The sequence below is a fragment of the Micromys minutus genome, assembly GCF_963924665.1.
Source record: "Micromys minutus genome assembly, chromosome: 1".
Taxonomy (NCBI): Eukaryota; Metazoa; Chordata; class Mammalia; order Rodentia; family Muridae; genus Micromys; species Micromys minutus.
The window spans coordinates 150,509,503-150,631,398 of NC_137969.1; the positions used below are offsets into that span (position 1 = coordinate 150,509,503).

The following is a 121,896-nucleotide window of genomic DNA, read 5'->3' on the forward strand; positions in this document are numbered from 1 at the left end:
AACTCAATGGACTTCATTCAGCAAATACAAGGACTTCAAGGTGCACTGACATTGGTCTCCAATTTTCCCTACTTCCCACTTACCTTTGTAAACATTCAGTATGAAATCCAGCCACTGACACTGCATCAAATTAAAAGAAGACGCACATGGCAGGAACGTACAGCCACCTGTTGTAAACTATTCCTAAATTACTGGCCAACTTTGAACTACAAGTGAATTAATTATACCATCTAGGATAAGAAATGTTAAATTATGGTCTGCAGGTCAATTCATCTTAATAGGTCATCTTATTAAATCTTTATTTTAAGTCAATCTTTATTTAAGTCAATCTTTATTTAAGTCAATCTTTATTAAACATATGTGAGTGTGTGTGTGTGTGTGTGTGTGTGTGTGTGTGTGTGTGTGTGTGTGTGTGTGTGTTTGGTTACATGTTGGCTATGGCTGCTTTTGTATTACAATGGTAAAGGAGAAGAACTCAGATCAGAGACCACTGTAGCATATAAAGTCCAAAATACTTAAGTGGTCCTCACAGAAAACATCTGCCAACCCCTAATCTAGGGGAATGAACTACATGCTTCCAAAGCAAACTATGATAACTGTAACAGCCATTGGCTAGAGTCAAGAGTACTATCCATACTGTGTTAGATACACTGTTTCTTTACTCTTACAAGGACATGCTGCCTGCCAGGACAGAGTGCTCACTTACCTGCTCACTTATCTCTAGAGTGACAGTCCTTAAGGACTGGATGGAGAGTAGGGACTCCAGGACTATGCTTTTTTGTGCGCTCTAAGGTAAACAGACAGCTGCTGAAAATAATTCAAAGGTTTTTAGCAGAGACACTGGATTATAGAACTACACAATAATTTTTCACATTTTACACTTGAAATACAAAACTGTTAAAGGCACTTAAGATAGGAAGTCGAAGTCCAGTAACTTAGATGATAGCTTCATTTGATAAAGTGAACTAACTTCAGCTTTCTCCGAAGTTTTTCACTCTCATATGTAGATTTGAAATAAAAATATGTAAACTAATCACGTAAAAATTTAACACATGAAGCCAAAATCTATTAAAAACTAAAGTTGCAAGGAGGTCAGGTGCACACTGTCCAGATGAGGACACTCACGGCCGGCGTTCACGGAATACCAGTTCAGAGTTAGTGAGGAGCGGTGTCAGAACTAGAGCCGGACACCAGGTGAGAACTGTCTCTACTCTAAAACAAGTCACTTAAAAAGAGTGACTGCTCGTATTCTGAGGCAGGACAACCTGATGTTAGAACATTCCAGTTTGGGGGGAGCAGGACAAGCTAGGCACATGGAACTGCAGGCCTGCAGCCCCAGCACTTGGGAAGCTGAGGCAGGAGGATCATTCATGAGTTTGAGGCCAACCTGGGCTATACAAAGTTCTAGGTCAGTATGGACTATTCAGACCAATCATGTCTCAAAACAAATAAACAAACAAAAATATGCAGTATAACACACTCCTAGAACTAAATGTCTCTTTAATGATTTTTTTCAAAAAAAACTTCTAATTTATAGAAAGACAATAAATGATTAATTAGAAACTCTTTTAAAAATGAAACAATTACTTGTTTAACAATTTCTCAAAAATTAAAAATGATGCTGACGAGGGGGTGCGGTAAATTTGGTACAATCTATTGAAAATGTGATTTGGCATATCTTTAAAGGACCTATGAAATTATCATGTAAACCATGTATTTCATTTTCATGATTATTTCCTAAAGAATGGGTCTAGTTTACATAAACTGTCCATACTACTATAAAATTGTGGAAGATTAGAAACAGCCTGACATCCGAAGAGAGAACTATTTTCATACAGTACAGCATATTAGGCAGCCATCTTTAAAATACTGTGTTCAGAGACATAGGTACTTAGGATAACAGGGCATAACGCAAGTGTATGAGCACTGTAATCTCAGTTGTTATTGCACACACACAAACACATGCACACTCATAAAAAAACACAAGGACTACAAGTAAATACAGAAAAACATTTAACAGTGTTATCTCTGGGGTAGTGAGACTGTAGGTAATGGGTTTTTCTGATTGACTATTCAGTATTTTCAAATTTTATACTCAGAAAACATTATTTTAAAAATTCACTATTGTCAATTCAGAAATTTTTATAATCTGTATTAAACAAGAAATAAATGTTTATAGTACTCAAAAGCATATCTAAATAATGGAAAAAAAAAAAAACACTGGTGTATAAGAGTATATTCCCTACATGTATCAGTAGGTAAATTTTAAATCTAAAAGGTAGTATCATTTTTCTCATTCTTGAGAATAGAAAATTGATATTTAATAAATAAGAAATGTAAATCTCCAAAAGAAAATTGGTGCAAGGCATCTAGCGCTTGTGCTACTTGGGTATAACCCTGAAGATAGAAACACTCCCCACTGCTATAGAAACACCCAGTGTTATGTTAAAGTGGGCATAATGAACAACGTGCATGATGGCTTAATGACTTAACAACACTCCCCAGATGACTGGATAAATCTATGATGAAGAAATACAACACCATACCATTATTTTAGTTGGAAGAGCCGCACCAAAAATCATGCCTTCCCCCCAAAAACAAATTTGCAGGACTATCAGAAGTCCAGTAGGCCTTGTTACTATTATTGTCAATGATTTCTTGCTAAAAATTCAGGTAAAAGAGTTAAATTGCTTAAAGCAGCAAAAAAAAAAAACGAAACCAAAAACCATAGTGGTGTATGGTCTGCAATGACTTGAAACACAACTAGTGAGACTCTTCAATGTCTTCATCTGCAGACTATCAAACACAATCACTGAAGCAAAGGAGTAAATCTATTTGTTTGTAAAGCATCCTTGAATTTATATTGCAGTACAATATTATAATGACATGAGGGTATGTCACACACAAAAAGGCAATGACTATAGCTTTGAAAGTTAACTTTAAAGTTATATGACTATAATTCTGTGATTTTAAAAAAAATCACATAAATGTAAAAATAAAATGCATTCTAACATTATTACATAGAAGCTGAGGCTTGCCATTCTAACAAAAATTCTGGGATAAAATTAAAAAACAATTTCAATTTATACCACAAAGCAATAAGTTTAAATCAGACTATTTTGAGTTGTGTAGCCCTTTATTAGCAACTAAAATAGAAGGTATCTGTTGTACAACATGGGTAGTAATTGTCTGTAACTGGAGATTTCTTATATTCTAATACAGATCATTTATAAATGCATTTTTTATTAAAAAGCTTCCACCCTTTGTCTGTGTACAATTTGCAAAACTATTCTGAAAGCGGAATATATGTGCATGAGTCTGCAAAGAGTGCAAATTTCAGATATGCTGAATGCTTTACAAGTCACTGTGTGCCAATTGGGCAAATAGTTTATTCCAGCCTTCCTTCCACTGCCCCAAACTAGAAAGCATTTTTAGAATGAGTTGAAATGAAGGAGGACTACACCTACTAGAAAAGAAGAAGAGAGTTCTATTAGTCTGAGGTTTCAGTTCCCCCCACACCAGAACCAACATGTTGGTAAAGGCTAGGCTGGACCCTGGACAGAGTCTGAGTCTGTGCAGGTGGCGTCCCTGAGGGTCGAGCTTCAGTGGACCGTGAGTGCTCCAGCTGCATAGCTGACTGAACTGTCTTGCCAGCTTCTGCACTGGCTTGACTGGGCATAATTCAAAAAGGAAAAGCTCATATTCATTCCATTCTTCTGAAGCTCTGTGATAGCCTAAAAAAAAAAAGTGTAGGTGTGGTTATAACAGACATCATATTTTAAAAAAAAAAAAATCATTGCAAATGTCAGGTTTGACAATCAACTTGAAATGTGCATTTAACTCACAAGGTTAAAAGGTATATATATATATTTAATTTATAATTTAACTATGTACTGGTTTATGATTTCGTTTATTAAAAAAAAAAAAAAGCTCTATTTCATTCAATTCAGCCTTTAGGAAATTAGTGCAGCTTATTCTAATGTACGTTCCAGAAGTTAATTTAGGTCCGTGATAGGGTTTTCCTTCAAACAATCTGAGCCCACTGTGATCTTCCTAAGTATATATTTTCTCATTCTTCTTAAAGAGTTGTACTTTAAGAAAATTTGTGCTTATTTATTAGGAGGTAAACAAACATAATTTAGGTTTCTAAAATCCAACTAAATCAAAATTTCACTCTTGACACTCTTTGTTTTGTTTTGGGTTGTTTGCTTGAGACAGGGTCTCAGTATGTAGCTCTGACTGTCCTAGAAATCACGCTGAAGAGCAGGCGGGCCTCAGGTCACAGAGACCCACCACCTCTGCTGGGATTAAAAGCCTGGCTCCTCCTGGCATTCTTTAAATAAAGTAAATGTTATTATTATTGTTTAAAAGGGAAAAATACAAACTACCTTGCATTATTAAGTCAAAAAGAACATCCATTTAATTTCTGATAGTGACTGAAACATTCATGTGTATATGTACCCAAGTCTGCCTCCCAGCCAACACACACACAAATCAATGTTCTGAAAAAAACACTCATATCAGAAGTGACAAAAGTCAAGAGAAGATATGCCTCTCTTCTAAATAACTGTGTTGGCAGATATTAATAATCTGTATTCCAGAGACAATTTTATTCAAATGAAATAGAAACCCATAATGATGCTAAATGCACCAGAAGAAACTCTGTACTACACAAAGCCAGTGGGATCACGTCAGTGTGCTACAGTGACAACACTTTGAATACTTTGAAATAGGACAACATTAAATGTTAGACATCAGTCTTCCTGAGAATACTCACATTTAATAACACCCCGATGGGATGTCTTCCACATATAGTATTATGATACTTCTTCAAATAATTGCTAAAAGATACAGGATCTAATTGTTCTATAATACTCATACCCTAAAAAAAAAAGACAAAATTTATTATTTATTAATTATATTTAAATTAAGTTCTTAATTTCTCTTTTACATAGAAAATATTACTAAACAATTCTTGGAAAATACAAAATCATTCATGAAAAGTAATCTCATAATACTTGACTACTGATAGAAAAAAAGTCCAGATTATTTTCTAAGTTCAGATGTCTATAAGCCACCTTTACCGCTTTTCATTGACCCTAAAATATGTTTAAGAATGTTATATTTTCCTTAAAGTAAAATCTGTGAAATCTACAAAAGTAAATCTGTGAAAGTTTTGATAAAAAAAATCTAAAACTAAATTTGATTTATAACTATTTAAAGCTGTAAGCGTGAATCAAAGCTGTGTAAGATTTTAAATGCTCAGCAGTTAACTAGGTCTCTAATAAAAAAAAAATCACAACAGACTAAGAAAATACTTAACATAGTTTATTTCAAAACTTATAAGACAGAATGAGTTTAGTAACAGATATTTTATGAGCCAGTACTAAGAAGTAAAGTTTTTCATTCTATTTTAAACCAGTCTTTGAAGAACTGAATTAAGAAATTTTAGCGTACTGCTAATTGAACCACCATGAATTGAACAATTGTTTATACTAGATTTTACAGTCTCCAAAAGCACTCACATATTTTAACTGTTTGATATTGTTTACTTCTGTGTGTGCACACATGCACACACAAGAGACTGAAGCCATGGCCTGAGTTAGAGATCAGGGACATCTCTGGTTATGAGTTCTCTCCTGCCACCATGTGGGTTCCAAGGACTGAACTTAAGTGGACAGGCTTGGTTGTGAGCATCTTTACCCACTGACCCATTTCACCAGCCCACACAACACATTTTTAACATTAAACCAGAGACGCTTTATTCATTGAAGTAGGTAAGTAAATCACTGAAACTATCAAGTTTATTTACCCAACCATACATTACTTTATCAAGCTCTTTTTAATATTTACATACACTAGATTAATGTCTTCTGGAAGAAATGGATGAATTATTCTAAATAAAGTAATCTGGAATATAGCAGCTGTTAGTAACATGTAAGTTTTATAGTAGAAGCTTCAAAACCTTAACTGTACAAGAAACTTGTTCAGAACTCCCATATTTCATAAACATTATCAATTCTAGAAAATATACCTAAGACATAAGAATATGAGTACAAAATCACTTTGCTTATACATTAATTAGCCAATCTATAAGTAGTTTTTAATGCTGCATTGATTTTCTCCTGACAACCAGGAATCTTTTTCAGGTCAATAACGTTTGGTACCAGCTTAAATAAATATTAAATATTAAAAGTTAAACCTAAAATACGCAATATGATCCAAAGAATCAATATAATGTTAAATCAATATGTAATAATTCTAAGATAAATTATAACTCTCAGCTAGAAACATGAATAATCAAGATATAACTTTCCTATGCATGAAATGAGACATAAAAGATTCCTGACACTAGGTTTTGTCTGAATAATTATTGGCTTTAATCAGAGTATAATGAGAATTACACCAATGATTACTCAAACGTCAGCATAACTACAACTGTTGTACACAGAGTGAAGAGCCTGATGCTCCTGAATGAAGGCCAGGACCATCAGCCAGAAATAGAGCCCACTTATTAATAAGTTCTACGGTGTGAAGTTTCCACATACATCTTAGTAATAAAATCTCCAAGCACAGCTGCTACAAGCATCATATTTATATGCTGATACTAATTCAAAGAGAAGAAGATGAATTACATTTAAAGCAAGAGATACTAAGTGGTCAAGAAACCCTTAATGAAAAGATAAAATATTATAAATGTAGAGAAAATACTACTAAATAAGGAGCTCAAAATAAAGATTAAAATTCTTAAACTACAAAGAGAAACTAAAAAATACAAAAGGAAAAAACTGAAATCAAGAGATGATGTGTTATATTTTTAACTATTGCAAGTGTATTAAGTGCCAAGAATTAGTTTTGTTTCGTTCAAACCTCTGACAAACACAATGTTTTAATGCATGTCTTTATAAAGAGAAGGTAAAAGAAATGGGGGGGGGGGGCTTTTCTCATGAGAGAACCTCTCCAATCCAGATTTACAAAATGCATAAATAAAAGCATGAGGATAAATTGTTAATGGGACATTCACCGACCAATGCAGAATGCTGACAATCATGTCACATATACTTGGCAAGTCTAGAATTGCTCATATCAAACTTCCAACAGGACAAAAGTGCTAGTTCAATGCAGTTATCAAAATTCCATGACAATGAAAAAACAAAATGTTTCCCAAATATGCCTAGCTAATGTATCTACTATTACCAACCCAAGAAGTTGTGATTTGTAAGTGTCTAGGCCACAGAAAGCTTCCTAAGGCTTTGTATAGTCAAAACTTGATCATTTGCATAAAGCCAACATGCAATGAAATGAGTCTACCCTATTTCAGCTTAAAGTAAGGGATACTATAAACACTAAAACCTACCTATCTATAGTATGCAAGTATTTCATAATTTAGCAGTTTTAGCTATAAATCTTCAGAACACATGTTAAGTTTCTAATTTTGGGGTTGTATGTATTAAATGTATCATTTTGCTTATTCTCCAAGCAATGGCTAAAAAACTGTGATGTCAAATCCCAAATTGTCAATCTGAAACTAAACAGGAAATACTGAAAAAGCTGCAAATTCAAAATTCTGATAATTATCCTCCTGTTTTTAAACAAATATATATGTATCTAGAGTAATCAAAATAGCTATTGTTATAATACAGAAATAAATCTTACTAAAATAACACAAGAGTAACATGTTTTATAGGCATTTATAAATAAGAAAAAGCATGCCTTTTTAATAATGACCACATAATCAGCAAATCATCAAGTACCAAAACTATCAATCCATTCATCTGAATATAGACACTCATCAGGGAACAGAAAATGCCCTAGTTTCCTGAAGAGCAATCAGGATAAAATTTTAACAGTACAAATAATCCTATGCCAAGAACCAATCAAACCCTATGCAAAGGTACCAGTGTTAATAGCCAACACCTTAATAAGTGATTACATTACAGAGAATGCTGGCAAGCCTAATAAAGAAGATAAGACATCAATCCAAGAGAAAGAGGCCTCATTTTATAACAATTTCTCCTTTCAAAATAGTAGGAAAAAGGAAAGTAGATGATATTCAAATTAAATAAGGTGACTAAATTAATAAACTGAATGACTACAATAGCATTCTAGATTCTCCCTGAAAAATAATTTTAGTAATCATTAGTAATGAAACCGTCCAAAATTCACATAATAAAAGGGTATACCCAAAATTAGCCTAGTAAAAATGATGCCATATACTATATACTGAAAATACACATAAATATGGCTAATATTTTAAACAATCAAAAATTTATAAAATCGTCTTAAAATACATTCTGCTTGTTGGTATAAACGCTAAAATTATAAAATACTATTCACCAAAAAATAAATAGCCAAAAAATCATAGGACTTTTAAATTGTAATCTTCTACACTATAATTATCTTCCTAACTATAACAATCATAAGACAAACTTTATTTTCCTATATGCATTTATCTGGTTTCTTCCCCCCCAGTTTCCGAGTCATTCAAAGGTTCTTTTGCAATTCAAAACAACTTAAGTTCTAACATTTTAACAGCAGAAAGATATTTTCCAATTTTAAAAAGCCTCATTAACTCAATAATGCTGAGCAGATACTATCTGAAAATGAATAGTTCTTATAGGTTGAGCTATAAATACTTGACAACAGAAAGTGGGCTTTGGGGAAGAGGGGTATTTCTGTGTAAATAAAATATCCTGGGGAGGCAGTGAGTCCTAAAGACAAAACTCATTACTACTTTTCATGTGCTTCATACACTGCATTACCTCGGATAACATCACATAATACATAGACTCTAAAAATTAGCTTATAAATCAAATTAACAGCATACTAATAAAGGTACATTTATGAACCTTTAAAAAAAACTCTACACAGAATATTTCACAAAAATCACAGCTCTAACAAACAACCACAAAAACTAACTCCAAGTCAAATGTTACTTCAAATACTAAACTCAGACACACTAACACAACAGATACTCTTTATTTGTTTTGAAATTATAGCCCATGCTTTTCAAATAAAAGTTTCATGTAAGGACTTGGTAATTTGGCAGCTAATAGAAAGCTGGGACAAACACAGAAGTCAGCCTGGGCTTACTGGTTCTAGCACAGAAAGCTCACTCTTTTAATTAACAAAATGTTCCTTTTTAAGCTCAATAGAAAAAGATGAACAAGCCCACCCATGTTCTAGTCAACAGATAAAGGGAGCTGAGCACAGACCTACAGAGCTGCAGCTAGAAAGATGCTGAAGCTCTGACTCCACAGACAGCTCCTCTGTGTGATGTCAGGGTGATGAGAGGGTTGTTCAACTATTGCCATCAGTAGAGCAAGACTTTCCAAACTTACATCTCTCTGAACTACAAACTAGGAAAGACAACCTGCTAGCAAAGAACTTTTGCTTATCAAAGTACCTTAATTTGATCCATTGTTTCCAAACTCCACTGTCACCATCTCTAAGGTATGGTCTTTTTCCTAAAACACTCTGAATGGCTGGTTGCTGTAGACACCTGATCTTGTAGAATCTGCTTTCTATACCACAAACAGAGTCATCATCAACACCATGGAAACTGCATGGAACAGTCTGTACTTCACATAAACTTTTACTGTGACTTACACTAAACTAACCAATAACAAAATGGTACGTCACACAGCAAAATACAGAAAATAAAAATAAAGCTGGGCTGGGATATACTCAGGGGCCTCCACCCTCTCAGAGAAGGGAGGGGATGTGGGAGAAGGGCTGTGAAAGAGAGCAGCGATCGGGTGAATAAATGAAACAATAAAGCCAAGCAAGCTAGCATAACTGTTCACATGAAGACCCTAAGAAAATGGGACTGACATATTTTTTGGTTGTCCCCAACACCAAGCTTTTGTATGATCTAAGGATGCTGATAGGGAAATTCTATACAAAAATAACTGTTCTCCACCCATAAGACTTTTGACATATGGCTTAGAAGAAATCCTACTTCTAATTCCCTGTACCATTTCTACTGTGTGTAACAACAGAAAAAAATTTTCTTGGTTTTAATAAAGACTGAACTTCCTAGAGACAGAATCATCATCTAAAGGAGGAAATATAATAGTTTCTTTTATTTAAAAGTTTTGTTTATTTACTAAGAATTATTCACCTTTCACCAGCAATGCATTGTAGTAATTTCAGTTAACAACAGCAAGAGCCACATGGAAGTTTGTTGAGAGCTGCTGTACTGGTGCTGTTCACAAGGATCTGAGTATGCGGTGCACCTTCCAACACAGCTGTGGGTGGACATGACATCATGATCTTTCCTTTATTTCTCTTTCATATTAATATGCACATGCTTTAACTGTGCTTATAGGAACATTATTTTATTCACCACTTGAAAAATATTTGGGATTTTATGTTGTAATTACTACTGCAGACCTGTTGATTCTTACAGGTTAACAGTGAGGCAGACTGAGAGTGAGGAACACAAGCTGGAAGGGTGACGTGCAGAACCTCAGACTAGACAGGGTGCCCAGTGCACCCTCCTGGGAGCCTGGCAACGTGGTACATGCCTTATATTGCAACAATCAGGAAGTAGAATCTGAAACAGGCAGTTTTTTGTCAAGGCCAGTCAGGGGATACATAGTTAAACCCTGTTTTTAAACGAAAAAGAAAAACTAAACTAAACTAAACAGACTTGAGGTAGGTAAGTGAAATAGTTAAGTATAAAAAGACAGACAGGCAGAAACTGGAAACCTGTGGCAGGCAGTGCCAACCAGCAGTTTGTCCAGAACCAAGTGAACAAGGGGCAAAGGGGTGAGAGGGATCAGGATAATATTATAGATCTGACCCAGAAGACAAAATCTTTGAACCAATGACACAAAAACTGAGTCAAAACACAATCTGACTTGAGTTAAAGACTCTGCTTGGGTTTTATGTTCAGATATGAGACTGGAATAACTACAGGGACTGAGAAGGTATAAGCCGCCATCAAATGACTTAGAATAAATAGTCTGTAGAAACAGGCTTTTGTCAAGAGAAAATCACAAGTTTTCAATGTTGCCATGTTGAGTTTATAACATTCCAATAAAAATACTAAGCTAGTACCTGGTAAATAAGAGTTCAAGAGAACAGTCCTGCATTAAGATATTTTCACTGGTTTTGGTGAAAGAATTACTGTTTAATAAAATTAAGTAGAACTTGTTAAACATATCTATAGATAGATAGATAGATAGATAGATAGATAGATAGATAAATAGATAGATAGATAGATAGATAGATGTATACACACACACACACACACACACACACACACACACACACACACACACAAATGCTATTTGCTTTGGAAATTCTTTGGTGGTGAAGAAACTTCTGTGCCTGATGTTGAGGAGACAATTTTAATAAAAAGAAAAATGTTACATGCATACAACTAAAAACTAGCTCCTACTTTCACACAGCCATTCTCCTTTATATCCCCTGTGGGGTGAGGGCATACAAAGGCCTCTGCATGTTAAGCTGTGGCTCTAACTATCCGTCAAACCCCAAACCATTTACTCCTAAAGGAAAAATGGAAAGTAAGCCAAATGGAATGGGAACCATGTAAGTGATAAGATTTTGAGAGTCAAAACTGTAAGGTTTTATATCACTTATTTTTTAAAGGGTGGATAGGGAAAGTATCAATGCTATTGTCCAAGGAGAGCATATGGAGTGGCAAGGGAAAAGACAAAGCCTTCCTCTGACTATGAGGAATGGCTCAGCTCATCCACCAAGCCAGGCACTGTTCTGTCCTGACACAGTCACACTGAAAGAGAGCATCATTCTTGCCAATTTGATGCTTCTTTGCTGCAATTTAGTTTCTAACCTTGAATAATGTAGTTCTCCTGAAACCACTTTGACAGAGTGGATAACTTGACATTCTCGGTCCTGCTAATTAAAGCTTTCTCATGTGTGTCATCATTCTTACTTTGCCTGTCTTTCCTGTATTTCCTCACCACTAATGCTGATCTGTCCCTCTGACCCAACTCATCTTTCCCTTCCCTCCACTCGCTCTAGGCAGTGGCACTGACCATCTTACTTTCCTCCTGTCTTCCACACAGCAATGATTTTAAAATGCTTATTTACAGCTAAGCACATTAACCCATGCCTAGAATCCCAGAACTCAGGACGATGAAGCAAGAGGAGTTCTGAGTTTGTGGCCAATCTGGGTTGTGTAATAAGTTCCAGCCAGACAAAGTTACATAGTAAGACCTACCTCAAAAAAATTGAAAGAATAATTATGCTTATCATCATTCAGACATATATTTGTGCTGTAAACCAGCAATGCACAATTAAAATATAATGTAGGCCATAAAGTTAACTTTAAAAAGTGGTAGCTGTGTTTAAAAAGATAAAATGAAGTAAAATATTAACACAATCTATTGTATTTTATTAGATAATCCAGATAAAAGAATCATAATTAAAGGGTTTTTTGTTTGTTTAATTCTAAGTGAATCAATGTATGCTTTATGCTGGCAGCACGTCAAGTCGCATTATCCATACCTCACTGTTCAGTAAATGCATGTGACTAACAGATACAGTTTTGTATGCCATATCTAAAACTGAATTTATGTATGGCATATTCAAATATAGATTCCTTAATTATATTAGCAACTTTTGACCAGATGGTCTTACGCTAAAATGCATAAAATATGAACAAATCACAGGCTTATAAACATATAGAATCGTAAAATAGCAGTAACTTAGATATCATCAAGACAAACAAGGACTAGAGAACTGAAATGACCTCACAGGTCATACAGCAAATAGCAGACAACCCTGCCACCCTGAATATTCCTTAAAATGCACACCAAATTTACCTATGTGACATTAAATTTTAAAACTTTAAAGTACAACTAAAGTTAAAAAAATAAGAATGTAATTACATTTTTAATTTTTACATTTAGAAAAACAAGGTAAAATGTAACATTAGAAAGCCCTCCCAAAGGGGGAGGGGGGAAAACAGTAATCTAAATATCTACCAAAAAAAACCAAAACAAAACAAAACAAAACAAGACAAAAGGAGAAAAGCAAATTATTTGTACTTATAAAAAGTTATCCAGTTTTCTTAAGGTATGTTCTATAGTAACCTTAGTAGACACAGGTTTAAAAGACCACAGACATTTCAAAGTGAATATGTTGAATAGAAAGTGAAAATACAATTCAATATGTAACAATAAGACTTAAATTACTAAGTTCACTAATGCAGCTAAACTCACTTTAAGAGGTTCTGAAAAATCTGGAATAAGATGCAATTCCTAACAAAATATTTCTGAAATTTTAAAAGCATTAAAATGATGCACTTGCAAAATTCCTGTAGCGTAGCAGACAAAATTTAAGCTTGCTAAATTACTAAAACCTATAATAAATTTATGCCATCAGACTCAGAACACAGCTTAGTGGGAGAGCATTGCCCTGTGTGTGCAGGGCCCTGAGTTTAATATACACCAAAGCAAAAAGAGAAATTTAATTAATTAAAGGGCTATAATATCATTGTATCCAGAAGCAAAAAGATGATAATTCAAAAACTGAAGTTTCAGTCAAACATTTGTGGTTTTAAATTATATATACTTTATTAAGTAGTTCATAAAATCACTGCCATCACTCAAAAATAATAGTTTGGCCTATTAAGAAACCAAATCCAAATATTAAACACTAAGTTATTTAATACATTTCAAAGAATAGTAACATAGTTCAAAAAGACTCAAAAGAAGTTACTTCAGGTGGCTATCAAATTAAATAGGAATTCCAACCAGTGTTCCCCCATCCATCTCCTATGGTTGCAGCTTAACAGAAGCCATAGCATAATATGCTGCTGCCCCTAAAACCAAATACTTCTCCAAAAGTATAACTAAAATGTGTATCTAATTGCTTATAAATATTCTTGTAGTCAAACAGAAGTATGATGAAGGAAAATTCTTAGAGAAATTATTCATTTGAGGACCCACTGCATTTTGTACTTTTAATTCAAGAAAGGGAAAGAACTGTTAGCCCATTGCATATTTTAACATATTAAGTCTCAAATCACTAACCAGGAATTAAAGAAAAGGATTTAGAGCATTAAAACCCCACACCTGAAAGACTTACCATTTTATCTAGATGTTCAATGGATCTATAAATCTCCCCCTGGGATTCATCATAGTAACTGTAACGGAACCTTTGACCTTGAAACAAATATCATGTACAAAATAAAATAGGGAAAAATTAGAAGCTAAAAAGAAAGCAAGCGCTTACCAAATAATTTCAGGCCTCACAAAAGGCAAAGCACAGCTTAAGCCTCTGCAAGAATCTGTTCCCAAGAGTCCTCAACATAAAGATAAGAGGCATATTTGGGAAGGTTATAAAGAAATGATACATCACCAGAATGTTTAAAAAAAGAAAAAACTATTTCATACTGCAGAAATTTTAAAATAATCAACAGTACAGGAATAAGGAAACAAAAGAGCTTAAGGTTACAAGAAGCATTGTTAAACATTCTGTCAGTCTATAGTTAATGATAAACCCAAAGATTATGGCTCAAGAAATCTGTTTAAGCAAACTGCCTTAGTATAACAAACAATGAAAGTTTATCAGTGACAGAAGCAATGGTGTAGGTCAGTGATACTTTTATGGTCTCTAGTATTTTAAGGAAAAGGACTGATACATGTGCCTTGTGCAATGTGAACAGAATTCACAGAAAAATGGGTCAATAGCCCTGCACTGAGATGACATCCCAGTTAGAGTATAAGCACAGAACAGTTAATGCTCAGCGGTACTTCTGCAGCACAAGTTAAAACAAACTTAAAACAGCAAACAAAAAACAAAGACTAAGAAAATAAGTTGCTTCCTACTATAGTAATGAAATACAAAAGTTAATATCCATAAACTAATTACAGATTACTTAACTATGATGCACATCAGATGCCCTAATATAGCTTCCAGCAATGTGGTTCTTCCTTGATGTTTCCCCTTTAATTTTTAATTATTTTTATGTGTGTGGGTATTTTGCCTGCATATGTCTGTTTATCACATGCATGTGTGGTGACTGTAGCAGTCAGAAGAAGGTGTCATTTCTCCTGAACTGGAGTTACAGTTGGGTGTGAGCCACCAACCAACCGGGGAAAGCTAGGTCCTCAAGAAGAATAGCCAGTGTTCTTAACCACTGAGCCCCCATTTTCCTCATTTTGAAAGCTTTGCCAAAATGCATGTCTAATGGTGCTCTGCTTCACGTCTACAGCTCTACTAGCCTCACAACTGAGAAAGTGGATCTGGTTGGATTATTATGATATTTTGAATTTCTTGGTCATCTTACTGAAAACAGTATCTTACACATAATGCTCCAGGCAAAATTATAAAACTCTTTTTGATATCATTTTTTAAACATACAATAGAACTCAGTATTCCTTATATTGGTACTAATCTTTTTTCGTTTGCTTTCCTAAAATACACCATATTCTTTAATTTTCATATTTTAACGGTTTGCACTGCCTCCTATGCCACTCAATGCAATAACTATTAACCAAGCTATTATTAAAGTTCTCTTGTAACTGATATCTTAGAATTAAACAAGCTGTGAGCTTTCTGAATGCAATAATGTAAAACAAAATGACTGCACACTGCCATGGTGTGAGGTGTAGAAGTAAACACAATGGTCATCACCTATCACTCCATGCCTCTGTACTTTAACTCACTTGTGTGTGTCACAGTGTGCAAGTAGAGGTGAGAGGACAGCTGACAGTGTCAGCTCTCTCCAGCCACCTTGTAAGGCAGTTACTGTGCTTTTCCTCAAAGGATGTGTATTGCACACAGTACGTAATAAGGATTGCCCTATGGGAAGGGTGTAACACACAGCAGTAAGGACTGTCCCACCATGAAGATGTATTACACACAGTAAAATTGACCCTGTTTCCCTCCACTGGCCAGGAAGTTGTGAGAAACTGCAGAGAAAAGTCGGCCACAGTGCCCGTCTAGCCTGCTGACTCCATTTATCAGTGCTATTCATGTCTGTCTCAAAGTTCGTCATAAAGCTGTCCATCTTTTGTCAGACAGTTATGAACACCTTAGACAAGAAAATTCTGCTTCTTTGCCTCTCTTCTAAAAATAATATTCTATAGAAAAATCAAAGTTCTCTCTCTCCACTCTTTATAACCTGGACTATCTCAGGTTTACACAAATGTGTTCTCCTTTCCCTGTTTCTGGAAACAGCTGTTCCTTTTAGCTACTATCTGTAAACTTTGAACCTTATACAAAGACTTCTATGCCTGGGTGCTTTAAGACAGCCATTTGCTACTAAAAGTCCTTTCTGCTCGATTCCAAGTGAAGCCTTTTTGCAAGTAACAACATTGCCAGGAAAGCAAGAAAGGAGTGTGATAATATGTTTAAGTGCCGTCATACCACACATATGGCCTTTTACTTTTAAAGTATTTCTAAACAAAGTCACCGATGCTTGAAATACTTTAAAAATACTGAAGTATTTTTTTAAATACTGAAGTATTTTTTTAAATACTGAAGCAATTTAATGCAAGTGAGAATATACATAGGAAACCAATTGAAGCAAATGTTTAGTATTTTGCTACCTGTTATTTTTTTGTGTGACCAATTCACATTTGGTAGCATAAAAATTAAATATAAATGGTTCAGTAGCTCAATAAAGAAGTGCAATTTTTAGTACATGCAGCTACTGGATATTTTACTCATAACAGCTCATACTGTTATCATGGGAATCATTAAAACTCTACAAGTATTTTCAAATTACTTGAGCAACCTAGTCAACAGAGAGACATCATCTAATCTGAAGTAACTAGCTGCCTTCAGCTTGCTTGTCTGAGTGTATATATGTATGCATGCACACAAGCATCCATATGCATGTGCATATGTACAAATAAGTAAGTCAACCATTGCTTGGAAACTGAGTCAAGATACCGTCTTTCTTATTTCAGAGTAAACTTCTCAAGATTTCGTTCATTAATAAAGGAAGTAACAGTCCTAGCATAATACATTAGTCATAAATACATCCTTAGTTTTGGCTTGTTCACTTGAAATAAATTAAGTGTATGTACCTCATGAGCAAATAGATTTCATTCTGTTTTTATATTTCTGGCTTAAGGGAATTATGGAGCTGGCTGGAAAAAAAATCCAGCTGTGTCCATAGCTGAGGGCGGGGATTGTGCATCCTTTTCTAAGTATGAATAAAGCATATCACATAGTAGAGAAAATTACTTACCTGCAACTTATCCTTTCAGAAGGTACACTGGGAAAATGGATTCTTTGAGCCCCTGTTTCAACTTCAAGTATGAGCTTTCTAGCTTTAAGAGCCATGGACACCGCCCTAGGGGCAGGACAAGCTCTGGAACTCCCTAGTGAGTATGTCAGTGGTTTCTTCAGGTGCCTTCCCTCAGTTCTTTTCAAATTCAAAAGATGAGAGGAAAAATAACCCAAGGAAAAAAAATCCTGTAAAGCAGAAACCTTACTCTTTGAGGGAAGGAGGGTAGCTCATTTGTGAATCCATTCCAGAGCACGCTTTCTGAGAAAAAGAAATACAGGTAAGTAATTTTCCCATCTCCAAAGGTGACTGGTGATTAATGAGTGGATTCACAGAGTGTGGAGAGGAAGCTCCAAGGATGTCTTTTTAACACACGACAATCAACTCATGAGGACGAACAACAATGAATGGTACAAGAACCAATACTATGTCTTAAGTATCTCAAAACAAAAGGAAAAAAGTTAAAACCTCAATATTCTGCTACACACTAGACTGTGAAATAAGCAATGACCTAATAATGTTCATCTACAAAACCCCCAAAGTATCATCAGTCAATAGGAAGGCCTTTCAAATACATGACAAATAAGAACTGTACCATGTACACTTATCACTTGCTAATTGTGAACCATTTTTCAAATGTTTGAATCCTTGAACAAATCCATTAGGGACATTTCCAGGCCATTCTACAAGGAGGTCCTAAACCTGGAAGGCCTGTAACTGAAGTCACAGTAAAGAAAATACTGCCTAGTCCTATCAATAATATCAACCTTTGTGACAACTAAATACTATCATCTGGTCATCCTGAAGGCTGTTGCAATGGGAACATGTCCGCCTTACTATAATCAACACTGCAAAGGGTCAAAACCTAAACCTGTGATATCAAGATATACAAAGACTTGAAATGGCAAACATCCAGCCTTGGATAAGATACATTTTAAAAATTAGCCAACATATTTCAAACTTAAGCATTTCTAAAGTAGAAGAAGAAGAAGAAGAAGAAGGGAGGAGGGAGGAGGGAGGAGGGGGAGGAGGGAGGAGGGGGAGGGGGAGGGGGAGGGGGAGGGGGAGGGGGAGGGGGAGGGGGAGGGGGAGGGGGAGGGGGAGGGGGAGGGGGAGGGGGAGGGGGAGGGGGAGGGGGAGGGGGAGGGGGAGGGGGAGGGGGAGGGGGAGGGGGAGGGGGAGGGGGAGGGGGAGGGGGAGGGGGAGGGGGAGGGGGAGGGGGAGGGGGAGGGGGAGGGGGAGGGGGAGGGGGAGGGGGAGGGGGAGGGGGAGGAGGAGGAGGAGGAGGAGGAGGAGGAGGAGGAGGAGGAGGAGGAGGAGGAGGAGGAGGAGGAGGAGGAGGAGGAGGAGGAGGAGGAGGAGGAGGAGGAGGAGGAGGAGGAGGAGGAGGAGGAGGAGGAGGAGGAGGAGGAGGAGGAGGAGGAGGAGGAGGAGGAGGAGGAGGAGGAGGAGGAGGAGGAGGAGGAGGAGGAGGAGGAGGAGGAGGAGGAGGAGGAGGAGGAGGAGGAGGAGGAGGAGGAGGAGGAGGAGGAGGAGGAGGAGGAGGAGGAGGAGGAGGAGGAGGAGGAGGAGGAGGAGGAGGAGAAGGAGAAGAAGAAGAAGAAGAAGAAGAAGAAGAAGAAGAAGAAGAAGAAGAAGAAGTGATATAATCCTAATCATATTTTAACTGCTGAGGAGACTGCAGTAGACTGTGTTTGTATTTTAACAAGATAGTGGCATAAGCACTTAGTAAATTGATTGAAACTGTTATGTAAATCACTATAAAGAAAAATTAATATAAGATTACTTCCAATGTGTTAGGTCTAATTTCTTTTAGAAATTTGCTAGTCAGTTATTAAAAATCATGCTACTGAAAGCTGTCAATAATCTAAGTTACAAACAGTAACAGTATATATGGAGAATATCAGACTTGAAGCTTGAGCAGAATAAAAATTAGCATAACTTAAGGAAATGCAGACAAATTCTTCCGACACAGACCCATCCTCCAGGATGTAGAAAATGGTAAGCACATTAAGCATACCCAGAACTTGGTGAACATATCAAGTATTAAATCTTACTAAGCCAAGATAAAACCCAAAGCTGCAGCTACGGTGAGAGGACTATCAGTATGATTGCACAGAGCAGTCTGTCTACCATGATGACTAGATGCACAGAACAAACTGAAATGCAGAACTGCAGGAAACTCAACCAAGGAAAGAGAAAGAATGAGATGACAGAACACAGGTTCCTACCTTTCCCTGCCTTGTTACTCTCTAAAAGAACACCACAATATTTCAGTCTCTCTACTTTTATGCCTCTGGTGCCTCTCTAAAAATGAAAACATATTAAAGTAAAATATATTTTTATAAAAACAAACTTTTTTTATAATGGGATACCAGCTGATAAAGAAAGCCAACAGGAAAAACTATACTTCTGATTTGTACACCAGCTTCCCAACCATCTCTAAAGGCAAGTTTCTCACTATGTCCACAAAAGCTGGACAAAGAAGAAAATAAACTAGAAACAAAAAGGTAGTCACTACCAGTAGCCTAACTCAATAGAAACAAAAGTCCACTGTGCATATGTATCAGAGTAATCTGCGAAGTACAGCATAATCAATTAAACAGTTTTACTTGAAAAACCAGCTATTTTGAATTATAAAGAGCCTAAGGCAATGAAACTTTTAAGGCCTCTATGTGCTAAAGAGCTGAACCATTTCTCTGAAATGGTTGACAATTCACCACTATGATTTCCATGTATCATGTACCATATCTTTACAAGTAAAAGAAGTGAAAGGTGCAGTGGTGCATGCACGTGATCCCACGTAGGGGGACTGAGGCAGAAGGATGCAAAGTTAAAGTCAGCCTAAGATGGCAAGATTCTGCAATAGGAGGAGAAAAAAGGAAAAGAAAACACTAACATTCAGGAAGAGCAAAACTGTTAACATAGAACATGAATTTGAAAAACATAAAATTTGACTCCTGAGAACTTAGCCTGTGGTTAGTTAGTTGGCTAACCATTCACCTTAATAAGCATGCAAAACAGAAGTGTCATACTTTACAAAGTGACAATTTCTACTTCTTATGGTATTAACTTTAAATATTATCCACGGTACACCTAACACTATCTCTCATATTGCTGGCCAAACTATTCAGAAAGGGCCTGTGCCTTTATATGTTTTGAGTGAGCACTTAATGAGACTATGAGTGACAATACTGACTGAATGGAGCACTGGGGAAAGCGCCATCTTTAGCCACCGAATGCAAACACAAATAGTCCTGGACACTCTTCACAGGTAGCATTTACCTGCCTTAGAAAATAGTGAGGGTTTTTATTTTCTCTTTTCAATTATCACCTGGAAATCCTATAGTATTTCTTTTTTAGAAACTGCCTAGGTAACTTTCTGAGAATCTCTGTGATTGAGATATATACATCTCTATCTTTCTCTCAACTGTAGAGTAAGGTGTGTTAGCATTAAGAATGCTTTACTAGCTAGGCAGTGGTGGTGCACACCTTTAGGAGGCAGAAATAGGAGGATCTCTGTGAGATCAAGACTAGCAGGGTCTAAAGAATGAGTTCTAGGACAGCCAAAGTTACAAAGAAAAACCCTGTCTTGAAAAAACACTAAAAAAAAAAAAAAAACAAAAAAAAAACATTATTATAAATGTAAAAAGGATGACCCCACACAGGCACACAACAGGAATATTCCATCTATTAAACAGGCATGGTGGCACATGACTACAATCCCAGCACTTAGAAAACAGATACAGGAGGACCATAAGTTTGAGGCTAGCCTGGGTAACACAGTGAAAGCTTATCATAAAATAAACAAATAAAAAGAAAATGAGGAAGAAAGGAAAAAAGGAAAGAAGGAAGGGGAAAAGCCTACACATTTTATGTAGGTTTCTGTTGTGGTTGCACATGTTGCCAATTTAGAAAAAGCAATCTGGAAAACCGAGTCAAGAGAACAGTATTAAGCAATTTATAAAAACCTTCAAAAAAGGAAAAAACTACTTGCTTCATAATTTTTCTTTTTAAAATATGAGCACGTCTTGTTACTGACAGAAACTCACAACACTGAGAAAAGCAACCTTTAAAAGATCAACTATGACTAAATCTGTAATTCCTAAGAAAGGAATTCCCTTCTAAGCCTCTATTTGGGCCCTAAAATCTAAGTAAAATAGTTACATGAATAAAAAAGTACTTCTGCCTCAAGAGCAGTGCAAACTAGACAGCTGAGTGAGTTACTGAAGAGCCTCTGAGTTTAGAAAAGGGTCTGAGAAGGAAGCTCAGTTATGCTACACCCTAAGACGGGTTTCTGACCTCGGCAGTAAGACATCTTTTCATGGGGAAGTAGGCTGTTCTGTGCACTCCAAGATGTTCAGCAACTTCCCTGGACTCTACTCGTTTCATTCAGAACCTCACCATCCTTCAGAATCTATAAGAGTTCCAGGTATTTTCAAACCTTTCCTAGGAGAAAAATCAAGCTCATGGAGAACTAGTGAAAACCACAGTGTCAATAGTTTACATACTCTAACATCTATGCCATGGAAGATAGTAGAGCTGAAAGTATAACTTAAGAAGTCTATTTGGTGAAGGATGCGAGAGAAAACCTGAGCAAGGCAGGTAAAATGCTACTAATTCTCACAAGAGAAAGCCAGGGCTCCCTACATAACTTACTGGGGATGTTTTCTGGCATTCTAGTGCTTTATCTTTAAAATTATGGTTTTATGCTTCCTTATAATAAAAAGCAAAAGAGGATGGACGAATGGGTATAACTTAAAATAGTGAAGAAATGAGTCAAAGAGTTATGTCCTAGAAGGAATGGAACTTTAAAAATATTGAGACATTTATGGATAAAGAAAGCAAATAGTACTCAAAAGAATGCAAAATCAGTTTACTAAAAGAGGTAATCCACGATGTACCACCTCTTTATCATCTAGCCACTATAAAAATCCTTCCTCTTACTTTATATCACTTAAGACCACAATGCTAATATCCTATCTATATGCCCTAATATTAGAGGGTAACTAATTAAAAAAAAAAAAAAACTGATTGCAATTGGGTGGGGGAATCAAAAAAAAAAAAAGACACTAATTACAAAAAAGAAAATCGGAAAAGGACCAGTATAGCACACACTACTCTTCTATACTGTGAAGAATATGTTCTATTTACCAAACCTGACCTCAAAGAACCTACCATGTGTATGTACACAAATACGGGGTTAACAGTTTTAACTCCCACTAACAAAAGTGTTCAAAAGCAAGGATGCCCTCACAGTGTGAATCCAACTGTACCAGTCGCCTTTGGAAATGTGCCTATACCCTCTGCTGATCCTTTGTAAATGACCAAAAGGCTCCTTTATTCACTCTTGACATGGCTACCACAAATACAACTTTCCAAAGAGTGATCAAATATTGAGAATCAGAGCTTGGAATGAAAGAAACCTTTAACCACAAATATGTAACATCTACCATATGTTAAAACTAGAACTTACCCCAGTGGCAGAAATCAGAAGAAACCACAAAGAGATTACTAGGATCCGCTAGGTATTTACTGAAGAGTTTTCCGAATTCCTGTTCTTTTGACTCACTCAGAGCTCCAACCAGGACAGGAATAATGGTAAACTCATCTTTATGGCTTAAAGAAAACAGAAAAAATAAAATAAAATAAAAAAGTCATTTAAGCTGTTTAAGATTTAAAATTTTTCAAATTACATTGGCACTAAAAAGATGAACATTTATTAACAGTGATTATGATAACAAACATTTTACTGTTGAATTCTTAAAATCTACAAAAGAAGTTTGAAAGCAGCCTATTTAAAAATAGTACAGAATACTAAAAGCATCTACTTAAGTCATGGAAATGTAAACTACTTTAAGTAAGCAAGGTACTGCCAGGTATAAAATATGCTCAAAAGTAAGTCCATTAGAACAACACCAACAAAGGCTATGATCCTACCCAGTCCTGCCGCTTTACCAGTCCCCTTTCTCTGCTTGAACTTGATCCTGTGCACATACACCATCTCGTTCTCTAAACCTGCCAAGTACGACTTGATGTGGCTCCTATGAGGCCCGTTGATGGCACTCTTACACTTACCCTAACAGTCAGATAGTCACCCTAGTACAAACAACTCAAATGTCATTGACAGCCAGGGTAACTGAAGAAGTAAAGGACATATTCACTTCTAGTACACCCACAAAGACACACCCACCCACCCACTACAACCATGGTATATCCATCCAGTCCCCTTTGACTCTAAAGACTGACAAATTTAGAAAAAGCAAATAGATGACTGTGATTTAAGTAACTATGATTATTTAAAATTGTTCATTATAATGAAATTTTAATCATATATATTATTTATTTATATATCAATCATCCTGGAGTTAAAGTTTTAGAGGCATGAATTGTTTGTCTAATTTATTTTGAATAAGATTTTATAAATTCAGTATTATAATAACTGCCTGTTAACTTTAATAGTCTGACACTTCACTGACACAGGACAAACAGAATTCATAAAAAGGGGTAATTTTATTTTTAATACTAAGTTCCAGTTAGGTTGAGTAAGCTACATAGCACTAAATCAGGGTACCCAGACACCTCCCCCACAACAACCCCCTTACCCTTGTCACCTGCGAAATAAAGATCATACAGATCTCCAGTCCCTCTGCAATGCAGGGGCTTCTTGGGCAGAATCTGCATCTATGGAGTAAGGAAAAAAAAAGAAGCTGGCAGAGGAAGCTGCCATGGGGCATCTCATTCTTTGATTCTTACTAGTTTGCTAAGTAACTACACAGAGCAAACAGGGGCTTCTGCTTTAAACAGGTTGATTATTAATTCAAAGAAGTTTCTCATAAAAATTTGGGAACTGCCATGAATTATTCTAATTTCAAAAACTACCTCCAAAAATAAATACATAAAGACCGAAGAGAACACAAATAACTATGACTTGGTAAGAAATCAGATGATATGCAAACGATAAAGAGCAAAGAGAAGCGTCTGAGGACTGTGGTGCTCAGAATGAATGCCCTCATCTGTATTTGCACAGGAACCAAACCTACAAGCCTATTTGATGGACATTATAACATGAAGCTCACAGTAACAAAGTGTCAGCCCCAGATGCCTTGCTCTGCAGAAACAACAGGCATGTTCTCCACAGTCCTGCCCCTTCCAATAACCACAATGAGCGTATACATCCATCTCTACTAGAGAGAGCGTCTGGTCCTTCTCAGAAACCCAGAGAGCAAATGGCTCGTCACCTCAGCCTTCCTGGATTTTTTTCTCTTAATTTACTTATTCTCTTTCCATGAAGCATAAACTAGGGGAGAAAAAAAAAAGAGTATTTGACTTTGAAAGATAAATATTTTTATATTTTAAATTCAAGTTCTGGAGTTGAATTTTCTAGTAAAGTATAAAATCTGCCCACAAAAAACAATTATAAATCTGGATAAAGCTTTTAAATGAATTTTATGCCACTTATGTCAACTAAAGAGGAGGAAAATAACGTGGCTATTCATGACCAGTAACAAGTTCCCGTTAAAAATGAGTAAGCTAGCTCCATCTTTGCCCAGCTCCACTGACTACAGCACAAGAGCTGGAGACTGCAAAATGCAAAGTAGAGAATCCCACCAGTTCCTCAGCTGAAGTCAATGAGCACACCCCAAAAGCCTGAAGATTAGCTACAAATTCATCAAGAAATCCTAGAAATGGAAGGGTCACAGACTTAATAAACGCTCCTGAAATCTTAAGGAAAGAAACTTTCCTTCTCTATAATACACTGGCTGACCCAAAAGATGCCAAGATAGCTAAAACCTTAGGACCTCTGAGTATTCAAGAGAGGAACTAGAAATTTGAAGGTGGAGTTAGTCACATGCAATACCTACAAAGGTGAGGGAGGGAAGGGGGCTCAGCTGTGGAGTGCTCACTTCAGACATAAGACAACCAAACATAGAGTCAGAGTCAATATAAACACACTGGGCTTGTTTGAATATGCTCCCCAAGTACACACCACCCACTTGTAGATGGTGAAAGCACTCTGGGCTCAGGACATTTAGGTTCTATGGTTAATTGGCCTTAAAGAGTGGCTCTATTAGGAGGTGTGGCCTTATCAGAGGAAATATAAGATGGTGGAAGTGGGACTTTGAAGTCTTAAATGTTCAAGCTATGTACATCCAATCACCATCTGCTGCCTTTGGATCAAAATGTAGAACTCTTGGTTCACCCAGCACCAAACCCCCCTGTAGGCTACCATGCCTCCCACCATGACTAAATGGACTAACCCTCTGGCTATAAGCCAAGCCCAGTTATATTTTCCTTTGTAAAAGTTCCCTTGGCCATAGTGTCTCTTCACAGCAATAAAACCCTAGCTAGGACAGGTACAACCTGTAAGCAATCATTTGCTAAATACTAAACTATAAAAGTACTTATTTTCTCAAAAGCTGAACAGTCTGATCAACAGAAGTACAAAGTGGGAAAAAAACATTCTGAAACGCATACAAAATGCTAAATAAAAAAGCCTGTAGGGAGAAAATGAATAAAATCAAAATTCAGTTACTAAAAACTACAGATAAACAGCAAATTATGGCACTCTAAAAATATGTGTATGTTTGTGCGTGTGTGAGTGTGTGTGGAGTGTGTCATGAGTAAACCAACAAAGCATAGCAAGAAAGTAATGCAAACTGCTTTTTTTTTTTAAGTAGAGCACTGAAAAATACAACACCAAACAAAAAGTTCCTTAACTGGATGAAAAGCAGAATTAGCATTTTCACAAGAATAAACGTTTGCAATTAACAATGGACAGCAGCCACATATGGTGGCACACACACGGGCAGGAGAGCTGAAAAGCAGGACTAGCTCAGGCCACACAGGAACCCCATCAGGTCTTTCCCTTCCTTAAGTTGCTAGGAAAAGAAAGTGATAAATTTAAAACACTTGAACGACAGAAAAATACTTAAAAATTCAAAGAGTGTTAGAGAATTTAAGATGGTATGAAGCATCCAAACAATCTTAGGTCCCAAACAGAGAAAAGAAAAAAAATAATAGTTGCTACAAATGTTCTAAATCCCATGTAAACATTAACCAAACAGATCTGATGAAACAGAATTTTTTAAAGTTCATCTAATTATGTAACTCACACCAGTCACAAAAATGTATTAAAATCGAATGTAAGAATTTTAAGAGTTTAAACTGTAACTCATCTAAACCATAGGGTCAGTGAACATATTTTTAAAGAGACCACAAAAGGGTTTTCTGTGGAACTGGGAATAATGGGGGGGGGGGGGGGGGGTGTTCTGGGTAATACAAATCCCAGAACAAAAATATTCAGTACTGGTTACAGAAACGAAGTAGGCAAAGACAATATACTACTGACAGGGTGTGGCTAATTTCAAATAAAATCTTATTTACCAAACAATATAGTTGACACACAGACTTGTACAAAAATATTAGTAACATTAGACTTACTGGCAAATAAATTAAAAGTTACATATTTCTACAAGAGAAGCCTAATCTAGAAAAGCTGAGTATTATTCTAACATTCAAGATAAGGCAAACTTTTTCTTAGTGCCCCAGCACTAATGGAAAAATAAACTAATATGCCCCCTCACCCAAAAAAAAAAAAAAACCAGACATGTGGTTTCTAGGAGTAAGGGAGGGGAAAGATGCTAGGGGTTGGTTTTGTCCACTGTGTATTCAGATACTGATTTCTATGCTCAGACATCTGGATGCAGGTTAAGCTTCTCTGGTCTCAGTGGTATGTAAAAATTGTTTCCTATCACCTCTCATTGGTTAATAAAGGGCTGGTCAGCAAATTAGCTGGGCAGAAAAAAATAGGGCAGGACTTCTGATTCCAGACAGGGGTCCCAAAGAGACCAGGAGAGAGAAGGTACGAGAGACTATGGAGGAGGGTCAGGAGGAGTCACTGAGATTGAGATAAGAAAGCAAGCATAAGGACACACATGGACCAGAGCAAGCCAGAGCAAGAGTCAGATGCAGTGAAGGACCATTTGGCTGGGTAGTAGCAGCCTAGTTGGGTTAGAATCGCTCAGAACCTTCCCTCCTTAGTGCCAATGGCTTGTTAATAAAAATACCAAGTCTCTATGTCATTATTTTGAAGATAAAACTGAATAGAATGGGTGTACTCATACCCTGTCATTACTTAGGAGCAAAAGGAGCTAAGATCCCCCCACTCCAAAAAATACATTTACAGAAAGGAAGGACCAGGTAGGCCCAGAGTTAAGGCACTGACACTTTACAATGTGTTATTATAATAACATATACACAAAGGCATTGACAAAACCACAGAAGACACAAACTCAACTGTAGCAAATGTCTAATGTAAAACATTAAAATGGGAACTACTTAGTTATGAGTAACAGCTATGTTCATACTAAGACATCTGGATATAGTATCCTCACTTGGGAAGCTCGCAAATATAATTTATAGGCATAAGCATTATAATAAGCATTCATTATATAAATAGAATGGAAATATATAAAATATATAAATATAAATGGAAAATAAGACTTTTTCTTTAGAAGTAGTCCCAAAAAGTTGTCAAATCCTAACCATGATGAACGTTTAAGACTGAAAAGAGCCATTCAAGGCAGAAGATTAAAAGGAATTAGACACACACTCTATGTACAGAACAATGGCAATAACAGAACAAGCACAGGCGTTAAAGGAACATGAGCACTGGGTGAGTTCTGTTGAGGTAGGTACAGCTATGTAGTCTAGGTTAACTTTCCAGTCTTTGTCTTCCTAAATGCTACAATTTCACACACAACACCCCAGGCCCAGCTCTGAGTAGTTTTATTTCCTTTTTAAAGATTTATTTACTCTTGTTTTATGTGCATAATGGATGTTTTTCCTGCATAAATGCTTGTACACCATGAGCATGCAGTACCAGACGAAGCCAGAAAAGAGAGTTAGAGCTCCAAACACTGGAGTCACAGACAGTCATTTAAGGCCATGTGGTCCTGAGAATTGAGCCCACCCAGGTCCCTCATGAGAGGAACAAGTGAGCCAATCTGCCAGCCCCAAAATACTGCACTTTCAATTAAACACTTTCCATGCTACTTCACTTACTCTTACACATTTTTTAAATTAAAAACTTTATACTTTAAGCTGTAAAAACCTAAACAAAGAAAAAATAAACATGGAAAAAATGACCAGAGTAAACTGGGAAAAAAAACAGGAATTATGATATAGTAATAATTCAAAGTTCATTTTCCCAAAATATAATTTTTATAAATCCTAACTTAATTTCATTTTCTTCAAAATCACTTACGTTTGACAATGAAAATTATTATGAATTGAACTATAAAAAATGGAGAAAAGAAACAAAATAAAATGTATAGGTTTATAATCATATTAAACATTTCTAGCCAGGTAGCAAAGGCACTAGTCTTAATCCCAGGACTCGGGAGGCAGAGGAGGAGAAATGTCAGGGTTCGAGGCCAGCCTGGTTTAGAGAGAGTTCCAAGACAGTCAGGGCTATTACACAGAGAAAGGCTATCTTCAAAAACTAAAGAATTTCTATGTATACAAACTTTAATGCAAATATCAGTATACCCTTAAAAATTCCTTGGTTAGGGGGAAGGGGGAATGGGAGTGGGGGAAAAGGGAATAACATCTGAAGTGTAAATATGGAGAATATCCAATAATAATAATAATAATAATAATAATAATAATAATAATAATAATAATCCCCCTGGTGATAAACAGGTTAAATGAGACCAAAGAGACTTTCACTGTTTGTTTTATCCTTCATGGTTCTATTTGTAATTTCAAATCATATATTATTATTTTTAAGTGTCAGAGCAGAGCAACAGGATGAGTCACTTTCTTTTTCTCCTTTTTATGGTATTTTTTCCAGTCACTATGGGGTGAAGGGCTGTATATTCATGGTATACACATGACAAGCGTTCTCCCACTAGGCTATAGCACAGACATCCAGTGTTTTTAAAGGGCTCCAGCGAGAGATACAGACATGGCTTGGTTAATAAAGTACCTGATACAAAGCACAAAAACCTGAATTTTACACCCAGTACCTATATAAACAGCTAGACATACACACATCTGCAATCCTTGGTTCTGGGGAGACCAAGATAAGAAGATCCCAGGAGCTCACTGGGCAGCCAGTCTAGGCAAGAATTAAATTTTGAGTTCAGTGAGAGATCCTGTCTCAAAGATTAAAATGCAAAGCAATCAGAAAGACATCAATCTCCAGCCTCCACACCACATGCAAACACCTGCACAACACACACACTCAATGAATTATCATCTTTTGAAATTTAAAATAGCAGAATTATAAGTAACAAAAATGAAATAAGAATAAAATGCTATTAGTCACTTTTAAAAAATCATGTAACAACTATTTGTGATAATAACAACTGGGAGAGGAGTGAAGTCAAATGTTGAAGAAACTGTTGTAAAAGTAAGTCTGGTGTGGTGGTTCCTATCCACACTCCCAACAAGAGGCTGAGGAAAAGGGTCATGGTGAGTCCCAAGTCATCCTTTGCTACAAAAGTGTAACCCTGTCTCAAAACAAAAACAAAAACAGCTCTCTCCTCCAGCCAAGCAAGACGCCAAAGGAAAGAAGGCCAAGGGGAAGAAGGTGGCCCTGGTCCCCGCCGTCGTCAAGAAGCAAGAGGCCAAAAAGGTGGTCAATCCCTTGTTTGAGAAAAGGCCCAAGAACTTCAGCATGGGGCAGGACATCCAGCCCAAAAGAGATCAAACATGCTTCATCAAACGGCCACGCTACATCAGGCTGTGGTCGCAAAGAGCCATACTCTATAAGTGGCTCAAAGTACCTCCTGCCATTAACTAGTCACCCAGGCCCTGGACAGGCAAACAGCTACCCAGCTGTTTAAGCTTGCCCACACGTACAGGCCAGAGACAAAGCGAGAGAAGAAGGCTACGGGCCCATGCTGAGAAGAAAGCCGCTGGCAAAGGGGACACTGGCAAAGAGGACGGCCGTCCCAACTAAAAGACCACCTGTCCTGCGAGCAGGAGTCAATACAGTCACCACCTTGGTAGAGAACAAGAAAGCTGGTGGTGATTGCCCATGATGTAGACCCCATTGAGCTGGTGGTTTTCCTGCCTGCCCTGTGTCGAAAGATGGGGGTGCCCTACTGCACTATCAAGGGAAAGAACAGGTTGGGGTGCCTGGTCCACAGGAAGACACGCACCACTGTTGCCTTCACACAGGTTAACTCAGAAGACAAGGGTGCTCTGGCTAAGCTGGTAGAAGCTATTAGGACCAATTATAATGACAGATATGACAAGATCCACCGCCACTGGGGAGGCAATGTTCTGGGTCCTAAGTCTGTAGCTCGAATTCCAAGCTGGAAAAGGCAAAGGCTAAAGAACTCGCCATTAAACTGGGTTAAATGTACACTAAGTTTTCTGTTCATAAATATAATTACAAAATTAAAAAAAACAAAAACAAAAACAAAACCTGGTAAGTATCAGGCTCAAAACTCAGTCATGGTCCTCCCTCCTCAGCCATGCAACTGCTATTTATGGTCACGGGCATGTATGAGATGTCTACAATTAGATACTAGTAACTCTTTGGTAAATAGACTTTTTTTAAAATGCATATACTTCATGATATAAAAATCATTTTAGAGGGGGCTGGAGAAATGGCTCAATGGTTAAGAGCAAGGTCCTGAGTTCAAATCCCAGCAACATGGTGGCTCACAGCCATCTGTAGTGAGATCTGATGCCCTCTTCTGGTGTGTCTGAAGACAGCTACTGTGTACTTATACATAATAAAGAAATCTTTTTTAAAAAGTGATTTTAAAAAGAGCATTTGTTCTACATGTACTTTATGCTTATGGTAACTAGTAGATTTCAATGCATGCTATCAAACTTCTAAAAGAATTAAGTACTGACAAAAATATATTCATATAGTGTTATGCCAAAATGCCTTTTGAAATCTGTACGTCTCTCTTTTTTAAAAAATAAATTTGAAAGAGAAAAAAAATACACCAAAGTATATATTTGAGGTATCATCCCATTGTGAAATGAAATGTTAATGCAATTTCTTCTGTCCTTGTGTCTGTTAATTAATTGCCTTTGGTAGGGAAGTCAATATTTCTCTGCCAATATATATGTTTATTATTTTCATGTAAATATTGAGTAATAAAAAAATATACCTGGGGGAAAAAGTAAATACAAAAAAGAGCATTTGATTGAATTTTAAATTAAAAGTTTTAAATCAATTAATATCTATCCATTTTCAATAACCAGTAAGTGAAGTTATTTGGGCCAGTCTTACACTGGGCAAAGGAGATATTGTATAAACTTTAGTGGCTCCAGACAGAGAACATGAAATAGTACCAGAACATGTAAAGGAAAATCATGAGTTTGGTGAACTGTTAAAATTTATAATAAAGAATTACTGGATTGGAAAACTAACTCATACTTGTAACCCTACCATTAGAGGACAGAAAACAGGAAGATTCCAAGATCTGACTGGCCACCCTAGCCAAAATGGTAAGTTACTGATTCCGTGAGAAAGCCTGTCTCAAGCCAGTTAATAAAGAGACAGAAAGAGGAAGACACATAATATCCTATTCTGGCCTCCTCATGTGCATATATGGTATATACATCCCTGTACATTCATAAACACACACATCAAATATACAAAGAACCAAAGAAAAACAGGGGAGCTGGGGGGGGGGCCTCAAAGGAGAGAGAGAAAAGAAAATGAGGAGGGGAGAGCAAACAGCCAACATGAGACAAAGACTAAATCCAAAGAACTGATAGTAAATAAAGTAGGGGCTCATGGTCACCAAATGAAGTGCATCTCTAGGAACACGTGCCTACACAGTTGTCCAGGTTAAAGAGCTTAAACTTACTCTGTTGACTATAGCTAGGGGTCCAAAGTAGAGAAAAGACACTCTCAAAAAGAATCTCAGATGGCATTATTTCTTAAGAGAATACAGCTCTTATTTGATAAACAGAAAACCTATAAAGTACTTAAAAGAATTTTATCACTCTGTATTGAGGATTGGTTCTAATGCTCTGAATTAATCTGGCCCCCCAAATCAGGAATGTTCCAGACCAACACTAAAATCCTTGTCCCCAATTGGTTCTTCATCGATCAATAAAGAGCCAACGGCCAACTGCTGGGCAAGTAGATTGAGGTAGGACCTTAGAATTTGTGAAAGCTAGAAACAAGAAGAGAGAAAGGGAAGAAATCACCATGATTTGGAGGGAAACAGATCAGATTTAGAGCTGCAGAAGGAAAGCCATCTGAAATATAGGTGAAAAGAAATGCCACCCCCTAGAAGGGCTACCCAGAAACATCTTGGCAGCAAAGACTAGGAAGCCACCCAGAAAGAGCCAGGGCAATAAGGATAAAATATAGAATTAAAATGTATTAAACCAGGATTACAGAAGGGAAATGTGTGCTAGCCGCAGGGAGGATTAGAACTGCCCAGCATTTGAGATAGTCAAGGCATTTTATTAACTGGTTGGTGTGTGTGTGTGTGTGTGTGTGTGTGTGTGTGAGAGAGAGAGAGAGAGAGAGAGAGAGAGAGAGAGAGAAAGAGAAAGAGGGGGGGGGAGAGAGAATGTGTGTGTGAGAGTGAGAGAGTGTGGTATTTCATTCATGAATCCAAAGAGCTCCTGGACAGGTGGCTAGAAGCACAACCTAACAGAAACCAAAGTGGTGCAGCTACAAGTCTGAACTCAAAGAAACACTAGATGAGGTTTCTAGGCCTTGAATACATTAAACCAAATGGAAACTCGGGTACAAAGTAGACCCTTGTAGGTAGCAGGACCTCGAACACTTACCCTTTTGCCTCAAGCCTCACAAAGGCTAGGATGACAAGCTTGAGCAAGGCCTGAAAGCCTATTTATTTATTTACTTGTTTGTTTGTTTGTTTATTCGTTCATTCATTCATTCATTCATTCACTCATTCCTTGTTTGTTTGTTTGTTTTTTCAAGACAGGATTTCTCCGTGTAGCCTAGGCTGTCCTGGAGTTCTCTCTGTAGACCACATTGGCCACAAACTCAAAGAAATCGATGCACCTCTGGATTAAAGGTATGAAAGCCAATTTCTTAAGAAAAAGTAAAATGACACAGTAAAACAGTCCAAATGACCCAGCTAAACAATTAAAAACAAACTAATCAGTGAATCAGGTAAACTATGAAACTACTACCAGAATAGAGAACCAACTGGAGTCAAGGACTACTCTCTGTTCTGTGGCTACAGTATGAAACTGCTGTGAATTAACCCATTCCACAATGCTTCCTGAATCTCCATTTTACTCTCCAATGAAAGTTCTACTGTGGTTAGTTATCACATTCTCAAAAAAGTCTTTTTATTCATTGTTCATCTTACCACACAAGAATTCATATGGCATTTTCATAGCCTTGTTAAAAGAACTGTGTCACAAGAAGTGGACTTTGAAGGTTCAAAACACTTCTGCCATTCCCAGTATTCTCTCTGCTTCCTGGTCCTGGATTGATCTTCCTTTTACTAAGTTGCTTTGGTCATGGTGTTTTATCACAACAGTAAAAAGTAAATGTAACAGAAATCTGAGCATTTTGAAAGACTAGTAACTAGTATGTGTTGCAGAAACATGAACTGCCCAAATGAAGTGGAACTGTAATAGACCATCCACAGACAGACTCTCAACTGTTCCTGTGCTGCTCCTATCAAGAAAGAAAACACATCATCCTCCCTTACACTTTCACTGACATAGGTACCTTGTTCTGAAAAGCAGAAATTGGTGGAAGTGGTACTACGTCTCTTAAGGAAGTGAGCACTGTGACTGAAAACACCTAAGTGAGGGCATCCTGGCCTCTCTAACCCACCAATGTCTCTTCAGCTGTACTAAGAACAGTGTTTCCTACTTCAATTTTTAATGTGAAACTATACAACAGTTGTGATTTTAAGCCACTCAATTCTGTAATAATCCATTATTCATTGATAACTAATTGACACAACACAGTAAGTATGAGCAAATGCTTACTGGTTTCTTCTAGAAGTAATGTTAGGGATCTTAACATGATGTGGGAGAAGCTCACTGAGCACTGAAAGAGGGAGAGTTATGAATTAGAACTGTGTTTGTAGATCTCAAATTTCTATTTTCTTACATCTCCTACAGTTTACATAATTGACTTTCAAAGTAACAACATGTTATTTTTAACCCTCCTTTAGAAGGTTGTTTATTGACTGTATTGTACTACAATCCATTAATTCACATAATAAAATATATAAATTTTTCAGCAAATGACAAAAAAAACTTATTTGGTGAATAGAAACTTTAGTTATGCCAACAAATCAAAAAAGACCTATATATTTTTGATAATTTTTTCTCAATAGTTAGAACATCATAAAAGACAATTGGTTGGGCATATAACCCCAGCATTCAGGAGGCTGAAGCAGGAGGACCCCATGTCCAGCCTGGCTACAAAGCTCATTCTAGGCTGGTGTGGCACAGATAGTAGACCTTGCCTCAAACAAACAAACAACAAAATACAAAACCAGAACCTAAAATTTTAAGTTAATATTGCATAGATTTTTTTTTTCAAACATCTTCAAGTTGATATAATTCTTCATGATTAGTATGAATAGATGTGGACAAAAAAGACAATAAAACTTTGAATAAAAGAGGAAAAAACCTACAGTAACAGACTTAGTCAACCAGAACAAATTACATAGAAATCATCAGATCATTCATATTTGAGTTAAAACACTTATTAATTACAAAAATTAAAGCTGGGTGTGAGCCTGTACTTATCATCTTAGCAGGAAGGCTGCCCTACAGTCACAGGCAGCAGAAGCTACACAAGACCCTGTATCAGAAAAATAAAAAGCAAGAGCCAGAGATATGGCTCAGTGCTTAAGAGCACTGACTTCTTTTCCAGAGGTCCAAGTTCTAGTTAAGAGCACCCACATAGTGGCTCACAAAATGGTTCACAGGCATACATGCAGGCAAAAACACTCATACACATAAAACAAAATACTAAAGAAGTTTTTTTTAAGTTCTAACAAATTTAACAAATAAAATATCACAACAAAAAACTAATACACAGAATTATAACAAAAAAAATTCATCACAATATAAAAAGCTTTGCTCTTTAGCTAGTTGTAAATGTCAGTCAAAAATAAATAACCCATATGTATATTAAAATATTAATGTGATTTTTAGACCTTATTGATAAATTTAACAAATTACAGAAAGAATAGCATCGTGTATTTAGAACTACTAAAACTGTATAAAATACTAAGTATATATTAAGAAATGACATATCGGAGGCTGGGGAGATGGCTCAGCAGTTAAGAGTGTTGGCTGCTCTTCCAAAGGACTCAGGTTCAAGACCCAAAACCCACATGGCAGGTCACAACTGTCTCTAACTCCCATGCCAGGGGATCCAACACCTTCACATAAACATGCAAGCAAAACACCAATGTACATAAAATTAAAATAATTTTTAAAAATGGCATACAAAAAAGAGAAACTTAACTACAAATAAGACTTTTTAATTCAAATGTAACACTGAAAGGAAAATTCTATAGACAGTTTATTTCTCATTTACTGACTAATCAATAATTATGTGTTGGGCAAAAGAATGGGCACTGGAATAGATGGTAGAGGGCAAAGCAGCTCCTCCCCTTCGTTCTACTGCTTATCCTCCAGGGCACCCTGACCACAGGAAGACCTCTACTGGGCACTACACCTCTACAACATCCTTGTCATCACCATCGTCAGCATGTGTTAGGTGAACCTTTATAAAACTCTGGAAAGACTGACTTCCAAAGGTATTTCCGAATTTAAAGTTTTAAAACCATAGTACCAGAAAAAATATAATGATTATCCTAAAACACCTAAAAGTCTATTGGCTATTATACCAAACAAAGATACATCAGTCTCAATTTCCATCTTAAATAAAAAAATCAGGTCAATTCCTGTGTTCAACCTTAATAGACAACTAGTTAAAAATCAACTTTAATCCTCATAAAGATATATTTAATTTTAAATAAAATTTTAATCTCCTTACTTTGACAAATTATCTTATCCTAGGCTAAAATAATCCCAAAGAAATTAAAATCTATGACTTCTCTGGGATTTCTTATATTAATCAATATACCTTTCCATGGCTTTAGCTGTATAAGGCAAATGCATTTCAATACTGTGTTCATCTTCATCTGTCTGCAGAGACATGCGTTCAAACATTCCTGTCTTCCATAGCTCTCCGTAAACTAAAGAGATTTCAAAATATATTAAAACAAATATTAATGCATACATTTATTTTATAAGCGTCCACCAGAGCAACATAAAACTATAAACTATGGCAAGAAACCAAAGCACCACATACTCCATTTTTTAACTGTAAGTGAAAGACAGAATGACTAATTTTATTACATGACATAATACATATAAAGACTTACCATTTGGATAGTAACACAGTAACATTTTCCATCAGCTCCTTTTAACATTTCTAAAATAAACTCTGGGTCTGGGCCATTCTTTCAATTTAAAAAATGTCTAGCCAAAAAAGCTCATTAGTATTCCAAATATAACAGAAAAACTACCAATCTATTGGCATACAAGGTTAATAATAGTTTTTTTTTAGTTTTGCTTTGTTTTTATAATTGTGTATAATTTTTATTTCATACTTCTACTATACCAACAACGTAAAAGTATCACTTCCAATACTATCTTTCCCAAGATCCAAACTTTAACTTACAGCAGAAAGCATAAATCCACCACAGTATTGTGCCAACTTAAAATTATGTAGCAATCTAGTTATTGCTGCTGAGCTATACTTACAATGACGACTACAGATCACTGTGTGAAATTTAGTGTGTAAACCAGCATAAGAACAACTTAAGCGCCAGGGCTGCTGGCTCACACTCATAACCCAGCTACTTGGAAAAGCAGGAGGAGCACAAACTCAAGACCAACCTGGGCTACAGAGTAGGCTCAGGATCTGGCTGAGTTCACTTAGTAAATTCCTTTCTCAAAAAAAGAAAGGAGGGAGAAGGGGAAGAAACAAAAAACAAAGGGAAAAGAATGGTAGTTAAGATCTCATTTCTACAAAATACCTTTTAAAAATAATCCATTTCTTTGCTTGTACCAAACAGGCCCTTAAGAATTGGGAAGTGGGAGGGCACACGCACGCTTGAGAGATGGTTCAGTAGTTAAGAGCTCTTGTTCTTGCAGAGGACCAAGGTTCATTCCCAGCACCCACATAGCAGTTCACAACCCTCTACAGTTCCAGTTCCAAGGAATCCAAAGCCCACTTCTGACCTCCTCAGGTGCTAGGCAGGCAGGCAGTGCACAGACATGTAGGTGAGCAAAATGCTCATAACCATAAAATAAACAAATCTTAAAAAAAAAAAAAAAAAAAAAAAAAAAAAAAGAGGAAAGTGTGTCCCTTATGTTATGTTCTGTTTTCATTAATAAGAGCTATTCAAATATCAAATGGCTACTATTTTATGAAACAAATTGTAAAAAGCAAGACCTAAAGCAGCTCTTACAGATGACACCTTTCATTCCATGTAAGAAATTACTGCAAACGAATGAAACAACAGCATCCCTTATAGACATAATTTAATGAGCTAAGGATACACTGCCAAGTTCATGAAGGTGGTTATTATGCAGAAAGAAACAAGAGAAGGGAAATTCAGAGTAAAGTATGAGTAATGAGTTATCAGCATTTATCACTCTCCTCCATAAATAACATTACATTTATTGTAGTAAAAAACAAAATAAAACAAAACAAAAAACCAGCTAAACAGCCAGGCGTGGTGGCCCAGATCTGTAATCCCAGAACTCAGAAGCAGAGGTGGGTTCTCTGTAAGTTTCAGGCCAGCCTGATCTACAGAGCTAGAAACCCAGTTTTGGGAAATCCTGGGAAGAAGGGGGTGAAGAGGGAGGGGGGAAGGGAAGGAAAGGGAGGGAAAAGGAGATTAGGAGAGGGAGGGAGGAAGGGGAAGGGAAGAGGAAGAAAAGAGGAAGGAAAGGGAAGGGAAATTGGGAGAGGGAGGAAGGGGAAAGGAAGAGGAAGAGGAACGAGAGGGGAGGGGAGGGGAGGAAAGAAAGGAACTAAAAGAAAAAAAAAGACATCTGGAAACAAGGAAGATGACTCTCTCAGTAGATAAATCACTTCTTTAAAAAAAAAAAAAAAAAAAAAAAAGAGTCTGATAGTTGGTGCACACTTATGACCCAATGAGGAAGTAAAAATGCCTGGGGCTCCTTGGCCAGTCAGCCTCCCATTCTAGGTGAGTTCTAGGCCAGTGAGAGACATGGTCTCAAAAGAAAAATATAGACAGCACAGAAAAACAACATACAGTGCACACATGTACTCACAGACCATACGCTACAACACACACACACACACACACACACACACACACACACACACTCACACTCTCTCTCCCCCTCCCCCCCCCCTCTCTCAAACCTCTGAAATCCTAGAAGGAAAATCAAAAAAATGAACATGGGAGCTCAACAGATGTCTTTACAGATAAAATGCTTTACACAAGCTTAATGCCTGGAGTTTGTACTTCAAAATCCATGTAAGAGCTGGACTGCTGTAGCAAGCCCATTTGTAACCCGTACACAGGACACAGAAAGGGGCTCCCCAGGTACAGTCACAGATAGATACAGTTACAGAAACAAGTAAGGTAAGCCAAAATAGTGAGTTCTGAGTTCAGTCAGATATCAGGTGTGAAATGATCAAGGAAAGACCCCTGACATCAGCCTTCCACATGGCACACATGCACCTTTACACCCACATATATGACTACAGACCTGCAAGCACACACACACACATGCATACATACACACATATACACAAAAAAATAACACATGTTAAAAACAAAATGTATTTAAAATTTCTATACTACTTTTCAGAGCTTCAGAAAATATAGAATAATTTCCCATAAAAAACAGTGAGAGGAAATGAAGTATTATTGCCATCATTTAAAGTGAAAAATCAATACACATAAATACACATAGAGTTCACTTGCCCAGTCTTTCAGCAAGTTGGCAAGTATACTAAAATCTTGCTTCATGGTACAGCACAAGCAAAGTATTTCTCTAAATATAAATGTAACCACTATGGTATGGAGCTAAGTGCCTTTAACATATTTTTATAGTTATTAAAAAGAACACCAATTTCTTGTGTCTTGTTTATACAGATTAGTTACCAAAACATTTAAGGTATTATTTATATGTGTCTTTTAAAATATTTTAAACTAAATTGCAATCCTTATTAATGAGCTTTATCTATTTAAAAGCTATGGTCTCTATATACTTACTCTTTTGGTCAATACGAAGGTCATACAGAGGAGTCCTATATATATCCACACTGGAGAGTGCACATCGAGACAGGGGCACATGATGGGAAGGCCCAAGGATGAAAATTCTCCGGCTGGGAGATACACAACAGAAACACAGAACAAATGTACTTCTACACAAATCTTATTAAATAAAAGGAAAATAACTTTAATTTTTACTTGTTTTTGCATGCTGACTACCTACATAAGAGCTTAACTATATTCTCACCAAAATCCATATACTAAAGTTCCAACTTCCCACACCTGACTACAAGTCAATTTGGAGATAAATATTTTTCAAGAGCAAATAGAGTTAAAATGGGGCCCTTATCAACTTGTCTGAAGTACTTATATAAAAAGACTCCAAAGCCAGGACTGGTGTCCCATATAATCCTAGAGTGTTGGAGCCCTGAGGCAAGGACTGCTCCAAGTTTGAAGCCAATCTGGGTTGCATAGTGAGTTCTAGTTGGCCAGGATTACATAACAAGATCCTGGGAATGGGGGAGGGGTGGAAGACACATGGGGCACAACCACAACACATGACTCCAAGGACATGCCTAACAGTCATGCAGTAAGAGGCCTGGAAGCCAAAAAGAGGAGCTTCAAAGAAACCAACCCTACAAGGCCATTGATTACACTAAGTTTCTAGTTTTCCAGAAATATGAGGAAGTGAGACTTTGTGAACTAAAACCACAGTCCTTGGAATTCTATTAGAATAAAACTGAATTTGCTCTTCAGTTTTAATCTGAATTTTTGTCCAATAATTGAAAATACCAGGTATAAATTTTTACAATAAATGTTATACATAAAAATAATTTCTAAATGTCTAACTATACACATTTCAAAGTGTAACATCAGTTTAAATATTTTAGCTACGTTAAAATTCTAAATCTTTAATAAAAATAAATAATATTGCTACAAACTTCTAAACACCTATGTAAAACAACATTACACAGCATTGCAAAGCATTCAATAAAGCTACTTAGACACTTCTATGGTAGCAAAGAAACAGAGCTTCATCTGGTCGAAAGGAACTGTACGTAATAAACTTTCTATTCTCATTCAAATCTGTCATTCTCAAACACAAAGAACCTTTAAATGCACGATTTCACAGTAGTCTACCTAAAGCAAACAGCTGGGCTAAGCACTAGCTACGGCTTCCACAGACCCTTGGTCTCAACACCAAATGCAAAATTAGCCTCCTGTCATTTCACAGCGAACATCCAAACTTGCTCTACAACCTAAATTCTGAAACCATGCATTTTCTGTTTTCTAAAATTCAAATATAACAATCTTACTATACCATATATAAACATAAATAAGTTAAAGATTCAAAAGGGGGAGAACTGTAAGAAAGAAGAAAACAGGTAGAGGGCTTATGTGACTAGAAAATGGACCGACAAGGAGTATGTGCTGTGGTAATATACTCTAATAGAACTCTATTACTGTACCAAGTATGACAGCACTATATACTCTAACAATACCTATACCCTAACACTCAAGGTAACCCAGAAGCATCTAGAATGACTAGAATTTCAAAGCCAACTTGTTTTACAAAACTCAGACACTATCTCTTTAAAAAAAAAAAAAACAAAAAACAAAGAAAAACAATGTCAGCTGTAGTGGAACACATCTTTAACTGTAGCTCACAGGAGGCAAAGCAAAGGCAGGCCTGGTCTGTATAGGGAGACTATATCCATGAATGAAACGACCAACCAAAAAAGCTATCTTTTTTTTTTTTAAAGACATGTCACTTCAAATTTGGAGGAGGATACAGAATAAAAAGAAGTTTTGAATTAAGTTATTCTCAGAGTCTTCAATTTGGAAGAAATCACACAGGAAAAGCAAACTATTTTATCCTTGGACCAATGAAAGATTTACTTGTATATTTTATGTGTATTTGAATGTTATGTCTACATGTATGCCTATACACCAGAAGAAGGCACAGGATGCCATTATGTTGTGAGACACCAAGTGCGTGTTGGGAATTGAACTCAGCCATCTTTCTAGCCCCTCTTTCTCCATCTTGTTAGCACTACAATCGACATTTGTATCACAGGTATCATCAGTACCATAAAGAGGGAGGGTCAAATTCATATAGTATTAAATAAACAAACCAAAAAGTACCATTCTGTTCTATCATAGCAGAACACAAATAGTAATAAATTTTTTTATTAAAGTCTAATGTGAAATATGCATAAAATTGTAACTTGGGAATGTTTAGGTCACTTGATTAATCCCAGGAAATACAGGAATACATCAGTGAGTGACATTTGGCTAAGCATGGTGGTACATGTCTATACTCTATTAAATACTCAGAAGGCTTAAGCAGGAGGACCAGTTGAACACGGGAACATAGGGCTAGCCAAAGCAATATAGAAAGATTCTATTTACAAAAGAAAAAGGGAAAGAAAGGATAGGGAAGGGAGGGAAAGGAAAAACCTTAGTATGAAAGTGGGGGGAGGAGTTCTGGTTGAGAATTAGTTTCTATAAGAAAAAAAAGTATGTAATATTTAACATCAAGATGCTTTTGAAAAAAATCTAAGGTATATAGTTAAAATATAAAATGATACTTTTTAAATGTCAGTCTTCAGGCAGGTATAGTAGCACACACCTCTAATCTCAGCACTCAGAAGGCAGAGGCAAGCAGATCTCCTCCAAGTTCCAGGCCAGCCTGGCTTACAAAGTTCCAGAATATCCAGGGCTACATCAAAAGACCCTGTCTCAAAGGATGACAAGAAGTAGATCTGAAGACTTATATTAACCTAACTAATAACAATGAACACTGCTCCAGAGATGAAACAACAGTGGTCTTCTGGGAGCCTAAGGCCTTCAACTAAGCCCTGACTACTTCCTCAGTGTTCCTTTTTGTCAAACCCAACCTATATACAAGAGCTCCTACCAATCGGAATTAGCCAGATGTTTTCCCGATAAATTCTTTCTAGTTTTGTAAAAGCACACTTACAACCAATCTAGTGCAGTTCCAGAATTAATTTATGGAATCAAGAAAAAAGTTAAGATCCTTAAAAATGACATACAAAAACCACAGAAGGGTAAATATTATTGAAACATTTGAGAAGGTTTCAAGATAACAGTGACCTCAAAATAGTGGTCTCTGTTAGATAAAGTGCTAACAAAAGAAAATTAACAAGGCACATTGAAGTTCATGTATTTCTTCCTTCTTTCTTTGCTAGATCCATGAGCAGTAAGCCACTGCAACTGTTTGGAGGGAAATATATACACAAGGCTATGTTCCTTTCCTTTAATAACTACAAGATATTTTGCCTTTAAAGACATAACTTCAGTATTAGTATTCAGGCTGTTACTTGATGGGTAAATGAAACCGTTAATATGAAATAGAGGGCTGGCAGGGAATCACATTTTCCTAGAAATAAATACAGTTCCCCTATCACAGCTCCTGAGAATTCAGCTCTGTGAAATTATTATAATGAATATGATTTATGAACACTTACCTTCATTTTTTTCAACTACCTATTCCAACTAATGGAACTAGAAGTAATTTTTTAAAAGGTGTTTCACAGGGAGGGGAAATATTTTAACTAAAGACTAAAAATGTCATGGGCTTTTACATTTTTTGTCTTACAAAGCTCTTTGAAAAATATAAATTAAATTCAAGTTTCTGTCAACTGCCTCCTCAATTTCAGATTTTAACTTTTAGTTTTGTTAGCAGACAGGAAAAGACTTTACAACTGTCAGTATGAAAAGGAACGTGATGAAATGTCCCAGTTTTTAAATCATTCAAGGGCCCAAAATGATCTTTTGAAACACAAATCTGATCATTTCACTTTCCCTTGTCCTTACTTTAAAAAGTCCTTCCTGAACTGAGGTGGTGGTGGCACCCACCTTTAATCTCAGCACCGAAGTCAGAGGCAGTCGAATCTTTATGAGTTTGAGGCCGGCCTGGTCTATAAGGTTAGTTCCAGGACAGCAAGGGCAACACAGAGAAATGCTGTCTTGAAAAACAAAAACAAGCATCATCTAACCAAGTAAAACCCTTAGAAATAAGGATTGAGGAGGGAGGTAGAGAGGAGCCTAGTGTATGCGTGAGTTGAGGATAAGGGGTGGGTGCATATTATGTCAGCACATGTAGAAGCCAGAGTTTGGCATCAGGTATCTTCCTCAGGAGCTCTGGACTTTATTTTTGAAAATAAGGTCTCTAGTTGAAATTAGCTAGGGCTCATAGTTTCAGCTGAGCTATCTTACAAGTCAGCCCAAAGATCTTCCCATCTACAATCCACCTGCCCTCCAAACTCCCCAGCACTAGGATACCCGGGGCGCACCACCACACTAAGATTTTACGTGAGTGCTGGGGTAATGGGGTCGCCATGCCTGTGCAGCAAACACTACCCACTTGAGCCATCCTCCTGATCCTTAAAATGGGTTTAAAGTCTCAAACAAACTAGCAACTTCTTGTACTCCTTTGGCCTCCCCTTGACTGTTAATATTTTATGAATACACTAGTCTTCCAGGTCCTTGATGAAGTTTAATGATGTATAATGTCAACCTTTCCATAGGGTGGTTTAACTTAAACACCAGTTCCTCAGTGAACCTTTCCCATGCTTGAGATCAAATCACTCAATGTGATCTACACAACCTTAACAACACACAGGACGCTGTGAGGAGTACAAAGAACTCAGAACAGTGAAAAGGAAGGTCTCTGCTCGCTCCGCTGCTGACTAGCACTTAAGCTTCAGGAATAAGGGAGAGTAAAACTGTTAGCAAAACGTTCAGGGCAATGAAACCGTGTGCCAATAATCCATTCATTTCTACACTATTTCTCAAAGGCTAATTTCACCAAAATTCTTGACTCTTGCTAACACACCTTAATTTTTGCTAATTTCACCTTAATTTTGATTCTTGCTAACACACCTTATTGCATGACAAAATACAGTCAAACCCTGAGGATTGATTCATAAAGCATCTCTGCAGATAAACATTGTATCTCAGAGAAAAAAACCTGTGTATGATGAGCCGAGAGCTGAACTAGACACATTTTCCACGGAATACAACTTTCACTTAAAAAATAACTATACAAATACTAAGTATTTAGAAGAAAATTTTCCCAAAATAAACAAACTAGATCTGTAAAACAATTCACATATTTGTTGTACAGAATAAAACTGAAGCTTTCAAGTAAAAATTAAGTCAGGTATATTTCAGATGGCAGTATGAACAAACACAATTTTGAAATTATATAGTGAAACCCTTAAAAGATCTGCAGTGACTCTCTCAAGTTCTGACTTAACAATGTTCCTGCTGCTCCCTTTTGAAACTGTGTATGTGCATATAAATAGGTTTCCTTCTTATATCTCAGCCACAAAAATGAACAGTTACAAAGTGAACGCAGAAAAGACATGAGCTCTGGACAGAGGTATCTTCTAGCTAAATTCACAAAGTCTGGCATGGTAGCATACACCTGTAATGCCAGCACTTTAGAAGCTGAGGCAGGAAGATTGCTTCAAATTCAAGGCCAGTGTAGGCTACAAAGCCAGATTCTTGTCTCAAAAACAAATAAAAAGTAATTAAAATGTACAACAGATTTGTATGTGTGTTAAAATAAAATGGCTAAGTAATATAAACCTATATACATATCTGTGTTTTGGTTTCTGACACAGGGTCTCTCTCTGTGTAGTCCTGACTGCATTGGAGCCCACTAGATAAATCAGGATTGTCCTGGAACTTACAGGTATCCTCCTGCCTCTGCCTTCCCAGTAATGAGATTAAAGGTATGCCCTACCAAGCCAGGGTATATTTTGTAAAAGAAATGTAAGAGCAACACCTGTTTCCCATTATCTTTCACTATGGTAAGAGGAAGCATTCTTGTTTCTCATTCAGTGTTTCATCAGCTTACAGTACTTGGGGACAACAATATATTTCTATAACAGGACATTCTTAGATGTGTAAGATCCTGGACTTGATTTACATCATCACACATACAAAAAGAATCACCATTCTTAATATGCAATGTTTTTATTATTGCTAAATGGTTTTAATTTTTATTATAATTCTTTTTAACACTTTACGTTTATTTAATGTGTTTAAATGTGCGTGCGCATGCGTGCATGTGTGTTTTCACCATCTAAATGCCTGGTGCTCTTGGAGGTCAGAAGAGGGCATGTGAGGTTAGAGGAGGGCATAAAGTCCCCTAGGACTACAGTTACAGTTCTGAGCTGTCAAGTGAGTGCTAGGAATTAAACCCTGGTACTCTGGAAAAGTAGCTAGTGCTCTAACTACTGAGCCATCTTTCCAGTCCATACAACTATTTCTATACTTGGAACTTTTTTATTTTTCATCATGAAAATGATTTGACAATTCTTTTTTTAAAAAAGATTTATTTTATTTATATGAGTACACTGTAGCTGTCTTCAGACACACCAAAAGAGGGCATCAGATCCCATTACAGGTGGTTGTGAGCTACCATGTGGTTGCTAGGATTTGAACTCAGAACCTCTGGAAGAGCAGTCAGTGCTCTTAATCGCTGAGCCATCTCTCCAGCCTGACAATTTTTTTAAGGTTTACTTTTAACTCTAGCTCATTAAGATCTTTTTTAATTAAACTTTTTCATACACTATATTCTGATCATGTTCTTTGTTCTTCTCAATCCTTCCCAGATCCTCCCTATCTCCTTACCCACCCAACTTTGTTCTTTCTCTCTTTAAAAAAGAAAAAGAAAAAACAAAGAGACCAACAAAACACAAAAATGAAAATTAAAACCAATAGTCCAAAGACCAATAAAATTAGAAAAAAAAAGTCACGTCCATTATTTTTAATGTAGTAGTTTAAATCCTTTCAGAATTCCATCCATTCGGGTCATATTTACACTCCTCACTACTCCCCCAATTTGCCCCACTTATATATATATATATAAAAAAAAAAGGCACACGCATACACTGTTCTGAGGCATTTTGTGGTTAGTATGAGCAGTTAATGATCACTGTTAGTTACCACACTAATACGTAAACTAGTCCTGCTTATACAAGCAACCCTAGTTAAACTCTGTGATTTAATAAAACAAAACAGAACAAAACAAAAAAACCTAACAAAAAAGGAGCTTGCAAGCTTGCAGGGATGGGGTAGGAGTGCATAATGGGAAGTAAATATAATCAAAAGACTTTGCATACATGTATAAAATTATCAAAGAATAAAAATTCTAAAGGAAACCATTATCATCTGTACATGACTACTGTTTTTAAAAATATTTTCTTGTGAAAACTTTTACTTTCCCCTCAATTTTACACAAATGTATATCCTCCTTTTAGACTATGGTGTGATATATTCTCAAATGGCTACAATGACTCATAATTAGTTCATTATTTTATTTAATAACAGGGTCTCACAATGTAGCTCCTGCTGGCCCCACACTTGTTATCTCCTGACTCAGCCTCCCACTATTGGGATTACAGGTGCATCACCATGCCTGGCAATATTCAGTATCTACAAAATACTGCATTAACTAAGCTGCCATGTTTACTTAATTCACTATTCAATATTGGACATTAAAACAGAATGCTATTGTTACAATCTTACTGCACTTAACCCTTTCCACTTTAGGACTCATTAAGCTACTCTTAGAACGTATTAAAATCCAAGCCAATAGTTGTGTATTTGATTATTATTCAGTATATATTGATCATTAATGATGTAATTGATTTCTAAAATGCTATATACAATTTAATATCAATTAAACTTGTTTAAATGCTTTCAACTGATTCCCAATTTTAGATATTAGATATTACACACAAGATCTGATCACACAGCACTTGTCACCTCCTCTACTTGCAAAGTGCATAGCTTCCCTCCTCAGTGTCCCAACACGCTCTGCTCTTCCCCCTCTCATCCTGACCTTCTGTCAACTCACTTAAGTCCCACTGTGCAGAACCCAAGGACAGGCCCTAGGCTTATTTATATCCCTAAGCCAAACTAATTCTGAGGCATGCCTCTAGCATGACATCATCAATAAAAACTCAACAAAACAGAGACAAGTTCAAAACACATTGTTATTTAAAATAACCTTGGTTATGATAGACTTCCTGAACAAGGTTAAATAAAAATTTTATAAAACCTTTTCAATTTAATTTCTCTTTATTGTTACAAAATTTTTGCTTTTAGTAATTACAAAAATGATTATAAAGAGCAAAGCAATCTTGTCTTCATTTTTCTTTAAGATGTTCACATCTAGGTTTGTGATGTAAACTGAAAAATCAAACAAAAACTTTGTAGTAGTGTCAGAATGAAACACTTGACAACTAAAGACATGATGGCACACCACGGATCTCAGCACTAAAGGCAGAGGCGAGGAGATCTCGTTCTACTTCAAAGAGAAAGTATTAAGGTATTTCCTAGTCTACAAATTCCTAAAAAGTCTAAACTGTAATTAAACTGAATCCATAAGAACAAGCAGATTGAAGTATTACTGTACAGCAGAGCAACCGTTATAATATCCCACACGGTTCCTAACTGCATTACTTACGTAATGGATGGATCCACTTGTTTGTAAGCATGGGCAGCACAAGACCCACAGTACGTGTATCCTGCATGGCTACAAATAAAAACAGTTTTAAAATTAATCCCCAGGTTTAAAATCAAGTGAGTATAAAGAAAATAAAACTTTTTTTAAAAACTTAACTGTGATACATAAAACAGAATTGAGTATATAGATATTAAAAAAAAAACCAATGTAACTAATGATGCAACCTCTAGAAGGTAAGAGAACACACAATTGTTCCATACTATATTCCAATTATAAACTTTTAAAATATTTTCTAGTTGTTGGTTATATGAGTGGTACAGTGCCTGCTCGGCATGTGTAAAACCTTGGGTTTAATTCCCAGCACAAATGGGAGTGGGGGAAGTAAGAACTAGTCTGCTTCTGGCTTAAGTTGCTAATTTCTGATATTATATTATAGACTGAAATCAGCAGTCTGTTATTATATTAACAGTACCAAACCAAATATCCTGTGATGATCATACTCCCCTGCCTCTAGCAGTTTAAAAAAAAAAAAAAAAAAACTGACTTGTTTTATGTGTATTATGGCTCTGGTTTTCTTTCATTATCTCTTTTCACCCTCTGGCTTCAACATTCAGGTAACTGTCTTATCGCTTATATAACAGCTTTGTTCTCTGATCTACAGTTTTTTAGAGTCTAGATTCACAGTTTTTTAGACAATGGTACATCACTGGTGGTTAGTATATATCTGATGGAGTAAATGTTTTCACAACTGATTATAAAGGAAATAAAAACTATGCACATTTATATGGACATGAGCTCTTATACAATGAAGTATCACAACTTATGAATGATGATAAATATGTAGTACTCTATTATAAATTCTATAGCCTGTTGATGTTAAGTTCTATGATACTATTTGTTTTACAGTTATGACTGCAATAATAAAAATGGAGGGCTGGGCATGATGGCACATGCCATGAGTCTCAGCACCAGAGGCAGAGGCAAGGAGATCTCTCCAGTTAAAGGTTGGTCTGGTTACATGGTAAATTCTAGTCTATCCAGATGCTGCCTCACAAAGACCAAAGCAAACAAAAGTAATGAGATAATCCAGTAGTACCACACCTTAAATCAATATATCACAAGACATGTCCTTGTGCCTGTTTACACTGCAGGACTACTCACAAAACCAAACAAAGTAATGAAATCAACCTTAGTGTTCATCAACAGCTGATTCTATAAAGAAAACTAATGTACACAAATACATAAACATATTCTACCTTAAAAGAAAAAGGGAACAAGGGCTAAGAGATAGCTCAGGGGGTAAAGCTCATGTGTCACATAATGCCTTGAATACCAATGCCCAGAGCCCATGTGACAGTAGCACACAATCCCAGTTGTCCACAAGCAAGTTTGGAGGTGGATATAGAAGAATCCCAGGAGCCCAGAACCAGCTGTTCAAGTACAAGCAGCAACAAATTTTTAAAAATCCCTGTCTCAGACATGCCAAAACCAACAGCCATCAAACCCGCCTGTAGGCATGTTGTGAGATGGTTTCTTGGTTAATGACTGAGGGTCCTTAGGCTGTATAAGAAAGCAAGCTGGTAAGTTTTAGCCCTTGCTTTGAGTTCCTGCCCTGACTTTGCTCAGTAATGGGCTTCGATCTAGAAGTACAAGACAAAACAAACCTTTTCCTCCCCAAGCTGTTTTTTGCCACTGCTTTATGACAGCAACAGAAACAACAAACTAGGACACCATCCCACAACACACATAGAGTTTTGTAAACCATAGAACTCAAGGACTGCAGAAGCAGATTTATGGGGAAACAATAACAAGAGGACCATGTGGTAAATACAGCAACAGTTGACAGTATGTGTTTCAATTTCACTTAAGGCTAGATGTTCAATGCTACCACTACAGATGTCAAACCTTTGAAGTGACGGATGGCTGGATGGCTGGATGGCTGTTCATCTCATGTTACATTCAAAACTGTAACATCACTCTGTACCATACCCACAAGTGTCATTTATCAACTTAGAAGTTAAAAATGAGTGGAATAATGAAAACTCATACATGAAGCTCAGTTGTTACCAACAATTTTACTAATTTTGATGATCATATAATTTTCCCATACTATAAATAAAAAAATCTGCTGTGGGCTAGAAAAGTGGCTTGGTGATTAGGAGAGCTTGCTGCTCTTCTAGGAGTGGAGTCTGGTTTCTAGCACCCACATGGTGGTTCACAGCCACCTGTAACTCCAGTTATGGGGATCCAAGTTGCTCTTCTGACCTCTGAGAACATGGGTTTGATCCCAGTAACACATTTTTTAAAAGATGAAATAAATAAAAAGTCTACAAAGAGGTATTAATTACTGTTTTATAAAGTGAAGTTCAAGAGATTTAGAAACTTACATGCTACAGTTTTTTAAGTGGTGGGTGGAGTCTGACATAAATGTAGCATCTATTATACAGAGTATTTGGCATATCAGATGCATACCAAAGATTAACCTAGGTTCTTTCTCCTCTCTCTCTCCCTCCCTCTTCCTCCTCCCTATGTGTCTGTGTGTTTGTGTGTATATATACATGAGCATGTATAGGCCTACACATCTGCCTCAACCAATCCCCCTTTTATTTAAATGTATTTGTTCATTTTATGTTATGTATGCTCACAAAGGCCAAAAGGGCATTGCATCCCCTGAAACTGGAATCAGAGGCAAATGTAAGGTGCCCAACCCAGGTGAGAAGTAAACTCAGCAAGAGAAGTAAACAGTCCTAAAACCAAACATCTCTCCAGCCCAACATTTTACTTTTAGTCCAATATACACTCATTTCTATCAATAATAAAGATGATAAAGATTGGCAAAAAAGCTTCTAAAACTTACGGTGCAATAATGGCTCTAGCAGGTCTTTTCGTAGACTGTACTTGTGAAAGCCAACCTTCTAGCTGGGCATTCAGCTGAGGTCCTATGAAAGGACAAGTGGAAAAAAAGAGTCAGCAAAGCAAGTATTACAGATAACCATGCATGTTGCAAAGTCTTCCCTGAACTTATATAGCATTAAAATAACTCAGTGGGCAATAAAATCATCTGTCTGGATGTTCAAAGTCTCAATTTATCAAGTTGTAGGTAGTTACCAAGCCATATGATAGGGTTCAATAGTGACAACATAAAAATTGTTTTTATCCTTCTACTTCTTAGAAGTGTCTTCATGCAGATCAACAATTTACAGTTTGAGTAACATTTAAACAAAATACAAGAGGAAGCAGAATACTCTGAAATAAATGAAAAAAGTGTAATTAAGTGTACAGTGGTTTCACAGCACCAACAGTTTACTTGAACACTGAAATGGCATCCATGGGGTTAAAGACTCCCAAACTCAGTGATCTACTCCCACCCATTCCACCACTTTATCCCCTATCAAATTAATAATACCATTACTACAAAAAGTTCAATTTAAAACAATTCTCTTCACTTCCTATCTTTCTGTTTTGTATTTTACTAGTCTAAGAATCCACTGAGTTCAACAGATCAAGATTTTTTTCCACATCCTTCTTCTGCCTTGTTCACTTCCTGCCTTGGCCAAGGTGAAATCAAACCAGCACTGGAATCATTCCCCTTCATGTGGCCTCATTGTTCATTTTCTCTCATTCCATCAATAGTTTGAAGTCAACATTTCACTTAACACAGTGCCTCTACCTGAACAACTGACTGAAGCTAGAGACATTGCTTGCTACACCAGTGTTAGGACCTGAGCAGGAATTCCCCAGAACCACGTAAGCAGCAGCACAATTTATCTGCAATGCCGATGCAAGCTCCCAGGCTGGCTAGCAAACATCAAGCAGCAAACAGCAAAAAGAAGAGCCTGTCTCAGACAAGACACAAGGTGAGGACTCATGCCCAAGGTTTGGCCTGACCCTCATAGACATACTGTGACATAATCACCCAACACAATAAACAATTAGACAGTAACACTGCTGGGGAGGTTACATTTAAACTTTTAAACTATAACCAGAGTTCAGCTTTCCAAAAATGTCAGATCCCTACTCCTGTTGAGATATCTCATCTCATTAGTGAAAAGCCTCAAAAACCTTCGTTTTTTTTTTTTTCTCATTTCCTTTAGGAAATAATTTTACCTTTCACTTATTCAGTCAATAATCAGTTAGAAAGCAGCCAATCTTCTGTTTGCCCAGGACTTCCCCACGTTTAGCACTGACAGTCCAGCACCATAAAAAGCTCAATTTCCTGAGTAAACCTATCATGGAGCTAATCATTCTCCAAATATCTACCTTATCTTCCTTCCATTGAGCTTGAATTCTCTTTTTCAACAAACTCCCCTTACTTTTATCAAAAGCCACACACACTATACCTACCCTGATTCTCCTTATGATTTTCTTAATCAAAAACTCTGCTCTCAAAATTGTTCCTAATCTCTTGTATCAACCTTGTCCCTACTGGACTTGACTTTTACCATTAAAATGTTAACATACAGTAATTAGTTTTTCTTTCTACTAAAACCCATTTCTATGACCCACTTTGAAGCAACTATGGCTACCTTTATTTCCTTCCCATTATCTATTCATTCTCTTTACTTTTTCTTATTAGATACATTCACTTTCTCTAAGGTATGTTTTGTCTGCACATATGTACAAGATATGCACATATGTAGCACATGAATGTTTGGGGCCTGCAGAAGTAAGAAGGCGTGCTTTCCCTGGAACTGGAGTTACAGATGGTTGTGAGGCACCATGTAGGTGGCTAGGAACCCAGGTCCTCTACAAAAGAAGAAAGTGCTCTTAACCTCTAAACCATCTCTCCAGCCTCTTTTTAAACTTTGAAAAGACCAGTCTTGCATATACTAGACCTGTATTCTGGATCAGGCAATTAAAAACAAAATAGCTGAGTTTTCTTACCAGTCACAATTACTAATTTTCTTACCAGGCATAGTACTAATATTCAGTCTCTAAAAAAGGCGAAACAATTTCAACACCAACCCCATTATACTGCATTATGCTGCTCTTTTAAAGTATCTGTGCTAAGATTTTTAGATGTCCTAACATTAAACCTAATAAGTTAAAAGGATATGGTTGCTTTTTCTTTTACAGAATCCTAATTCTTCTTCCTGAAATAGTCCAGACCATCCAGAGATGGTCTACACACCAACATTACCTGACTTGTTCACTTCAGAAAAATCTGTGGATGTTGCCAGACACCCAGAGGCCAGCATGACCTCTGGAGATGATGCTAAAAAATTAACAAGCTCTCCAGCTGACTGTAATAGACACTGAAATGTGAAACATTCTGCCAAGGAGTTTATTTCCACAAGTTTATTTCCATTTCTTCTGAGATACTTGGATAGTTTATGGCTGGAATTTTATCGTAAATCATAAATGAGATCTATAAATCAACAATAAGTGAGCACATCAAATTTACCTCCAGTCTATCTTAAGTCTGAAGTGACCTGTACTACTTCCTAAGATTTACACATCCCTATTCTTTTTCTAGGACAGAGTCTCACTATTTACCCCTGACTGACCTGTATTATCTTTAAAAATTAAGTAAAATAATAGTAAGAAGAAGAAGAGGAAGAGGAGGAGGAGGAGGAAGAAGAAAAAAGGAAGGGGGAAGAAGAGGAGGCGGAGACAACAGAATATGGTCCAGGAATGGAGTGCTGTGAGAATTCTGAATGCTTATAAAAACACTCCTCCAAGAAAACAAGAGTCTTGTAACCTCAAGTTTCTTCAAAACACGAAATTGTTCTTTGTGTTTTTGTGCTGCTCCCAGATGTAGCAGATACGAGTGAGTTTACTTCAGATTTCTAATTATTACTTGCTGCTGCTATTCAATTAAATGTTTAAACTGTCCTTTATATGCCTCTGTGGAAAGACACGTTTTTGCTACATGCAGCTTGTCCTTGTGATTATATACAGCTTGAACTCATGAGAACTTTACTCGGGTGGTTTTTCTTAACCCTCAGAGTATTAATTATCTGATGCTTTGAATAAAGTTGGCTATCACATGAGACTTTAGTCTGTCCTCATTTACTGGCTCCATTCTCCCTGGTACCACTACCTCTAGAGTGTTGACAGAAGTCCATTTAGTTAAATAATGATAACTAGTTAAATAAACTACTTAGATAAACAATAGTGTTGTTGATATTGCCTATGCAAAGTTTGTTCTAAGATGAAGACTTTGGGACTGGAGTGACAGCTCATCAGTTAACAACACTGGCTGCTCTTCCAGATTTGGTTCCCAATACCCATAAAAAAGCTAAAAGCTACAATACCAGTCCCAAAGGACCCAACACTTCTTCCAGCTTCCATGGCACTGCACTTATATGGTACACAGGCACACATGCAGGCAAACAGCCATACCAGACACATGAAAATAAAAGGTAAAATTAAGAAGACATAAAGACTGATTTTAGACAAAATAAATTATAGTATGTAACACTAAATTATGCTCAGATGGTAAAGAGTAAAAATCTTTGGAGCAGCAAGAATGGTCAAGAGAATGCTAGAGTGGTTGATGGACAAACGATGGCAGCAAATGTTAAAACAGATTAAGGAACTGTACATGTAACATGTGTCTACAATCCTATCACAAAGAAGACTACAGCAGAATAATTGTAGCTCCAAGGCCAGCTCACAGTACATAGAGGAACACTACTTCAGAAAGAAAAGTGGAAGGGAGGAAGGGGAGGAAAGGAAATGAAAGTGTGTAAGATCAGATACTTGGGCACAGAACCAAGATGTGCCAATAAGGGAGGGAAAATGATGTAGGAGACTCAGGTGGGATAAAGTAGGTCCAGACAACCTCGTTAAAAGCCTTATAAAATTAGCATATAGAAAAAAGGAAAAAGAGTGAGCAAAGAGACAAGCTAGAAACCAACCTCATACAGAAACAATAACTGGAACTGTCCAATGGTAAACTGGAGAGGCACTCCAGTATCCAGGAGTGATTAACTGTCTCTGTCAGCTACAAATGGGTAGCTGTGCTCAATTCCCTGTTCAGGAACAAAAGGACCAGAACTCCTCTAGAATGTGGACCTGGATTATCAAGTGGCATAAACAAATAAAAAACAGCAATTCAAGAGAGAGAGGAAAGTACAAGAAAGGCAAAAATAGGAGATCTTCAAAAACAGTAACAACAGCTGAGTATGGGGATGTGCACCTTTTATCCCAGCACTCAGGAGGCAGATGCAGATCTCTGTGACTTTGAAGCCAGCCTGGTCTACAAAGTGAGTTCCAGGACCAAGAAACCCCTTCTCAAAAAACCAAAACCACAACTATACCAACTACACACACACAGAGACACACAGACAGACACACACACACACACACACACACGAACACTCAGAACTCTGTAATGAACATAAACCAAGGCAGAAAAGGCACTCCTCATCAATAGATCTGGTGGTTATGGGGACGGCCAACCTTGTATCTACTACTTTTTAAAAAGAGATCGAAAGCTCTGTGTACAAATATTTACAGACATATGGGTTGACAAGGGGTAAAAGAAGCAAATGAAAATCACTCTAATTCGATGACTTCAAAACTTCAGGTAAACTTAAGGTATTAACCTTAACAGATGAACTACAACATTGGTCATTAACAATCACATTTCACTCTTCACAGTAAAGAAAGCTATCTATTAAAATGTGAAAAACAACATTCAGAGATTTAATGTTCTTAAAATTGTATTTATAGAGACAGCAAATAATCTAAATCTAAAACTGCATTATTTCGTATCAACATGATTACCATCAATCAACATAGAGAAAAAGCTTAACACTCCTGTGGTTACAAAACTAAATATGGGGCTAGAGAGATGGATTGGCTGTTAAGGGCACTGTTGCTCTTGACGAGGTCCCAGGTTTGATTCCTAGAACCCACAGAGTGGCTCACAGCCATCCATAACTCCAGTTCTACAGAATCTAATGCCCTCCTCTGATCTCTGAAGGCACCAAGCATACATTTGGTACACATGCATATATACACACAGGCAAAACACATAAAATAAAACTTAAAAATCCAATTTTAAAAAGCAAAGTTAAATATACAAAATAATTTCTATTTCTATCTAGTAGCAGCAAATATCTGAATAAAAGTTTTAAAATATCTAAATATCCTCAAACAATACAATTTTTAAATTTTTTGAGGGGGGGAATAGAAAGAGAGAGAGAGAGAGAGAGAGAGAGAGAGAGAGAGAGAGAGAGAGAGAGAGAGAGGAGGTTTAAAAGACAACTTTGAAGTTTGTTTTCTCCGTCCTTCTTTGTATAGGTTCCAAGGTTGAACAAATCACCAAGCTTATGCAGAAAATGCCTTTACTTGCTAAGCCACCTCACCAGCTTCAAAACATGAAATTTTTAAAACTATTTAATGGTGATGACCTAAATTCTATTATTCTAAGATTAAACAAGGATGCCTGCTCTCAACACCTCAGCTCATCTATTCCTTTGTGAGCAAATTGATCTATGCTTAGAGATGAAAAAGTACATTTTTTAGTAACAGTTTGTACAATTTCTCTCTACATATTAACTTTAAGAATACGTTAGACTGACAATCCTATAACAGTATTCAAGCCAGTATTTCATGCTAAGGAAAGTATAATTAAAAACACCAGCATTTGGTTTTGCTAGCAGTTTTCATCTGTAGACATCAAAGCAACTTTTAAGCATATTAATTATGGCCTTTCTACACTATCCTGTTTACTATTAGCAGAATACAAGCATGAACATGATTCTACTAAATCAAAATTATACAAAGTATACACAAAGTAATAAATTTAAATTGCAAAAGACCATACATAATTAAAGACTATTTTGTTTGAAGTTCTGAGGGAAACCTACCTATCCCAGAACACTCTACAGTTAGTAAAACTATTATAATCATTACCAGTGGGGCTAGAGATGGCTCAGTTGTTAGAACTTGTTTCCCCTTGCAAACATCAATATACATAGAATAAACCTAAAAAGATTACCACCAGTATTAATTTTAAGTTCTTTATCTTTATATTGTTTGAGTTTCTTGTTTGTTTGCTTTTTGTTTGTTTGTTCCCTTGACCGTCCTGGATATCGCTCTGTCAGACCAGGATGGCCTCATCCTCTGCCTCCTGAATGCTGAGATCAAAAGTGCACTCCCACCACCTAGCCCTATCTTCATACTGTTAATACAATAATTTCTGCTGTTAATTTTCCTGTAAATAAAGACACTAGGGATGGGCAATTGGACTCCTTAATTAGCAGCTGCTGCATTCTCCCTTGCTATCCTGTCTGTCTTAGAAAAAAGACTCAGTCTAACAGCCAGCTGGGCTACCCTTTTGCCAGCACCACCCATCCTGAACATTCCATGGATACCTTGAGACAACTATGCAAAGACTGCAGCTGACTGCCTTGGCTCCTGAAGGCACAGCCCCAGCCAGAAGTGTGTGAAACAGTTTGCACCAAATTTTTCCTTTCACAGTCCTGAGTGAAATCTAGATGACCTTGAAATCATTTCCACTTTGGCCAAAAGGAAGCACTTTTCCCTCAGAGAGGTGACTGGTCCAACTCAGTGATTATGATGAGTACCAAGAGATAATGCTAAAAATTAGCTCTAACAAATAAGTATGAATGACCCAAAACAAATGGCTACGATGGGTCCAAGGGGGGCTTCTGGGGCATATAAAGCTGGCAGGCTCACTGAGTGAGCCAGCTGGGAGACACTCTCCTGTGTTGCTTCCCCTAAAACTGCAGTATTTGGTACAATAAAATGCTTCTCTAAATGGTCTTTCTTGCCTACTTTCAGTAATGTGGCTGAACTGGTCACCAGAGTGAGGGGGAGCAGGAGAGTCGGCGGCAGCAGCATCAGTATGGCAGTAGTGCTGACAACTGAAAGCTAACAGATGAAGAGGCAGACATAGCCCTGCACAGTGGCAGCCCACACTATTCTCTTGACTTCAAGGTATCTCACTTGCTCCCAAACAGCTCCCAAATACCCAAGGCCTGAATTGATATTGAACTACTCCCAAATATCCCAGCATGCATCAGAGTTAGGGCAGGGGAACACCGCGGTCACACAGCTGCCTGACAACTTGAGAAGCAACTGAATGAACAGCTCAAATGGGCAGGAAAAGGAAGAAGAAAAGCAGAAGGAGAGAGTGTGAGTGACAAGATAAAGGGGAGCATAAGGATAAAAGGTGTGGGGAACTAAGAGATACTGCAGGTTACCAGATTTCCAGGGTTATAATGTGTCTCACTGCCCATGCTGAGGGGTAGTACCAACAACCACTTAAGAGTTAAGGCCTACGCAGGGCTAAGGATTTCCATACCCAGAAACTGGAGGACTAGAACCCTATAGACACCTCTTCTGCTACCTCACTGGCAAAGCTTGCAGTTGCTAAACACTAATGAAAGAAAAGCTGTTTAGAGAGCAGCATTTGAAGAGTTTCCTTCCCCTTTCCTACACACAGCTTCTATCTGGGTAGAACAGCTACTGGTGACTACTTCCATATGAAAAGGAAAACTGGTAATATAGATAATGTCCTTGCTCAGCATACACAAGATCCTGGGCTCAATTCCCCAGCACCAGAAAATTCAACAACTGAGCAACAAACATAACTAAGTACTCCGGTACAACGGCTCAAACTTGTAACACTGGTACTTGAAAGCTGACACAGAAGAGTGCCCCAAATTCGAGGTCAGGCTGCAGTACTAAAAAGACAACAAATCTACAGGGGACAGGACAGTAAAATCTCAAAACAAAGGGCTGGAGAGAGTTAACAATGTGTGGTAGAGCTGAAGTCTCAGCACCCAGGTTAGATGGCTCACAACCACCAGGGGATCCAATGCCCTCTTCTGACCTCTACAAACACCAACACTAATAATCACACAGACATAATTTAAAATACATCATTCTTTTTTATCTCAATTTAAACTTCAATAACTGTCATACAGAACAATTCAGAAAAGGCCCAATTTTTTAATTAAAAAGTAGGCTATATACAAAGCATCAAATACAAAAACAAGCATAGTATTTTTTCAACTAATTTACATAGCTCTGGCATTCAATGACAAGGAAAAAAACCTGCCAAGTGGAGTGGGACAGACTACAAAGTCACAGGGAAAACAGAGGCAAACTACAAGATCTCTAGGAGGAAATCAAAAAACCACCCAAAGTGCCTAGAACAGGGCCTAGCAAGACTACTGCTACTCTTACCATGGACATATGCTATGGCACATCTAAAACACTTCACAGAGAAATGAGGTTACCCTATTCTTGGGAAAACCTCTACCATTTCCCAGAATTCCATACACAGTTCTCATTAGCCCTAAGTAAATGCACACACACTTCCACTTAGGCCTATCCATAGCAAGCTACATAAAATCCCAAGGATGAAACTCTCTAGTCAAGGTCTCTCACCAACAAAGAAGCAAGAATCTCAACACAATTAACAACTGCTTGCAGCCTTTCTCCCTTTTTAGCTACAAAACTTCAATATCTAACTTAAAGGCAAAGAAATACATACATCCCTGTGCAACCCTAATGGCCTCTGGTTTTACTTTATCATATTATAGTTTTACTTATGTTATCTTCAGAGCCACCTTTTAAACTTGTTTTTTTTTTTTTTAAAGGAAAGGAAAGGAGGCCAGTGAAATGACTCTGTAAGGAGAGGTGCATGTCATTAAGCCTGACAAGCTCACCTAATCCTTGGGACCCATGTGATTTTAAAGAGAATCAATTCCTACAAGATGTCCTCTGATCTGCAAACACCCACATACATACACATAAATAAACAAATGTAATTTTAAGATGGAATGGAAGAGAGGCTAAGATTTCTCCACTGAGATTGGACCAAAGGGAGCCTAAAAAAGGAATGAGTCTACAATGAGCTCAAATCTGACCTATCTCAGAACAAGCTGGAAAGATGGCTCGGTGGTTTAAAGCATTTTTGATTCTTGCAGAGGGCCTAGGTTCAGTTCCCAGCACCCATACCTAATAGCTCACAGCCATCTGCAAATCCAGTTCCAGAGGATCCAATGCCCTCCTCTCAGGTCTCTGTGGGAACTGCACACGATAAAAACTTACACATATATAAGCAAAATACTCATAACAACATTTTTAAGATTAAAAAAATAATAATAACCAGTCTCAATAAGACTGCTATCCAGTTACTGCCTAAGGCTCTTAAAAGGCCACTGGGGAGAGCAGCACACTGGTATTCTTCTCTCGGAACTTCTCCCATCCTCGTTTCTTTTTCCTTTTTCCTGAATAAATCTACATTTGCTTGGCTCACTCCTTTATCAAATTTCCTTGTCCAAATTCTTCTTGACCATGCTATGAATTTGGAAGCTCAGGGTGGTTTGGGTGACCACTGATACCCACCAGTACTCTAGCTCCCCAAGTTAAGCTAAAAGGCCTGTCATTCTCTACAAGATAGATAGATAGATAGATAGATAGATAGATAGATAGATAGATGGATGGATGGATGGATGGATGGATGGATGGATGGATGGATGGGTAGATGGATGATTCCTTTCCTTTATTCTGTCTGAGGAAGTACAGTCACATTAAGTGTATCTTTCTGAGCACCTTTCTCCTTACCCATTATACATAAGACTTAAGACTGTACCTTAGAATCTTTTAATAAAATAATCCAACTCTATTTGATCATACTGACTAATCCTGAAATTCTTTTAAGCATTAAAGCCAAAATTCAGTTGTATAAATTGAGATTCCCAACATATTAGGGAACTCCTCAAGCTGAAAAAGGTAACAGCATGGGGTTGTGTCTCTGTTCCCAAGTATTTAACAAATTAACAAAAACACATTATTTCCTCAAAGTTATGTAGCTAAAAAATGACAGTGTACAATGGTAAGCAATAGCAGTATGATTCTGAACAGTGTGGTACGCCAACTACATAACAATGGCTATGAGGTAAGCAATCCAGGCGCTAATCCTTGCCCACTAAGCAGATCAGAAACTATGTTATAAAAAATTATTCTGTAATTCATTAAGAGGTAGAATTGTTAAGGTTGACACTGGAAGTAAGGGACATGCAAAAAAGTTACATTAAGGGAAAACTAGGTCCTTCTCATCAAGAGGATGAAATCTCTCTAGCCTTAAGACCTAACATTCCAAGCTACTGAAAATGTTAATCAATTGAGATAGCCAATCACCTGACCAGCCCTCAGGAAGTAGACTCTAGTTCAGCCTGATAAGAAGATAGGCAGAGTGATTAAATCTTTAATGAGACGTTGTATTTTTCTTTTCCAGAATTACTGCCCCCTAGTGCAGTCCCTGCAGAGTACCAAGAGGCTTGGCTGAGTTTGCCTACCTTTCTAAACATGCTCCTCTTCCTTTTTCCTTCTTCTGTCTTCAGTGCTTTTGTTTGTCTTAATTTTTATTAGTTCCTTGACAATTTTGTAACAATATGTTCTGATCATATTCACCTCTTATACTACAACTGAACCCAGACTCAAATTTTCTCCCTTCCCCACCCACACAACTTTGTGGCTGTATGTGTGTGTGCGCGCACAAGCTCATGTCTGTGTGTGTGTCTGTTTTACCTGTATGTATGGGACGTGGTGTGCTTGTTATGCCTACAAGAGGATGTCTGATCCCTGGAAATGGGAGTTACAGGTGTGAGTCATCATGCAATTGCTGGGACCAAACTTCAGCCCTCTGCAAGAAAAAACATCAGGTGCTCTTAACTACTGAGCCACCTGTTCAGCCTAACAGTCTTTTTCTTTTGGCTGTTGGCCAGACTCCCAGTATGCTTTGTTCTGGTACTCTGGGATTCCTTGCTCTTTCTCTAAAGCTCCCCTTCCTCACCATGTGGCTAATCTTCAGCAGAGCTTAACTCAAATACTAGTAGCCTTTTCTCTATTCTCTTCCAGACAGCTGCTGAGATTTACAGTTCGCCTACCCTGGTATTTCTCTTTTAAACTCTCATAAAAGTGTCCTTAAGCTTCCTTTTGAATCTATTTTTAAATTATTTAATTAATGAGATTAAGAATCCAAAGATAGGACCCAGATGGGATGCTAGCTCCCAATCCCTTCCTTTCACTAGGAGTCTGCTTCTCTACTTGGTACTTTGAATAAGCTGTAGCACTGCTTGACTTTCAAAAGTTCCTGCCTTTGAATTCAATCAGTAGAGAAGATATAACTGTTCCTACACCTCTAGAAATCATAAGTATTATAACTGTGCGCACACACACATATCTTTTCTAGATAATCCTGTGTCACTGTTACTAGGGTGACCTAATTGAATTTTTACCACATCCTAATGTTGTTTATCTACAGGTCAATATGCCTGTAGGCCAGATCTTTTCAGGTAGACTTGTCACAACCGCATAGACTAAAACGAATACCTGAGTTGACTGCCAGACCACTTCTAACTTCATTATAACTCAATCTCCAGTTAAAAACACAGCTACCCACTGTCATGACAGGTGACAGCTGCCAGGGCAACCATACTATGGGGGGAGGAGGGGTAACAGAAGAAAAAGGAGTTGGCAACTGTACCCCTGGACATTTCCCAACCTTTCCAAGAGGAAAAGAATATCCCTGTTGCTTATTAATTTATCCCTCCCCTTCATTTTTCACTCAGCATTTATTATCTTCTCAATCCTTAAGAACAGAAAATTTGATTTGCAAATGTATCCCTCACTTCATAGTCAAGAATATAAAAGTCCAACTGCCTACACAACTGGTGCCCAGTTGTGTTCCTGATTCCACGATCCTAAGAGGGGAATAAAATGATTCAGTTTGAAAGTAAAACTGTTATAACATGTTTCCCCTGAGCTGTATTAGAAACTAAGAAATACCAACATGGCAGCCAACAGGACATAGAACAACAGGAAGAACTGGCTTAAAGTGAAAAATGACATAAGAACATTACCACTTAAAGACAATCGTATAATTTTGGTGAAAAAAATTTAAAAACCTGAAATATCATTCTGATGTAAATCTTTTTAAATTATTGATTTCATAGTTTTATCATGAAAAGATACCTAGGAATATTTGCTTGCTGATTTTCAAAATTATCTATGAGACTTAGATTTTTTTGTCTGTGTAAGTAGTAAAGGTGCATGTCTTTAATCCCAACATTTGGGAGGCAGAGACTGCCCAATCTCTGTGAGTCTGCAGGCAGGAGCATTTAGAGAGTTTCAGGACAGCCAGAGTTACAACGAGAAACCCTGTCTCAAAAAAAAAAAAAAAATTCCCAATTGCTTGGTAGACTATATATCTGTGACAGGGAATGTACAAAATGAGCCCAGGCTCTTGCTTTCTTGCTCTCATCCCTTCCCCCTCTCTCCATGTGCTCATAGCCTGCCTCTACTCCTGTTCCCCCACCCTACTCTTCTCTTCCTACCTTTCTCTGTCTCTACTGCCCTCTCAACTCCTCTCCCTTATGCCCTGTATAAACTCTATTCTATACTTAAAAAAAAAAAGGAAAAGGAAAAAAAAAATGAGCTCAGTACATATTTGAACTGAAAATGACAGCTAATTTTACATATAATTATAGTATCTAGTTGTTTGATCAAACATTGTTCACAAACAATCTGTAAGGGTGTTTCTGCATGAGGTTAACATTTAAAATGCTCTAGCTAAAGTGAGTGGCCCTTATCCAATTAGGTCTAAATAGAACAATGGTTCCCAACCTATGAGTCTCAACATCTTTAGGGAAGGAAGTCACCTATCAGACATTAGATATTTACAGTATGACTCATAACAGTAGCAACATTAGAGTTATAAAGTAGCAACAACGTAGTTTTATGGTGGGGTCACCACCACATGAAGAACTGTATCAAAGGGTCGCAGCATTAGGGAGGCTGAGAACCAGTGAAATAGAACAAAAAACTTGATCTAAGTGCCAAAGAACTAGAACATCAGACTGTTTCCTGCCTTCACATTCAAACTTAAAACATGGTCTTGCAGACCTGAGTTAGCCAGTCTTTGGACCAGAACCCTCCTAGGCTATTCCATTCTCATATATTCTTTCTCAGGCTAAATCTGACACCATTCGCTCACTATTCTTGGTATCCAGTTGGCTGACTATAGATCTTAAGAGTTGTCAGACTCCATAATTATAAGCCAATTATTTATCGAAACTGTGCACACACACACCCCGATAAGGTTCTGTTTCTCTCAAGAATATTGACTGATATACTGTGACAAAAAAGTTGTCAAAAATATTAGTCATAAAAAAATATATATATTAGTCATGTTAGTTGGGCTGATGAGATGATCAGCAGTTAAGAGTCTTCCAGATAACCTGAGAGCCTATCCTATAAAAGTAAATTGGTGTAAAAAAAGAAAAACAGTAGTAATAAAATGACTCCTAATGATGACATTCTGCTATACTCATAGATCAGTACCTTGTTCAGCCATCATCAGAACAGCATCCTCTGCAGCAGATGAAAGCAAATATAGACCCACAGCCAGACCTCATGCAGAGTGAGACCTTTAAACACTCAGCCCTAACCGGGAAGTCTCCAACAAATCCCTCCCTCAGGGCTAAAGGAACCCACAGAAGAGGGGGAAGACTATAAGAGGGATAGGAGCCAGAGGGGATGGAGGCACCAAGAAAACAAGGCCCTCCAATCAACATAAGCAAAGCTTTTTATGACCTCAGAGACTAAAGCAGCACGCATAGGGCCAAAATAGGTATGCACCAGGTCCTCTGTATGTATTTTATGGCTTCCACGGATTCCTGAATGTGCATACAAGTGGGTCTCTAGGGCTTTTTACCTTCTGTTGTTTTGTCTTGTCCAACTTCAATGTGATAGTTTTTGTTTTATATTTTTATATTAAAAAAAAAGAACACCAGTCTTTTACAAGAGGACATTCCAGCATTCGTATGATGGCTGAAACTCTACAGACACCCAGTATACACAGGTGGCACAAAGATACGCATACAGACAAAATATCATACACAAAAACATAATAAAAATTCTCTCACAAAAGTTGTTATGCCAAAAGTACTCACAGCCAATTTAAGAGGTTCCAATTAATTAAAGATGATACAATCATCAAATCTTCAATCTGAGTTCACAAAGCACTATGAAGACATGGTGGCACAAACCTTTATTACCAACCAGGGCTTACACTCAGGAGGCAGAGACAGGCAGAGCTCTCTGAGTTCAAGGCTACCCTGGTCTACATAGTAAGTTCCAGGGCAACCAGGGCTACATAATATGACTCTGTCAAAGAGACAGAATTATTCAGATTCTATCAGAATGTCTCTTGATGAGATTAACATGTAAATTGTTCTCTCTAAAGTGAAAGTAGGTCCAAATAAAACAAGGTTAATTTTCTTCAATACAAGGGAAATCTTACAGAGAGACTGACTGACGGAGAAATTAAAAACCTACACAACAAAGCAAGCAATTAATTAACAAGATATCATTCAGGAAAAGTCTTAGTACTAGCTATACTTTTTTACATCTATTTATTTATATTATTTATAGGGAAAAGTGTATGCCATAGCATGCAAAGAAATAACTAAATAAGTTTCTTTTAAAGTTTAAATATCAAACAAGTTGATGAGTTTAACATCATATCTACATGTCTAGTTATTTATAATGTGATTTTAGATTAAGGTTACAATTTAACATCCTTAAAACTGTGTTCCCTTGTATCAGAAAAGTTACTATATTCAGTTAACTATTTAATAAAACCACATTAAGTATACAATGAGATTTCTGGAAATACTCCTAAACTAACATCTCAATTGCAGGTTGCACACAGTAGACTCATTGTTAAGTAACTTAGTGGCCACCAAGCTATAGAGAGAATAATCTCATGTTCATACACAGACATAGAAAACAAGTTTTAAATTGCAGGTGACTTATTTCTGTTTCATGCTTATCTATATAGTCTGTAAATCTTTATAACATGAGTTACTTTTTACATTTTTAATACTAATAAATTTATAGGTAATGGCAAAGTCATTAAGAAGTGGTCCCACTTGCCCTTTCCCAGTTTCTCTAATGGCAACATCTTACATAGTAAGTACAGTACAACAGCAACGACAGGCAGTTGGCAGTGGTCCAGTGCAGGAACGCACACCATCTATGCACAAAACAGCCTCTTGTGCCTCACCTCCCTTTGGGTCACACTGTTCTCATCACTTCCCCATCACTAACACACTTTGTCATTTGCAGAATATCCACAAGTGAAACCTACAGAATATGAACCTGTAACACTGCCCTTTATCACTCACCAGATTAGGACCTTTTTTTTCTTTTAAAAAAAAAAAAAAAAAGACAGTTTCTCTGTGACCCTGGCTGTCCTGGAACTCAAGAGATCCACTTGCCTCTGCCTCCTGGGCTCAAAGGCCTATGCCACCACCACATGACTAAATTTTGTAGTTTTCTGGTCAGGCCCATCTCCTTCAGTGTGGTACTAAGATAATCTTTAGACCAGTGCCCTTTTGCTAGAGCAGCAAGTGCTCTTACCTGCTGAGTACCTCTCCAGTCCCTACTGCATACTTTCTCAAATGACTTAAATTTGCCTCCAAGTACAAATTAAAACATTTACCCATGCACAGTTCCCATTCTCATCTAGCATCAAGTCAAAAGAAAACAAAAACAAAAGACATTAATAAACACATGAAGCACCTATGGAGACAGTATATCTCTTTTTGTTGTTTGTTTGTTTTGTTTTGATTGGAGGGTGTGGAGGGCAGGGATATGGAAGGTGGTTCCAGACAGAGTTTTTCTATATAGCCCTAGCTGTCCTGGAACTCGCTCTATAGACCAAGATGGGTTTGAACTCACTGAGATCTCCCTGGGATTAAAGTCATGCCCATTGCCACCACTCTGCAAGGTCAGCATATGTCTTTCAATCTTACATCACCAAGTATTAAACCAACTGAATCTGGCGTTTATAATGTTGCATGTCAAAGAAACAAGCAATGCTCACAGCAAAAGAGGTGTTGGCATAATAAAATTTCCAAGGATTCTCTGCCCTGGTACTACATTTTTATTGTTTTCCCTTAACTCATAAAAAGATTATCATTTAAAAATTAGAAACAGGGCTGGGCATGGTGGCACTTGCCTTTAATCACTGCACTGAGGAGGCAGAGCAGGTGGATCTCTTTGAGGTTGAGGTCATCCTGGTCTTCATATAGCATTCCAGGATAGCCAGAGCTATATAGAATGATACCTTTAAAAAAAAAAAAAAAAAACCCAACCAATTATATGCATTACATAGATGTAATAGCACATGTATAATTTATGGATTACTTGAATCAAAATCAAAATAAACAGTTTATCAACTATTCTTGCTGTAGCTAATTTCAATTACTTTAATAAGCATTTTTCTGAAATTAGTGTTCCACTACTGAACACTGCAGGAAAGATAATGTAGCAAAAGAAATATAATCATCAGATTAAATGTTTTAAGGCAGGAGGACAACATGGTTCAGCAGGTTAAAGGTTCCTGTCACCAAGCTGATGACATGAGATCAATTCCCTAGGCCCCGCATGATGAAAGGAGAAAATAACTCCCTCAAGCTGTCCTCTGACCATGATAAATGCAGTATTCAGCTCACACCTGTGCACACACACTCTAAAATGTAATCTGTAAAATAAAAAATGTTTAAGACTGGATATAATGACATATGTCTTTAATCCCAGAGGCAGGTGAATCACTCTGAGTTTGAAGCCAGCCTGGTCTACATGAGTTCCAAGCCAACAGCACTACATAATAAAACCTGTCTCAAAAAAATAAGTAAAATTATAAATGAAAAAAAATTTAAATATAGGGTATAGTGAGATGGCTTTGCAGGTAGAATGCTAACTGTGCAAATGTAAGGATAAGAATCTAGAGCCCCAGAAATGATATAAGACAGCCATGGTGGCCCACCTGTAATCCCAGAATGCAGAAGGGAAGGAAGAATCACCAAATTCTTTAATAATAATAATAAATAAGGAAAAGAACAACTGAAAAAAGACACTCAACAATCCTGGGCCTCCATATGCACACACACACACACACACACACACACACACACACACACACACACACACAGGAAACAGCCTAGATTTCAACTAGAATGACAGGCATCATTCAAGAGCAGTTCTAGCAAAGTAGATGTAAAAGCTTTCCTAAGTAACCAATGGCACACTATAGTCCCAGCTACTCCAAAGACTAAGCCAAACCAAGTTGAAGACCAGCCTGATTACCAGAGCATGTGCAGTGGTTTGAATGAGACATACTCCTTAGTCTTGTGCATTTAAATGCTTAGTGTCCAGTTTGCAGCAATGTTAAAATATGTTTAGCTATGACCTTCATGGAATAAGTAGATCACTGGGGGACAGACTTTAAGGCTTCAAAAGCATATGACATTCCAGTTTACTCTCTGCTGCCTGCCTCTTCAACATGTAAGCTCTCAGCTTGCACCTCCCATCACTTTGTCTGCCTGCTGCCATACTTCATCACCATGATGGACGACTCTTGTTCCCCCTGGAATCATAAGTCAAATAGGACCTTCCTGTTGCAGGATATATGAACACACTGTGAACCCCAAGACTGTGAACTAGAAAACCCTATATCTTGCTGTGGCGTGCTCAGCCTTAGCACACCCCTTAACCCAAGAGCTTTCTGCACACAAGAGCTAAATGACAGGAGGCAGTGCAAGCAAACAGGAGACACTGAGTGAGCAGAAGAGAGAGGAGGACTGCAGGGCATCTGGGACAGCATGGGGGAGGAGCTTCTCCTTCTGGGATGTTCAGCTGGGTGTTTTCTCTGCCTCTCTGAGCCAGCAGGTCTTCACCAGAATACCTGGTTCCTAAGTCTTCATTTGGTAATGGAACATTTGAGATGTTGTTTCAAAACATCTTCCTTTTTGAAGTTGCCTTAGCCATGGTGTTTTATCACAGCAATAGAAAAGTGATCAAAACACTGTCTCTCTCAAAGCACAAAGTGTAAAAATAAAATTTTGTTACATTTCAAATTTAGAAAACATAATTCTTTTTTTTTTTTTTTTAAGAAAACACAATTCTAACCAATAAAGAACTTAATGTTCAAAAGAAAGGGCCAAGTGTTATGGCCCAGGTAAAAGGATCAGGACAAGACCAACCTCTACCAGATAGAAGCTCAAGGTCTGTCTGGCCTACAGGGGACTTATCTCAAGGGGGAAAAGTAAGAATTTATTATCAAAAATCAATAAATTAGTCAGAAAATCTACTAATAAATATATAAAATTTCTTAAGAGTCAGCATTAAACTTTACTAGGATCACAAATTGTCTTGATAATTATGCTTATTAATATTAAAATAGAGCCTTTTCTTTCAGGAGTTATTTGGGAGCAGAGAGGGATTCTGTGTAACCCTAGCTGTTTTGTAGCTGATACAGCTGACCTGCATCTCAGGGACCTGTCTGTCTCTGCCTCCTGAGCTCTGTGACTAAAGCTTTTCAATGGCCATAACTGGCTCCTTTAGGAGTTCCAGTCTTTCATTTCACAACAGAAGTGAACACCAGAATCTTTCACCGGAAGTTAGAGTTCTAAGCTAAGTACAGCACTCAAGCTGTGGCAAGAGGATCACAAGTCTGAGGTCAGCCTGAGCTACATGATGAAAAAACATGTTTCAGTCAATAATTTAATAAACAAATTATCAGAAAAAGGTGTTCTGAACCCCAAGATCAATTTTTAGGAGAGCCAGCAGCCAATAAGATAGTTCCAGCAAGGGGTTGGGGAACCTCTTACTCAAAAGTAGAAATGAATACTAGCTAAACCTGTTAGTCAGTATCCAACTGGCCTTCCCATTTATCTTTATCATGCAGTTTTATAGAATGATCAGCCACATCAATTCAAAAGAAGCAAAGGCTAAAACGTATGTCATGTCCAAGCATTAGAGTATCCATTAGAGTCACCTCTAGAACTTTATAAGAATTACACAAGCTCACAATCCAAATACTGGAGACAGCCAACTGATCCAAGAGACCTGGTACTGGGCCCATGGACTACGAGCCTTCCTCCAGTGAGAAGCACTTTATTAGTGGAGTAGTTAGGGTTCCCCGGTTTCCTGAGTGACTGATCTTTTCCTTAACCACACTGACAGACACCTCACTATGCAGCAGCTAAGAGTTCTGTTCCTTACTTTCCCACAGTAATTCTAACTCCCTCCCCGACTCTCTGACTTATAACATCAACACTAAAGTGCTATCTCCTATATTTCCAGATGTTAAAAACAATCACTTGACAGATGCGATTTCTGGCACTAATCAGCCTAATTTTCTAAAATACTGTGTTACTTGGCAATCTTGTATTTAAACTTCAAAAATTTTTATCTTGTAAAGCCACAAGCAAAAGCCAAAAGAGAAGAGCATCTACATTGACAAAGTCTATTGAATATCCCCAAGTACTCAGTTTCATCAAATTCTAACAAATTTACTTTCCAATTATGCAATAGATGAAGCAGTATTTCAGAAGGGATATTGTCTTAAAAAAAAAAAAAGATACAGTAAGATCTAAAAGAAAAAAAAAATCTAAAAGAAATCACAGACACACAGTTGCTTTGTTTTGTTGCAAGCAGTGAGGTTGGCCCTGACCATGGAAGGCAGTATCTCTATTACAGGGATATACCCTCCAAATCTTTTAAAAAGGCAGACCGTACATTTCTCAAATGTAAAAAATTGAAATTACTAAAAAGGAACTTAAAGCTAGGAGGTGGTGGCGTATGTCTTTGGGAGATGGGATGGGGGCAGAAGAATCTCTGCAAGTTCCAGGCCAGCCTAGTCTACAGAGCCAGTTCCAGGACAACTAAGGCTAAACAGAGAAAGCCTATCTCAAAAAAAAAAAAAAAAAAAAAGACATAAAAGATACAGGCTAAACCAAAGTCATAGCAGTGTGTTTGAATATTCCAGAACCAATTTGAATACCAAACTATGGAAATGGAAAGACAGCTGAGAAACATAGAAACAACACTCATTACTTAAACCAAAATGGTCAAAGGCAAGATTAACTTCACCAAGGCTTGTATTATACATCACCAAAATATAAATAATTCATTTCACCTCTGTAGTATTTATTCCCAAAATCTAGAACTCCAAACTAATCATGCGAGGGGGGATAAGAGGAAACCTCCAACATTTTGTAAAATACTTAAAATAATGCTTAAAATTTTATTCAGGCAAGGCAATACATGCCTGTAATCCCTGCAGTGAAGTAGCTGGAACAGTAGAAACATAGTTCAAAACTAGTCTGCAGTACCTATAAAATCCCAGTACAACCTTGTCTATATGATGACATACGACATACTGTCTTATACACACACACACACACACACACACACACACTCGCACGCACGCACGCACGCACGCACAACCCCTCCGTCCAAAACAGGTCAGCCATGAAAAACAAATAAGATTAATGACCATGTAAGAAGAGATTAAAGACATGATTATTAATGTAGTGTGGTACCCTGGGTTAGATTCTAGAACAAAAGGACTGAAAGACCAAGATAAATCCAGACCCCCCCCCCCCAACAGGCAGAATAGAGCCAAGAATATAGGTTAGCCGGTTCAGTGACTTTTGTTCCAGGACAATCTTGAAAAACCAGGTGTTTCTCTTGTGATTCTTCACAGGTATTTTCAGTATTTTCCAATGACGCCCTTCCTAGCCCTTTAGGGTTCTGGTTTTTTCCATTAAATACCCCTTCTCCCGGCTACTCGGGGTCAAACTCCTCTACCCTGAGTGGGACATGAGTCTTGGCCCCAACGCACTGGCTCCAAATAAACCTCATGTGATTACAGCAAGGACGGTCTCTCATGAGCTCTTGAGGGGGATCGTTTATCCCGAGACTTGAGTGAGGGTCTCCCCTCTCTGGGGGTCTTTCGGGACTAAGTATAAAAACTAGTGAGACCCAAGGAACAAGTTAATAGTACTATTTTTTTAGGATATATTTTATGTATATAAGTACACTGTAGCTGTCTGCAGACACACCAGAAGAGGAAGGACATCAGATCCCATTACAGATTGTTGTGAGCCACCATGTGGTTGCTGGGAATTGAACTCGGCGGGGACCTCTGAAAGAACAGACAATGCTCTTAGCCACTGAGCCATCTCTCCAGCCCAAAAGTACTTTTATTTTTTTAATGCATATATCTGGTGGCCAAGGAAGTCAGAAGAGGATATCAGATTCCCTGAGACTGGAGTTACAAGATGATTATGAGCCTCCATGTGGGTGATGGGAATCAAACATGGGTTCTTTGGCAGGAACAAGTGCTCTTAACCACTAATCAAACTTTCCAGCCCCCAGATAGGTAGGTGGGTAGGTAGGTAGGTGGCTAGGTAGGTAGGTAGACAGACAGACAGACAGACAGACAGACAGACAGACAAATAGTAATAAACATGACTAGCTCAAAATTCTAGGGTCATTTAGAATGAGGACAAATATCACCACCATACACATTGTGTGACATGTACTAGTCTACACACATACACACTCAAAAAAATGTAATAATAAAAGTGGTAATTTATCTAAAATAAGTAACAGTCAAAATGACTTCTTACATACATAAGCAAAAAGCAATTATTTTAATCATATTTATTTACATGCTTATTTTTCACCAGAAATATCTTTTAAGGAAATAAAAGTTTCTGAAGCCATTTTGAGTAACTATATACAAGTAATGTTGAACTTGTAAGTTAGAAGAACAAAACTGCTAAGCCTTTAATTATTAGTAAATATATAACTGTTGTCTTTACTTGAGCATTTTGGATGTTGAGAATACAAAACTGATAGTTGTAATGTCACCTTTGAGCAACCAGAATCATTTTCTTCCAAATATTCTCTTAACTCATGCATCAACCTAATGCAGTAAAAATTAAAGGAGGCCTACCAGTTCCTGCACTTCTCACTCTGCACAGTACTGCACAGTCCCCAGGCCAGAGCCACTCTACTCAGCCCAGCTGTTGCTCTATAACATGGTCCACAAGACGCCCGCTCCCAGCTGTCTCCCTGCCAGACAAGAACTTAGCTCACATTCTCCACAGCCCAGTAAAATCACGACTCAACAATCAATAATTTATCAAACAGATTTATATGTTAAAATCCCAATCCACAATACATCTACACAATAAATTTACAACTATTTAACAAAGATGTAAACTGCCCACCTAGATAAAACAAATTGACCCATAGAAACCCTTAGAAATAATCAAATCTACCTATCACCAATTAAGATCTTCTGGGTCTAAATCTTCTTTCACAGGCTCCATGTTGACTCTCTTCCTTCCTCCTCTCTCCTGCCTTACAAAAACTTTATCCGCACCCCCACTCTCTATTGTCCAATCATGTATCACCTTGACATCAACCTACATCAACCTACTAAATAAATTTTGTAAATGCCTATGATACACCAGTGCTGTTCTCAGTTATGCCAACACCTGCCATCAAGACAAGCTATTTGTCTCACTGCTGTTCTGTGTACATAGAAGAAAGGTATCTACTTCCAAAGAGTAAAAACCAGGTTTTTGGTTTGGGTTTTTCGAGACAGTTTTTATGTGTAGTCCTGGCTGTCCTGGAACTGGCTTTGTAGACCAGGCTGGCCTCAAACTCAGAGATCCTCCTGCCTCTACCTCCCAAGTCCTAGGATTAAAGCTGTAAGTCTACATAAAGAAAATGTCTCAAAAAACAAAAAGAAAAAAAGCACCAGCAGCAAGGAAATATATCAAAATCAGCTGTGACATAAATTACTCTTCCCATAACCCCCTTGGGAATTATCCCAAAATAAACCACTGTAATTAATTGAAGGGATTTGTAGTAATGCTAAGAGGGAAGGTGTAGAGAAAAAGATTACAATTAGTAACCATGGGCTAGAGAGATGGCTCGGCAATTAGAAACACTTAGTGCTCTGTAATCAGACCCAAGTTCTCTGACTCTCTTAGCCTCTCTGCTCCTTCTGTCCCCATCCACATCCACCCCTCTCTCCACTCTGTCCCTGCCTCTCCCTTTCTCTCTCTCTACTCCATCCTCAACTCCCCTCCCCATGCCCCATAAGCTCTATTCCATAAATTAAAAAGGGGGGGGGGGGGCAGGTTTGGTTCCTAGCACGTACATGAAGTAGCTCACTAGCACTGCCAGTAACTCCAGCTCAGGGAAACCAACATACTCATGTGTTACCCACAGAGATATGCATAATTAATTTAACTTTTTTTAATATGTGAAGGGAGAAAAAAAGCTACTAACTACTACAATTAAAAAGTTTTAGTCAGGTATAGTGGTACACACCTTTAATGTCAGCACTTGGGAGACAGAGGCAGTTCAAGCCTAGCCTCCTCTGTACATAGAGTTCCAGGACAGACAGAACTATGTCGAGCAACCCTTTCTTAAATAAAAAAAAAAAAAAAAAAAAAAAAAAAAATTAAGTTCTAAAGAACTAAAATTGTAGTTCAGTGGTAAAGTGTTTGCCTGTGGAGTGGTTTGAATGGGAAATGCACCCAGAAGCTTCAATATATGCGTCTTCTGATGGATGGTGCTGTTTGGGGAGGTTATGGAACCCTTGCTAACGGAAGCTTGTGCGTAGGGGTGAGCTTTGACTCATCCCACTTCCTTTTCTTTCTCTCTGCTTCATATCTAATGTTGAAAATATGACATCTCAGCTTCCTTCTGCTGCAATTTTAAACCCCACCATTATAATTTCTCCTTCTGGTCCTGTAAACTAAAATAAAATCTTTCATAAGTTGCTTTTGTTTGTGGTACTTTTTTATAAGAGCCAACTAAAAGTACCTACTAGGACAAGGCCCTAGACCCGATCCTTAGCACTCAAGGAAGAAAATGCTGGGCATAATGACACACTTCTATAATCCCAGCTCTCAGGAAGCTGAGGCAGGAGGATTACCAAAACTTCAAGGTTCAAGGCCAGCCTGGATTGCATAGCGAGACTTGTCTAAGAATAAGAGGGGGTCTGGGTTTTGGCTTACTCATGTTTTTGTTTGTTTCAATGAAGACGATTCAATCCTGTGTCTTATGAATACTAAGCAATACTTTTTACCACTAAAGCACACCCCTAAATCCCTAACTTCTTTCCTTTTTCTACTTACTTCAACAAAGTAAGGATTTTAAAGGTCACAGGTTCCCAAAAGACATCTCTTAGGAATCCTCAAGACCCTTTCAGAAAGTATAATTTTCATAATAATACTAAATTTCAAATTTTTCATATTGCTAAAACATTACTTGCTGCCTTCACTGAATTGGTATTTCCCCTGATGTTTCCTCAACAACCTTGGAGGACATCTAAACTTCAGATGTCCGATCAGCAGGTGCACTCACTATGCAATACATCTCAGTCCTTGGATACGACGAGTCAGCTATCTCAAGGAAGGATGTGACTGTGAGCTGCCACTTAGAAACAAAACACTTTTCTTGAAGAAACAACTGACAAATGATGGTTACTTACTTAATCTTGTGCATTTAGCAGATATTTCCATGAAAATGAACAATAAACCTGTCACATCAAGGGAAAATCTGACAATATTTATTACTAAATTATACATTTTGAGCTTCTGAATTTTGCAAAACTTGCTTCTACCACTATGTGGTTAATAGCTTTCCAGGTTTTGTTGTTGTTATTTTATGTTCTAAAGAGAACAATGAACAGTAAAATGTATAAACAGTTGGGAGATCTTATAACTCAAGGAATAAATATTTTCCAAATGACTAAAGAAAATTCTGGACAGATAAAATATCAGGCACATCAACTGATCTTAATAAAAGCTAATATTAAAGCTTCCCTACAATGGCTTCAATGCTATACTGCAGTTAGTCCTTAAGTAACTACCTTTAGGGGCACAACCATTTTGACTGTGATAACAACTCCACATGTATAGTAAATGTCATATGATGTCAGTACACAGGATCTAAATATATAACTTTTAAAGGGGAACTACCATTTGTTGAATTTCAGGGTGGCATCAAAAGACATGCAGAATTATCTGAAAAGCCTTCACCTTTTCCAAACACCTACATGAGGCCAAATACCACAGACATGCCTCAAGAAAAACAATTCGTCACAATTGGGTCAATACAGTAGGAGATAAACCCAGCTGTTATCCATTAAACAGCACATTAAAGATCATGTAGGCTAAACTCCAATTTTCAAAACCATAATTTTCATTTAAAATGTCATTTCAATTAACAGGTAGGTGTATGGTCATTTTTTAATGCATTAAAAGTCCTTACTGGAGGGAGCATGATATAGATGCCTCCTCAGAAGCTCTGCCAGAGCCATACAGCTGACCATCAGACTGAGCACAGGGACCCCAATGAAGGAGCTAGAGAAAGGACTGAAAAGAGCTGAAAGGGTCTGCAACCCCATGGGAAGAACAAAATTACCAACCAACCAAACCCTCCAGAGCTCCCAGGAACTAAAACACCAACCAACAAGTACACACGGAGAGACCCATGGCTCCAGGTACATATGCAACAGGGGATAGCATTGTCTGGCATCAGTGGGAGGAGAAGCCTTTGGTCCAGTGTAGGGAAACGCCAAGGCACTGAGGTGGGAATGAGTGGTTGGGAAAGGGAGCACCTTCATGGAAGCAAGGGGAGGGGGAAGAAGGATGGTGGGGGGGATAATATTTGAAATGTAAATACAGAGAATATCCAATTAAAAAATATTTTTGAAAAAAAAAACAAACTGCTTTGAAAAAAAGTAAAAAATGACATACTCAGACACACTTGAAAACATACAAATACTGTACTGAGATTTAATCTATAAAAGCAATCACCTGCATGTAAAAGAGAACACAGAGAGGATATAAAATGAGATGGGAAAATGGCTCAGTGAATAAAGTGCTTATTGCACAGCTAAGAGGACCTATGTTCTATCCCCAGCTGGCAATGACTGTTGTAGTGCTATGACTGGAAAAGGAAAAACAAGTAGACGCCTGAGGATGGCTAACCTCAAGTGCATTCTAATCAGTTAGCTCTAGATGCCAAAATGAGACCCTGGGAGTATGGGGGTGTTATGAGAATCTAAGGAACAACACTTAAGGTGAGCTCTTAACCTACATACACACAGACACACAGATCTATACCTATGTACATACACAAAAAGAACAGAACTTCTCACGAAATACCAAAAAGCATTTATATACCAATTCATTCAATATTTTCCATTTTATCTTTGAATTAATCTTAAATCAATATTAAGGCATAATAAAACGATTTTTTTTTATTTTTATTTTATTTTATAGGTCTGGTTATTGTACCTGTGTGTATGTCTATATACCATGAGTGTGCCTGGAGCTTCTGGAGGACAGAACTGTAATTACAGATGCTGTGAGTCATCATAAGGATGCTGGGAATTAAACCTGGGTCCTCTGGAACAGTAGCCAGGGCTCTTTACTAAGCCAACTCTCCAGCCCCTCAAATACACTTTCCACTTTTATATTTTATTCTGGTTTCAGAAACACAAAAAGCACAAATCTTCCCCTTTTATCAGATCTGATGCAGAACAGCATTGATGGCAACTTAACCTGTAACAGAAGAAAAGGACTAGTCAATCTGATTCCTAAGGCAAAAGGGAGAATATTTTGTTCTGTTATTTGATCCAGGACCTCATGTATAAAAAGGCTGGCCTCAAACTCTGTGGTTGAAGAGAACTTCTGATTCTTGAATTTCTACCTCCCAAACACTGAAACACTGGACCTACATGCCTGGTTTTATGTGGTGCTAGAAATAAAATCCAGGTACTCAGGTATGCTATGCAAACACTCTAAAGACTGAACCACATCCCCAGCCCCCAAAAAGTACACACATACACACACACACACCCATAAGAGCAGAACTTATCTGATTAACTCTTACTTTTCAAAGTTGTACTTACTATGGCTCAGTGGGATAGAGAGCACTCGCAGGGCAAGAACCAGGCTTTGTGTTCTATTCCTAAGCACCAGGAGAAAGAAAGGTACACTATGTCTTATGCCTTCAATCACAAATAAATCTGGCTACATCAATTTCAGATGCAGCAGCTAATAAAATTCTTAAATTACTTCTGTCACCTTTTCTAATAACCCAATATTAAAGGGTATTATTTCCTTCCTTAATGACTAGCATCCCATGCTATCTAACAGTGTTACTGCTAAATATTTTTTGTAACTGGTCTTTTGCTACTTTGCAGGTTCTTCATTCCAACCTTCTCTACCTCTTTTCTTCCACCCTTTCAACCCACTGACACTAGATAGGAAAGAAAAATAGAGAGAGGTAAAGGGGGCAATGTTATCATTAGGCTACTTCCTGATTTAGTGATCCAGTTTCTTGGGGTAAACTTGGTCTTTGCCTTCAGAATATCTAATTCTTATTTCTTCTTTGCATAGGACTATTTAACAGCAGCCAACAGCAATCACCCAATAACCCTCTCCAGGCATGTACATATATACATATGAATATACATATACATGTATATGTGGTTGGAATTATAAGAGAAGAGGCCTGTCATTGGACGAGAAGGAAGGATAGGCGGGAACTAAGTTTTAGGAAGAGGGAGAGGAGAAAGGGAGTGACAACACGGAGGCAGACACAGACGTTCTCTGCGAATCTCAGCATAGTTACAGGCTGTTAGGAATTTTTTTAAGGGATGGATGTGTACAGGATGATTTGACTTGTCTAGGTGGGCAAATTATACCATACCAATTGGATCAGAGTTTACTGTCTGGTGTTTTCCTCCGTGTGGCAACTTAATTAAGTTCACAAGAAGGTGCAGTGGCAGGAAGCACCAAGGCAGCCATGGAATTGGGATGTGTGGACCTGCTGTGGTAACAACCTGCCAAGGGAACTGTGAGAGGGCAGTCATCGCTGGGACTATGGGGTGGCAGCAGAGAATGTGAGCAGAGTTCCAGGCTAGCAGAGAGGCAACCAGAAGAGAGATACTAACCAGAAGGTGATAGCTGCTGAGATAAATTAACATTAGTTCCGAAGGTGCCGGAACTAACGTGAGAGCAACTGCCTGGGGCAGAGAACCAGGAGCAGTACGGTGCGGTGACAAGACATAGACATATATCCCCTCTAAAAAGTCTCCAAGATTCCAAACAGCACACAATTGCGGCCAGCAATACCACACCCCTTCTAGAGCATAAACAGATCATAGCTACTGAGGACAATCTGATGTGACACCATATCCCATACCTGGGATTAAAATTAAAACGTATTTCCATAATATTTGTGTTTTCTTAAAGAAATCATAATTCCAAAATTTCACTACATATTTTTATATAAAGTTTTATTTAAAAACGACTGTTTATCCATTTACACAACTACAACTAATAATGCAAAGACAGAAATGAGTAGATGCAAAGGCATGTATAATATAGCCTGCAAAGCCTAACACATTTGCAATCTGAGCCTTTAGAAAACACTTAAAATTTTTAATTTCACTAAAGATAAACCCCACTATAGAAGATCTTTATCACTGCTTAGAGCAGTGGTTTTCAACTTTCCTAATGCTGTGACATTTTAATACAGTTCATGTTGTGGTGACCCCAACCATAAAATTACTTTGTTGCTACTTCATAACTGTAAATTTTCTATTATGAATCATAATGTAATTATTTGACCCATAGGTTGAGAACCACTAGCTTAGTGTAAGAATTAAGCCTTGCTGTTCATTCTGGCGCTACAGGGAGAAAATAACAGGAAAAAGAAAACAGTTCCTCTAGAGATAAAACTCAGGGTTCCCAGATGGTAGTGCTAGAGCTACACAGAGAAACCTTGTCTCGAAAAAACAAAAACACAAACACAAAACAAAACCAAATAGGAAACCTCAGGGTCCACTATAAGTTATTATCTGCAGCAAATAAAGAGTGGGTGTGTATTTTATGCAAGTCTGTCTGTCCCCTACATCAGGTATAGCATCAAAAAATTATATATAGGGCTGGGCTGTTGATCTAAGTTTAATCCCAGCGGCTTCCATAGTAGAAGGAAAAAAAAAAACTCTTGCAAGGTGACCTCTGACCTCCAAAGGCACTCATTCACACACAGCACAAATGCACACACACACACTAAAGTAGTGTAATAAGTCTTAAAAAGAACGGCTATACAATCTATGGAAACAAAGAACAAGGACCCTGTTGTGCACAGCAGAGAAATACAGAAGCAATTTCATCACCACCACTGTTAAACATTACTCTCCAGGTGACTACTATCCAACACTACTAGAGAAGAAATAAACTAAAAACTGAAGACAAAACTCTTGGTAAGTAGGTAAAATTATCACTGAACCCAAATATAACTACATTCCTAGAAAAGTAACTGAACCAACCAAAATGTTCTTTTTTCTTTTGTTTGTCTTTTGAGACAAGTTACTCGGTGTAACCCCGGCTGTCCTGGAACTCAAGAGATCTGTTTGCCTCTGCCTCCCCAGTGCCAGGATTAAAGACATGCACCACTACCCCAACTAAAATATTATTAAAAATAAGTTAGTAAAGTTTTGATACACACAAAAAAGCTTCTATGCGTGTAACAATTAAGAAAACCTATTTAAAAAAAAAAAAAGGAGGAGGAGGAGGAGGAAGAGAACCTAATGAAGAAATCTGACCATGTAAATAAGCAATACTGAAAGGTTGACTATCTGACTGAGTGACAGAGTACTTGTCTATCAGGCCTAAAGACACACAGTTTTAATCATAAGCACTGAAAAGTTCAGAAAACCAAATGTCTACAAAAATGAAAAAACTTCTAAACTACCAACAAGGGCTGGAGAGACAGCTCTGCAGTTCAGAACTCCGACTGCTCCTCCAGACAGCCCAGCACCCACATGGCAGCTCACAGCTGTCTGTAACTCCACTTCCAGGGGGCCTGCCACTCTCATAGACACACATGAAGGCAAAATGCCAATAAACAAATACATACATAAAATAGTACTTTTGTTGTGGTTTTAGTAAGTAGAAAGTCTAATTCAAAGTCTATATGTAAAATGACCAAGCAATAATTAAGCTCATAAAAGTAAAGTAAGCACAGACAGCTATGCATGGCACTGTACATCTGAACAGAAAATCCTAAAACAGAAGAGATATAATACTAAGTCTAAAACTACTATAATAAAAATTGTATTAACAGACCCAAGAATAAGTCAATGAAATCAAATAGGTTATCTGCAGGGAGACACAAAACACTAAAATTCAATAATGATAAAGCTAATTTTTCATATTATATTCAAAAATAGAATATAAAATGTATTATAGTACAGGCAATAAAGTAGGCTCATATCTCAAATTTCATTATCATAAACTCAAAATGGATAAAAGATGTAAGAAGTGAATTAATGACGCAGTTAGAAGCAGACACTGGGAAGCAAGCCAGAAGCACGAGAGCAATTCACACAGAAGCCATGAAAAGAAATTACTGAACATCACAAGCTTCTGAGTCAGGCATGTTTGCCTGTGCCTGTCCTGACTGTAAACCCAGTCTAGGACAGATCTAGACTGTAAATCCAAGATCCAGGCTAGCCAGCAACACAACCAGCAGGTTGGAAAGGGTTCAGAAGTTAATAGTTCTTCTTGAAGAACTATGTTCAGTTCCCAGCAGTCACATGTGGCAGTTCATAACCCACCAGGGGATCCAACACCCTCTCATGGCTTCTCAAGTACTGAACTCAGGTGCACAAACTCATACACAGACACACACACATAAATAACATTTTTTAAAAATTTAGAGAGAAAAGGAAAGCTAACTGTGGTGGTACATGGCTATAGCCCTGGTCCTCAAGAGGCAGCAGCAGGGGCTTGAGAGGTGACTCAGCAGGGAAAGGCACTTGCTGCCACGCATCATTACTTGCATTCAATCCCCAGGACCAACATGGGAAAAGAAAGCCATCTCCTCCAAGTTGTCCCTTAAATAGCACCACACGTGAGACAGCATACACAGCAATGGACATAAATAGGGGTAGGGTGGGAGACAGACAGACAGACAGACAGACAGACAGACAGACAGACAGACAGACACACCCCAAATGAATGAATGAAGTTTTTGGGAAGTTTAAGACCAGGTGTGGTACTGTACTCCTTTCATCCCACCACTCAGGAGGCAGAAGCAAGTAGATCTCTCGGAGCCAGCCTATATAGTGTATGAGTTCCAAGCCAGGCAAGGCTACACAGTGAGACAATGCCCTCCCTGTCCCCAAAAAGCAATGTATTTTCCAGAGACACAGTCAAGATGACCATTCCAGTGGGCACGTTGCCACAGGCTTTTATATCCCAACACTTAGGAAGCAGAAGCAGGTGAATTTGTGTGAGTTCATGGCCAAACAGGTCTATATAACAAGTTCCAGACCAGCTAGAATTATATAATGAAACTTTATATCAAAAAGGGTCACTCTGGTATGGAGAGATGGCTCAGTAGTTAAGAGAACTGACTTTTCTTCCATAAATCCTGAGTTCAATTCCCAGCAACCACATGGTAGCTCACAACCATCTGTAATGCAACCCAATACCCTCTTCTAGTATGTCTGAACACAGCAACAATGTACTCACATAAAATAAATAAGTAAATCTTAAAAATAATAATAACAATAATAATGATGATGATGATGATGATGATGATGATGATGATGAAAAACTTAAGAAACATAAGCAGTTAAGATTGAAAGAGTAACATAGTCCTACCTGAAGACCCAATTATTCCACTTCTGGGCATTTACCCCAGAGATGCTCCAACATACAATAAGGACACATGCACCACCATGTTCATAGCAGCCTTATTTATAATAGCCAGAAGCTGGAAAGAACCCTGATGTCCTTCAGTAGATGAATGGATACAAAAATTGTGGTATAATTACAGAATGGAGTACTACTCAGCTATCAGAAGCAATGACTTTATGAAATTCCTAGGCAAATGGATGCAATCTAGAGAATATCATCCTGAGTGAGATAACCCAGTCACAAAAGAACAGACATAATATGCAGTCACTGATAATTGGATACTAGCCCCAGAAAGCTCTGAATACCCCAGAAATAACTCACAGGCCATATGAAGCTCAAGAAAAACAAAGGCCAAAAGTGAAAGCCTCAGTCCTTCTTAGGAAAAAAAAATAAGTGTATAGCACCCTCTCAGAGTGTGGTACAGCTGGACCTGAAATCACTAATAATTCAAGAGCCAAGAATATATCCTTGTGACAATTTTTGGTATTCAAAAATCATTATGTTTAATCTATACACACCAAGAAAAATCTGACTGTTTCCATGTTACATTCTGTTCTACATGTACTTTATGCTTATGGTAACTAGTAAAATTTCAATGCATACTATCAAACCTCTTAAAGAATTAAGTACTGACAAAAAATATTCATATAGTGTTATGCCAAAATGCTTTTAAAAATTTGTACATGTATCTCTGTTTTTTAAATAAAGTTGTAAGGGAAAAAAAAGATTGAAAAAGCAATTAGGAGCTCTTGCAAAGGCCCAAATTTGGTTGCCAGCATCCACATCAGACATTTCACAACTGCCTGTAATTTCAGCTCCAAGGAGATCACCTTTATCGTACCCAACAGGCACTTGCTTTGGCTTCAATACCCACTATACCTTCCAAAAACTACTTATTAAGAACTCCTACTTGAGTTGCTGTTTCCTTAAGCAGGCACAGAGTGTAACATCTGGAACCAGATGTAGGATTAAGAGCACTTATAGCTCTTCCATAGGGCCCAGGTTTTAGGGTCCATACTGTAAGTCACAACCATCTTGCAAGTCCTGTCTGTTCCAGGAATCCAATGCCTCTTTGATCCCAATGGCCACCAGGCTACAAGCTGTGCACAAATATGCATGTAGGCAAAACACCCTTACACATAAAACATTTTTAAGGTGTGGTATTTCACAAAGCAAAACAAAGGACAACTTTTGTAAAAAAAAAAATAAATAATAATAATAAGAATTTCCACTGCTCAGAGGCCATAAATCATGGAAGCCACTACTACCCTGGATAGAAATAGCTCACTAATATTATGAGACAGTTAAAACAAACCCCAAAACATAATGTTGGATAGAATTAAGTGAACAATAACAACAAAATCAAATAAGCAGCCCCAAGTGGTAACTGCCAACAACCAGGAGGCAGAGGTGGGATGGTCAAGGTCATCCTCTTCTACAGAACAGATTTTAGGTTTGTTTAGTATATATGAGACTGTTCCTACTTTCTTACTTTTTTTTTAATGCAGATGCAGTTAGTTCAGTGATAGACCCTGGGTTCAAGCTTCATCACTATCAATCGATGACTCAATCAATCAACAACAAAAGACTTGTGAAAAAGAAAACAATTACCCCCAAACAGAAGAAAAATTATTATATCCAGGCTCAGAAGTCATAAAAATAACATGCAACAGGAAAGGACTCACAAATAGCTACAATTTAAATGACATAATTAGAATATGTAAACAAAAGAAAAATAATTAAAGGGCTTAGGGCTCAACTAGTAAATAGCTTGCTGCACAAGCATTAGGACCTAACCCTAGAACTATCTTTTTATGATATAGACAGACACACTTATAACCCTAGTTATAGGAAGGCAGAGGCAGGTGGATCCCTGAGGTTTACTGGCCAGGGTATATATTTTGGTATAGCTTAATCAGCAAATACCAAACCAGGGTCTTCCTAAAAAATACAAAGTAGACATCCTCTGAGGAATGACACAAAGCCTGATTTAATAGACATCATGCCCAAAGAGACACACACACACACACACACACACACACACACACACGGCCTAAAGCTATATCTCCATGGTTAAGAGTTTGATGTCCTTGCAAAAGAAGTAATTTATTCAGCACATAACCATTTCTAACTCCAGCCAAGGATCCATTTCTTCTGGCATGTATAGGCACATACATACATGTATACATACATACATACATACACACACACACACACACACACACACACACACACACACAAAATCATAAAAATAGGGGCTAGAAGAGGTGGCTCAACAGTTAAGAGCACTGGCTGCTCTTTTAGAGGACCCAGGTTCAATTCCTGCACCCACATAGTAGCTCACAATTGTCTATAACTTCTCAAGGGGATCTGACTCCCTCACCAATATACATAAAATAGAAATAAATAAATTAGAAATAATAATACAATTAACTCCAGAATTAAAAGTAAATCTTTAAGTTTGAGGCCAGCTGTCTTAGCAAGAGTTTCTATTACTGCACAAACATCATGACCAAGAAGCAAACTGGGGAGGAAAGGGTTTATTCAACTTACACTTCCACAATGCTGTTCATCACCAAAGGAAGTCATGACTGGAACTCAAGCAGGTCAGGAAGCAGGAGCTGATGCAGAGGCCATGGAGGGATGTCACTTACTGACTTGCTTCCCTTGGCTTGCTCAGCTTGCTTTCTTATAGATCCCAGGACCAACAGTCCACGAACTAGGCCACTCCACCTTGATCACTAGTTAAGAAAATGCCTTACAGCTGGATCTCAAGGAGGCATTTTCTCAACCGAGGCTCCTTTCTCTGTAATTAACTCCAACTTTCGTCAAGTTGACACAAAACGAGTCAGTACAACTGACCCCTTGTCAACTTGACACACAAACACATCACTATTAAGCCTCAACTTTTTCTTATTCATCCTCAAGATCTAAATGACTTTAAAAGTCCCACAGTCTTTACAAATTCTTACATATTAAAATTGCAATCCCTTTAAAACATCCAGTCTCTCTTAAAATTCAGTCTTTTTCTCAATTCAAAATCTCTTAACTGTGGGCTCCACTAAAATATTTTCTTCTTTCAAGAGGGAAAAAGATCAGGGCACAATAACAATCAAAAGCAAAATCAAGGGGCTGGAGAAATGGCTCAGCAGTTCAGAACACTGACTACTCTTCCTGAGGTCCTGAGTTCAATTCCCAGCAACCACATTGTGGCTCACAACCATCTGTAATGGGATCCGATGCCCTCCTCTGGTGTGTCTGAAGACAGTGGCAGTGTACTCATATAAATAATAAATCAACAAATCTTTAAAAATATGTCTAATAAATAGTAATTAATCTTTAAAAGAACTACTCCATGATTTATAAAAGCAAAATCAAACTCTAATCATCCAATGTCTGGGATCCACCCACAATCTTCTGGGCTCCTCCAAGGGCTTAAGTCACTTCTCCAGCTCTCCCTTTGTAGCACACACCTTGTCTTCTAGGCTCCAGCTGCCTGTTCTCCACAGCTACTGCTGTTCTTGGTGGTCATCTCATGGCACTGGCATCTCCAAAACACTGCTGTTTTCCACTGCAACTAGACTTCACTAACAGCCTCTCATAGGTTCTCTTCAAGGTGCCAAGCCTCAACTTCTTTGCATGACCCCCTCAGTCCTGGGCCATCGATTGCAACTAACTGAGGCTGCACCTTCCCAATGACCTTCCATGGCCTCCCACAGTGCCAAGCCTCATCGGCTCTTCATGGCCCCTTCATGCCTTCAAAACCAGTACCACCTGGGTGACTCTTAACCATTACCAAAACCAGCCACAGCATGAGGTTTAACCCTAGCTATCTCTGAAACACAGCTCTCAAAAAAACACTTCACAGAAGATTTCACCCCAATGATGCTAGTCTCCTCTTAATCACTGCTAATTTCTTAGCTCCAGCTAACCAGAATGAATAGTCCCAGTAACACAAAGGTTTGCTTTAGTAGTTCTGGTATCTTGTTAATCACAGCTGATTCTTCAACCCCAGCCAACCAAAACCACAGAATCTTCAAAATCAAAACACAACAGCCCTGATAAGTATTTAATCTTCCCTCTGAAATCTCACAAGCCAGTCCTCCATTTCCACTGTTCTCAACATTATCTTCCAAGCTCTTATAGAACATCCCAAAGAGCTCTGAACATGCCAATGGCTCTTCCAGCTCCAAGTTCCAAAGTCCTTCCACAGTCCTCCCCAAAACATGGTCATATTGTCACAGGAATACCCCACTCCCAATACCAATTTGTCTCAGTCAGAGTTTTACTGCTGTGAAAAGACACCATGACCAAGGCAATATAAGGACAATGTTTAATTGGGGCTGGCTTACCAGTTCAGAGGTTCAGTTCAGTATCATCAAGGCAGGAACATAGCAGCACAGGTGGGCATGGTACAGGAGAAACTGAGAGTTCTATATCTTCATCTGAAGGCTACTAGTGGAAGACTGTCTTTCAGGCAGCTAGGATGAGGGTCTTAAGCCCATACCCACAGTGACACACCTACTCCAGCAAGGCCACACCTCCTAACAGTGCCACTCTCTGGACCAAGCATATACAAACCATAACACCAGCCTAGTCAACAAACTGAATACCAAACTAGCCAGGGCTACATGAAAGACCCTGTCTCTAATAGCAATTATTATCATTATTATTAACTAATTAATCTTTCAAGGCAAGATGCAATAATACCATGGTGCAATAATACCATGACTATTATGGGAGTAAACAACTACTTTCTGACTGAAATTGTGGCCTGCTACACCAGAGGAAATGGTTGCCTGGCACATGAATTAAACCTGGCCTATCACTCTTGGCTGGGAAGGTTAAAGGCTTTAAGGAAAACCTACTACTGTTGTTTATCCAGACTGAACTGGTGTCAAACTGAACCCTAAATATTTATGCTTATAGTCATGAATTAGTGCTCCTCTAACCCTTGGTCAGAGAAGCTTCTGTTGTAGGTGGGTAGCAGTTAATTCCTAACAGTTAATTTCCTAATTTGTCAAAGTGCTGAGAATAAGTGACTGCTGAGTGCCTGGCCCTGAACAGGACACCTATATCACCCCTGTAGGGTTCAGGGAACGCCACAAAAGAAAGCTGCAGCATAAAGAAGTAAGAGGCAGAAAATGGTAGAAATGATAAGAAACACTGTGTTCAGAACATGACATGGTCTTAGTGCTCAGGAACTTACAGCAACTACGATTAACTGCAGTCGATGGGAGCAGTCAACCTCCCATAAGGGATGGGGAAAGGACTCATTGACAATTATTGATTGCTGGGATAGAGGAATCATTTTCTTCAGTGATATAGCCACCAGTTGTAAGCTGCCATCCTCCAGTATATAATCTCCATACTTTTGAAAGAACTCCAATTAAACTCAGCTAATCACAAAACTAACAGGCATGAAAATAAGAGGCATTTGTTGAGAAGAATGGGTTCAATGTGAGTAAGAAAGAGATAAGAGAATGGAAAACGAAAATTACCAAAATACACAATGCATACATATGAAGTTGTTAATAAGATATTTAAGTAGATGGAATTTCTAGATGTGCTACAAAATGGGTGAACTTTGAAAGCAATGTAGTAAATGAAATAAACCAAACAAAAAAGAATAGTTCCTGGGGTTGGGGAGAACAGAAAGTCCCTATTTAAAAAGACAGTGACTTTCACTTGAGGTAGGAAGAGCATCATGGAGAAGAATGATGGTAAAGGCTGTAAACACTGAAGATACACCACACACCACAGAATTACACACTCGGGTACTATCACAACAATAAAAGCTAATTATATATACTTCACCAAAAAAATTTTTTTAAGTATATTTTATACCTAGGACCTTATCCGACTATTTTTGCTATCAGTGTGATTTACAGACAACTCATTCTTATTCTGAAGATATCCTAAGCCATACTGTGTCATCCTCTAAGAAGGAGGTTAGTTGGTAAATGAATTGCTCATTTCCTTCATATAGATGAGCCCACCTACCTGAGTAAATCCTAGTAAACCTCCCAAGTACCAACATCTAGATGAGTCTTCCCAGAGGGCAATACTTCATACATAGCACATGTCACAGTACTAGGAAGGACAGCAGTCCACTCCATCTCTTTCTCCTAAACACCACCTCAAGATTTTTCTCTCTGCTAATTTTAATCTCTATTTTTTCTCTGTAATAAATTATATCCTTAAGTATAATAGGTTCTCTGAATTCTATGGGACCTAACCTTAATCATCATACCCTAGTGAACCTAGAGACAGAACAACATACATCTTTGCTCTGGCTAACCATAACTGTTATCAGCCTGGAGTCATCTGAAAGGAAAAGCCTCAACTGAAGAACTGTCTAGAACGAAGTAGCCTATGGGCACTGTAGAGGACTGTCTTGACTACTAATGGATATAGGAGAGTGCAGACCATGATGGGAGGTGCCATCCCTGGTCCTTAGTTCTCAAAGCAAGCAAGGTGAGTAAGCCATAGAAGGCAAACCAGTAAGCAGCATTCCTCATGTCTGCTTTAGTTCATGCCTTGAGTCCCTGCCCTGACTTTGTCCAGTAATGACTGTTACCTACAAATGTGAGATCAAATAAACCCTAGGCAGGGAGTCTTGGAGTGAATAAGAAAACTATCTAAACATGAATCTGTGAGAACCCAAAGAGCAAGCCAGCTCCCAACATTTCTCCATCATTTTTGCTTCAGGTTATTTCACAAATTCTTGACCTGACTTGCCTCAATGTAGTACTGGAAATACAAGCCAATAAGCCCTTTCCTCTCCAAAGCTGCTTCTGGCTAAAGTGTTTTTAGCACAGTAACAGAAAATAAACTTAGAATAACTATGTAAGTATTAGCCCTGAGAAACCTGAACTGTTAACATCCCACCCTGAGCACACCCACTTCAATCTTATCTCAGAAACTAAGCAAGGAGTGCCTCTCCAGGTAAGAGGCAAGCTCACTCTAGAAAACAACCACATGAAATAACAAGGAGTGACGCCAATTACAGCAGAATGATTCCCAATTATACTGAGAATTTCAGCAGGGCTTTGGGGAATAGTTAGAAATAGTCAACAAAGAAAATCAACAGAATTGTGGATTTAAATGCCACAATCCAACTTTACAAAGGGAACATCCAACCACACAATTAAAGAAAACATACAAAGAATATGAAAGATTCACAGAAACAGGTTATGAATTGAGCCATCATGAGTCTATTACAAGTTGTCAGGGCTCAAAGAAGAAAAAAAATTTCAGCATTTCCTAAATTTATTTGACCATAAATCTCAGAACACAGTGAGAAAAAAATCTATTTTTCCATTCTTAATATTTCTTCCTATTTTTCCTTCAAACTATAACAAAATACAGGAATCAATAAAAATTTCCTTTCCTTGATCATCAAACAGAATTAGTCAATCTTATGAAGTGCAAGCAAAAGCCCTAAAACAAAAATAAGTTTAACTGATTTAGGAAACAGCTTGGAGGTCAGAACGGCTGAAAACAGCAAAAAGAAGAAAAAGTGGTAGGACAAGAAATCAAAGTTAAGCTGAGTTCACAGTACTGAAGACCCTATCTCAAAAAAGGGTAAGTTGGAATCTGGGATAATCTGAAGGACAGCTCAGGTGGTAAAGGTGCTTGCTGACTACCACAGTTGAATCCCCAGAACTCACAGTAAGAGAAACAACTCTTCAAATTGTTAGCTGATCCCAACTCCCTCTGTGGTGCTAAAATATTTTTTAATTTTTGAATAACATTCAACAAGTATGGTATGCTTTTATATCTTTGATATTTTGTAAGTCAAGATATTTACTTTACAGCTATAAAGATACTTTAAAGAATATTTACAATTACAAAGATGTTTACTGATTCCAAATAGTTCAAACTTCTAAGCTCAGGTTCTTCTAAGAAAAATGACTCATAAAATGATGTCTCCTCCAAGTATTAGTTATAAAAGTCAGCTATAAAATGGCAGGACAGATGTGATAAAAGACCTGTCTTAACTGTGTTATGCTTAGTAAGATTACTGTTAAATTCTTCACCATTTAAGCATGTTTTATAAGCCATAAATGATACACAAGTATGAGTTAGGTGCCCACAATGTACTGTGGGAACATCTGAAACGGAACAGAAGTTCTCAGTTTTAAGGGCAGCAGAGCTCAACACAGCATTCAGTGCTAACCTTCAGCTTTACAGACAAACCGGCTCATCCACTTACTTGTTACACCTTGAACAAGCCACTCACTCTGACTCACATCTATAAATGGAAATAATAGCAACTTGGCACAATAAATTTGTACATTAGAGAATATACACATATACATGTAGTGTACCTGTGGGGGAAAAAAATCTAAGGGTTTTTTTTTTAAGATTTTATTATTTTTAATTTTCCCGTAAAGACCAGTAGTCAAATCCACTGGTAGAGTTACACATGGTTGTGAGCACCCAATATGGGACCTAACTCTGTCCTCAAGAGCAGTATGTAATGCCAGGCAGAGGTGGTAGCACACACCTTTAGTCCTATCAAGCAGGGCCACACAGAAAAACCCTGCAGGGGAGAAGATTCAACAGTATGTGCTCTTAACTGCTGAACCATCTCTTTAGCCCCATGAAGACTTCTTTTTACAGATTTAATTTTTATTTTACGTGTACAAGTGCATTGGGTATGTGCCTGATGTCTGCAAAGGCCAAAAGAGGATATTAGATTCCCTGGGACTAGAGTTACAAATAGTTACAAGCCATGAAGTGGATGCCAAGAATCAAACCAAGTTCCTCCAAAAGAGCAATAATTGTTCTTAATCACTGGGCCACCTGTCCAGCCCCAAGAGCATTTGTTACTTTTATTTTTATTTATGTGTCGGGATGTTTTGCTTACATGTATCTCTACACAAACCATATGCATGCCTACTCTCACAGAAGCCAGAAGACAATGGATCCCCAGGAACTGAAGTTACAAATGGTTATGAGCCACCATGTAGGTGCTGTTAATCAATCCAGGTACTCTGGAAAACCAGCAAGTGTTCTTCACCATCACAATCCCTCACTCCAGCCCTCAAGGACATTTTTATTTTGTCGTCATTTACATCTACATCGAAATCTTACGTAGACATTTTTCAGTTGAGGTTCTCATCTCTCCAATCTAGGCTGCAGTGCTGACAGAAGTGCAAACCTGCTTCAGAAGTAACTACTAAATGCAGTCTTGAATTCCTCAATACACCAGGAGTCCAGTTCACTAGTGTTGGGATAGCAAATCAGCAATGGTGGCATGAAACAGCTAGGCCTCAGCATAAGTCAGGAGGAACCATGACCACCAGGGATGCCAGAGGTCCTAGGCTGTGCCTCTCTCAGTGGAGATCACCGAAGACACAATACCAAGAAGCATTGTAAAGCTGGCAAGCTATGCAAGCAAGCCACATCCCTGTCATTGTCTGCTGGGTCCTATTTATACTCCCTCCAAACATCACATGTTCTCCACACAACTTGCCTCAACACAAGTCTTGCCTCAGTCTGTCTTAGCAGAACTCCACAGAGTCTGTCTCAGCTGACATCAATCTGCCAACCAGCCTGAGTCCACAGAAGTGACAAAAAAACACAGAAAGAAGTTTCTTGATGTGTTGCTCTCTATGGAGTCTTAACATATGGAGCTCTACAAAACATGTAATGTGAATCAATACATGTGTGTCATCAGCAAAGAATCCCTCATCATGTGTCTTTTCACATGCTTACTTAGCAAAGCATTCTTTCACCTGTGTCTGCTTCAGGAAAACACTCCACGAGTTTGCCCCAGCAAAACACCATCCAACACAACTGACTTTCCAAAGAAACCAAAAGTTTCCTCTTCAACTAAAACTTAATATATACATATACCATAGCCTAATTTTTCTCTCAATTATATAACCAGGAAAAGTCAAATACATCCACCTAAAACAAAAATAGTATAAAAGTATCCACAAAAGAAAAATATTAAAAATGAAATGTCTAGCAGTAATAAAAGGAATAATACAGTAATGAGAATGAATTTACCTCACAAATGTGAAGTTAACCTAAGCTTTCAATGAAGAACATCAGTGTTGGAGCATTCCTGAAGACCTGGCTGCCCTTTGTCCTTCTGGGCATTATCCTGACTTAAGTCTAGTCAGAGCTGCCTAGGGCTTGGGACAGAAGTGCTGAGGTTGAGTACAAGGCTGTCTGCTGTGACTCACTGACCACTTAAGAGCTTCCTTGTCCTCTCTCCCTGGGCTTGTGACCTCACCCTTGTGGCATCTCCGTTGCCTTCCTGGGAAGGCCTTCCCTCCCTTACTTAGAACACCAACTGCCACTGTCACTGGGTTGCTTCTGCCATGCTCAGAGCACAATGAGGACAAGAACCCACTAGCTAAAGCAATGTCCAAAGCTGGATTTGAAGCTGCTTTTTTGCTGGCAGTCATGTCCCAAAGTGTGGTATGGTGTTCTGAGAAGTGCTGTGATCCTAGAGACTTGAAGCCTTCTCTGCAAACCTAGAATGGACTGGAAGGCCTGGGTAGGCTTTTCCAGAGTCTGCTGAGACCTTCACTACCATAATGTGCACCCCATCGCCCCTTCCCTGGCCAGCAAGATCAATGGCCCCTAGAACAAGTAAGGTGAACCCCCATGCGTTTTCAGCCTAGGGACCGTGTGCTAGTTAGTGATAGAACTCCTTAGATCTAAAGGATGAAAAGCCCATCAGAGCAGCTGGTACCACCATGGAGCAGACGGATCTATTTCAGATTGTTGGAATGGAACCTGTGCATCCTGCCTCACCCCAGGTCCACAGGCTTCTTTGTAAGAGACTCCTTGACAGGAAATAAAATTTCAAGTCAAGAAAGAAATGGTACAAGACTATAAGGAACATAGGTAAACTACTGATTCCTGTGCTGGGTGCAGGTTAGAGGAGTGTGTCTAGAGAAAGCTCATCTAGCTATTCTACGTTTCCTCACATGTCACATAGGGGGCACCCACGGGTGGAGTGTGGGGTTGAGACACTGTCTCACTGCATTGATCATTGTTCTAAACTCTCTGTGTATATCAGGTCAGCCTTGAACATGGAAATCCACCTCACCTGCTTCTGCCTCCCAGAACGGGATTAAAGGTATGCAATACCATGCCCAGTCATCATTTTCTTATACTTAACATTAAATAGGTCTACTACTGAAATTAAGATTTCCAACTCTTTCCTACCATCTATATTATGCTCAAACACCCGACTACAGTCCTAAGTCAATGCACTGTTCTTTAGAATTTAAACATCAGTATCTCTGTGCATATGTATCTCTAATGCCAACACTCACTACCTGCTAATAATTCACCCACTGTGTTGGCTACTTTTCTCATTACTGTGACAAAATACCAGACAAGAAGTAACCTAGAAGAAGAGGGTTTGTTTTAGTTTACGGTTGCAGGGGATATTCTATTAGGAGGGAAATTGGGGGCAGGAGTTTGAAGGGGCTGGTCTCATTATATCCCAGTGAGGAACAGAGATCACTGAACAGGCATCGGCTCTCCCTCTCCTTTCCATGCTCTACAGAACCCTAGCACAGGCAAGGCACAGCCCACATTTAGGGTGGATCTTCCCACTTCAAGGCACTCAACCTAGATAATCCTTCTCATCAGACATGCCCAGAGTCAAGATCCTGCCAAATTGATAATAAATAGTAAATATCACGTCCACTATATACCAAACAAACACGTTTAACATTCCTTTACAATAACGGTTTGCTGAAAATCTATGTAGAACACTGTGCTTCAAACCATAGACATGGCTCAGCAGGTAAAGGCACTCACACCAAATCTGTCAACTTGAATTTGGTTCCCAGGACACACATGGTAGAAAGAAAAGAATGACCTCCCACAAGTTGTCTTCTGCCCTACCACACCCCTCATAACCTGCCTACCTACACACCTGTACACAAACTAAATAAAATACAGTAATTTTTAAATGTTTTTAATTTGTGGCATCAAAAACAAAATAATTCCTAGCTTCAATGAATCAATAGCCTTATATACAAATAATAAAAGAGGAAAAATACACTCCAAGTGTTACAGGGACACAAACACAAAAATGGCAAGGTACAAAGTTGGTCTTTTGGAGATATAAACATCCCCTAGAGGATGAGTAGAAACTTTCCAGTTAAGGGCATTTTCAGAGGGAACAGTCTGAGCAAAAGGCTCAATGCTAAGAAACAGCATGCTGTAAGTTCAGGAAGCAATGAACAGCTGCTAAATGTTCCTTGAGGCTGGCTACTAACACCAAGACTGGGCCAGAAAGGGGCCAGCTGCTGTCAAGACAGGAGAAGACAGAGTAACCAAAGGACTTCAACCCTATCCAAAAGGCAAGGACCAGTGAGGGAATAATCAATGGAAATGATTCTTTCAAAAGACTATGGAGAAAGCAGTACAGAGAGTGAAGTTGAAGGGATAAGGCTAAAAAAAAAAAGTCTGCTTAGTACACAACACTGTCCTGACAGAAAATGTAAGAGACTAAAATAATGAACAGAAACTATATGAGTGTGGTGGAACATGCCTTTAATTCCAGTACTCAGGAGGTTGAGGCAGGAGGATCTCTCTGAGTTTCCAAGCTAGCCTGGTCTACATAGCAAGTTTCAGGACAGCTAAGACTACACAGAGACCCTGTCTCAAATAAAATATTTTAATTTTTTTAAATGTTTTAATTTAAAAAAATCCTATTCCTCATCTGGAGAAAAACTATACAAAATACTATTTACTGTTGCCTTTAACCCCAACACTAGTGAGAATCTCTGAGTTCCAGACCAGCCAAGGTTACAGAGCAAGACCTTGTTTTTTTTTTTTTTTTTAAAAAAAAAAAAAAGAAGAAGAAGAAGAAGAAAGAAAAAGTATTTATAATACACACACAAAGATCACACCAACCACTACCCTACATGGTTAGCATATTCTTTTTATAAAAAGGAACAAATAGTAAGTATTTCAGGCTTATGTTCCACATACAATTTTATTCTTTGTTTTTTGAGATAGGGTCTCTGTGCCTGCCTGGTCTATGTAGCAAGTTCCAGAATGGCTAGGACTACACAGAAACTCAGGCTTTCCAGGAACTCAGTATTAGACCAGGCTGACCTAGAACTCACAAACATATACCTGCCTCTGTCACACCTGGCTCTTTTCTTTTTGGTTTTTTGTTTTTTTTTTTTTTTTTTTTTTTTTTTTTTTTTTTTTTTTTTTTTAAGCAACCACCTAAAAAATAAAACATCCAGCTCCAAGGTGGTATCCAAATCCCTCTCTAGCTTCAGAGGGTACCTGCACTCATGTGCACACAGCAACACACACACACACACACACACACACACACAGGGGGGGGGAGGAAGGGAGAGGGAGGGAGAGAGGGAGGGAGAAAGGGAGGGAGGTAGGGAGGGAGGGAGAGAGAGAAAGAGGGAGAGAGAGAGAGATAATGAAAATAATAAAACAAAATTTAGGTAATCAATGTTTTTTCTTAATGTTTACAGGGTGTGCTTTGGATCTGAGCCATAGTCTGCTGATCCTTGCACACTGGTAAAGAAATGAGGATTAGCCTTCCTATAAGATTAGTTTTCCTAAAATGTTACTGGCATCATATTAATACCCAAGTCTAAAACGTCCATCGGTGCACTTTGCTGAGTAAGTCCAGTCCCTACAGTACCTTATTCATAGGTATTTCCAGCTCCAATCTACCATCCAGGCTTTCAAACTACTACTCTTATTAAGCTGAATTACTTACATTTACCTGCCTCTGTTTATGTATGCTGTTTCCCAACCCAATGTCCTTTCCTCCAGTTCCAAACCTAACTAAATATCCTTCCTTTGGAGCACAAATGAAATCCTACCTCTACATGACTCCACCCTCCTCAGAACATTTAAATGCACTATCTCAACCTAACAGATACTTAGTTGCTTCTCTGAAGTTAGAATTTACCTCAGATAACCTCTAAATTCCTTGAGGAAGACAGAAGTTTATACCACCCTTAGCTAATGGATCTAACAACATATAACAAGGGGTAAATAAGGAAAAGACATGTGTGTGAGTGCATGTAATATATATGTACAATTTTTTCTCACTGAAATATCTATTAACTGAAGTCATTATGGCTTTACCCTTATTTCTTTCAATAACTGAATACAACCTGAACACTGGAAAAGACACAAAATAACAACAAACACATCTTTCCTATTTCTCAAGGGGTTTTTTTTTTTTTTTTTGACTAGTTGTCTAGAGAAACAATAGCACAATACAAATAAAAAGTCCCAACAGTAGGTCATGATTTCAACATAGAATGCACTATCATAACCTACAGTTATCAGACTAACTTTACATTACATACCTATAAGTTTGCTTCACTTGTCTACAAACTAAGCATCGAAAACTAAACTGCTTTAATTTACCCTAATTTCCTCAATATCAGTCAAATTAGAAAGACTGGCCAGGCAGTGGTGGTGCGGTGTCTTTGATCCCATCACAGGGAGTCTGAGGCAAGTGGATCTCAGTGAGTTCAAGGAGTTCCAGTATAGCCAGGGCAACACAGAAAAACCCTGTCTTCCAAAACCTCATACACCTGAATTCCAGTAAGGTGTTATTTAATTCACCCAGATTTTGTTGAAGAATATAACTACCTATACCAACACTTTTAAGGAAACAGCCTATGCTTACTTATTAATCAGTATCTACAGTCAGGATTTTTGACCGGATTAAAGACTACATCTTGTATTTAAACTCTAAGGAATTCTAAAACCAAAACCGTGCCCAATCTTACTACACACACACACACACACACACACACATGTTTAACAATCTAAAACTTCTCTAAAATTTTTCCCCCATTCCAATGCAAGCTACAACAAAAGCTTAAGACATTTGTAACAAATGCATAGAAACACAATAAATAAATGCCAATAGACGGTAGTGAATATGAAAAATGTGACTTTCTAATTCTCCAAAACATATTGGGAAACAAAACCTTGTTTGCAAGCCTTCTATTTAACAGTAAGTAATATTAATAGTGCATTGATTATAAAGGGCAAACTCAGGAGCCAGAGACCTGGCTTATTTAATTCCTATTTACCACAGGCCTAGTCTTGGGTGCAGCTCTAAATTTCTGTTTCCCCATATACTGACACAAGAACAGCTTAACTGACATTTTCAGGTTGTGAAAACTGATTAAAAGTTATGAAGTACTTCAGGACCATGAAGGGAACCCACTGTATGAATAAAATGTTATACTTATCTAATACGAGAAAACTACAGCTACCTGTTAGCAGTAGTTCCAAAGCCAACCATGTAATTCTTTTGTGTCTTAGGAGGGCAAATCCGCTGCGAACCAGCAAGGTGCATGCATTTCTGGAGCTGGTTGAACAATCTCAGAAAAGAACTGGCTTTCAGATTTTCCGTTTTCCCAAAAAAATCGTGTCACTGGCCAACCCTAGTACTTGCAAAGGAAACACGAAGGCTAGGGCCAGGTGCTGAGAAGCCCAGATGGCCTATAGAGAACAACAGGAATCACGGGGGAACTTTTCTTTGTTACCAAACCAGAAATGTGACCCCTGAAAATAATCTCAGAAAACAATCCTTGCGAAGAGTTGGACTAGACGGAAACGGCCCTACCCTTTCTTACCTATAGAACTACACATGGCTTTGAAGAGAGTGCAGACAAAATTCTCTCAAAACCTAAGCTAAAGTGGGCAGGTTGTCCAGCACCTGCTCGGTGCTAAGCACTGGGTACTAAAGAGGTTGCTCAGGAAAAGTGCTGATGCCATCTCCAGCTGCCCCTGAATGACAGGAACGAGGCAAACACTGACAAAAGAGCTCGGAGGCCACCCAGAGCCCCTGCCTGGCAGCAGCTCTGCCCGAGCCTCCGCGCACAAAGCGACAAATCCCCGAGAGGCCCTGGTCTGACAAACCTTCCAAGCGAGACCAGGAGTAGCAACAGAGAGATAGGGAGAAAAGTACTGCCTGTCACTCCTTCCAGGGGCGCGGGGTGCCGCAAGGGTGGGGGCGAAAGCTGCGGGTCCCCTCGGCCAGTCTCTGGCACGAAGACCGCGCCAGTCGTCCTTCCCCACCGCATAGGCCGTCCGCGGAGCCGCACAGCCCGCGCTCGCCCGGGCCGGGTCCGGCCAGCAACTCCTCGCCCAACTCCGCGGGCTCCAGGCCGCCGGCCCGAGCGCCGGGTGGGGGAGGCGCCGCGGCCCGGCCCGCTCCCTCGGCACGCGGTCCGCGCCCGCCGCCCGCAGCCCTCCGCCCGAGTCCCCGCCCGCCGGGGCCCGGCCGGCCAGCTCCAGCGCCCGGGCCGCCCTGCGCCCTACCTGAGGCGGTGTACCAGCTCCCGGCGTGGCTGGCTTCCCGGCAGACCACTCGGTTGGACATCTTGGTGCCTGTGCCGCCTATGGTGCACGAGGATGAATGAGGAGGCGGCGGCGGCGGCGGCTCCGCGAGGGGACTAGACGCCGCGGGCCCAGCCCAGGAGGAGGCGGCCGCGGGGAGGGGACCGGCCCGGCCCAGGAGGAGGAGGAAGAGGAGGAGATGGCAGCCGGGGCGGGCGGCGGCAACAATCACCACAAACTCCGCCGGCCACCGGAAGATGAGGCCCAAGGCGGCTTCACCGAGCCGCGCGGCCGCGGAGTCGCCGCCGCTGCCCTTACCGGGCTGCTTCCGCGAGCCGCCCCCGGCCCCGCCGCGCGCGGCCTGCCGAGCCTCCCGCTGACCCCACCCCCGTGACTCCGCGCCCTCCCCCACCCGACCCGCCCCCACCGCCAGGCCTCCCTCCCTCCCGCCGCTCGCCCGCCGGCCCCGCCCCGCGCCTCCGTCCGCCGTGCCGCGCGCTCAACGGCGGAGGCGGGACGAGCCCCGGGCCATCCGGGGTCGGAAACGCGGGCCAGGCGGCAGTGGCGGCGGCGGTCCGCGCCACCCGCCTCCCCCCACAGCCCGGGGCCAGGGCCTGAACCCGGTGAAGGCAGAGCCTGGGAAGCCCACGCGTCCTTACTCGCCGCTCTACCGGGTCCGGCCCACTGAGCATGCCCAGCGCCGCGGCCCGGCCCGCCGAGGAGGCTCAGCGTACACGCTCCGCTCTCCGGGGTTTAGCTCCAGCAGAGGCTGGGGGCGGGGCAGGACGCAGCCGCGAGGCGGAGAGAGCCCCTTCCCCCAGCCGCCTGGCTTGTCCCCGCACGCCGCTGGCTCAGCACGCACACGCGGTCGCTGCCCGCCAAGTCCAGTCAGGGTTCCCCCTTCCCCGGCGTCCTTGGTGGGTTCCCACCCTCGGGGTGTCGCCCAGGAATGCAACTCCGGGGCCGCGCCGCGAAGTTTCACTGGTAGAAACAACGCGCGGAGAGGCGGACTGGGAAGGGAGGATATGGGGAGAGCACCATGTAAAAATGTAACCTTCGCTTCCCAGGCTCGCCCCTACGACCCAGAGTCTTTGACAGTTATATTTGCTAATTGTATTTTAGGTATAACTGCAATGTGGCAAAGATTGTCTCAGTTATTTCCTACTGTATCAAATGGGGGTGACGTTCGGGAGTAGTACCTAGGATTATGAGTTAATGCATGCGAGGAGCCTGACAGGGTAAAAATACTAGATTTCACCCTTATAAAATCCCAGTATTCCACGTAAGTGTCGGCAGCAAAATAATTCCTTTACAAGTTGGGTAGAATCACAAAGGAAGTGGTTTGGCTTTGAAGTGCGGGTTTCCAAAACCAGGATGAGTAACAGTTTCCCATCTCCCAGAAAGTATTTGGGAACGAAATCATACACCGAGTTTATCTCAGTTTCACGTTAATCTAGACCCTGGAAAAGTCCAAAATAGATGTCTAGATGCCTAAGCAAGTTCGGCGTTCCTTATGTTGTAACACTATTTGGTAGGTTGAGGCTTTCGTCAAGTTCTCTGGTGTTAAGAGGAAAGCTCTGCAGTTAATTTCAATGGCAAGAAAAAGGTAAATTGCTTCTTTCTCCCCAAGAGTTTGTGTTACTTACCAAACTTAGCAAAGGACATAATGGCAAATAAGATACAACTTCTTGGACCCGAGAAATGGCTCAGTGATTAAAAAATATGCACTGCTCTTATAAAGGACCTACGTTGAGTCAGCATCGTATTGAGTAGTTCCGGAACATGTCTAAGTTCCGTTCCAGAGGGTCTAACACCCTCTTCTGGCCTCCACAGGTACCTACGATTACATGCACATACTCCCCACACACAATTATATTTGTTTTTAAAGATTTCTAGAATGCTTAGGGTTTTTTTTTCTTAGACAAATTTTCACTATGTAACTGGCTCAGATGGACTGTCCTTAAAGATACCTTGAAGGCAGGTACCACAGCAGCTCTTTTAACACAGGCTCTCCCTATGCAGCCATCATTGGCCCAGGACTGAACTTGCTGGGAAACCCACTTGCCTCTACTTCCCTAGTACTGAGTATGCAAGCACGCCAGGCTCCAGCCTCTTGAAAGAACATACTCACAACCATCTCCTCTAAATACTAACTTTATACTCCAGAAGTTGACTAGCAATTTTATATAAATTTTATTGACAACCTCAGTTATATATACTAGTAATTGTGTTTGACATTCCAAAATGTAATTCATAGTAGGGGCAAGGAAAAAAATTAATAGTCCATATGACACATGGAATAGAAAAAAGTCCCAGAAACTAACAGCGCAGTTTCCAAAAGAGTATCCAATCTTTGTTGTAGTACCCTGGACACAGCAACAGCACCCATCACTACGACTTGTATATGACTTGTTTTAAGATGGCATCTTTATAGCCCTTGATGTTCTGGACTCTGAGATCCGCCTTCCTCTGCCTTCCAAATGTTGGATTAAAGGCATTCATCACTATACATCTTCTCCACGGTAAGACAAGGTCTCTAACTCCATCTAGAACTTACTGATTACAGCAGATTGTCCCAGCGAACCCCCAGGATCCTCCTTGTCTACTCAGCATTAGGATTATGGAGACACTACCCTACCATGCTTCCATGCTTCCTCAAGCATTTTACATGGACACTGGAATCTCAACTCAGGTCTCCATTCTTCCACAGCAAGCAGTTTACAGACTCCCCAACCCATTCGTTTTTAACTCATGCACATGTGTGTGTGTAGTCATGTGGATGGGATGTGGTTGCCTGCAGAGTCCAGAAGCTTCAAATCCCCCCCACCCCCTTCTCAAGAACAGCCAATGCTCTTAACTGCTGAGCCATCTCTCCAGGCCCTGGATGTGCAGATATAGATGGAAACTACAGTATCACTTCCACACAAGTGTCAATCATAATTAGGTAACAATTTCCTACACTAAAAATTGGTCCTGAGCAGGGCCCAGTGGCATACATCTTTAATCCCAGCAACTCAGGAGGCAGAGGCAGAAGGATCTTTGAGTTAAAGACTAGCCTACAGAGTGAGTTCCAGGACAGCCAGGGCTCTGTGCCTCCTGGGATTAAAAGCATGCACCATCACCCATGGCCATTAAGGAGGACAAAATGTATCTTATTAACATAACCTTTGCAAGAGCCTGTAACTTGAAGTCAAGATTAGTACCCTTCCAGTGCAGGAATCTCAAGTTTTAGTTTGAACTGGATGACTAAGAGGTGACAAAAGGCAGGCATACTTAATGACCCCAACAGATATCCTGATAGCAGCAGAATCCTACCTCACTACTGCCCATTCATCACCCAAGGGGAGACTTGACACCCACTAGCCAACAGCTAAGTGTTGTAGTCAATGTTCCCTAGCTCTCATCACAGCTTTCTCAGAGCTGGTGAGCCATCTTCATAGACAACAACAGGAATACACTCAAAAATACTGCCTACTTTCTTTTAATTTTATGTTTACAGTTTGTCTGAATGTTTGTATGTGCATGCTGTATGCCTGGTCAGAAGAGGGGGGTCCTATGCCCTGGAACTGGAGTTAGAGTAGTCATCCACTCTGTGAGGTGCTGAGAATCAAATCAAGAGCCTCTCAAAGAGCAAATCATACTCTTAAAGATGTCACCACTTCCGACCCCTTCAGATGTCACAATCCTAAGTAGCCAGTGTACTTGTTGCTTAGCTACCAGGATGTTGGGAGAACTAACTGGGTTGAAGTCCCATGTAAGCACTTACCAGCAATGATGTCTTCAGCAAGGCTTTTAACATCTATGGTTTGGCTTCTTGTCTGTGAAGTGGAAAGAAGATACTCTGCAGAGCACATTTGATTCAAGAGATCATTTAAGTAAAATACCAAACATGGTGGCTGTTATGTCATACTGCAAAGTTACCACTTTCAAAAGTACAAGCAATTCATGGAAACAAAAATACTGTCATTCACAACAACTATAAAATAAAGATGTTTTAACACTTTATTTTGAAGGTCTTTTTAAAAACAAAGTAAAAGACAATCTGAGAAAAAAAATTGCACAGATGATACTCATTAAATACGTATGGTGATTAAATCAGACAGGAAATGCTCTTCTGCAACTCCAGAAGTGAGCTCTGTGGTCCTGAAGGTTCTTACACTTCCAGTGGGGAGGGAATCATGGCAATTAAAGCTGCCTCGTAATCATGTAAATCTACAGTAGCAACCAAATCTTTCTTCTCTTCCCAAGAAATCAATTTCGATCTTCAAACTGTGCCTTATTTTTTAAAAGATAAGATGCTAGAAACTCAATGGGATTTGGTGGTCTGTAAAGGAAGAGAAACCAGAGTTAGATGATCTGCAAGAATGTTAAACATTTTTTTAAACATACCATTTTTTTAAAAAAATGCATCTGGTTAATTTTCATTCATAATAAATATGGTAAATAAGACAGGAAAGTTAAGAAGCCAAAATTAAAGTTTAAAGGGTCTTAAATTGTCTTGTAGCTTAAAACCAGTTATAAACACAAAGGGTCTGATTTAACCTTTATTCATTATAATTGATGTAACCATGGGAGAGAGATGTCTCACCCATGTGGAAGGCAGAGCACAGTTCTGTGGAGTTGGTTCTCCCTGGGCCCCTTCACATGGGTTCTGGGGATCTCGATGCTCAGTAAGTGCCTTCACCCACTGAGCCCAAAACACAGCTGAGCAGATGTCTTCACGGGAGTCTCTTAGGATGCCAGCAGTGGTCAGCTTGACTTTAGTGCACACTGCACAGGGGTTTAGTTTCACAACGGCCCAGTGTTGTGGACACCTTTGTTCCTAGCATTCTGGAGACAGGCAGACAGATCTCTGGGAGCTAAGGTTAGCCAGACTACAAATTCCAGGCCAGCCAAAGCACAAGATGAGATGTCACTCAAAAAGGCAGGATTGGGGAAAGGGGAGGAGAGGCAGGCAGGTAAGTGAGCAAATGAAGAACTGATTCTCCATCATAACAAAAATCAGTCCATTTCGCTGGGCATGGTGGCACATGCCTTTTGAGTGGCAGAGAATTTATTAGCAGGTTGATGGTAGCACTTGCCTTTAATTCCAGCACTTGGGAGGCAGAGGCAAAGGATCAATGACTTTGAGGCCAGCCTGGTCCAGAGTGAGTTCCAGGACAGCCAAGAATACACAGGGAAAAAAAAAATTTATTTATGTATTTTGTATGACTGCTCTGAATCCATGTATACTTACATGGCAGAAGGTAGCAGATCCCATTATAGATGGTTGTAAGATGTCATGTGGGTGCTGGGAATTGAACTCAGGACCTCTGGAAGAGCAGCCCGTGTTCTTAACCACTGAGCTATCTCAAGCGCACCCATTCCTACTTTGGTTTTGCTCCCTGCTATCCTGGAACTACTCTATAGACCAGGCTCAGTAGAACAGGCTGACCTCAAACTCTGAGATCCACCTGCCCCAGGATCCCAGCTCCATCACTCAAATGCCTTTATAGCCAGCACTAGGAAGGAAGAGGCAAGTGGAACTCTGTAAAGACCCTGCCTCAAAATTAATTAAACTTACAAAGATTCCCCTTTGTACTTTAAACAGCATTCACACCAAGTACACTGAGCTACAACCTCAGCCCTAACCCTTTTTCTTGTTTATTTCCTAAGAAGGGAATAGTTACAGACACTACTCTACCAGGAGCTCACAGTCCTCATGCCTTAGCCTTCTAACTGTCTACACCAGTACAACCAGTCATCCTGAGCTGCCTACACATATTTCACAAAACTTAGATTACTAGTGACTTACTGAGCTACAACTCTTTGCTTATTATATTTATAAATATATTTTCTAAAGATTTATTTATTTATTTTATGTATATGAGTACACGGTAGCTGTCTTCAGACACACCAGGAGAGGGCATCAGATCCCATTACAGATGGCTGAACTCAGGACTTCTGGAGTACTCTTAACCGCTGAGCCATCTCTCCAGTCCTTACAAATATCTTATTAGTTGAAATCATCCTGGGCTTTTTTAAATTCTAGCACTTAACAGTAGTACTTAGAATTATAATCAGGCTTGGTTGTACACACCTATAATCCTAGCACTTCAGAAGCAGAGATAGAAAAAGCAAAAGTTCAAGATCATCTAAGCTACAAAGAAAGTCTGAAACCAATTTAGGCCTCATAACACCCTGTCCAATAAAATAATACTAGTGATTAAAAATTCAAATTAAGGGGCTGGAGAGATGGCTTGGGAGTTAAGAGCACTAACTGCTCTTCCAGAGGTCCTGAGTTCAAATCCCAGCAACCACATGGTGGCTCATAACCATCTGTAATGGGATCTGATGTCCTCTTCTGTTGTGTCTGAAGACGGCTACAGAGTATTCATATACATAAAATAAATAAATCTTAAAAAAAAATTCAAGTTAAATAGAATTTCTAACATACCAGCCTTCTTTGGAAAAATGAAAAAATGTAAGATTTCCTTTTTGAGGTTGTGTTGGGATTGAACCTGGAGCCTCAGGCATGCCAGGGCAGCAATGTACCACTAAGTTGTAACTACAGTCCAACCACATTTAGTAATCAAGAGCAGAGACAAGACATAGTCATTAATAAATCTTATTTTACACGCTTTATTAAGCACAGAGATTGAGAGAGAGAGAGAGAGAGAGAGAGAGAGAGAGAGAGAGAGAGAGAGAGTTGTCTACATGTATGTCTGCGCCCAGAGCACAGAAGAGGTCATCAAGGCCAGTAAAACCCTTGCTGCCAACCTGAAAACCTGAGTTCAATCCCCATAACCTACCGGTAAAAAAGGAAGGCCACCTCCTGAGAACTGTCCTCTGACCTGCACATTCACACCTCGACATACATATATGCATATGCACATACACACACACAGTTAAATGTGATAACTAATACATCTATTCTACATTAATAATTCACAAGAAGCATCCATCCTTTTATCAGTTTACCAAAGGTTATTACTGTCCTAGATTTAAATCATAACACATGTAATAAAAACTGACTAGTTAACAAATCAAATTTCTTATTACATTTGTTTACAGGAAAATAATGTAGGAACTCAGGATAGCCTGACTTGGGAGACAGTATGCAAATGAGGAGCTAATAGCCTTCTCAGATGCACAGCAAACTGAGGGCCAGCCTAAGCTTCATATGATTCTCCTGATTTAAAAAACAAAAAACAGGACTAGAGAGATGGCTCAGTGGTTAAGGGCAGGGAATAGCCTGCCCTTTCAGAGGACGTGGGTTTGATTTCCAGCACCTACTGTTGCCTAACAACCAGATATAATGCCAGTTCCAGGGGATCATACACCCTCTTTTTGGCCTCTGTGGGCACCAGCTATTCATTTGGTGTACAGACACACATGCAGGTAAAAACAAACAAACACATTAAAAAATAAGGATTGGAGAGATGCTGAAAGGTTAAGAGCACTGTCTGCTCTTCCAAAGGTCCTGAGTTCAATTCCCAGCAACCACATGGTGGCTCACAACCATCTGTAATGGGATCTGATGCCCTTTTCTGGTGTGTCTGATGACAGCAACAGTGTACTCATATACATAAAATAAGTAAATTTTAAAAATAAATTAATGGATGAATGAATGATTCGAATAAAAATAAAACAAAACGTGAAAAAGAATTCATGTAAGGACTATTCAGATACATGTAGAAAAAAAAAAAGAGAACTTCTCCCAAAGAAAGAAGTAACTGCTAAGAAACAAATATTGAAGCAAATGAGCCCTGAGAGCCAGCCGGGATCACAGCTCAGCGGTGGGCTGCTTGCTTAGAATGGGAGGGTTCTGTCTGAAGACGAGCCACTACCAACAAGAGTTTATGATAATCCCATTCTTGAGGCTAAAATGACACTAGAAAAATTTAAGGAACAAATTATTGGACAGAAAATACAAACTACAGCAAACATCACAATATGTCAAACACGAGACAAAGTCAAAATATATCAAAATAGAAAACCTATTCTTGATAATTTGTCATTTAAAAAATAAGCAAGCACAGGTATAAAATAGACAAACTATAGTAGCAAAGGGAAATGAACCTAGGTAAGAAAGTAAATAGGAAAAATAAATAAGATCAATAGAAGTTTAGCAGCAATGGGACCAGAAAGATGACTCAGCAGGTAAAGGTCATTGCCATTAAGCCTGACAACCTAAGTTCTAAATTCTATCCCCAGAATCCGTATGATGGAAGAAGAAAACTGGAATCCTAAAAGTTGACCTCCATATGCCTACCACAGAACACACACACACACACACACACACACACACACACACACACACACACACACACACACTGCAATTATAAAATAAAAATAATAAGTGTGGCATCCTTGAACAAAAAACATAGCAAAAACTACCATGCACCGGCAGCAGTGCTCTCCGTACGGAGCCCTGCCTCACCTCTCCTCCCCCTCACCTTTCCTTTGCGAGCACAGCAAGTCCCTGTAATAAGATAGGCACAACCGTCTGGTCCAGGTAGGCACGGGTAGGCAAGGACTGTAGATCCACCTTCTGTTTTGATGACTTCTCTGCGTTAATCTTCTCATTTTCAACTATTCTCTAGTGATATAAAAGAACAGTTCATGAATATCCCCAAGGACAAGACTATCTGGAGAGCAAGAATTAGCGGGAAAAGACACCCAGAAGAGAGCAAATCACAGCTGGAGCTATACCAGACGCAGACCTCTTCCCCCTAAAGTCCTTTTTTCTACGATAATTTTATGAGTATGATACTTGGCCTGTATGGACAGATGTGCACCGTGTGCCCAGAGGCCAGAAGAGAGCATCAGACCCTGAACTAGAATTAGACAGTTGTGAGCTGCCTCGAGGATGACAGGAATCCAACACCAGACCTCTGCAAAAGCAACACGTGCTTTTGACACTTGCCAACTCTGCAGCCCCAATGCCTAAAATGTCATGCAAACATTTTCACTCTGAAATCTCAACCCCACCACCACACACACACAGGCAGGCACGCACACAAACATGCACTTTTTTTCTTTATGTAGTCCTGCCTATCCTGGAACTGACATGTAGACCAGGCTCGGCCTGCCTTTGCCTCCCAAGTGCTAGGACTAAAGGTGTGAGCCATGATGCCCAACCCTCACCTTGAACTTCCAAATCATGCTGAGACTGGCGTGTACAACCACGCCTGACACATTTGATTTTCTGAAGATCCATGATTTTTACAAGTGCCCATGCACAAGCATACAACTTAAAATACAGTAAAAAAAATTTTTTTCCTTAAAAACTTCATCTTGGGACTAGAGAGATGACTCGGCAGTTAAGGATGACAATAGTTCTTGAAGACCTGGATTTGGTTCCCAGCACTAACATGGAAGCTTACAAATGCAGATCCCAAGGGATCTGATGCCCTCTCTGGCCTCCTTGGTATAGACTTACACTCAAGTACACACACATACACACAAAATAAAATAAGTTAGTTAATTTTAAAACAAATTGATTGTAGCTGTAATAAAGGACACAGTCCTAACACTAGAGATTTGTATATTCACCCCTCAAAAAGACTACTCATTTACATGTTGTTACAGCGCCTCCAGTAAGAAACAGTAATCCAAGGAAAGGCTACAATGCAGGGGCACGTCTCTAGGATGCACGAAGTCCTGGGTTCAACTGAAGCAGCAACTGGGTATAGTAGTACATACTGCGATCCCAGCACTCAGATCGAGGTGGGCTGGACAGATGCCTCAGTGGTTAGAGCACTGACTGCTCTTCCAGAGGCCCTGAGTTCAAATCCCAACGACCACATGGTGGCTCACAACCATCTGTAATGGGATCTAATGCCCTCTTCTGGTGTGTCTGAAGACAGCTACAGTGTACTCATATATAATAAATAAATCTTTTTTTTTTATTTAACTTTATAAAAAATGAAAGTCAAACTGTTTTCAAATAGCTATGTTCTAGGACAACATTCAAGACTGTCTGAAAAAGTATTAATACTCTACAAAGTAAAACTCACAGTCCCCAGCAGACTGTCAGGGCATTACTAGGCAGTGAGGTGGATCACACCTTTCTTCTCAGCACTGAGGATCCTGCGAGTTCCAGGCCAGCCTGGTCCACAGAGGGAGTAGAAGGACATTCAAGACTACATACACAATGAGACTATCTCGAAAAAGAGAGAGATTATGAAATGGTTCAGTTGGCAAAGTCAGTTACTGCGCAATCCCCAGAACACACGGAAAAGACAAAAATAACAAACTCAAAACATACAACATGGGGGCTAAGAACCATGGCACTGGTTGCTCTTGAAGAACAACCCAGGTTTGGTTCCTAGCACCCTCACGGTAGCTCATAACCAGTTTGAGTATCTGCCCCTTCTCACCTCTACAGGCACCAAATAGTCCTGAAGCACACATACATGTGTGCAGGCACAACACTCACACAGCACTGACTAGTGTTTATGTCAACTTGACAGAGACTAGAAGAGAACATCATTTGAGAGGAGACATAATTTCGGAAAATTCTCCGTCCAGACTAGCCCATGGGCAAGCCTGCGAGGCATTTCTTGATTAATGATTGATGTGAGGACCCACCCACTGTGGATGGTGGCACCCCTGGGCTGCTGGTCCTGGACAAGCTGAGCAAGCCAGTAAGAGCATCCCTCAACAGCCTCTGCATCTGTTCCAACATAACAAAAAAGATGAAATAAACCCTTTTCTCCCCTAAGTTACTTTTGGTCATGGTGTTTTACCACAGCAATAAAACCCCTGAGGCACACAAAAATCTGGGGACAAAGAGAGAGACAGAGAGACACAAAGGTGGGGGGGATACAGACTGACTATTTTTATAGCCTTGGCTGTCCTGGAAATTACAAAGATCCACCTGCGTCTGCCTCTTTTTTTTCTTTCTTTCTTTCTTTCTTTCTTTTTTTTTTTTTTTTTTTTATTTTACACTACAGGGTTTCTCTAACAGCCCTGGTTGTCCTGGACTCACTAGGTAGACCAGGCTTAAACTCACTGAACAGCCACCTGCCTCTGCTTACAGAACACTGGGATTAAAAGCCAGCGCATGCTGCACCAAATCTGACTCGGGGCTAGGATTTCTAAAGGTGTGTAACACATACGCAGTCTAAAATCTAAGTGAGTAAATGAGTGCACTTCCGCTCTTGCCTTGCACAGGACCCACGCTCACTTCCCAACACTAGCAGAAGAAAGCCAGGTAATCAAACAGTCTTCTGACCTCACAAGTACAGTACCTGCACCTACGGCACACACATATGCACATAAATAAAAATAAACTTTACAAATAGCAATGTTTTAGGAAGAAAATCACTACAGAGAAAATGAAACAAAGCATCTATAACAAAAAGAAAAATCAACTCAAAAAACAGATCAAGACACAATTTCTATTGTTAGGCACCATGACATGTACCATTAATCCCAGTAATTAGGAGGCCAGCCTGGTCTTTAAAGTGAGTTACAGGACAACAGACAGATTCTATCTCAAAAAAAAAAAAAAAAAAAAAAAAAACCCAGAAAACATATTTCAAACATGTGCGCACGCACACGCGAGTGCACACACATATATACACACACACACACACACACTATACATACCATAGACTAGATAAGGACATTCAAATATGAATTATTACCCCATCCATGAACTCTGAATGCCGTAATACCAACCTGCCAGGCAAGATGTGCCCAGTAATGTTACAGTGGCACCTACAGAGTGCCAGTAGAGATGGTGGCTAGGGTTACCCACTGCTTTCTGACTGGATTTGTGGCTTGCTCCACAGGGGCGCAGACATGCCTGCCTAGTATAGGAAACTGGTCAAAAGCCGACAGCTCTGCAGGCCATTGCTTTAGGGAGTCACCTACTCCTGTTGCTTCCTTAAAACAGTTGTCAAACTGTCTAAATATTTGTTTCTACCCATAGATGTGTGCAGCTCTCAGCCTTAGGCAGAGGAGCCGCTTTCTGTAGTGGTCAGCAAGAAAAAGAAGGGCTCAGAACTGGTCAAAGTGCTGGTACTCAGCTCTAAATCTCTAAACGGAATTTGTATCGAATTCCCCCGCTCAGGGAACACTGTCGAGCGTGAGCAGGAGACCAGAGTACGGAAGGACTGCTGTCTTCTGCTCCAAGTGTGAGCGTTAAACTGTGAACTCACTGCAGCTACAGCTACTGCCCAAGATCAGGCAGCACTGACTGGACTCACTGAGTTTCAATAAATTCCAAAGTGAAAGGGAACATGTTTGGGAGTTGGGGGTATACAGGTGAACACAGGGGAGAGCAGGGAATGGGTATGACCAAGACACACTGCACATGTAGGGAACTGTCAATAAATAAATAAATCAAGATAGAGGAACGTAATAAATCTGACAAAAGTTTAGTTTTAAATAAGGGCTACAATTTTCCCAAATTTCATGAAAACACTAAACCAGAGGATCCAAGTTCATTAATCCATTGAAAAAAATAAGAAACATTAGAAAGAGGGGTGGAGGTGAGGTGGAATGGATATGGAATGGGGGTGGGATGGGGTGGGAGTGGGATGGGGTGAGGGTGGGATGGGGTGGGGGTGGGATGGGGTGGGAGTGGGATGGGGTGAGGGTGGGATGGGGTGAGGGTGGGATGGGGTAGGGGTGGGATGGGGTGGGGGTGGGATGGCTGTGGGGGTGGGATGGCTGTGGGGGTGGGATGGCTGTGGGGGTTGGATGGGGTGAGGGTGGGATGGCTGTGGGGGTGGGATGGGGTGGGGGTGGGATGGCTGTGGGGTGGGATGGGGTGGGGGTGGGATGGCTGTGGGGGTGGGATGGGGTGGGGGTGGGATGGCTGTGGGGGTGGGATGGGGTGGGGGTGGGATGGCTGTGAGGGTGGGATGGGGTGGGGGTGGGATGGGGTGAGGGTGGGATGGCTGTGGGAGTTGGATGGGGTGGGGGTGGGATGGCTGTAGGGGTGGGATGGGGTGGGGGTGGGATGGCTGTGGGGGTGGGATGGCTGTGGGGGTGGGATGGCTGTGGAGGTGGGATGGGGTGGGGGTGGGATGGCTGTGGGGGTGGGATGGGGTGGGGGTGGGATGGCTGTGGGGGTGGGATGGGGTGGGGGTGGGATGGCTGTGGGGGTGGGATGGCTGTGAGGGTGGGATGGCTGTGGGGGTAGGATGGCTGTGAGGGTGGGATGGGGTGGGGTGGGATGGCTGTGGGGGTGGGATGGCTGTGAGGGTGGGATGGCTGTGAGGGTGGGATGGGGTGGGGGTGGGATGGCTGTGAGGGTGGGATGGGATGGCTGTGAGGGTGGGATGGGATGGGATGGGGTGGGGGTGGGATGGCTGTGGGGGTGGGATGGCTGTGAGGGTGGAATGGGGTGGGGGTGGGATGGGGTGGGGGTGGGATGGCTGTGGGGGTGGGATGGGGTGGGGGTGGGATGGCTGTGAGGGTGGGATGGGGTGGGGGTGGGATGGCTGTGGGGGTGGGATGGGGTGGGGGTAGAATATAGCTCAGCAGCAGAGCACAGGTACAGCATATACAATCCTCACCACAAATAAACAAGTACACCTCACACACAGACCTACAGACATACATAACAGCACACATACACAAGGTGTAAAGCACGTAACTGTGTGACAAGTTGCACTGCAAGCATAAGGACCTGAGTTAAAATCCTGAGCCCAAATGTAGAAAGTTGGGACACTTAAAAATATAAAGGGAACTGGAGAGAAGGCTCAGCAGTTAGAAGCACTGGCTGCTCTAGCAGAGGACCTGTGCTTAGTTCCCAGCTCCCACACGGTAGTTCACAACTGTCTGCAATTCCAATTCCAGGGAGAACGTGGCACACTCTTCTGGCCTCTGTGGGCCCAAGGCAGGAACATGAGGCACAGATACACATGCAGGCAAAATAACCAAGCACATAAAATGAATTTCAAAAGATTAAAAATATAAATAAAAATATAGACAGCCAAGGCTGGAGAGAGGGTTTGTGGTTAAGAACACCAATAAAGCAGGACACAGGAAAGTGCTTGAGGTCAGCCTGGTCTACAGAGTGAGTTCTAGGACATCCTGGGCTACATAGAGAAACCCTGCCTGGGGGCGGGGAGGGGGGGAGAAACAGTCCCTCTTACAAAAGATCCTCATTCAATTCCCAGCATATATGGTAGCTCACAAATGTCTGTAGCTCAATTTCCAACCACCATCTTCTGATGTACCTATACTCAGGCCAAAAGTAACAAAAAGATATAGAAACCGGGTGTGGTAGCGCATGCCTTTTACTCCCAACACCAAGCAGCAGAGGCAGAAGCAGGTGGATCTCCGTAAATTCAAGGACAGCATGATCTACATAGTGAGTTCCAGGACAGCCAGGACAGTCAGAGTTAATGAAACCCTATCTCAGAGGGAAAAAAAAATAGAAACAGTAAAGATACACATTTATACACACACACACACACACACACACACAAACACACAGAGAGAGAGAAACAGAGAGAGAGAGAGAAACAGAGAGAAAAATATAAATGCAATGCAATCCTTTCGTAAAAGTCAGCTCTAGGTGTGTGAAGAGCTTGCTACCTCTACAACCTGAGTTCCATCTCCAGAACCCACCTGAAACAGAAAACCTACTACGGTGCGCGCGCTCACACCACACACACACACACACACACACACACACACACACACACACACACACACACGCATGCGTTTTAAAAAACACTAAGCTTACTTACTAGTAAACTTAAACAAGTTACTTTAAGCATTCTGGAAATGAAGATATATTCAAATAAGCCTGCCTAGTGTCTCACAAACTACAAAACGCTGAATGAATTCTAACACCTGTCTCTAAGTTATCTTAGAAACGTGGTCCCGCCCTTTTAACTTAATTCCATTCACACACAAATTTTCTCCAGGAAGCCTCTATTTTCCTAACCAAACCTACCAAGCTCTGGTTCCGGGATTTAATCTTTCATTTACAAAGTACCTTTATTTTTAGCCAAGTATTAGCATGCTAGTAAAAGAAGCCACCTATAATCTGATACTACAGAGATCGAGGCAGCAAGTGTTCCCTCGTGCAGAGTAGCCTAGTAAACCGATCCTAAGTTTTCTCCAGCTCTCGAGAGACCCATAGATGCGGCGGAGGACCTGAGCGAGTTACCTCAACGCTGTCTGTGAGCCCGTACTCAGAGTGAGGGTTTTCTGCAACCTAGAAAACAAAATAGAGTCACAGAGACATCCGCCCGTCCCGCGCTGCCTCCCTGCACACCGCCACTCTGAATCCAGGGCCTCCTGGTACCTGTGTCTGTCCCTCCAGCATCTGCTCTGACTCCATGGCGGACCCTGCAAACCGCAATCAACCGGATACCAGTCTTGCAAAATAAGAAGAGCCGCGAGTTAGTTACCCGGGAAATTTCAAGTGGAAAACGCCAGGATGCGGTGCAGCCCAGCCGGGACCCCGCCCCTCACCCCCGCCGGCAGCAGACGCGCGGGCCGAGGCCGACCACCGACTGGCCGTCCGCGTCGCATCGCGAGGCTCGGAGGTCGTCCCAAGGAGCGAGCAGTGGGAAGAGGAGGACAGGGAGCTGATTACCCGCGCCAATGCTGTCGGTTCCTAAGTGCCCTGCACGGCGCCACCGACTCCCAGCGCGAACCGCTTCGGCCGTAAGTGAGGGACGTCGCGCTGCTGCCGCGCCTGCGCAGAGCGGCGCGGCAGGCACGAGAGCCGGAGCCCGCCTAAGTGGGCCTACGCCTCGGTGGTGTGCCGGGGGCCGCACCTGCCGGCTCCGCCCTGCCGGGCCTCCTTTATGCAGCTGGGAAGTGACGGTCCCCGCGGAACCGACAACACTCACTCGCTGAGCGATTCTTATTTGGAAACCACAGGCTCAGGCTTTAAAGTCAAAGAGAGGCTGGAGGCCGCCCAGTGGTTGCTTACTTGCTGATCTTGCAGGCGACTTGGGTTTGGTTCCCAGCATCCACATGGTGGCTCACAACTATCCATAATTCCAGTTCCAGGGTTCTACGCAGGCACGAGACACGCATGTGCTCCACATACGTTCAGGCAAAACACGCATATATGCATACACACACACACACAATTTTTTAAAGCCAAGAGGAGACAGTGTTTGGGAATTCTTGGGCGGCTTTTATTCAAGCCCTGATGAATAAAAGTCTGTAAGGATACCAAGTTAACACTACTCTACATTAGTAAAAAATTACTTTCCAGGGATAAGGAGTGCAGCACATGGCAGAGCGTTTGCCTGGGATGACCAAGGATCGTAGTTCGATTTCCACAAAAGAAATGCTTTCCAGGCTGTGGAACTATGGATACCATTATGAATTTTGTTTGCTTGTTTTTACATTTTAAAGCCAGGTGTCTGAAAACCCAGCATATGGCAGGGCTGACATAAGGAGGGTCACATGCCAGCCAGAGAGTTCCTGAATGTGAGTTCCAGGTGAGCCTGCATTCCTGAAAAGAACTGTGATTGATTGATGGATTGATTCGAATTTCAATGGTACAGAGAGGTTGGAATGCTGCATGTCTAGACATTAATTGTCTTGAGTCTAGTTAGCTCCCTAAATAGCCATTTAATACCCACCTCTGTAAGTGACCTAACATCTTTACTAATAGTACTTACTAGTAAGTAAGCTTCTTAGAATGTTCAGAATCCAGATGGTTTAGCATTTAACAAAAAAAAAAAAAAAGTACTGCTCTTCCAGAGTTCAGTTCCCAAGCACATACACATCGGGAGTCTAATAAAACACCTGTAATTCCAGGGGATCTGACACCCCCTTCTGGCCTCTGTAAGCACTTGAATTCATTTGCACTTACACAGAAATGGGGTATACACGTATACATAATTAAAGTGAACCTTAAAACGCATAATCTGCTTCCTACATACAAGTTATAGATGTTAAGTAATAGCCTTGGGTTTTAGGAAATGGAGCTATACTGGGTAATAATCCCTAGATAAAGAATTGTTGGGCTGCAGCCTGACCATTCAGTCTGCCTGCTATCAAAAGCAACCCACCCGACTTTAAACCACAAAACAGAGTGTTTGTGTGTGTGCACACATGTCCCAGCCTCTAAATGCCCACAGCCTTCAACACACAGGAAAACTTGAGACCCCCTCAACACTCCAGCCAAGTAGTCTCAGCCTCAAAACAAATGGCAAACGACAGGGAAAAAAATGGAATGCTTTGAATGCAGAGCATTTACTTTAATGAAACTGTAAGAAGCAGAGCTCTGATTTTTAACTCAAGCCCTTTCTAACTGCACTTTTTTAAAAACTAAAAAAAAAAAATTGTTAATTTTTTTTCTGTGTGTGCGCGCACGAGTGTGCATGTGTGTGTGTGTGTGTGTGTGTGTGTGTGTTGGACACAATCATTAATGCCATAGCCATTATATGCTTGTGGATGTCAAAGAACAACTTTCAGGATTTATCTTCTACTGTGTTAGCTCCCGGAATTGAACTCAGGTCCTCAGGCTTGGCAACAAGCTCTTTTACCTGCTAAACAGTCTTGCTAAAGTCTGTAGTAGCACCTTTAAATTTTTCAGTTGAACATTTTAATTAGAAACTTCCTACTCAACATTTGAAGACTAAATTATGGCACATAATTATGATAGAAAATAAGCCGTTGAAGTCAGGTGGGGTGTAGCTCAGTTGGTAGTGTCTGCCTAGTGTGCGCAATTCCTATTTTAATCCACAGGGGTGGTGCTGGGAGCAAACTGGGAGGCAGAACCAGCAACATTCAAGTCAGGCTGGTCTGTAAGCAATGCTGTGGTTCATAAATAAATAAAGCTGGAAATCATACTGCATTTTGGGACTCTAAAACCTACGTGGGTACAGAGCTCAGGCCGGTGAACTTTGTTTAGGCACATTTTAAAACTTGATCACACTGTGATTGGTGAGAGCTACCATACAGCACTGGGAGGACTTTGCATTTCAAATTGACACAGAAGTTAAATGTTTTGCAGGAGAGAAAATTAAAATGATACGGACTGCTGAGGACACTTTGCTGCATTCATTATCACACTGTCCTGCATCCGTACAAAACTCTGGGAATCGAGAGCACTGCTTACAGTGTTCTGTTTTGAGGTCTGTTTGTTTTTGAGACGGTGTCTCCTTATATAGCCCAGGCTGTCTTGGAACTCATTCTATCTCCCAGGCTGGCCTTGAACCAGCAGTAAGCAGCAAACCTCAGTACTGAAATTAAAGCAGTCGTACCTAATCGCTAGACATGATGGCTCATGCCTTTAATCCCAACACTCTTCGAGACAGATGTAGATACATCTCTGAGTTGGAGGGCAGTCTGTCTACAGAGCACGTTACAGGACGACCAGGGCCACACATCAGAAGGACTCTCTAACAGGCCCAAACACTACAAGCACAGCACCATCAGGCTTTGCCCAACCTTCGCTCTCACTTGACAAACTGTTAGATCATGTTCCTGAAACTAGTTCCCAAGGTCTATTATCTTTTTTGGCTACATCTTTATGCCTGGCTAAAGCTCCAAGGTCCAGATATCAAAACACCAATGTCCATCCATCCAAACTCATTTGGCTAACATATCCAGTCAGGACTTCCCAACTCACCCCAGCACAGACTCCCCTTTCCTCCTTAAAAACCACTCCTGCAGAAACACCTGCTGCTGTTGGGAAATGAATTCCTTTCAGCTGAAAATTTGGTGTCTGGCTTTGTTCTATGCAGAATCCAAGGCCCTTTCAACAACTGGTTTAATATTTGTTTGCCTATTATGTGTGAGTATGTTTGTGTGTGTGTTTGTGAGTGTGGTATATGTGTGCACACCCTGAGGACAGAGAATATTAGGTGCCTTCCTCTGCTATTTCTCAGACTACTTCCTCTGAGGCAGGGTCTCTTTTTAAACCAGGAGCTCAAGGTTTTCAGCTAGGCTGGCAACTAAGATGCCCCAGAACATCCTGACTCAGCTTCCTCTGGTTCTGGGGTTGCATCTATGCATGAGACCAACCCTGACTTATTATGTGGGTGCTTGGGACCTGAATTCCTGACTTTATAATTGTTCAGCAAGTACCTTTAAAAGCCTCTAAGCCAGTTGAATGGTGGCTGTGGTGCACACCTTTAATCCCAGCTACCCAGGAGGAAGAGGTAGAACGTTCCAGGACAGCCAGGGCTACACAGAGAAACACTGTTTCAAAACATACATGCATACACCCACATGGGCGTGCACATACACAAAACAAAAAAAAAAAAAAAAAAAAACCCTGGGTATGATGATGCATAAAATTTTGTAATCTCATTTAGGGGGCTGGGGCAGGGAGATTGCTGTGAGTTCAAGTCTACAGCTAATAAAAGGACACTATAGTGTGTCTGTATGTTTCTGTGTGGCTGTGTATATGTGGCTATGTGTGTCTCTGAGTATGTATGTCTGTGTGTGTGTCTGTGTATGTGTGTCTGTTATATGTATATGTATGTCTGTCTGTGTGGCTGTGTGTGTGTGTGTGTGTGTGTGTGTGTGTGTGTGTGTGTCTGTTATTGGGTGTATGAGTGAAGGCCAAGTGTCAATGTTAGTTACTTGCCTATTTTTATCTAGCAATTTTATTTTTTAAAAAGGTTTTTAAATGATTGATTATTTTTGTTTTGTTATCATTTTATGTGTGAGTGATTTGTATGTGTGTCTGTGGAATCATTTGCAGACCAGGTTACTGTGAAGGACAGAAGAGGGCACTGGATCCCATGAAACTGGACAATCAGTTGTGAGCTGCCATAAGGCTGTTGAAATTTGAACTTGGGTTCTAGAGAAGAACATCAGTGCTCTTAACCATTGAGCCATCTCTCCAGACCCTCCAAACCCTGGTTCTGGTGGTTGTGCAGCAAGTGCTCTTAACCTCTGGGTGATCCCTCCAGCCTCTCCACCTCCTTGTCATTTGGCTTGACGAGCCAGCCCTCTAGGATCCTCCTGCCTTCACCTTGCAGCATGCCACACTAGCTTTTCACACAGCTACTGGGATCAGAGGCTAGGACCATATGATTGTGTAACGTGCACGTTACCCACTGAGCCATTTCCCTAGCCCAGACCATTAACTGTAAAAGTAACTTTTCTTTGCCTGATGTAACTGTCATCTCAGAGGCTCACGGCCTGTGTCTGCTAACCCTATGCCTAGTCCTGGAAGCTTCTAGCCCCTGTACAATCTCATCTAGGTCTAGAATGTTTTCTGCCTGGGACTTACTGCTCAACCCTTCTTGTTCTTTCTGATCTCTGTGTGGCTGGTTCAACTTAGCTGTTCTGGCTTAAACTCCTCTTCAAGATGACTAGTTTAACAATCTGGTCTCTCTCTCTCTCTCTCTCTCTCTCTCTCTCTCTCTCTCTCTCTCTCTCTCTCCCTTTATTTATTTATGAGTACACTGTAGCTGTCTTCGGACACACCAGAAGAGGGCATCAGATCCCATTACAGATGGTTGTGAGCCACCATGTGGTTGCTGGGAATTGAACTCAGGACCTCTGGAAGAGCAGGTTTTAACCACTGAGCCATCTTTCCAGCCCCCTGACTTCTCCCTTGACCTCTGACTTTCACTCTGCTTGGTTTCAAACAAACTGGCAATCTGTTCTCATTTTCTGGCTCCTTCTCATTCTCTGGTCTTTACCTGTGTCTGGCTTGTGCCTTCTCTGCAACCTTTCTCTCTATAACTGTCTCAGTAAGACTCCTCCCCCTGCTCCCCCCCCCCACATGTCACCTCTCTTTCTTCTCTCTGAGAGTTGGGCGTATCCTATTCTGTCAAATCTTTCTCTGATTTGTCACTTTGTCTGCCACTCAATTAGACATCATTTTCAAACACTGTTGCTTCCTTCTACAAACCGACTGCCTTCATTGTTTGGTGTTAAAGGTGTGTACTAAGGGCGTGTCTGTATCCCAGCCAGAGGAGTGAGTCATACCACAGCTAGAAGCAGGAATCTTCAGTTAGTAGCACAATCTCGGATGTGATCAAATATCCTTCCCCATTAACTCTTGTTTGAATTTAAGGCTCCATGATCTGTTTGGAAGTATCCCTCATCTGCCTGGAGAAATCTTACAGTGACACTTACCCCATTTTTCTTCTATTTTCTGGATGGTTAAACACAATTACATTTTGAGTTCTTGGAAGACAAGGCCCATATGATTATCCTGGTGTCTGTTTGATGCTTATATTTAGTATGTATAACTAGAAAGGGGGTGAGTTTATAGAGACAGCAAACACCTCCACAGAACTAATCCTCTTCCGAGTCAGAGGTTCTAGAACTAGAATCATAGAATTCAAACAATAAAGAAAAACTACTATATTTAACTTTTTTTAAAACAGGGGCTAGAGAGATGGCTGTTTAGTTAAAGCTCATCCAGATCTTGAAGAGGACCTGACTTCAGTTGCCAGTGCTCACATTGTATGTCTCACAGCCTCCTATAACCCCAGTTTCAGGTGATCTGACATCGTCATCTGGAACCTACAACCACACACATAACTCCCACACAGAGACATCGAGCATACACATAACTACAAATAAAATAAATCTTTAAAAAGATTAGAATAGTAATAACCTATTGTGCTAGCAGTGTGTGCTTAGGCCTTATACAATATTTATGGTGGAATTACGTAAATAGTAAACACTGGCCTGGAATTAGGCAGGTATTAAGCCTGGTTCTTTCACTTGTTACACTGTAAAATTTTGGTTTGGGTAGATTGGTTTTTTTTTTTTTTTTTGTTGGCTTTGGCCGTTTCAAGGTATGGTTTCTCTGTATAGCCTTAGCTATCCTGGAGCTCGTTCTGTAGATCAGGCTGGCCTTAAACTCAAAGATCCACCTGCCTCTGCCTCCTGAATACTGGACTGAAGATGTGCTGGATCACCAGTGTTAGGTGAGTTGCTTGCTTGTTTGTTTGTTTGTTTTTAAAGCAGGCTTTCTTATAGCCTGGGCTAAACTCACTAAGTACCAAGGATGACCTTAAGCTTCGGGTGCTCCTCCTTAAGCCTCTCTGCTTACATATGAACTCCCAAGAATAACCACACGAGATAACTAAACTGCTTTGAGTGAGATTATTTATATACATAAATGAAATCTGTCTTGTATTATCTTTGCCTAAGAACATCATTAGCACAATAATGTTCTATTCTTAGGAGGGGTGAGAAGGGGGCTATTTCTACTTTTAAGCAGTTTGCAGGAAGCCAAGTGATCTCAGTGCTACATGACTTGGGGACAGCTCCTTAGACATCTCTTCCCAACAACTGTGCTGCTTGTACAACCTGGGGAGGGACCTGTGAGTCAGAACTGTCTCACTTTTCAGAGCCATAAACTTGCTAGAAAAAGAAGTGTCAACTCAGATGACACAGCTACCTGCCAAAGGGTCTTTTAAAGGACAGGGCAACCCTGGGTGATGGCCCAAGCTTGTGATCTAATCACTCAGGAGCCAGAGACAAGAGGATCAAAAGTTGAAGGTAGAGAGGATTAGTTCTGTGGAGGTGTTTGCTGTCTCTATAAACTCACCCCCTTTCTAGTTATACATACTAAATATAAGCATCAAACAAACACCAGGATAATCATATGGGCCTTGCCTTTGAAGAACTCAAATGTAATTGTGTTTAACTATCAAGGAAATAGAAATTGAAAGTGATCTTCATCTATATAGCAACTTCAAAGGCCCTGCACAAACAAGACCCTGTCCCAAGTGTGAGTCTGGTGTATGTATATATATGTGTGTGTGGTATTTGTATGTGAGTGTATATCTATGTGTTTGTGGTGTGTCTGTGGTCTGTGTGTATGTGGTATGTTTCTGTGTATATGTGGTGTACTTATGCATGTCTGTGTGTGTGGTGTGTCTATGTGTTTGAGGTGTGTGTGTATGTTTTTGTGTGAAGGGTATGTTTGTGTATGTGTGGTTTGTGTGTGTGTGGTGTATGTGAGTGTATGTATGTAGTATGTATGTATGTATGTATGTATGTATGTGGTGTGTGTATGCATGTCTATAT

General features: G+C 39.5%; 2 protein-coding genes across 4 annotated transcripts; both read right to left on the reverse strand.

Moving 5' to 3' along the window:
- Positions 1-2,886: 2,886 nt before the first annotated feature.
- Positions 2,887-99,679, reverse strand: MEMO1 (mediator of cell motility 1). Of its 3 annotated transcripts, XM_080919475.1 has the most exons (10): positions 99,618-99,679; positions 98,941-99,018; positions 50,874-50,955; positions 48,017-48,085; positions 39,508-39,620; positions 36,330-36,441; positions 22,713-22,855; positions 14,083-14,159; positions 4,778-4,882; positions 2,889-3,734 (listed from the first exon to the last, which is right to left on the reverse strand). In XM_080919475.1, exons 2-10 carry the CDS (start codon positions 98,999-99,001, stop codon positions 3,603-3,605), a joined length of 894 nt encoding a protein of 297 aa, XP_080775601.1. In that variant the 5' UTR covers positions 99,002-99,018; positions 99,618-99,679; the 3' UTR covers positions 2,889-3,602. The 3 variants fall into 3 exon arrangements, with proteins under 3 accessions (XP_080775600.1, XP_080775601.1, XP_080775602.1); XM_080919474.1 differs by lacking the exons at positions 98,941-99,018; positions 99,618-99,679 and adding an exon at positions 77,197-77,308 and having other exon boundaries at positions 2,887-3,734; XM_080919476.1 differs by lacking the exon at positions 99,618-99,679 and having other exon boundaries at positions 98,941-99,329.
- A 3,263-nt stretch (positions 99,680-102,942) lies between these two features.
- Positions 102,943-114,660, reverse strand: DPY30 (dpy-30 histone methyltransferase complex regulatory subunit). The gene is made up of 5 exons (XM_080910453.1): positions 114,515-114,660; positions 114,221-114,293; positions 114,083-114,130; positions 107,397-107,539; positions 102,943-103,282 (listed from the first exon to the last, which is right to left on the reverse strand). The coding sequence occupies exons 2-5, from the start codon at positions 114,254-114,256 to the stop codon at positions 103,210-103,212; spliced, it is 300 nt and encodes a 99-aa protein (XP_080766579.1). The 5' UTR covers positions 114,257-114,293; positions 114,515-114,660; the 3' UTR covers positions 102,943-103,209.
- Positions 114,661-121,896: the final 7,236 nt, after the last annotated feature.

What these genes read in the sequence shown, in the direction of transcription:
- DPY30 (XM_080910453.1), bottom strand. Translation starts at nt 114,256, where the DNA reads ATGGAGTCAGAGCAGATGCTGGAGGGACAGACACAG. An exon ending in TGCTGGAGGGACAGACACAG is followed by an intron (nt 114,131 to 114,220) that starts GTACCAGGAGGC and finishes TTTGTTTTCTAG; the next exon opens with GTTGCAGAAAACCCTCACTC. An exon ending in GGCTCACAGACAGCGTTGAG is followed by an intron (nt 107,540 to 114,082) that starts GTAACTCGCTCA and finishes TTATATCACTAG; the next exon opens with AGAATAGTTGAAAATGAGAA.
- MEMO1 (XM_080919474.1), bottom strand. Translation starts at nt 77,278, where the DNA reads ATGATGACTCACAGCATCTGTAATTACAGTTCTGTCCTCCAGAAGCTC. An exon ending in CCTTCGTATTGACCAAAAGA is followed by an intron (nt 36,442 to 39,507) that starts GTAAGTATATAG and finishes AAATCTCTTTAG; the next exon opens with TTTACGGAGAGCTATGGAAG. An exon ending in CCATCGGGGTGTTATTAAAT is followed by an intron (nt 3,735 to 4,777) that starts GTGAGTATTCTC and finishes TTTTTTTTTTAG; the next exon opens with GCTATCACAGAGCTTCAGAA.